The sequence below is a fragment of the Onychomys torridus genome, chromosome 1 (assembly GCF_903995425.1).
Source record: "Onychomys torridus chromosome 1, mOncTor1.1, whole genome shotgun sequence".
NCBI classification, from domain to species: Eukaryota; Metazoa; Chordata; class Mammalia; order Rodentia; family Cricetidae; genus Onychomys; species Onychomys torridus.
Genome location: NC_050443.1, coordinates 110,405,385 through 110,548,097, shown reverse-complemented (window position 1 = coordinate 110,548,097; position 142,713 = coordinate 110,405,385). Strand labels below are relative to the sequence as shown.

General features: G+C 50.7%; 3 protein-coding genes across 9 annotated transcripts in view; 2 read left to right on the top strand and 1 right to left on the bottom strand.

Moving 5' to 3' along the window:
• The window catches only part of Fam53b (family with sequence similarity 53 member B), a 119,777-nt gene extending 92,490 nt beyond the window's left edge, over positions 1 to 27,287 (top strand). For all 6 annotated transcript variants that reach the window (XM_036196075.1, XM_036196066.1, XM_036196103.1 and 3 more), the window contains exon 5: positions 23,367 to 27,287. In XM_036196075.1, coding sequence (XP_036051968.1) covers positions 23,367 to 23,726 — 360 coding nt within the window. In that variant the 3' untranslated portion in view covers positions 23,727 to 27,287. The remainder of the gene's footprint in view (positions 1 to 23,366) is intronic.
• Positions 27,288 to 32,238: 4,951 nt separating this feature from the next.
• LOC118585682 (phospholysine phosphohistidine inorganic pyrophosphate phosphatase) lies at positions 32,239 to 130,168 on the bottom strand. 2 transcript variants are annotated; one of them, XM_036190546.1, is made up of 7 exons: positions 129,979 to 130,168; positions 109,053 to 109,240; positions 105,785 to 105,938; positions 97,441 to 97,504; positions 95,616 to 95,708; positions 88,942 to 89,033; positions 32,239 to 33,246 (listed from the first exon to the last, which is right to left on the bottom strand). In XM_036190546.1, the coding sequence occupies exons 1-7, from the start codon at positions 130,101 to 130,103 to the stop codon at positions 33,150 to 33,152; spliced, it is 813 nt and encodes a 270-aa protein (XP_036046439.1). In that variant the 5' UTR covers positions 130,104 to 130,168; the 3' UTR covers positions 32,239 to 33,149. The 2 variants fall into 2 exon arrangements, with proteins under 2 accessions (XP_036046439.1, XP_036046524.1); XM_036190631.1 differs by lacking the exon at positions 88,942 to 89,033 and having other exon boundaries at positions 33,181 to 33,246.
• A 12,404-nt stretch (positions 130,169 to 142,572) lies between these two features.
• Nkx1-2 (NK1 homeobox 2) overlaps positions 142,573 to 142,713 on the top strand; it is a 3,548-nt gene continuing 3,407 nt past the window's right edge. The window contains exon 1 of the mRNA XM_036167035.1: positions 142,573 to 142,713. This exon is cut by the window's right edge and continues 73 nt beyond it. Within this exon, the coding sequence (XP_036022928.1) occupies positions 142,573 to 142,713 (141 nt within the window).

Sequence of the window (142,713 nt, the reverse complement as noted above, 5' to 3'; positions counted from 1 at the left end):
TGGAGGGCAGTGAAGCAGAAAGCTTTTCCATGGAGGGTATGAGGAACCTCCAGAGGCTGGCAGCAGCTAACCATTACATAGCCAAGAAGAGGAGCTGGGTGTCCACTCATGCTAGTTGGACTCCCTCCAGAACACAGGCTCCTGCCTGATCCAGTCCCTGCTGCCAGCAAGTGGTCTCCCGGATGTCGAGAGCTCATCTCCTGGAGTGGCAAAGCCTGCTTGCAAGAGATCCAGAATCCCAACAGTGTGCTCTTTCTCTTCCTCAACAGTGCCTGGTTGGCCTGAGAAAGTGAGATCAGGTGATGAAGTGTCAAGTTCAGGAGCCTGTGGTTTTCTGACTGACATCCAAGAGGCCAGTCATCCACCCCGGTGGGTCTTGGTGCCAGCCCTGAACTTACATAGACTCACTAGGGCCTTCTAGCCGTCTGTGTGGTGTGATAAGGTTTCATTGTAGGAGTAGTCATGGAGTTTGAGTGGAGAGATAAGGCAACTAAACTGTGTCTAGAGTCTAGCCATGTCACCTGGATGTGAGAGAAGTATCCAGTGTGGCAGTGAACTTATAAATGGTTTCTAAACTAGACCAGGGGAGGTAGTTCTGGACACCGGAGCTCGAAGCTGAGTTCCCATCAGGAGATATAAAAAAAAATCCCAGAAACTCAAGGCCTATATCATCTGTGGCTCCACTGTGGCCCACGTTAGCCTCGAATGTTGGCACAGTAGGCACCATGCCGTTCCTACCTGTCTTGATTTTCAACAAAGCTGGTGGCCGCATGTAAACTCACCCCACTGGGTTCCTTAGACCAAATATGGGTAGGATAAATGTCACACAGGGCCTCCTTACCTTTTTCTCAAGGGGCTGCCTCATAGACCCAGGGATTCGACTGGGAGAAAGACAAAGGCGCCTGCTCTGTGCTATCCCCATCCTCAGAACTGGTCACGTCTGGATAATACAGAGGAGTGAGGTCTTGCCACTACCATGCATCAGGTTTCGAAGGAACGTTCCTCCAGAACTGGAATTGCTTTTCAATTCCAGCCATTAGTTCCAGAGTGCCCCCTGCCCATGCAGTATCCCTCGTGCCCACCAGTCGGAAGCAGGTTCTCTTGCAGTAACTACAGGAGATTTGGCTTTGCTGGAGTGCAACTGGTCTGTTCCATCGTCTGCCCCACTCCCCACTCTGCTACTTCAGCTTTGGGCTGGTTGGTACAGAAACTGGCCTCTGAAGGGAGCTTGGGGGTGGCCTTGGTGTCTGGTACAGCGGAGACATGTGCCGAGAGTCCTTCGGCATCTCCAGTCCCATTGTTTCCCCCTGTTGCTCACTCCAGACTGAAGAACTTGACTTTCACAGCTATTGGTAAAGGCAAGAGAGTCTAGAAAACAAATGCTTTCATGTCAGATAAGCCTCCTATCTTAAAGGGCTGGGAGCAAAGGGGTGTGTGGTTGATGAGGGAGGAAGACGGGGCAGTTTGCACTGGGAAATGGCCCATCAATGGACCATCTAGAGAAGCAATGGTTTCCCTCCGGGCATGTCTCGCTTGGGCATCACAAGGCAGCAGAGAAGGGAGCCCAGTGGGCCGAGGCTCAGGTCTCCACCTCACCCCTCTAGCCTGGCATGTGCTCTGTGCCCTTATTTGTTTGTGTTTTGAGATGAGATCTCATGTAGTGTCATGTAGCTCAGGGTGGCCTTGAATTCACTTTGTAGCCAGGTCTGGCCTTGAACGTCTGGGTCTTCTGCTTCTGTGGGTGTGTGTAACTATGCATGACTTTGTTTTGTTTTTTTTTTCCTTTCCCCACAGCGGGGACAATAATAACTTGTCTCATGGGGTTGCTATGAAGACCACACAAACCAAAGGGTGCAAATCATCCATGACATCTGGCCAGTGGACAGGCGTTAGCATTGTCACATCGTCATCTCAGCCCCATGATGCCTCATTGCCTTCCTCTGGCATACAGAGTCCCTGGAGCCTCTGAAGGCTCAGGCTTGGGCATGACTCAGTTGCCCTAGTGACCTGGGCTCCCGTCTGCTCACTAAGGCTTCTTCGTTTCTGGCCTCTCCCAAGTGGTAAAAAATCCTTCCTTGTAGGAAAAGGCCTGTCTCTTCAGCACTTACCCTGAGAGTAGAGCCTACAGTATGGTAAAATTAACCAATACTCAAATTATATTACTAAGAATAAAATATTCCGGTTCGATTAGGGAGAAACGTCGTCTGATGGGCAATTATGTCTTCTGTACCTGTCGCCCAGTCATCTTGTAATAACTTTAACTCCTAATGCTATAAATATCTTAGTAGGTTACCGGAGATCTGAGAGCACAGAGGGAGGAAGGCGAGCCGGGGACTGAGAGGTCAAGGGCCCACCCCTAGCTCTGCCTTTCTTAAATTAAACTGCAGGACTCTGAGCAGGTTATTAATCTAGGCCTCTATTTTCTTTTCTACAAAATGGGGATGATAGATAGTGCCTGCCTTCAAGAGGAGTGTGTGGCACAGCTCCTGAGACCTACATGCATTTGGTAAGTATCAGCTAAAGGGGTGAAAGCCATACTTCTTATTGTACCCCAAAGTTCCAGGCAGGGTGCTCTCAGCTCACAAGTCCTGCCATCTTCCATGTGGGTATTGTTCACAGTAGGCATCCTGCAGTTGCATGAAGGCCAACTGGGGACTCTACCCTGGGGGAATGTCTGCCAGCAGAAGCAGCTGCTGACTGATGTGGTGGCAGGTGGGGTAGGGCTGCGCTCTGTCCTTCCCACCACTGCTCTCACGCCTGGCCGCCAGCCTCAGCCTCCGAGGAATCTCTCCACCCATCCCATCCTGCTAATTCCCATGGGGGAAGGGGGGGACCAAGCAGACTCAATCACAGAGTGGAGAGACTTCCACTGAGACCATAGGAAAGCCTGACACTTCTGAGCGGTCAGAGCTGGTTTTCTTGTGGTCAGATTTGAGGTTGAAAAGGGTGCATGAGGGCCTGGCTTGAACCCATCAGCCTTATGGCTCAAAGGGGCGTGTTGTGTACCTGGGAAACTGGGGCCCAGAGGGGTGAGACTCTCTGCCGGAGATCGCAGTGAGCTAGGGTGCCTGGAAACGACCAGGCCTGCCCTCTTGCTGGCACTCCCCCAGCTGGTCCTCTGCCACCTCTGTGAACTGAGAGGACACTGTCTTATACTCATCTCTCCCGCTGGTTCCATCCTGTCTCCTCTGCTCTTCCTGAGCCTGAGTGACTTGTCATAGCTTTCCCCTGGCTTCCAGTGACAAGGCACATTCCTCAGGGCTGGGGTGGTGGTTTCTCTCCCCAGGCAGCTTCCCACACTTACTAATCCCATCCAGGCTGTAAGTGGCGGTACAGCTCAAGTACACAGGGCGAGTGATCTGGGCCTGCTTCTCGTTTGAGACTTGGAGTTGTAGGGCCTTTGGCAAGTTCCCGAACCTCTGTGAACCTGAGTCAACAAAGCAAAGCAGATCCCCTCTCAGGCTTTGTGGCCACCTCGAGAGTGCAGCCTTGGACACTGCTAACTAGTAGTGTCTTTTCAATAGGCCTCCCTTCCGGGTCGACCCCTCTCTAGTCCTAGAAGGAGGACTGAAGAGAGGCTGCCATTTCTGTTCTATGGATGAGGGAGATCCAGCTCCAAGGGGAGGAGATGGCTGTCTGGCAGGCGGTGGTAGATCCAGGCTAGGACACGGCAGTTTGAAGCTGACTTCATCTATCCCTACCAGGCCTGTGCCCTTTATGGAAGTCTCAGGCTCATGAGTGCTGGGCACCTTAATCTGGAGGCAGTCACTGCCCATCTGTCCCTCTTCGTCTTAGAGGTGTGTGTCCTGCTTTAGGCTTGGGCTTTTGCCATGCCCCTGCCTGTGGTCTCAAGGTCAGACAGATGTTCCCATAGCTTCTGAGACTTTCCTTAGGAAGCTGGGGTGTCCCACTGCTACAAGAGAGAGGGCTCTCTGGTGGAGGGGTGTGGCATTTTGTCCTGCAGAGGCAAACAGGTTTTCAACATCTCAGGGAGAACTGAGACTAGAGAACTGTGGGGGTGGTGGCGGCGGCCAGGCCTCAGCCTGCTACAGGGCATGTTCCAAGGGCATTTCCTGTTGATACTGTCCTTGCCCGCACCCACTTCCTTTCCTCTACCCTGGGCCCCCTGCTGGCTGCTAGTGGATATGCGTCTTAGTGCCCTAGTCTGCCCCTCTGAGGATTGGTCCTGTATGGTGTCTTCACCTGCCGGTAAAGCTCCTACTGAGTGTCTCTCTAGTAACATCTGGTGATGTTATCTGTTTAGTTTAGGCAGCTCTCTCTTGGGCCCAAGGTTATCCTTTTAGGCAGCTGCCAAGATGACTCAGGACCCCTGTGGGTGACCTTGGCCTTCCCTGCTGCTTCCTTCCTTCCTCACTGTGGTACCGGGCCTCAGCGCCACATTCATGTGTTGGTGACTTACTGACTTACTTCACTCCTGGTTGTTAGGAGGATCCAATTGTACCCCGTGGAAGAAGGGTACACCGAGGTCCTTGGTAGATGGTCCTTCCGTTCTTCCTTCGCCCTTCCCAGTCCACTTCATTTGGAGCCTCCCAATGTCTGCATCAACATCGTAGCCGAGGCCCAAAGCCCATGTTCCTCACACCCTGGCACATGGACTGAAGAGCAGAGCTTGGGGCTTGGGCAGGTGCAGTCTTGCAAGGGCTTTCCACCAGTCATACACTCAAGTAATTTAGACCCAGATGTCCCCTTATGAAGAGGGATGATGACAAATTGGGTCTCTGGGAAGTGGTGCGGGTTAAAGGAGATTGTATTTCCAGAGTGCTTGGCACATGCTTCCCCAGGTTCCTTACTCTCAGGTTCCCCTTGATTGTTACTTGCTCCTAGACCCCCCTCACCTTGACTAGAAGTTTCTAAAACAATGACACATACTTGCTCTGGGCCCCCATTGTCTGGAGCTGGGTCAGCCACAGTAGGCACTATGCATAGTGATGGCCCTGTCATGCCTGAGCACTGGGATCTGGTGAACGGAGCCTCACTTTAGACCTGGAGAGAATGGCATTTGAGTGTCTGATGTCTGATTTTGTTTATTACAGTAGGGAAGAAATATCAGCAGTTGGCTAGGTTCTGAACACCCAACCCGGTATCTCCAGCCTCCTCCAAAGTGGTCCAGTCAGTCATGCCATGGCCACAGGTTTGAGATTCAGAGGGATATCATGAGATTTGGCAGACATGGGAAGGAGCAGCAGAGAGCAGCTTTGACTTCCATGCTGGATACAGGGGCACCAGTGCATGGAAAAGCTTGTGTCGTGTACCCTTTGAATTGTGCCTTGTGTCTTGAGCTGTTGGCCTCACAGTTCAGATGCCCAGGAATAGAAGCCCAGGACAGTTTGGAGATACAAAGTTCTAGCACAGCTTTGGAGAGCCCCAGTCAGGGGTAGGTGGCTCTTATTTTAATTTTCATTGGCTCTTATTCCTTGCTACATGCCTTGGGATTGTCTTCTCCTTCTTCTCTTCCTCCAGACATTGGAGGGGACACCTGAGAAAGACGTGTGAGCCCAAGGTGGAGCCAGAGCAAATATAGCTTTGGAGCCATAAAGGAACAGTCTCTAAGGCACTTAAATACCAAGAAGAAAGATAGTTGCCCCCCCTGCCCAGTGTGATGGGAGAGAAACAGTGACATTAAGACCAGAGAGGAGCTTCTGAGCCTTTATACCAATAACATTGGGGCCTGTGCCCTTTGGCATGGAGAGGAGCTCTCCTGCTCTGAACACTGGCTTCTAAGAAGTGCCCCACCCCATCTGTGACAGATAATGTTTATTTGGAAGCAATATTGCCCAGGTTGAGAACCATTAACAAGTGAAAGACCTTGACCCCCTTTGGAAGCTGTGGCTATTGAGGGCCTGTTCTCTCCCTGGTCTCAGATGGGAAAGCAGATCCTTCTGAATCAGACAGTGGCAGAGGGGAGGCACCTGCTTGGTGCCCACTCAGCCCAAATGCCATGCATGGTAGGGTAGAGCTGGGCAGCAGACTATCCTGTTTCCTAGAAACTCAGGCTTGCTGCAAAGGCTTCTGTCCCTGGGACTTTCCCCCGACCCCTCATTGTTGGCCCCGCATTTCCTGCTGTTTCTAGCTCTTGAGTCCATGTCCCTAAGGTCCAAGAAAGGTAGTGACATTATCCAGTGGCCTCTCAGCTCACTTCTTTTGGCTCCTGGATGATTCCAGGGTCTCCCCTGAGCCCTTGCAATGAGGCCAGGCAAGCAGGCTTTCTGCCAGACAGCCGCCAGCAGTGTGCAGCCCTGCTTTTCATAAGAAAAGGCCCCTAGCCCCACTGCCAAAGCACAGCGCCATCTTGTCCATTAATCAGGACTGTAGGTTTCTCAAAGCAGTCTGAGCAACTGCCTGGCTAGAGCCCTGCTCGACTGCTGTCACCACTCTGTGTGCAACATTGGCTGTTATCCACTGTCCTCACCCCACCCCCAACTCCCACTGCAAAGACTTCTGGAGGGTGTGGCCACCCCAAAACCTTGGAGCCTGTTTCAGGGGCTAAGACATTTTCAGGTCTCAGCAAGGACTGAGGAAGCATCAAAATTTATTATTTTCATTATTATTCTCATTTTCCATTAATTTTTTTTTTCAAAAAATTAGAATAATTTTAAATAAGAAGATCCTAGGTTAGTAAGTCCTGTCATTCCTCGAGAAATGTTGTAAGCATAGATAGGAGAATGGATCACAGGGTAGAGATGATGATGTTATTGCTTATCATGCACCTGAGGCCTCCAAGGAAATCCTGAGCTGCCTAAGCTGCCCCTTTCCACACTGAAGCCTTAAGCCAGCTCCTGACACAGGCCCCAGGTACCCTGGCACTCCTCCCTTGAAGGCTAAGCTTGGTCTTTGCTTGTAGCCGCCTACATGGCAGAAGACCACTGTTGGTATTGTTGGCCGTGGGCCTCTGCCCTGCAGGTGGCACTCCCATGGCTCCATTTCATGGGATTGCAGGTCAAGTGACCCTCAGGACTCCCGTGAGTGTGCATTCCTGGCCTCACCCACTGGGGAATGGATAGGCGTTCTGGACAGTTGGGTCCTGTCTCAATCAGACTGGAGGAGGCTCTGCCTGGGAAAGCTGACGCACATGGCCATCCTGTCTCCTTCCCCCACCTTTCCGCCACACTGCTGCCTAGCCCTACCCCCACCTCTAGGTCAAGCTCTGGGTCTGTCCTGATCTCTCCAGAGCCCACCTACAGCCCTCTGGGAACCAGAATCCTGAGCCCTTCCAGCAAACCAGGGAGGTCCCTCCTGGGCCTCCTCTGTGGCCGAAACCTTTGAGCAGAGTGTTTTGGAGGCATTCCTGGTGGGAGGACTATGCATTCAGCAACTCGGATACCCTGCTAATTTGCAGAAGGCTGCTGAATGCCAGGCAGGTCAGCTGGAATTAACGTGTGCTTTGCTGAAAGAACAGAGTTGCCACCCACATCTCCATCCATGTCTGGGCTAGGAGCTGCCCTGGAATTCTAAAGGGAAAGGAGGGAAGGGCAGTGAGCACTCCCTCCCCTGCTAGCCGTAGCCCCTGGGGGCTTTCATTGGCTTCCAGAGACTCAAAGCTCCTTGGTTTGCTGGCAGAGCACCTGCAGGGCCCCGTTACTAGTGTTGCTAGGTTAGTGGCCCATGGTCTCTGCTGTCACTGGAGGAAGTTGTATCCATGCCTAGCCAGCCAACTGGCAAGCCAGCCCTTACCAGTGTCCAGTTGTAGAAATAGGCTCAAGGTGCTTAGTAACCAGGGTGATTGGCTAGAAAATATCTAGGCCCAGGTCCTGTCTTTGCCCAGCTATGAGTCTCCACCACGGGCACTGCCCACACGCAGTTTATAGTCCCCGAGTCGTGTCACCCCTGGAGCAGTGTAAGCCACAGACCAACCCATTCCTTCTCCCATTCTTGCCAAGTTTGGGGGCTTCTGGCACTTGCAGGCAGCCTTAGAACATTCCAGAGGTTCAAGAGACCAGATTTTCCTAGAGTTAGATGTCCAGGTGGGGCCTTGCCCTCTCCCTGTGTCCTGTGCCTCTGGAATGGAAGGAGGTTGAAGGGACCCGTCCTCCCAGTATGCACAGTTGCACCCCATCTTTCCAGCTGCTAGGGAGGGGACCATGGTTTTAATTGGCTTAGTTCAGTGATGGAGGCTCCACCACTCTGGGAAGTGAATGGACTGCTTCGCCTTGGGAACCTGCTGCCAGTGGACACAATGTAGCTGGAGGAATGAGAACAAGAAAGGGAAAGGCCCACAGGCCCTGGGTTTTTAATTGGCACCATTCTCCCACTGGCCCTCCAGCCCTCTTAGGGCTCTGTTTGGGCCGCTGGGCCCAGGCAGGGAGAGATGGAGCCTTTCACAGTTTCAGACTGGTTTAAGTGGACCTGTATGGATTCCTGCAGGCATGCTGAAAGAGCGGGGCGCAGTCACTGGTCCCGCAGCCCTGGGAAATTGGTCAGCCACCTGCAAGCAGTGAATAGCAGGAGCTGCTGAAGCCGCCTGGGCTTCAGTGGCCCCACGGCCCTGCCTTGCTGCAAAGAAAAGAGTTTTGTAAAGCTGCAATTAATGTTTCTCCTCCGAGCCATTGGAAGGTGCTTTCTTGCTTTCAGCTGGGCCAGTGGGCTCCTTGCTTCTCCATTAGCCTGATCACCGCCACAGTAGATGAGTAGATGGCGTCAGCCACGGAGGGAGGGGCCGTCCCGTCTTTTGTCTCCCTCACTTTGTAATACCCTCCAGCTAGCAGTGAGAAAACCATGTCGTGTGAGTGACAGTGGCAGGACAGGCCCTTGAGTCCCTTCAGGACTGCCAGTTTTTCTTGGTTCTGTGTAGACCCTGAAGTCTCACTTAGAGGGGACCGTGGTGGAGGTGAGCCAGGAAAGGACACAAGAAAATAGAAGTAGAGACATAGGCAGCCTGGGTACCAGAGGTGTGTGCCAGCTTAAGGGTTCCCGCGAGACTCACCCCAGCCTGCCAGGTAATTACATCCGTGGCCCCTACTTAGTTGTGCAGTGGGAACCCTGATGGAGAAAGCGGCTAATCTCCCTGGTGTCAGCATCTCCATGTCTGTGAGCATCAGTTATAGTGCCTACGTGTCTGCACGGGGCACTGACCTACAGCGTTCCAGTTTGAGTGAACATTGCTACCAAATGTTAACAGGTCTGGCTGTGGTTGTGACTGAGCACAATGGCTGTGAATTAGCCTGAACACCCGTCTGTCAGGCCACCGAGATGGCACCCACTCCAGGCTGGCTGTCCTGTAGGAAGGAGGTTTTAGATTTGTGAAGGTAGCATCTGGGCCATGCCAGGCTGTCCATCTGTTGAGACAAAATTGGATCTCTGTCCCCCACTACCCTACCCTCAAAGCTGGCCCTTTTTCTTTTGTTTGTTTGTTTTTAAATATAAATCACAGTAGCCAGAGAAGGTGTTTAGCAGAGAGCAAGACAGTTACCGTGGACTTATCCACATGCATGGCCCAGCTTTCCTGTACTTCATGAAGGTCTCCCTGGCTTGGTTACAGGACAGATGTCTGTGGCAGCCACACCAGACAGGGCAGTCTTCTCTGGGGTCTTCTAAATGTCCAGGGATGCAGGTGCTGTGTTGTTAGGTCCTGCCTGCCAAGCTTTTAGACAGAAATGAACAAAGGGGAAAAATAAACCTGTCAGGAAATGCACAGTTATATTGAGGTGTGTCTCTGGGAAAGTCAAAGCTAGGGACCCGCCCTGGCCAACCTTTCCAGAGCCCGTGGTGGAGCATGCAAATGGGGACACAGAGAAGCCTTGGGCTTGGAGCTTCTACATGCAGTCCCAGGGTGAGCAGCACCATTCCTTTTGTTTTTAATTTAGGTGAGAGAGCAGGCCACCCCTGGCAGGTGCCTGGTGGGCAACAGTCCAGGGAGTCTCTTTCTCCAGGACACCAAAGCCAAGCAAGTGCTTTATTTACTTCCAGGTAAAGTCTCAAGGGAGGAGGACCTCTAACAGTCCTCCTGTTACGCTCAGAGGACATCAAGGAGCCGCATACTTTGTCCCCGCCACTTGCCTGTGGCTCTGTGGGTGGAACCAGCTGAGCCCAGAGAAGCAGAATGTGCCCAGGAATGTCCTGCCACACCCACTGCCCATGGGCATGTCCCCAGCCATTTACCCTGCCTAGGCATGCTGGGACATGCCAGCCAAGCCCAGCTGGATTCTGCCCTGCCCTTGCCTCACAGGACTCCAGTGGTCAGTGAGGACCAGTACAGTCCTTCCTTTCCACGGCCTGCACACCAGAGGGTCTGCTCTTGGTGGCTTGTGAGAGGAGCCAGTGGGTCCCCACTCTGCCTCACTTGGGATTGTTTTTCATCACACTTGGTGCCACTGGGCACCATCAAGTGTTATTTCAACCCTTCTGAACCAAGCATTGCACATGATTTCATCTGAGCTTGGATACAAGCCCTTAAAGTACAGTTTTATTTTCATTCTCTTTAATTCACCCACCGACCCACCCATCTTTGATCTAGCAGGCGTCAGAATCAATTAATATATACTGGCTCCCTGGCAGAGGTCTGTGCAAGTGACAACCCAGTAGGATTCTAGCAGCCTGCCCAGGTATGGGGCTGCAGCATGGAAGACATGAGGTTCCCTCTGCTGGGTAGAGAAGCTCCGGGGGCGCTTGGTGGAGGCAGGGTTGGTGGACATTGTAGCTGTCTTACGATGTGTGGTGCAATTCCCAAAGGTAAGTGAGTTTAGTTGCTGTGAGGTCAGCAAGGGTGACCCTTGGAGGACAGAGACTCAGAAAAGTTGGGTGTGCCTGCTGGCCCCAGGGATGCATGCAGATCCATCCCTACTGTGATTTGGCCCCTGACAGAAGTGGAAACACACTGCCAGCCACAAAGGACAGCCTTGGAGGGTTGGGGGCTGCTTCTGATTTGTCTTAGCCCAGGTGGGTAGGTCACAGGAATGGGACAACTGTTTCTGCCATGCTTGCTTGCTTTTTCTTTAGGAGTTAGCGTTCCCTCCCAACTTGAGTCTAGCACTTAGAACTTAGTCTCTGTACCTCATCTGAAGGGGTGGAGATGTGACAGGTGGAACCAGGGTCCATCACCACACACATCGAAAGTGTAGACACTAGCCCACGTGTGTCTTCCACATTTGTGCTGAAGTGTTCCTCCAGAACCCTGTGACAAGCCAGACAACTTTTCTTTACCTGCTCTGGAGATCTTCTGGGTGAGCCAGGCACTGCCTTGGCTAAAAAGCAAAATTCTCCCCCAGGACAGGAAGCCCCGTTCTAGCCCTGGACAGGCAGGCAGGCAGATGCAGCAAGAACACTGGAACCTCATGGCAGCAATGTCCACCAGGGCGTCCCCGATCCTGTGTTCTGTAAAAGGAGCCTGTGGCCATGCGCAGAAAGGCTCTGGGCTTACCATAAACAGGCAAGTGTCCACACAGGTATGGCCTCTGGTTCTTGTTTTCTCATCCCAACTCAGATTTAATTGGTGATACTAGGTGAAGGAAGCTGGGCCCGGTAGGTTTTTCTTGTTGTTTGTTTTTGTCCATATAGTTTTGTAAAATTCTTACCAAAAAGAACAGGGAAGGAAAAAAAAAAGAACTTTGAAGGAGACTCACCAAAAAGCTTTCACATGGAGATGGGGTGAAGGCTTCTTTCCTAAAAAAAACTACAAGTTGACTAAGCTTTTTGTCCTTCATCCCTAATTTAGGGTGTCCTCTCCTAAAATAAAAAGCTATACAGTCACAGTTTTCAACAGTGCATTCAAGTTTGGGAATTAAGAGTAGTATACAAAGAAATCCTCATATTTTCCAAAGGCTCAGCTGCCTGTCACTGTTACAAAAATACCAGAGATAAAGACCTTAGGAGGAGGGAAGGATTATCAGCATGCTTGCTTGGGTGTGTGGCAGCATGAACTCGTAGCTGGAATGCATGGCAGAAGGGGCCTGGTGAGCTCATGGCCACTGGGAAGGGAAAGGGAGGAGCCTGTGGTCCCAGTTTTCCCATCAAGGGCATGAATTGCAATGTCAAGAAGTTGGACACACCACCAAGGTACCACTCCCTCCCAAGAGTGGCACAGGCTGGGGTCTGAGCCTTAAACATATGGACGATTAGGGGACATGGACCATCCAAATGACATCATGCTCCTGTGTACAAGACCACACAGATCACCAGTCATTATTCTCCGTTCTTACACAGAAGGATTCAAGCTGTATATCCCCATTTGTACCTATATATCTTATGTGTATTAGTATTTGGTCTGTATGTGTATCCATGTACCATGTACATGCCTGGTACCCATGGAGGCTAGAAAAGGGCATCATGTCCCCTGGAACTGGGGTTACAGACAGTTGTGAGCCTCTATATGTATGCTGGGAATTGAACCCTTGTTCTCTGGAAGAGCAGCTAGTGCTCTTAACAGCTGATCCATCCCTTTAGCCCAGCACCCACAGGTGTTTTTGTGGCCAGCGTGAGCTGCCCCCTCCACTTCCCCAGCTAGCTGCAGGCTATTCATTTTGTGGGTCAGCCTGCTTTTACCTGATCCCACTCAGGGCCCCATCATGGCCCTGCCCTGTTTCCAGTCTTCAGCTGTGTTCTGCAATGTGTGTGAGACTCCTTTGGGATGTGGCAACTATATGTCCCATAGGATGCACTCCCTCCAGTAGGATTGCTGGTCACAGGTAATCACAGGTCAGGCCCATGTCACAAGAGCAGTGATTGGCCACATTTAGATGGTCTGCTTTCTGCCCCCTCCTGGTCAAACATGGGGTTTTTGCCAACCAGATAGGTAGGTAAACAACTGTTTCTCTCTGCTCCTTGTCCTTCCCCATTTTGCGACAAGGTCTTGCTGTGTAGTTCTGGCTGACCTAGGACTACTGTGTAGAGCAGGCTGACCCCTTAAATGTGCAGGAAGTCTCCTGCCTCTGCCTCCCACTGTGGTGCTGTAGACCTGTACCTACCACAGCTTACTGTTATTTTAGTTTGCATTTCCAGATCAGTTGAATGTCTTTTCACATATTTAAGAGAGTGTTTGTGTCCCTTTTCCATGTTCTTGTCACTGGTCTTTTTAAAAAACAGCTATTGTTCTGTCTCTTCCCAACTGAATATTAGGGAGATTAACTTTGGCTGTGGTTTGAGTTACAAATATTTATGTGTAATTTGTTCTTTGTTTTCTGACTCTGGCGTTCTTGTGCTTTGCTGGGATATAATTCATATACCACACTACTCATACATTTGTCATGTACAATGGGTGGTTTGTAGCTTATTTACAGAACTCTGTAGCCGTCTCCACATTGATTTTTAAAGCACTTTGTTGCCTCTTAAAGCAGAGATGTACCCACTGGTCATTATTCCCCAGCTGCTGGCAAACACTGGTCTGTGTTCTTTCTGCAGACTCCTTTATCCTGGGCATTATGCACAAGCAGACTCACACAACACGCATCCTTTTACGCCTGGCTTCTTTCACTACACACACAGCTTCCACACTGTGGCGTTCTCAGTTCCTCCTTTCTGATAGCTTTTGCATCCTTTTTCCTCTGTGACCATGATGAGTGAGACAACAGAGGTGCACAGGGCATACTTTTGCACATCTACCTCGGAGCTGAACTGCTGGATCTCAAGGAAGCGCTGTTTGGCATTTTCAGGAACTGTCAGACTGCTCGGAACAGTGGCTCTGTGGCAGCATCATAATCATTATGCATGCCAGCCGCCTTTGGCATCTTTTGACATGTGCATGTTTTTGTCATATTTAATTATTTCTTTAATGGCTCTGGATTTTGAGTTTTAGAAAGGACGGTCAACCTCAAGATGAGGAAGCAGTCCTCCCATTTCCTTCTGGTCCTCTGTGGCTTTACAATGTGGTCTTTGGTCTGTAGTCCTTGTACATGCTCTGAACGTGGAGCCACTCCGCTGCTTTCAATACACTTCCCCCATTTGTCTCCACCGGAGACCCAGCTTCTCGTCCCTGTTTTGAGATTCCGTTGCTACCATGTATTGTGCCTTGTCTCCTTGGGACGTCGTCTTCTGCTGTCTTGGGCTGCACTGACATGGGCACTTGCTGTGTCTTTCTAGCTCTTGAGGCTTTGCTTAAGCATACTATTTGGTACGGGGGTAGGGGGCGTGGGGGGGTCTGGTAGAATGAGCCTGTATTGTTGGCTGTAGAACCTTCCAGGCTCGTGTCATCTGTTTATTTTCCCTTCGAGAATGAAGTAGCAGCTAGGTGGTAGTGGCGGCAGCGCACGCCTTTAATCCCAGCACTCGGGAGGCAGAGCCAGGCGGATCTCTGTGAGTTCGAGGCCAGCCTGGTCTACAAAGCGAGCTCCAGGAAAGGCGCAAAGCTACACAGAGAAACCCTGTCTCGAAAAACTGGAAGAAAAAAAAAAAAAGGACTGAAATAGCTGGGCATGGTGGCACAGGCCTGTAATCCTAGCACTTGAGAGGCTGAGGCAGGAGGATCAAGGGCTTGAAACCAGCCTGGGTGACACCTATCTCAAAGCTCAAAAAACCCTTTATAAGGGTACAGCTTGAGACCATGCGTGCAGGAGTGCTCTTATGCCTCAGGTTGAGGTCCCATTAGGCTTGTGAACTGACTTACGGAGAACCAATTGTGTCTTCCCATCCCCGGTACAGGAAGACAGTGTCTGTTGAGTCCCTGTTGGATGCTCTTTCAGGTTGTCCTTCTCCGACTTTCTGCAGTCTTAGACACTTATTCCTGGGTGTTTCATCCTTTGTGTGGCCAGCCTGTCTTCTTGGTCTTTACTCGGTATTTTATTGGAAACTAGGGCAGTTGAGTACAGATTCTGAACCAAAGCTGAGCTTTTAGATGCTTGGCTGTGCCCTGCTGTGGGCCACCCGGGTCCTGTCAGCCCGGGCACGGTTGTGAGAGCTGATGCACATCCATTGGCTGTGTAATTCCCTTCTTGCTTCAGTCTTGATTGGCCCATCTGTAAAGTAAGATGGCCGACACTGGCTCACGTTTCCAGTATGGATTCCCATTCTCTGAGTTATGTTCCATGGATAACAGTATCTAGAATAGGGATAAAGGACCTCAGAGGTGGAGCAGAGAAGGCCCTGGTGCACATCAGCACTGTCTCCTGGCCCCAGTCACAGAGGTTTAGGAGACACAGCTTCTAAGACAGCCAGGGTTCATTGTCCTTTCTGAGGAACCTAGTCCCACCTCTGTGCCACAGAGTTGCTCTGGAAGGTGCTCCTGGAGATTCTGCTGGCCAGCATTGCCCTTGAGGGCTTTGGGTTCAGACAGCATTGGCTTTGGCCCCCAGCCAGATCCCTGTGTGCTTTGGAAAGGTCCCTTGACGTTTGTTAGCAAAGAAGCCTCTTCACACCAAACGGTGAGTGAAGTGGTTTCACAAACTCCTTCCTGAGTTTGTACTGAGTGGAATGTTCATTGCAGAAACAAAATATTTGTTTTCCAATGGTGAGGGCTCAGGGAGGCCCTTGAAGTTGGCTTCCACACCCTCTGTGTTCAGGCATGCCATCTGCCATCCTGGGGCCTAGAGCAGGAACAACAACCATCATGTGTACTGTCGGGTGCCAGGAGAGAGGGGACACTGGCTAATCGCCGTTCAGGGAGTCTGCAGAGTTCTGGACCTCCAAGGCCTCTTCTTACCTGCAGCACTCTAGGTTTGGGCCTCCAGGAGCCATGCTGTGGGGCAGTCCCTGAACTGTGCTATGGGGCATGTGCTATGGGTTCCCTGTATGGCTGGCAGGGAACAGAGTACCAATAGGAATTTGAGCTCTGCTCCAAAACGTGGTGTGCAAGGTTGGGTTTAGTAGGGGAGAAAGAGTGTGCCAGTGAAAGGAAAGCCTACCCAGTAGGAGCTGGGTAGCCAGAACGGTTGGCAGCAGAGGGGACTCACATGACTGGACGATCCAGAGCACATGTTGAGAGCAGTGAGCTGACTGGAGCAGGGCCAGCCTCTGGCCTATCTGGAAGGTTTGGTCCAGTGCACTCCTAGCCAATCCTTAAGAACTGAGTCAGGTGGTTAGTTTGGGAGTTTCCTGTTATGAAGCATCCTCTCCCTATTGGATGGGTGACATCAGAGACACTCTTGGACCCTGCCTTTATTCTCCCAGGATCTGGCCTGGTATCTGGCTGAGGCTGCTGGCCCTAGGTCTGTTCTTCACAGTCCCAGGTTCCTAGGCTGTGCCTGTAAATGGACTGTTCCAAAATGACAACCCCTAAGCTAGGTCATTTTCTTACAGTTCATCCTACCCTCTGGGGCTGGAGCCTCCAGCGTTACCCAGGACTAGACCACAGCATGTAGAGGTAACAGGAAGGTGGTCCCCAGAAGTGCAGCAAGGGAGTTCCAGAGCAGAAATAGCCAAGGCCCAGAGCAGCTGTGGCTAGAAAGGTCCCGAAGGGGGATCGCCAAGCTTTGTGGTGCCTTTCCTAGGTTGACTGAGAGTGACATGATTTAGCAGCCATATAGCAAACCTGGCTTTGGCTGTATCTTGGCCTTCCTGGCCTGGAGGCAGTTGCCCGAGTTTTGAAGCACATCATGTCTCTTGGTCTTTGTTCCCTTGTTAGTAAGAAGAGACGAATGACTGCCTGAGCTGAAATAGGCATAGCCCCTGGGAGGGGTACCACAATCCCCTAGCACAAGCCAGATGCTCGAAGAGCATTTGCTGGCTCCTGAAGAGGGTCGCTGGGTAAGCAGTGGCCCAGGAAGGAAGGAGGGAACTTCCCCAGTGATAGGCCTGGCTTCCACACCACAGGTATTTACTGCCCCCATCAGTCTGTTGGCTTCTGGAACCTGTGATCTGGGAAGAGCCTAGAGTCTTTGGTGCCAAATCAGCGGGGCTGTCAGGGCCCTCAAGGACCACCTCTAATTTCACTTCCTATTCTCAGTCCTTGGCATCCTGGCTTCCACCTAGGTCTTCCAGCCAGCAGTTCCCACATTCCTGAGAGTAAGGAGGCCATCAGGGCTCAAAAAGGCCCAGAGCACTAAGGGAAGTAGGCTGAGCACAGTCTTGTTGACCCTGCTTAAGAGGATGTGTCAAAAACCGGGCGTGGTGGCCTTTAATCCCAGTACTCAGGAGGCAGGAGCAGGTGGTCTCTGGTAGTTTGAGGGTAGCAAGAGCTACACAGTGAAGATTCTGTCTCAATAAACAAATCAAAATCAAACCCAGGGAAACTACATGCTTTGTCAGCCCCAACACAAAGGAGACCTAGAGAATTTGTCTCGTGGTCTATTGTTTTTAGATCCTTGTACAGTTCTGTTGTGCAAGTGTCTGCTTGGGGAGGAAGTGCCTCCACTCAGGCAGATCTGAGGGCTCAGCCTTATGCAAGCCAACTGGAGCCAGCTGCCCTCCTGGCCTTACAGACTAGCCTTGTTGTTCTGGTATCTTAGAAGGATTTGAGGTGGTTCTAAGACCTATAACGTAGAGAGGGCTATAATGTTTGGGTCTTTTTTTTTTAATCTTCACTTATGTGTTTGTATATGTACATGTGCACATGTGTGTGAGTGCGTTCAGATGTGTGTATGTGTACACTTGCATGGAAGCCAGAGGTTGACCTGGGGAAGTGTTCCTCAGTTGCTGTCCACCTGTTTATTCATTTATTCATTCTTTTGCATATGTATGCATGCTTTCATGAATTTGTGCACCACATATGTGCAACAGCCTGGGGGGGCCGAAAAGGGCCTCCGGTCTCCTGGAGCTGCAGGTGGTTTTGTGAACTGACATAGGAGTACTTGGAATCAAACCCAGTCCTCTCCAAGAGAGGCAGCTGCTCTTAACCAGGACCTTGCCTAGCAAGCGCTCTACCACTGAGCTAAATCCCCAGCCCCTCGGATCCTTCTTTCTAGCCCCCGTCCTTGCCTTCCGACAAGGCCTCTCTCTGGGTAGGTCACGCTGGCTTGCCAGCAGGCTCCAAGGGTCTGCCTGTCCCTGGTCCCTTGCTCTGGGATTACAAGCCTGCACCACAACACCCGGCTTCCACAAACACAAAAACAAGAAGCAGGGGTTGTGGAGCTCCAACTCTGGTCCTTGTGCGTGTGCAGCAGCATTGTAGTGACGGAACCATCTCCCCAGCTGGCAACACAGCTTTCTATGGGTCCAGGAGAAAGCGTGCTCGTACTTGGTGAGCATAGACAATTACTGCCAGACACTGACATCCTCACGTACCAGCTGTGCTTAGAACACTGGCTGCTCAAGGGGTGGTGTCTCCAGCAGCTGCAGCTGCTTAGGGCATGGCATTCCTGCTCTGGAAGGAACAGAGGAGGCGTTCCTCGGGAGGAGTGCACTAAAGAGCAGATGTGTGACAGACCCTGTGGTCACACATGCTGGATCTTGGGTACCATGTTTTAGTTCCAAGAAGCAGAGCCTGAGTTGGGGATTCTTAAGCAGGTGGTTGATGGAGGAAGGGAAGAAACCGTGGTGGAAGGCAGGGAAGCTGACAAGACTCGGAAAGGCGGTGGATAGAGGCAACGGGAGCTGGGCCTCTGCCTAGGGCTCAGGTAGCATGGCTAGCCCTGGAGATGTCATTCCAGGTTGCAGGATAGTCCTTCTTTCCCCTATGACAGTCCATCCTGAGCTGGGCTGCCCCTGTGAGGAAGCTGCCCTCCAGGCTTCTTAGCCCCCAGGCTCTGAAAGGGACAGCTGTGAGCAAGGAGCAGCCCACCCCTGCCCCCAGTCTGCCTCCACTTGCCTTTGCAGTCCTTAAAATATCCCACTGAAACAGCTAGATCAAAACCAACAATGCATTTCCCAGGTGAGGAGCCAGGAAGCAAGGCCACAGGGCACCAGAGAAGCCCAGAGCCTGTGGCTCTAGAATCTAGGTTGCCTGTACTCCTCCTCTGAAGCCTGTGACAGGGTGAGAAGGATGCTGTGCCATCTGTTCTTAGGCATACACCCCCCACCACCTGGCCTGTCTGTGTCCCCAGATGCCCAGTTCTAAGTATGAGGGACAGAGCTTATAAGCTTGGGGCCCTTGGCACCCAGGCAGTATTCCCTTGGGGCTTTGCTGTCATCTGCTCTGCTCAGGCCTTACTCAGCCTTCCATGCCACTGCTGAGGAAACAGATGGTTTGGTAGCTTAGAAGATCTTTCTGGGGTCCCCTTGTCATGCTTGACATATTGGCCCATAGCACCTGGAGAAGGGAACAAGCTGATCTGGCACTAGGCTTGGCAGGGCAGTCACCCTGTCCAGGCAACAGGAGCTGAGGGTATGTTGAGTTGACATGTTTCCCTCGGGATTGGGATTCAGCTTATACCAGGAAAACAGGGACCCCAGGAGCAGGCCATTTTCATCACTGCCCAGCCTAGAGCCTCCTACACAGAAGGAAGATGCTGGAACAGGTCTGTGCAGAGAAAGGCCCTGCAGCTGGGAGAAGAGGTAGCGATGTTTTCTGGCTGGCAGGCCCAAGGAGGCTGGGGCTGGGCCAGAGACCCAGGCTAGAACTACAGAATGGTCAGTGGCCTCTCTTGTGGCTGGCCAGAGCTGAATTCTGCTTGGTTTGGTAGAAAAGCTCCCTGGGCATGGTTTTGTTCTATAGTCCTTCTTGTGGACTCTAGGAGTGGGCTCAGTGTCTCTGGTTATCAGCCTGAGGCCCTAAGCAGACCTGTAAGAAGTGGGAAGCCCATCCACAGGCCTCAGGAACAGAAGTTGTTGGGTGAGGCAGAGTACGTCCTAGAGTAGCAATTTCAACTTGGAATGATAGGTTCAGGTGGCACTTTGAACTCCACCATTCTGTGCTTTCCCCAGACCTTCTTGAGGGTCCACAGGCCTCCAGGCTAGCAACAGTCCCATGCGGCGTTTAGTCTTCATGGGAGCAGCCTGAGCTGCTGGGAGAGGGTAGGCAGGCGTGCTGAGGATACAGTGGGACCCAGCACAGGTAAACTCCGTGTGTGTCCACCTGGGTGGGCTTACCGGGGATGGGATTCTGGATAGAATACTCACCACCTCACTGTGGCAGCCACATTATTCTCTGGCAGGTGGGACATGCCACCAGATGGCACATTTAGTGGTGGCTCTTATTTTTGACAGTGGCCAAATGATTAAATTTTGAGTCCTCAGAGTTTTCCAAGTGGCACTGGCTTGGCAGGGAGGGGACACAGAGATGACTCTGAGGAATACTGGGGGATTCTTGTGGCGTTCTGTGGTTTGCCTAGGAAAAGATGCACCACCCAGACCATGTAGCTTCCCACCCTGCTATGAAGCAAGAAAGTCTTAGTTATTACAGACAGTTAGAGAAGGGTGGCCCCAGGGTGCCCTTGGCCACCCATATTTAACAGACAGACCAACATTCAGGGGTTGAGGTATCTTTGCTGAAGCTGTGATGCCATATGAGGCTGACTCTGCTCCTGAAACCGCCTGTGGGACCTTGGCACTTTCTAGGTCCAGCAAATGGGTCCCCAGCACCCTACTATGGGCTGTGTCCCATGCATAAGATAACCGCTAGTCTTTTCATGTAGCAGCAAGCCCTTAGAGCCAGTAACTTAGGAACAACAGAGTGGACTTTGGCTCTAGAAGTCAGGGAGAGAGATCATCATCTCTGCACTAAAGGGGCCACAACTGCTAGGGATTGCTGCCACACAGGTGACACCTTCTCATTGTCATTTATACATGGTGAAGGGGGAGACACACTTCCTCAATCCTTACAGCACTGATCCTCAATTTAACAAGGGCTCCACCTTTATGGCCTAAGCACCCCCCAGTGACCTCACTTGTTAATCCTTTGGGCGTTGACATAAATTTGGAACACACAGCCTGACCACATATGCTGTTACATTGGCCACAAAGTTGGGACCTATTAGCTGTACCTCAGATCATCTAGTGGGCAAGATCTAGATGAGAAAGGATGGCTCTGGCAAGGTGAGCAAGGTGAGAAGGAGAGCACAATTGTAGAGCACTGTGCAGGGAGCATTTCTGTTGGGGCCTACCCCAAGGCCTTTGTTCATGCTACAGCTCACAGAGAACAGTGAGGCATGTTGTGTCATCTGGCTAAAATAGATGTGGTGGTACTCAAATATTGTTGGCATCACCCACCCAAACAGTCAGTGAGCACTTGAGACACTCAGGTGCTAACTGTACATTGCTCTTTACTCTTACACACCTGTTTAGGCAAAAAGATGCACCACTTAGCCAGGGATGCAGAAGGGTGGGTTGGGATCTGTGGGCTCCTGAGTCCCTGACTAGTCTTAGCCTTACCCCTAGGCCCCCTCCATCTATGCGGTCTGACCCAGCAGAGCACTGCCAGTGCTGTGCCATCCCTTGTGCCCTGCTCTCTCACTCCGCTCAGGCCAGTGGCCTGAAAGGCAGAAGGTACCCCTGAGGCACATCCAGATATTGCTGTGTTAAGGAAGGAATGCATTCTGTGACTGTGGGCCTACATCAAACCTCTAATCCCAGCATCAACAGGGTCTTCACAGCTGGCTGTGGGGTCTTCTGGCCAGATGGTGGCCCAGCCTTTTTTCCTGAAACCCAGAGCTGAGCCCCTCAGCACCTCAGCTGATTTCTTTCTCTTTTATTTCTTGGTATTTATTTATTGGGCACGTGGCGGGGGGGGGGGGGGGATGCTCTGTGGTAAGCTTGTGGAAGTCAGAGGACAACTTTTGGGAGTCAGTTCTCCTCCCACCATGGGGGTTCTGGGGATTGAACTCAGGTCATCAGGCTTGATGGCAAGTGTCTTTATCCATTGAGCCATCTTGTCAGCCTCTCCTTTCTTCTTTAATTGAAAGATCCCGAGAAAAGTGAACCCATCAGAAGGGTGTCTCTTGTGGAGTATCAGAACAGTGTGTGTGCCTGTGATGGGCACAGCCACTTTCCCCTAGAGAGGACATCTTTCATCTTCTGTCTGTTGAGCCTGTTCTAATAGCCTGTCTGCTGTGGCGGCTAGCAGACACAAACACTTGGGCCTTTGAAAGGATTGAGGCCCTTGGGACAGGTCTGTGTCTTTCATCGGCTGGTGAGAGGCAGCAGGCGCTATTAAGTTCCTGGGCACTGGGGAGAAGCCAAAGCCGGCTCCTCTTTCCCCGGTTGCTGCAGGGCCTTTGAGGGATGTCCGTCAGGACAAAAGTGCTCCTTGCTGCCTCAGCCCCGATCCATATCTGCTTCGGAGACCCACATCTTTCCAAACTGTTCGGTGGCCCCACTCACTGTACAGTGTCAGGGCTGACACTCTGGTCAGTGGCTTAAAACAGGACTGACTTGGACGCTGGCTTTAGTTACCCCTGGTGCCCCACCAGAGAGAAGCTCTTAATCAGCCACATTTCCTCTCTGGGGCTAGTAGAGGCTCAACAGTTAAGGTGGGGACCGTAACACCCTTCAGATGAGGCTTCGGAGGCCCCTAACTGGTGATGGCTAGAATCAGCTAGAGCCTGACCTCCTGCACATGAGTGTGGGTCAAAGCTACTGCCCTCTAGACATAAAGCATTTTCAGCACCAGGTGGAACCCAGAACTGGTATTACACCGGATCCCTGGATGGTTCCGAATACCCAGTTGGGACAATCAGATAAAGATCTCTAGCACCACCCCACCTCACTCTGGTCATGGGAAGTGGGTGTGGTAGGAGTTATGGCAGCAGTGTAGTCTGGTGATGATTCCATTGACGCAGCCCCCTTCACATAAGAAAGGCGACTTGTGTCAGCCAGCTCACTACCACCCTGCTTTGTGTCTCTGAAAGGACATGTGGAATCTGGGTCACTCACTGGTTCTATTTAATACAGGGTAGCCATGAGGATTCATGCCGGGGCTGGAAATGTAGTTCAGTGATAGAGGGCAGAGTTAGCACATGTGAGGTTCTGGGTCCAACCTCAGGCACCACCACCAAGAAAAAAATCTGTTTTCTGTTTTCACACATACCTTAAACTGTCTTCTCAGATTAAAAGCCTCAGATAAAAAATATTCAGGAAAAAAAATGTATCTGCACAGAAAGTGTGAATAACACAGTATTAGCAGCTACTGACGGGGCATTTGCATCATAGCAGGTATTGTCAGCATCCTGGAGCTGACTGCACACATAATTTTATATAAGGATCTGCACACTGAAGAGGGGGAAGGTCCTAGAACCAATCCCAGATGAGGGACATCTAGAATGAAATGGCCTTAGCAAGGATCAGACACCCTATCACCAAGGCCACCCTTCCAAGAGTCTTCTGAAAATGTCATAAGTGGACCTGTCTCACTGCAGCCCCCTACAAGTGGGGCCTCATCACATTTTTGCCCTTTATACAGTGACTGGCTGCAGTTATTTACCTTTTAGCAACACAGTGTTCAGCAGCCAGGGGTACTTCTTCACGAATTATCTCGCACATGGTGGACTTGCTCCAGCCTGGCAGATTAAGTGCCAACTAGGCTTTGTGGGGGTGTGTGGGGGTGTGTGGGGGTGTGGACTGAGCTTCCAGAAGGAGACCGGTCCCTTCACTGACCAATGTATCTTCTTCAACAGAACTGTCAGACCTTCAGCAGCCTCAGTTGCCTGAGCATGGGGGTGGAAGACCACAGCTCCCAGAGCCCTTTTGCCCTAGTCAGCAGTACCCGATCCTGGACAGCGTTGCTCTCAGCCTCCAACCCAGGGGGCAGGACCCCTGCCGGGACCCCAGTTCCTGAGCCTGCCCCCCATTCCTTCGATGATCACTTCACCTGCCAGGAGGACCTATCCTGTGAGGAGTCGGATGGCTGCAGTCTGGATGAGGATTGCTGCAGGAAGGGGGAGCTGGCCACAGCCTGGCAGGACCTTGGAGCCTGCACGAACAGCCTCTGCTCTCTGGACGGCGAGCTGGACATTGAGCAGATAGAGAAGAACTGAGGGGCGGTGGGCGAGGCCCGGGGCAGAGGCTTTGCCATGGATGGGCCTTCCTCTGGGCCTTAGGTGGTCACTCCAAGGGTGATCCTGGCTCCTAGGTCTGGAAAAAGCTTCCAAAAGGGAGCCCACCCACTTCCCAGGGAGCAGCGGTCACCCCGCAGTGCCCAAATTTGTGAAGGCAACTTGGCCACACCTCACAGGCGACAGCCAGCCTCCCACCAGTTCCATGGAACTACTGTAGCCCAAGAACAGGTTTTTGGTTTGGTCTCCCCCTCTTTATTCCTCATGGAGTACTGGGTAGCCATTCTCCAGTAGGGCTGGGCCAGCAGCACCCCTGGCGTAGGGTGCCGGGCCTGCCCACTGTGGCCTCGCTCAGGCTCCGTCTGGGGAGTTGCCCAAAGCCTCCTTTACTTAGTTTACCCGGTGCCTTCTCTCCCAGGTCTCCCCGCCCCAGGCTTGGGGAGGTCCGGGAGATGCCTCTTGTAGTGACACCAGACCGTGTGGCCTTAATCCATTTGGGGCACTGTGCAGGGATTCTGGGGATAATCCGCATCCCATTTTTCGGGACCAGGGGATAGGTCAGGGATGACCAGAAGCCATCCATACTGGGTAGGCATTTGGTGGTTGTGTTGACTGAAAGGTGAGCCCATGAGCTCTCCCATGGCACCAAGAATCACCCACACCTCTGCCAGCACAGGGCCTGCCTTGGCAAGGCTGTCACTGGCAGCCTTCCTCCTGTCCCCAGTCCCTGAGGGCTGCATTTGGTGGATTCAGCCAAGCGCAGAGATGTCAGTGACAAGATGACCTCTTCATAGTGTCCTCAGGAACTACAAGCAGGTGCAGGAGTCTTGGTCCTGTCCATTCCCGGGCAGAGGGATGTCGGCTGGCCGCTTTGCAGGCATCTCTGTGTATGGACCTAGGCTGGGGCCTAGTCTGCACAGCATTCCTAGCACACTGTTGATTGTTCACAGACACTGCTGGCTTTAATGAAAGCGTACTGCCATCGGCTTCAAGACGCCCCCTCCCAGCCCACTGAAAGGAGCCTAGCCCTAAGGCTCTTCTCTGCAGGCCCAGCCACAGCATGGCTTGAATCACACACCCCCTCCCAGCTCCTCACTCCCAGCATAGTTCCCAGAGGGCATCTGTTCAGGCAGCTCCCCCAGTCTCCCCTGCAGACATGCTACAGGGCTGTGCACTCTGGGACTCTGGCTTTTAGCAAACTTGGCATCTTCTGCAGACAATAGCAAGTGGGCTGGCTTACACAAGTGGCCTGTTTTCCCATAAGGCTAAAAATAACTGGTGCATTCTCTTGAGTTCATGGACATGTGATCTAGGCCCTTTGGTAGTCACTCTGCTGTGCCTATCCTCCGTGGTTCCATCCTCCACGGGTTAAGCCCAAATGGTTGTTACCTTTCTCCTAAAGAAAGACCTTGATGGGAACCTTTTGTTTAAACTTTAATTTGTCAATCCACCAGGAGGACGGAGGTGCATGTTCTGATGTATAGGCAATGTTTCTTTAAAATCAGACCCAAGGGTACAGGAAGTTCCACTCCTGTAGTCTCAGGTTGGACAGCATGGTGGGTACATGTAGTGGTGGTGGTAGGAGACCAGTGGGACTCGGGGGCACTGGAAAGCCAAAGTAGAAACCTGGCGAAGGCATGACATGGGAGCCCTACCTGGTGGGTCATGGAGGCCGTTTTTAATCTGAGCAAACCTGGAGGAAGGTAGTTGAGAGGGTGTGGAAAGCACACACCAGTGCCCTGTTCCCCAGAAAGCCCACAAGGAGAGGTTCTGGATCTGGAGTAGCCTCCCAGTCCCTAAAGCCACCCCTCCTAAGGAAGGCAGAGGCTGGACCAGATTCTCCAGTCCTTTTCACACAGCCTGCTAAGGCCAAAGCATAGATCATTGGCCAGCTGTCTCCCGTGGACTGGGACCAGAGGCTCCTGGTGCAGGCAGGTGTGTCTCAAGGCTGTTGGAACAGATGACTTGTCTTGAGACTGTCTCCCTTAAGCCTGATGGCTGAAGGACACCTTTGTCCTCCCTCCCTCTAGGGCACTGTTCCCTGGGCAGAGGAATTACACCAAACCTAGGGTAGGGATTGGCTCTTTCCTGCTTCCTCAGGCCCCTCTGGACTGTCCCTGTCCCATTAAGGCCTCAGTCCAAGCCCCCAGCATAGTAGCCAGAGAAGATGGCAAGAGCCTTTCTGCTTAGAGAAAGAATCTTCACTTGCTTTCTGCCATTCTTCTAATTGAGCAAAGCAGGGCTCATCTAGAAGGTACCCGTTTGTCTTTGAGCAGCCATGCTACCCAGACAGCCTCATTCATCTGCCCCATTCACTGGCCCCCACACCTCTGGTCCTGGATCTCTTGGAGGAAGGTTCCCTCTGGCTCAGCCCCCGGCACTGTGGCTTCAGTACGGGCAACAGCAAAAGCCTCACCTTCCTCAGCCTGCCTGTGAGTGCCATCCCCAAAGTATGCTTGGCCACCCACTTGCCTAGGGAGCCCAAAGGTCCTGAGCAAGCTGTGGCTCCACCAGAGCCAACTAGGGAAGGGGACCATCCATACGCTGCATCCCCGCCCGCTCACTCCAAAGGCCACCAGACTGCCAGGAGGTGCCCTCTGCAGGTGCCTGACCTGAGTTCAGGGGAGCGGCCTAGACAGTTTTCATGACTGCCCACGCTTGCCTTACTCATGGGTGGTGAAGGGAGGACCTGGTCAGCACCCATGGGCTTCCTCATGTACAGGCCCCCGGAACTCGTTCTGCACACACATGCAGATGGGCGTTCATTCTCAGAAAGCCTTACTTAAAGTTTTTTCTTTTGTAGTAGGAAAGTTTTCTAAATTTGTATGCAGGAAAAAAAAAAAGTTAAATAAGAGAAAGGTCCATATTAAACAGGAAATCCCTCCGCCCCCACCAATTTCCAGATGGGTCTCCTATGCAGACAGATGGCAGACTTTTTCTCGGGCTCATTCAAGGTTCACAGCTGTTAGAACTACCCCTGGATCCTGCACCCCATTTCCACTGACGTGGTTAAAATTACTTGAATGATGGCCACTTAAAACGTAAGACAGGAGCCAGGGCTCAGGGACCCCTCTGCCCATGCAGCCCACAATGCTGTCCATGCCACATCCATGCTGCTGGTCAGGCCTCTAGAGAAAAATATTTTAGAATTGCAGACTGATGGAGCTTCTGTAGCCTAGGTAGGATAGCCTGACCTCCTAGCATAGTGTCATTGGCAAGTGAATGGCATTGTCAGTGTCAAGGGATGCCCAGGGGTCGGAGACAGACTGGCCTGCAGGCTAGGGCCACGTGTGCTGTCCCAGGCAGGTGCCAGCCGTGGTCCAGTTTCAGGTAGTGTGACTGGTGTGGTGAGTCAGGCCCCCACCAAGGCAGCAGTCCATGGGCAGCCCGTGCTGGGTCTCTTCTCTAGTGCCACGCCCCCGCTGCCTCCCCCCCCCCCCCCCCCCCCCCCTCCAGGCCGTGACTGCCTCACGCTACAGTTGCTGTAGTCTCAGGAATTTGCTTGTTACTTTTACTGTGTAAATAAAGCTTCCTGGTCCAACACCCGGCTGCCTGGGCATGGCTGTGTGGTTTTTGTTGGGCGCAGTGAACCAGCAGCTCTCCTGCCCACTCTTGTCTGTGAGAGTGTTGGCCCCGGGCTGGGAAGACCACAGGGTGGACTTCTGTCCTCGTGCCTTGGGAAGAGGATACAGTGTAGGGTGCCTGGGAGCAACTTCTGAGAGGGCTAGCCACAGCCACCATCACAGCCTTGAAGGAGGAGCCAGAGACCTACACTGGTGTGAGGGGCAGGCTGCCCAGTTGTTTCTGAGGTGAGAGCAAGAGAGGAAGCTGACCTGGCTGAGAGACAAGGCCACCAAGAAGAGTCCCGCAGGGCCTGGGCACCAACCTCCTCCTCCACAGAGCAGTACTGAAGGCCGTATAGCTAGGCTGTCAGCTCAAGGCCTCTGCCCCCACGGAGGGCAGTACAGTTCAGAACTCTGATTCTTGAGCTGTGGAGGCATTAGAACATACAGTTCACCCCAGATTGGGTACACAGCCCTGAGCTTACTCTCCAAATTGGAGACCTGGGTCACTAAAAAAAAACTCAGGCGATACACTGTGTCTGCAGTCCTGAGGACCCATTGGGGAGCATTTAATTCTGTCACCCAATGTTGGTTCCTGTTATCTGGCCTTGGAATGTTCTCCTAGACCCTCTGCTGTGGCCAGTGTCCTAGTCTGGAAGTGACATCCTGGAATACTCTTCTTTGCTTTTTTGACAACAGATCCTCCATCAAACAAAATGGTATGTGAACATGTAACTGAAGAAGGGGGTTGGGTGTGCAGAGAACCAGAGGACCCAGATTCAGTCCTCAGCACCCACAGAGGAGCTAACAACCCTCCGTAACTCCAGTTCCAGGGGATCTGGTGGCATCTTCTGGTCTTCCTGGGTACTGCATGCATGTGGTTCAGACACATGTAGGCAGACCATCCATAAACAAAAAATAAAAACTTTCAAAGAAAAAGCTGTCCTGGAGTAGTGAAACACACCCGTAACCCCAGGACTCAGGCAGCCGAGGCAGGATGATTGCATGCTCAAGGGCAGCTTGGGCTAAATATCGGGACCCTGCCTCAAAACGGGCTAAGGCCATAGGTTAGTCAGAGAGCCCTTGCCAGCATGTGCCAGGGGCTAGGTTCAGTCCCTAGTGCCACCAAAACAAAACAACCCACAAGTCCACCTTGGGGCCAGGGAGATAACTTGGCAGGTAAAGGCCATCACATACACACTGGCACACACCCATACTCAGGCAACATACACCATACACACAGGTAAAATTAGAGCACAATGAGAGATCCCTCCCAGGGTGGCCATCATTTGGTCTTCCCAGGACACCACCCTTGTGCCTTTTGTACACTGTAGGTAAGGTGACAACATCAGGAAGAGGGCAAGGAAAGCCACCAAGCTTTCCCAAAGGCAGGGCACAGTGGCCTTGAATGACCCAACAGCCTCTTACCTGCACCTCACACTTCCCAAGGGTACCAGTTTCATACTGACCCTGCTCCAGCCCAAGCTGACAACATGGCTGCCCTGGCCTCTGTTCTGATGCCTCCCTAACATTTCTGCATCTTCCACACTTTGAGGACCCTGCTCGAGGCCAGGCTTGGGCTCACAGGCTGTCGCTGTGGGTATCACTGCTGTCGCTGGACAGCTGCAGGCCTCAGTGTTCTGCAGCCTCAAAGTCCAGCTGGCTCATGGGTACATCTATCTAGGGCTGTTCCCAATCACTAAACAGCCCTTTTGTCGGTACGCAGGGACAGGGACCCAGTGGGCTTCTGTGAGCAAGCTGATGCTGGCCCTCTGTACACGAGGGAGCAGCCCTTTCTCGAAATGTGCATAGGACAAAAGCCAAGGAAAAATGAAACATTCCAGCCTGGACAGTGGCCAGACCTCTGAGTGGCTACTGGTTTCTTTTCAACTTTTGGGTTGTAGTTCCTACCATATCACTGCTTCTGTAGCCCCCAAACATCAAAACTTAGTGTGAATTGCTCAACATAGCTACTACCCAAGGAAAAGCTGGAGTGATAACGATGATCATACTGGCTTATGAGGTGGGACCCTGAACACCCTGTAGCCTCGACACATGACTGGGTCTTCTGTGTCCCCATTTTAAGGTGACCTGCAGGAGGCTTCTTCCTGATTAGTCCACCTGTTGAGGATGTAAGAGAGTCTTAGGCAGTGAGGCCCCTTGTGATAATCCTATAGGCTGACTGGTGGGCAGCTGGAAGACCAGGAGGGAAGCCATGCCACTGGGCAGTGATGTCACCTTGAGAAGCATCCAGGCAAGGAGGCAAGAGGCCGATGGATGTATGGGGGCAGGAACGGATCCTCTCTGGAGGGAGAAGACAGCTGTGTGCTGGATGATTGCAGCCCTGAGGTCACCATGAGCCGTCTTTCATGGGCTTTCAGACAAGGCTGGAGGGAGCATCTTAGAATCCAATTTTAGAAAGGGCACAGGATGTGGGGTAGACCATGGGTCTCTACTCTGCTTCTTACTTCTGGACCTTGGATGGGTCACTTTAAGGACCATTTCACTGAGCCACTGTGGCTCAGAGGACAGTGTGGTCTCTGCCCCGAGATCATACAGGGTCTGTAGAAAAAGCTCAGCTTTTCTGGAGAGACCAGCCAGTGAAAGCCAGTGTGGCAACTGCTAAGCATCAAAGGAAGGGGGAGGGGAAGAGAGAGAGAGAGAGAGAGAGAGAGAGAGAGAGAGAGAGAGAGAGAGAGAGGAGAGAACCCCAATACCCATGGGACACACTCACTAGCAAGCACAGCCTGCTGCACTGGTTTTGGTGTCCACATACCCTCCGTTCTGAACTGCTGCAGGACAACACTGGAGCTTTCTGTGTATCCAGCTAATAAGCCAAAGGCCCTTCTTTGAAGGTCTGTAACACTGGCCAGATTTGTTGCCCCTCATCCTGATGCAGATAGTCAGCCACTGTTTCTCTCTGATAAACTAGAGGTCAGCCTGCCCAGCAAGGCCCCGCCTGTGTCCTCACAGTGCCTGGGGTCCCGGGTTTCAGGGAAACCCTATCACAAAGGACCCCTGACTCCTTTGTGTGTTTATAGTTGCACTAGGGTGTGCACACGTGTGTGGAGACCAGATGTCAACCTCAGGTTCTGGTCCTCAGATAACATCGTATTTTTGGTTGTGTATGTGTGCATGTGTATGCACAGATGTGTGGAAGTCAGAGGTCAACGTCAGATGTTGTCCTCAATTTGTTTTGTCTTTCACTACATTTATTTGAGTGTGTGAGTGTATGCGCCATGGCACAAGTGTGGAGGTCAGAAAGCAAGTTGCAGGAGTTGGTTCTCTCCTTCCATCTTATGTGTCCTCAGGGTCAAACTCAAGTTGTTAGCCTTGGTGGCAAACGCCTACTCACGGAGCCACCTTGCACTGAGCCTGGAGCTCACTGATTTGGCTAGGCTGGCTGGCCATCCACCCCCAGGATCCTTCTGTCTCTGTCTCCCTAGGGCTGGGATGACAAGTACGTACTGGTACACTCTTAACCTGAGTCCTAGGAGACCAACTCAGGTCCCCATGCTTGAGTGGCTAGCAACTGACTGAAGTGTCTTGCAGCTGAGTTCCTTCTCAGTGAGCGCCCTCCCAGTTGACCCCTTTACCCACTGAGCCAATTCCTTAGCTGACCTCTGTTTATGAGGAGTCTCCGGAGAATCATCAATGGCTTCTGGATCGATTGGGGAAGAAATGGTAATATCAGCTATATCCATTCAGCAGATTCTGAAACTCGACACTTCGGGTAGGTGGGAGTACTGTCCCAGAGGCCCCACAGAGAAGGCCACTGCCCTTTATCCTGTCCCACTGTGGACAGCACGGCTCATCATTGCCAGGTGTAGTGAGGCATCGTTATAGATGGCTGTGTTACCCTTAGAGTCAAAAGTTGGGGGCTTGATTCCCTAGATAGTGATGTCAGGAGCTGGTGGGACCTTTAAAATGTGAAAAATCTGCCAGGTGGTGGTGGTGGTGCACACCTTTAATCCCAGCACTCAGAAGCAGAGGCAGGTCAATCTCTGAGTTCGAGCCCTGCCTGGTCTATAGTTTGAGTTCCAAGACAGCCAGAGCTACACAGAGAAACACTGTCTTGAAGAAACAAAAACAAACGAAACAAAGAAGTTGCAGGTCCTTAGGTCAGATGGGGCATGTCTTCAAAAGGGACATCCCCTCTGTCTTCCCATCTGACCATGGCAGATTCCATGAGGTCTTTATGAGACTTCACTTGAGGCTGGTGCTGTGTCCTCCGGCCTCCCAAACTGAGCTATACAACCCACTTTTCCCTCTTTTCTTCATTTTTTCTTTCATTTTCTGTTATATATATATATTTTTTTTTGTGTGACAGTTTTGCCATGTAGTTCAAGCTGGCCTGGAATTTGTGACAATCCTCCTGCTTTTGCCTCCTGAGTGCATGAACACATAACCCCACCACACTTAGTCTGCCTCTGGTATTTTGTTGTAGTAATGAAAACTCAGGGCTGGTGAGGCTCAGCTGGTCAAGGGGCTTGCCACGCAAGCCTGATGATCTGAGTTTGAGCCCCCAAACCTGTGTGAAGGTGGAGGGAGAGAACCAACTCTAATAAGCTGTTCCTCGGACCTCCACAAGTGTACCTATGTCATGCTTGTATACACACACACACACACACACACACACACACACACACACACACACAACTGAAAATAAATTCTTTAAAAATATGAACATAGTGCTGGTGTTTGCCCTGGTCTGTCTGCTCCCACTGGAGAAGAAGAAACTCTCCTTGACATCTATTGGTCCCCATGTCTTAATTTCTTAAAGGGGTCAGAGCAGGTAAGAAGTTCTGTAGCCTTGCCCCTCAGTGGCTCTAGCAAGTGGCAGGGTCAGGGTTTGAACCTAAGAACCTGTTTGGGACCTCCTCTTTCTACCCACTTTGGATCCCTTACCAACAAAAGCTGAGTCAAAGGCGGACTGTTGAGGCCACGTTTATTGAACCATTAGTTTGTGCTGTGCACTGGGCACAGCACATTCAAGTCTGTCTGTCCATCCTAACTCCAGCACATTCAAGTCTGTCTGTCCATCCTAACTCCAAGGTACTCTCTATGCCGCAGCCTAGACTGTAGAGGTGGACATTTCTGCTCTGTGGGAGGGTATCTTCAGTTTCCTGAGAGCTCCCCAGCCCATGTCTGGGTAACTCATGGGGACAGGAAGAACAGTGGGCTGGCATTGTTTCCTGAGGGAAGCGGGAGGGGGCAGACTGCTCATCAGTCACTCTGACTGGGGCCAGGGAGGGCTGTGAGTGGTGGGCAGGCTGGCTCAGCTCTGGGCTTCCCGCATTGTGCAGGGCAGGCCCCTGAGTTTTCTGCAGGCTCCTCACTCACATCAGAGAGTTCAAAGAGGAGTCAACATGCCTCATCCAATTGGATGGTACCAATTAAAGGCCCACCTACCAATGGTGACTGAAGGAATTCAGGGACTCAGGGGGACCTTCCAGCCCATGTCTGAGGGTTTCATTTTCTGGAAGCCTGACAGGTCTCTTGTACCTTCCTGGAGGTCACTAATGGAAATATGACATGGGCCAGGGAGGGGAGCAGGCGATATAGGTAGGGAACAAACCTCCACCCAGAGGCTGGGGAGGGAGGAAGGCTGACAGGGAACTAGTAGAGGGATGCTGAGGAAGGGGAGGGCTGGCTCTGGCCAAGGGACAAGCATCCCAGAAATGCCTGCACCTGCCTATGCCAGCAGTGGGCAGAGGGCAGAGGGCAGGGCCAGCAGAGCTTTGGGTAGCCTGGGGCCTCGAAGCGTGGGGGAGGGGAGCACAGTGGTGGAAAGAAGTGTGGGCACAGGGTGGTGCACTTGTCCACTGTCCCTGAAGGCCTGTCACTTGTCCATGTGCTGCAGCAGCAGGTCCACAGCCTCCGCAAGGTTGTCCACGTACCCGTCAGCCTTCACTTCCGGATGATGCTCATCGCTAGGCCTGGAAGACAGGACTGTAGATTAGTGTAGTAGCATATGATCCATTTTTGTTATTACTGTACACTAGAGCCCAGGTAACATTATAAAGAAAAGATATTTGTGTAGTTCCATATTTTAGAGACTGAAAATCCCACATGAGTCCCTCACTTAGGCCTCGTGGAGAACAGAAGGACAATGTCATGGAGGGAGCGTGGTACAAGAGAGTGTTCAGGAGTCAGGCTAAAAACTCGCTACTAAGCAGGTGCTTCCTCTCAGTGCCTACAAGAACCACCCCTACTCCTCCTGAAAACAGTAACTCAGTGACCTTCTCCCAGACCCTAAGTCGTTCAAGGTCCCACCATGTCCCACATGATCACTGGGTACCAAATCTCCATCACACAAGCCCTTGGGGGAACAAACCACACTCAAACCTTTGCAGCCAGAGACCCTACAATGGCCTCCTGAAGCCACTGCCTGCTGGCCACAGTGAACCTTCCTCCCAGCATGTAGCATGGGCCTGGCTTTACCCTGAAGAAACCTCTGTGCTGTCTGCTTTGCCAGGCAGCCAGGGCTGTGGCTCCCACTGTGCCCTCCTCTGCAATCTCACTAGGGCACACACACACACTCCTGTCCACCACTCCACTGTCTGTGGTTAGAGTACTGACAATCAGAACTCTTCCCTTCCCTGATGCTCTGGAGTGCCATGTGCTGCCCAGTTCTTGGAGGCCACTGCTGCCTCACAGGGATGCCAGGGGCTCTTCCTGGCAAAGCTATTCTCTGACTGGGATGCTGAGGACTAGGACCTCGCCTAAGCCTTTACCCATTATCTGTCCACACTTGCAGTCTGGCTGGACCCTGAGCTGGTGCAGAAGCCTGGACACTCAATGAGGTTGAATCTTGAATTCAGAATGGACTCTTGAGCAGACAGCAAGACTGGGGAGGGGCAGGGTGGGCTCATCTTCACAGTCCTCTGAAGATGTGTGGGCCTCATCCCAGGGACCATGGGCAGTCTTGCCAGGGAAGTGAGTCAGAGTCTCGTCTTGGCCACCAGAAAGCCCCTTCCTTCCCGCTGTCCCCAGGCTCCATGGCTTCACGCTGCTAAGCAGTCAAGTGGGGTGTGGCAGGAGGAGGGCTAGCCTCTGCAAACCTCCCACTGCTAAGGGACATGTTGCTGGGATTACCCTAGGCCTGACTTACACATCCTTGGAACTGTGTCAACCGGCAGTAGACCCTCAAGCCTCCACCCAGCCTGAAGGAAGTGGTTCAGTTGTCTGAGAATAGCTAAAACCCATGTTGTCCTTTTCAGATAGTAGATTCTGACAATTCTAGAATACTAGCTTGGAGGTCACATCCTGGTTGGAAGGGGTTTTCCTGTAGCTGCCAAGGCCCTGAACTAGAAGGAACCAGAGGAGCCTCTCTCCACAGGGAGGGTTGAGAAGAATAGCCTGGCTCCACGTTCACAGGAGGAGGGTCTGTGCAGAGAAGGAAAGGAAACAGCCAGGATTTGAGGGTATGATGGGTAGCCAGAAGGTCAGGGAGTTTGTGAAAGGGTCCAAGGCCTGAGTTCAGCTTTTCATTGTGCTGGGGATGATGCAGGATATCTGTCTGCAGCAGCTCGCCCCAGCCCTCGGATCCTGTCTAGAAGTGGGGCAGAAGCAGCTTTGCCAGCCGTCACCTGGGTACTGTCTGGAATCTGGGGCTTAAGGGCTTACCTGGGAGAGGCCCTCTTCTCTCCCCGCACAGCAGCCTGTGGTAGGTCTCACAGAAGCTGCATGATCAGGTCAGCCTCCACCGTCATGGCTGCCATCCTACCCTCTGGTGGATTCCTCACAAGGGAGAGGGGGTAGTTTCTGGCCAGGCCATGATGGTTCCTTCCAGCTTGCCCCTGCCCCTGCACTGGATCCACTGGAATTCCCTTCAGTCTGGCCTCCTTCCCTCTCTCCTGCAGCCAGGGATGTTCCAGGATGCTCACCTGCTCTGGCCTCTCCCTTGTATAAACTGCCGAGTGTCTTAAATGCCCGCAGCACAGACCCTCAGCAGAGTTCCATCCCGCCCCGACCCCTCCACATGACAGTCACCAGCCTCAGACATTCCCCACACTTAGAGGCCATTGTCCATGCTAAGTTTTAGAATTCTTCAATCCACCCTTCCTCCCTTCCTTCTTGAGATGGTCTCACTTGGTAGCCCAGGTTGCCTTCAAACTTACAGCAATCCTCCTGCATCAACTGTTAACCACTGCCTTTCTTTAGAATGCTCAACCTCCTCCACCCCCAGACAGGGTTTCTCTGTGTAGCCCTGGCTGTACTGGAACTCACCCTGTAGACCAGCCTGACCTCAAACTCAGAGATCCGCCTGCCTTTTCCTGAAAGGCGTACACCACACCACCTGGCCTAGAATGCTCTTGAAATTTGCTCTATGGGAACTCCTACATACCCTTCAAGACTCCACTCACTGGAGTCCCTACTTCTGACTCTCACTGTCTACAGAGTGTGGTACTCTCTGAGCATACAGAGCTTGTCCCCTGTCCCACTATGACTGGACAACACCCTGCTTCTCCACCTGTGCTGGGTATGCTTCCTAGAGGAGGGGTGGAGTTGCTCACCCTCTTGTCCCCCGTGCAGGGTTGGCCCTCAGCATCACCCAGGAAGTAGCTACCACCCAGTGAATGAACAAAGGGCTTGGGAGGCAGGGTGCTGCCTGTCATTAGCTATTCCTCCCCCACACGCCCCAGGAGCTGAGTGCAGGGAAGGGCTGAGAAAGGACAGAAACAAGGCGGTTCTGTGCATGCAGCCCACGGGCCAGCTTCACAGCGATAGGCTTTGTACCCAGTGAAGGAAAATGGCACAGGGACCCAAGCAAAGAACTCCAGCAAGGACAGCCTCCCGCTACCTCCACCTCCAGGGCACACAGAGGGCAGGAGCCTGTCGAAGGCCTCCTCAGGGTCAGCACTGCCAGGGGATTCGCTCTTGCTTTCTTCCAGTTATTGCCTGCTCCCCAAGAGGCAGGGCAGGGCTCTCACGACTACAGGGAGGCATCCACTGCTTTGGACCAGTTGGGCTGGCTGCCCCTGGCTGAGGCTAGGTCCTGGGGCTGCCCAGGGACAGAGCATTCAGTGACCTGGGAACTGGCATGGGATAGCGATGCCAACTTTAGGCCACTGTGATGCAGCTGGAGGACAGAGGGTATCGCCTCATGGGGCCAGATGCAAAGGGCATTTTTACATCTGAATGTGGGTGGGGAAGGAATCTGAACTACCCGGGAGCCTGGAAACCAGAGACTGGCTCCCACAAAGGCCAGGAGGATGGGGCTGAGAGACCTACCTCCTCTGGTCTATAAATCCAAGCTGTTCTGGAAGCCAATAGGGGACACCTCTCTACTGGGCATGTATTCAAAGGCTTCCTGCTGTCTACCTGCTGGCTCAGAACACACACGGTCAAGTTCCCTGGGCTCCAGAGGAGCAGGCAAGAGGCCAGGTCATCTTAAACCCACCAGTAGCCAACCCCTGGCCTGTGCTGGGCTGCTGGCTGGTACCTGAGGGTCAGTGATCTCCCAGGAGTGTAGCTGGGTGGTTTGCATTGGACATAATTCTCAGGCAAATGTTCCTCTTCCTCTTGTTTTCTGTTATATAGTCCTAGGTTCTGGAGGTGGGTGGGGAAAGTGTGCCCAGAGTTGAGTGTTCCTGCCCTGTCCCTTGGGAAAACACTGGGTCAGACTGATTATGAACATACTTATGTGGACATCCTTCCCATGGAGCTCATGTCCTCATTCAGCTGAGGCCTCCCTGGTGTCCACTGCACTTAAGGCCTGGTGTCTGAGAGACATAAAAGGGATTTATTCCTGTCACAGCCCTTGGAGGGCTGGGCCTGCCTGTACCTGAGTTCACGGTACCTTCAACCTTGGGCACCAGCGCTTGCTCTTGTACCCTTGCCCAAAGCCTGTATCTCCAGCACTGTCCCTACCTGACACCTGCTAAAGCCACCATGGACAAGGCTCCATCAGGATTCTGCATTGGCCTGGAGCAATCTGAAGGTTGGCCACACATCAAGGATGAAGGCCATCACCCAGCTCTAAGCTCCAACAAGAGAGGCTGGCCAATGGCAGGCCTGGAAGAGTCTTCCTGAGGCCTCTACTGAGGTATCTTAGTCATTGCTCTATAGCTGTAGAGACACCATGGCCAAGCAGCACATAAAAGAAAGCATTTTGAGGCTGGAGAGATGGCTCAGTGGTTAAGAGCACTGACTACTCTTCCAGAGGTCCTGAGTTCAATTCCCAGCACCCACATGACAGCTCACAGCTGTCTGTAATTCTAGTTCCAGGGGACCCAACACCCATGGAGATAATAATTATACCAAGGGGCATAATTTTTTTTTAAAGAAAGCATTTAACTGGGGGCTTTCTTATAGTTTCAGAAGGTTAGTCCATGATCATTGTGGGAGAATTCCTACAGAGCTCTACCTGGTCTGGTTCCAGAGTGTTAGCACCCAGCCTTAATCTACCTTGCGTTTCTCTTGTTACCCTCCGTGTGAATCTCCTCTGAGAGTTTGGCTGAAGGTGCAAAGCCTATGCAAGTTTGGTGGAAGAGCCCGGGACAATGCAGGGTTTCTTCAGCTGTTACTTTGCACTTGGCACTGTCCCTTTGGGAAGCTTAGATGAGAGGTGTTGGGATGTGAAGATGAACTTGTTGAAGGGTGTAAACTGGAGAAGAGTAAAAGGGGTCTTTGCGGAGCTACAGCGGACTGGTCTTAGAGACGAACATTCGTGCAGCTGAAAAAGGCTGGAGGTGCCTCTGTCTCTTGAGTCCAGGGGCCCCGAGTGAAGCTACACCCACACCTGGTATACAACAGATCATCATGGTGGGAAGTATGGCGGCAGGCGTGCGGACATGGTGTGGAAATGGTAGCTGGAAGCCTACATCTATATTTTTTTTTTTTTTTGAGCTGAAGACCGAACCCAGGGCCTTGGGCTTGCTAGGCAAGCGCTCTACCACTGAGCTAAATCCCCAACCCAACCTACATCTATCTTATCAGCAAGATGGAGGAACAAACAGAGACTGGCCTGGCATGGGCTTTGGAAACCTCAAACCCCATCCCCAGTGACGTACCTCCTCCAACAAAAAGGCCACACCTCCTAATCCTTCCTAAAGAGTCCATCAACTGGAAGCCAAATGTTCAAATATGAGCCTGTGAGGGCCATTTTCATTCAGATCACTACATTAGGGCTGTGGCTCCCTGGCCACTAAAGGGGGTAGAGACATCGTCTATGGCTGGTACCTCCCTTGCAGTCAGAGTCCTAGTCAACACAGGTGACCAAAATGTGCCATCTCTTGGCAGCCCAACAGAGCAAAAATGTGGCCAGGATCTGGTCCAGTGTGCTGCCCGGTGCTCTGCCTATTTGGCTCTGAAGTGGGATCATCCCTTCCGCGGATAACCCCAGCAGAAGCGCAGTGCAAGTGGAAATGCCAACCAGCCCAACCCCCAACACCTGTGCTTCTCCACGGAAGAGGTGGGGCTGAGGAGGGGGGGCGGGGCTCCCAGCCAGCCCTTCGTGCAGTGCTGAGGAGCCCTGTCTCCCAACACTGTCCAGATGAGCTCCAGTTCCCACCCCCCTCCCAGGGCTCCAGCTGTTCTCACTCCACCTCCACCAGGGCAAAAACCCATCAGTCAGCATGTCAGCAGAGCTGGGGTGGGGTGGGGACCTGCGCCCCCAACTGAGACACACCCTTCCTGCATGTGGGCAGCATCTGTTGGGGGCTGGGCGTGCAGCCCAGAGGCAGGAGGGGGAGCATGTTGTCTGTTCTAGCCCCATGGCTTCCTGGGGTCCCTGGTGGTCTCAGCCCCATCGATAGCTGAAGACCAATGGTGGGGCAGGGATGATCTAACTAAAGTCCCCTGAGACAGACAGAGCCTCAGGGACCCAGAGCCCATTCCAAGATGATCAGTCCTCCAACTAGGAGAGATCAGAGGTCTCTCCTAGCAGGAGATGGTGCTTGTCAGCCCAGTTACAAGGGCACTGAGCTCTGATGGGTAAACTGAGGCAGGGAAAGGTGTTACCAGAGGTCTCACACATTTTCAAGAGCCAAAGACTCAGGCAAGGGTGCTGGCTGCTGATCGGGGTATGTGACATCCTGGCCTCTTGCCTGCTCCACTGGGCCCTAGGGATCTTGTGATTTCTGAGCCGACAGGTAGACAGCAGGAAACCCTGTTGTGTCTAGTGGAGGGGTGACCTTTATGGCCTTCAGAGCAACTTGGATTTATAGTCAGAGAAGGCAGGTCTCCCAGCCCCATTCTTCTGGCTTTTGTGGGAGCCAAGGCTGCTGGTGTCTTAGATTCCTCTTAACTCAGATCCTGAGGTACCCTTGGCTTCATTACCTCTGACCCTGTGACACTCAGAGCCCTGGGTTGTGGGGAGATGACTTGTCAGTCACCATGTAAGCTGCACTCTAGGTCATCGGGTCCTCCACCTGTGGGTGCAGTCCTTGCAGAACATCCCTGTGAGCTCTGCCTAGCACTCCATGCAACTGTGGCCAGTGTCTTCAGAGACAAGAAACAAGAAGAGCTCAGGAGTGGGGAAGGCCCAGAGCCCCCGCCGTAACAGCTTTGGGTTGGCAACATTTCAACCTAATCTAGATCAAGGCTCCTCTGGATGGCCCCTCTGGGAGTTGGTACTGAGCTTGGTGACCTCTGGCTAGCCCCCAATGTCTGGGGCAGGGGGACCTCTCCCCCTCTTCTACCTTCAGACCAAATCTCAGCTGAAAAGTGTTTGCAGCTTTGACCATGAGGTGAAGAGAGCCCATAGCTCACAAAAGCTGACAAGATGGAGGTCTGGAAGCCTCTAGGAAGGGCCACTGAGAGCAACTTAAGAGTCAACAGGACTAGAAACCAGGTCTAAGCAATGTCAGACCTGATGCACTGGATAGAGCAGGCAGCTGGCAGCAGAAACCGGGCAGGGATTTTGCAAAGGACACAGTTACCTACTGCCCAGGATCACCCTGTAGCCTGGCCTAGTCATAACTTAGTTCAACTGATGACACGTCTCAACCAGGACCCAGCCCATGGAGCCACCTGAACCTACTCCACACAGTGGACAGCTTCCAGGAAGGTTCCTGAATCCCCACAGATGGCAGCATATGGTGAGTGTGGGCAGAGCAGGAACCAGCTGTTGGTGTGATAGTTGTCTCCTAGGAGACCTCCTTGAAGTCCCTGGCCATGACTGGAGTATGAAAAAAGTCCTCAATCTGTGTGTCTACTGAAGATCTTTAGAGTTTCTGGTTGCTAACCACAGAGCCCTTCAAAACTAAAAGCCAGCCAGGTATGGTAGCACACACCTTTAATCCTAGCACTTGGGAGACAGAAGTGGGAGACAGAAGCAGGTAGATCTCTTTGTGTTTGAGGCCAGCTTGGTCGACATAGTGAGTTCTAGGCCAGTCAAGGCTGTATTTTATGAGACCTTGTCTCAAAACCCCAAAACAAACAAAACAAAAACTAGACGCTACAATCCAGCTTCTTGAGCAATTTGGTAGACCCAAGAGTGGACAGAGGCTGTGGGCAGCCATACAAGGAGACAAGGCAAGTGGCTCCTGTTTGTCCCACCCCCACCTGTCTCTAATTCTCATTCGTACGCCAGGCACCCTTCACTCAAGTGCATTTCCAACCTACCCATGTAAAACTTTGGCTGAGACTCAATCCCCGGGGAACACGCCACGTCCAGCAGGCAGTTTTCCTTGAAGCCTTCCTAGTCCTGGCCTCCTTTCTTAGGTACCCACTCTGTGTCCCTGGCACTCAAACTGAGTACCTTTCACTCTTCTATAATTGCATGGTATCAGTCATGGTCCTGCCCTGCCATCAGTGATCTACCTTCTCATAGGGACACAGGTGATCCTAGAAGGCTGGCTTTGACACCCACAAGTCCTTGGACAAATGGACATTCAGAGCCTTCTATTTGGTCTATGAAAGTGAGCTGAGAGGAGCTCCTCCCAAGGCTGCAGTGGGAAGTAAGGAGATGAAATGGATGGGATGGGGTGTGCCCACAGCAAGTGCTGGACCTAGGTAGATATGCTGGATGGAGAGAATAGACGGTGGGGCCCAAAGTAGGAGCTTGATCCCGGATAGAAGACTGATGAAGGCCTGCTGCACTGGGTGGCTAATCAAATGTGCCTCTGCTGCCTGTTGTCTCTCAGCTGGCTCCAGCCAGAGTGGGCAGGAATAGCTTCCAAGCCTTTTGGTAACTCACACTGGACCAGCAGGACAGACTGTAGCCAGGTCTTGAGGTCAACATATTTCAGCGGAAAGCATTTTCCTTAATAGGCTCTCAAGGAACCATGAAGCTGGTTACATCAGGGGCTAAGGGTCGCAAGGGTGCGATGCAGTTTCTAAGTAAGCCCCTGGCAGCAGATACTCAGGGCCTGCAAAGAGGGGCCTATGTCAGGGGACAGGTAACAAGGGACTCTGGATTTCCCCTAAGACAGAAAGGGCAGCAACTAATACCTCTTAGATCCCTAAGCCAATGAGAAGTGCTGTTCACAAAGTCATTTGTGAAAGTCTATCCCAGCCACTTTGTGCGTCAGGGACCTGGTAAGAGGACTTGCCCCACACAGCTCCTCTGTCTCCACAGCAGTTAGTGGAAGAGGCACCACTGCTTCATTGTACAGCTGACAAACCAAGGTTTAGAAAGGGTAAGTGGCCTGCCCAGGGTCACAGAGCTGGTGTTGAGAAGTTGGTTTGGCCGGGCGGTGGCGGCGCACGCCTTTAATCCCAGCACTCGGGAGGCAGCGAGGCAGGCGGATCTCTGTGAGTTCGAGGCCAGCCTGGGCTACAGAGTGAGTTCCAGGACAGGCGCAAAGCTACACAGAGAAACCCTGTCTCAAACAAAACAAAACAAAACAAACAAACAAAAACAAGAGAGAGAGAGAGAGAGAGAGAGAGAGAGAGAGAGAGAGAGAGAGAGAGATTGAGGTTGGTTTGGAAACATATGTAGCCTGGTCTAGATCCCATGGGGATCCAGGGCTGAACTGTCAGGTGATGGACAACGGTCACTTGAAGGCCGGCAAAGGCAGGCCTGTTTGGGGCTGGCAGCTGGCTTGGGACAGAGGAACCTCTAACCGCTGTTCATGTTTTGATGAAAACATGGTAAGCACCTGGCATGTGTGTTTGGAGTTAAACAAGTTGGCCCCACCCCTAGCCGCGTGCAACAGCTGAGTCCCTGAGAGATCTGTACCCACAACACCGGGGGCCCGGGGCCAGGGTCCACACACTCGGGGTCTCTCAGTAAAGCCACTCTGCCCTCTCAAGCTGGCTTCCTGGCCCCTAAGCTCCAAGTCTTCATGGGGTGCCAGGAAAGCAAGGGCTTAGAGAGGGGGCATCCTTGCGGGTCTTGCAGTTGGCTGGCATCACTGAATCTTGTCACTTGAGGACCTAGTGCCACGGGCAGAGCTCAGTGACTGAGCCAGGGATCCTCTTAGCAGGCCAAAGAGAGGCTACCAGGGGCTTGGCACCCTGGGAGAGGGGACTAATACTCCTGAAAACAACTTGCCCAGAGTACCAGGTGGCAGGGTGGTGCTTCCACTTGGCACCTCTGTCCCAATCTCTCTGCTCCCAGTGAGCACCCCCCCTCCCTTCAGAGTGTTTGCTGCTGGTGAGCAGGCTGCTCCCTGGAGTTCCTGTTCCATGCAAGTGTGACCTGAGCTTAGAAACTGGCTTCCTGACCTCATGGCTCTCCAGGGACTTCTGGTGGAGCAGTCTCTGCTGCCATCACCCCTGCTCCACTGACAAGTATTGAACAGGGAATCCAGATGCCCAGAGTACCTGAGGAGGACACAGGCCACAGGAGCCACTAGGCAATATAGGCAATAGCATGCTCCAAAAGCCTAGGCCAAACCCCACCCTGAGCAGCTGCCCCTCTGAAGCGCATTAGTACAGGAATAGCTAAGGATGCCTATGAGTGATAGGCTGAGACAGCATTAGATAGCAGGACAGACTGCCTGTGACTCTACCCTACCCAGGGGCAGGAGGGCTCACCCTGCTCATTCCAGATGCATCAGCATCTCTGATGGAGAGAGACACTGACCTGAGTATTCGGATCCATGGAAGGCCTGGGTATTTCTGCTAAGAGTTAATTCTAAAGCAACATGGAGTTTGGTCTGTGGCAAGTTCTCGGTAAATCCTTGCTGAATTAAAAGACAAACGCTCTAAGGAATTGCAAGGAGGTTTAGAGCAGCTGTGCACTGCAGTCCACAGTAAAGAGAATACTCCCGTGCAGGAAAGTAAGTCCAGTGTGGTGTATCTGCTTGGTAGATACTACATAACTCTGAAGAGGAATCAGGATGTGTAGACAAGAGTTAAATATTATAGGACCACAGTTACAACGATTGGGAAATTAACAATTGTCCCAGTGAGGCCATTGTGAAGGCACACTTAAGCTCCTCACATGATGAGGACAACAGTGATTCTGTTCTGCACTGCCACTTCTCCCCAGAACCAGGATCAGGCTGCAGAGTGATGAGGTTGAGGATGAGGATGATGATGATGGAGAAGGTGGTGGTGAGGATGATGACGACGACGGCGACAATGATGATGATGATTTGAGACAGGGTCTTACTATGTAACCTTAGCCTAGAGCTTACTATGTAGACCAGGCTGGCCTCAAACTCACAGAGATCTGCCTGCCCCTATCTCCTGGGTGCTAGGCTTCAAGGTGTGTGCTACCACACTTAGCAAGTTTATTCTTTCGCCTCAACCAGGACCAGGGCAGTCCCTTCTGAACCTGTGGCTTGACATCTATGGGAGGAACAAGACTGGCTAGTGCTGGCCCTGAGGGCAAAGACTTGCCTGGGTACAACAGATGCCATGTGCTCTGCAGACCACATCCAACTGTTGCAGACTCGGCCGGGCCGGGCAACCTTGAGCCGGGGATAGATCAAGTACACAATGTAAAAATATCTGACTTGTGACCAAAGGGGTTGGCGACCCACAGGTTGAGAACTTTAGAGCTTTAGCGGCTTTGGGTCAAAGAGCCAGCATGGGGGGACACGGATCTCAGCATAGCCCTGGTGCTGGAAATAACCAGAGGGAGAAAAATCTATCAAGCCCCCAACCCTGACAGGGCCTCTATGGTGCAGCCCCCTGGCTTCCAAGTGAGGAACCTGAGGCCAAGAGAGGGCAGATACTGTTGAAGACTGTACCTGAGGTCAGAGCCAGCCACCCTTGGGCACATGAGCCTCTCTGCCACCCCTAGGTGAGTGCCTGAATAGGAAAGGTGCCCTCTATCCCTTCCCCAGCTACTCTCCTGTACACATGGGAGGCTGGGCAGAGCAGTGCAGTTTACCTTCATGCCTCTGTACAGATGAGAAAATTGAAACCACCCCAGAGGGACCAGGGAGGAGGCCAGCACCCTACCCATATTTACTTAACACCTCCTGTACCGGGCTCCCCGAAAAGCTAACTAAACCACCTCCTTAATCACAGGCCAGAAAAGCCAGCTCATAAATCAGCGGAGCTGTAGGGTGAGGGGCCATTCAGCTTGGGCTGGGAAGCCAGCCTGCCTGAGGTGGTGTGCCCCACACTGGGCCAATTGTGTCCATGGGGGACCCTGTCCAAGCTACCGGGGCTCCTGGCGGGCTGCCTGGACGGCTCCTGGACAGAATCTTGTTTTCTCTAGTTTTCATCCCTGACCAGGAGGCTGAGCTGCTCTGAGGAGCCGTTTATTCAATGTAGCTTTGCCCCTCAAAGGCCTGCCTGCCATCCCACTGTGCCTAGGAAGCCAGAGGCCAGGCCAATGGAGGCTGAGATCTCCCATCACCCGCTGCTTGCTGTGAGTGGACAGCAGCAACAGCAGGACTCAGTGACCCTCAGAAGGGTACCGGGGTGGGGTGGGGTGGGGAAGTAGACTGCACGAAGGTTTGGTGACAACAGGCTGGAGAGTCTAGGCTGAGCTTTTTCCTGAGTTTGGAGAAGGCCCCAGAGATTAGCTTCTGCTTATCTGTCTCTGCGGCTCCCCGCCATTGGAAGCCCCTCATTAGCTTTCAGTTTGGTGTATTAGGAATCAGCTCTGCTGAGCTATGAGGATGTGCAGGGCTTGTGGGGGCTGGTGACAAGGGGAATGGGACACTTTGGTTAGAGTGACTTGGGGGCGATCACTGGGAAGCAGGCCTGAGGTGCGGGGGGGGGGGGGGGGGGGGGGGTGAACCTCCCGTTCTAGCTCTTCCTAGGTGAGGAATGGTCACACCATCTCTCATCCACTCTGGGCCTGCTCTCTGTCAGTCAGGTCCTGAGCACACTAGCCTCTGAGGCTTTCTGCTGTGGGGTTAACATCCCACAGGGCTTGTTTCCGCTCCCTGCCCACTTGACTTCCTGACTCATTTAATTTGCTTATTCTCCTCTATAAATGTGTTTGTCTCGGGTGCATTCACTGGTAGGGTGGAGGGAGGGGGGAGCACACACCTGGGGTTGTCTTAAATTGTCCCTAAATGAAGTTAGTTCCTCAGAGGGGAAACCTTAGTGTCTAATTGCCTCCAGGGACTCTTGGGAAGGGCTGTTAGCCCAAGAACAGAGGTGGGTGGTGGAACCCCCATGGACGCAGACAAAAATTCATGCCAGTATTGAAGTGGGAGGCAGCTGATCGGGGTGAAGAGGGAAGCTGTAGCACTGAGTGGCCATTAGGCAGAAGAGTGGAGAGTCTCCAGTCAAGGACGGAGGTAGCACCTGAAGAAACTGTAAACCTATCTAACTAGCTGTTGCTGGAGAGGTCATGGACCTAGAACAGAACCTACTTCTGCCATTGTCTTTTTTTTTTTTTTTAATGTGGAGCTGAGGATAGAACCCAGGGCCTTGCGCTTGCTAGGTAAGCGCTCTACCACTGAGCTAAATCCTCAACCCATTGACTTAAACCTGTGTACTTCTTAACTGTATTCTAAATGCTCATCCTTCTGCCCGCAGGGAACTATAGCTCTCACCCCTCATCAAAGAAGCTTCCTTTTGCAGCAGATGGAAACAATTACAGAGAGCCACCAGGGTCAAAATGCCTATTTAGGCAACCATTGCGTGCCCAGACTCAACTGATACATCTCAATGCAATCCCTATACCCAAGACTCAGGGAACATCACGTGAGAGTGGGCAGAAAGACTGTAAGAGCCGGAGGACCAGAGCATCTACTGCTAGATAGTGTCTAGAGATGACAGCAAAGCTGTACCTACAAAGTCTCAACAATATAGTTACCTACACAGGACCTGTATAACGACAGCACCAGTTGACTGGTGAGGGGAATTTCACAAGACTCTACCCCTAGATGAAGAGCTAAAGGCAATCAATGGTTCAGAAACAAAGGATCAGTCCCCCCCATCCCATGAGTCCCTCTGATGGGCTATCCAATCCCAAGTGGTCAGCCCTAAACACATACAGAAGAGCAACACTAAGTGACCAGTAGGCTGTGTGTGAGTGTAACAATAATAACTATAGAAAAAGAGGTCATGAGTTTGAAAAGGAAAGGGAGATGGTGGGAGGAAACGGAGGAGGGAAGGGGTGGAAATGATGTAAATACGGTACTCATGTATGAAATTCCCTCCCCCAAATTTAAATAAGAGAAAGTAGAAGGCTGCAGAGACGGCCCAATGAGTAAAAGTACAGCCCGAGATTGAATCCCTAGGACCTGTGAGAAAATGCAGGGCATGGCTGCGCTCCACTGTTGGAGGGTGGTGACAGGCAGATCCTAGCCAAGCAGCATGTTTCAGGTTCAGTGAGAGACCCGTCTTAGTGGAATAAGGTGGAAAGTGATGGAGGAAGACCTCAGCATCCTCTGGCCTGTGCATGCCCATTCACAAACACACATACACATGAAGGAAGAAAGGGAGGGAGGAAGGGACACGGAGGGAAGGAGTAAGGACGGAGGGAGAGAAAGAGAGAGGGAGGGAGGGAGGGAGGGAGGGAGGGAGGAACAGGGAGGGAGGAAGGGAGGGAGAGAGAGAGAGAGAAAGAAGAAGGAAAGAAACCAAGAGAAGATGAACCCAGAGCAGGTGGAGGCAGGAACCGGAAAGGTGCCCGCACGCCCCAGCTGCTCCCGCGTCTTCAGCAAGTCCTTCTCCTCTTAGTAACCCACGGTCCACAGACCAGATAGCTTCCTGTGCTGTTTAGAGCCTGGAGCTTACAGAAGAGCCTCTGGACAGCACAGGTAGGAGGGACAGCTGGAGTAGGAGCCAAGCCCTCCGGGTCTCTCCCCCTAGGGGGCGGTTAATAGAGTCCCCAGCTTATACCAGCAAATGAGCTCCAGCTCTGCAGCACCTAGAGAGACACACTTCACCATGCACTGGGCTGGGCCTTAACTTTTCAATTATTCCCACAAAACACTCAAGATGTATTTATGGGTCCCCCCAGTAAGTGTCATGCATGCTAGCATTTCAATTCTCTCTTGGACCCCAACTGCCCATGTTGACACATCCAGACCCCCAAGCAGTACTGAGGTACCCTCTATTCTGCAAACTCCTCCCCAACCACTTGGGAGGACTACTCTGCCTCTGTCTGTGCTCCCTACACAGAGACGCACGCGGAAACAAGATTTCCTGGGTTTGGGACTGGTGGAAAAATCTTAGAAAAAAACAAACAAAAAAACGATGACCTCAGACCTTTTCTGTCTTGGGCAAGGAGCCTACTTCCTGCAAGGAGGCCAGAGGCTGTCTACCTCCCCAGCCCCTTGCCTTGCCTTGCTGAGCCCAGCCAGGGCTGGGAATGCACCCTGCTCCTCTATTAGCTGGCTGTGTGAGGCTCTTTGCCTTACGGAAAAGGACACATGTTCTGGAAGGGCCATACCTTCTCTCAGATACAGAGCCTGAAGTGACATCGCTGGGCATGGGACTTTCTACTGTCTCTTCACATAGTGTCCAGCCCACTGTGGGGCTGGGGGATAGATGAATGCCTGGCCTCCTGAAGTGACTGCCTTGGGGACATGAGTTTAGCCCCTGCACAGAGGCAGGTATTGGTGGTGGTGGTGGTGGTGGTGGTGGTGGTGGTGGTGGTGGTACTATGGATGTTTCAAGCAAGGAAACCAAGTCCCCTAATGGGACTGCAGAATAGTCACTGGGCTGACTGGGGTCATTCACCATGACCAACACCAAAACTAGACCTTGGCTGGGAATTCTGGGTTGGCAGAGTTCTCGTGTCTGGGTTAGGAGAAAGCCTCCCCTGACCATGCCCTTTCTATACCCATCTTCAAAAGAAAAATGGCTGTCTCCAAACCATTGGGTGGAGTGGGCATATTCATGCATGGATGTGTTGTTAACAGAGCTAGGCTTCTATGACATCACAGGCAATAAAGACATCGAGCTGCAGCACAGCCCACAAGGTCCCGGGGCTTTCCTATGGGTGCGTGGGGAGGATACCTTCCTCCACAGGCCCCGGACAAAGGCAAAGCCAAGTGTTTGTTCTGCAACCCTAAAACGTGCCCCATCTTCCTGCTGCTGGTGGATGGGGGAGGGGCAGTAGGGAACAGAAGAGAGAGGGAGGGAGCCAGAGTACAAATGAATGAATGCTGTTAACATTACTCTTTGGAAAGAATGACAGATTCAAAACCTGCAATGCCGGTCAACACCTCTATTTTTCTAAGCAGGGGAGGTGGGGGGGGGGTACATAGAAAGCTTTCCTGAAAGGACTTGGCCTTGAAGTATGAAGTCAAACAACTGGAATTGGCAGGCAGGCAGCTCTGGATTCCACCAGCCCGAAAAACTGTGGCCCAGTGGCAGGTCAGGCTGAGGTACAATGTAGCTATTCATAGTGCAGCTGGGTAGGGGCCTTCGAGTGTGAGAGGCCATGGCACCAGGGACCCCAGGGGTCTGATCCAGAGCCAACTGTAGCTCTGTGGCTGTGGGTATCCCCACAGAGGCCAACGGGACAGTTTGAGGGCAGACAGGACAAAGTCCTGCTCTGAGCCACTAGCAAACATATCAAGGAGACACCTGAGAACAGAGATTTAGGCCATCAATCATGGCAGTCGAGCTGGATGGGGCTCCCGTGCCATGACCTCCCTGAGCCTGCAGGGCTGCTCTCTGCTCTCCCTCAAGAACACAACCCTACCTTCCCCTGTGGACCTGCCATGGGCTCCCTGCGGTCACAGCCACATCACCTTGTGAGAGTCAAGTTTACATGTATGCTTCGACTCCAGCCCACAGCCGAAGCTTCTGTGCTTAGAAGAGACAAGAAGCTGGCATTTGGGATACATGCTGGAAGAGGGACAGAAGTCCCATCTGTTTTGTGGTAAATGACCTCCAGGAACAGGCGCCATCTTTAATCTCTGAGTTGTTGGGTGCAGAAAGATCTGTGCTTCTACATGGAGTGTCTGCCTCATGGTGGCAGGAACAAGGTTTGAAGTCTGGCCAGAGCTGTTTAGCACACTAGTCTGTAAGGGTGACAAGCCTGTTCTCTCGTTGTTCCAGAAAGGGCACCATGAGATCACGGCAGGGCCCTCCTCAGTTGTTCTGCAGCACAATTTATGTCCAGTCCACGCTTCTAAATAACCGGCCCAGCTGATCAGGAGGGGGACATCCAGGTTTTCTAACCACTCACTGCTTTCCCTTCCTCAGCCACAGCCCCGGCAGAGGATGGTCAGCGCTGCCGGTGAGCTTCTCACTCTACTCAGGATCAGTGAGGAAGCCGACACGGTGACCACAGGACAGGACTCATCTCTCAGAAGCCAGCCTTAGGGAGCTGTGTCCTAAGCTGCAGCCACAGCTGTCCCTACAGAGCGAGGTCCTCAAACACAGGCCTGTTTGTGTGAACAGTTGTAGACATATCTGTCTAAAGGCACGGGAAGCTTCTCCAAAGAGGAAGGCTTATTGTCTTCCGGCCTTCACAGACACTGCCAAGGTGCTGACAGGGGGCCCCTGCTGACCCCTCTAGGTTCAGGCTGGAGGAGTGACAGTTGGCATGAATGATGAGTGCCAACTGTAATGGGCTCTGGCTTGAGCTGGGCCACCGGTACTTTGCAGATACCCAGTACTCAAATGCAATATTGGGAGAGCCCAGGAGCCAGAGGTCAGGAATGCAGGTCCAGTTTGGGATAAAAGCTCCCACCTCCAGACCCATGTGATCTCCCCAGGTTGGTCTTGAGACAGCTGGCTTCCCTTTTGAGGTGGAGGTTACCCCAGAACCTTCCGGAAAGCCGTGGAGTCCCAGGTGTGTCCCGTGGTGGTATTGGGGCTTTTCTGCTCCTTATCGATTTATGCAGCCCATTGGGGCTCCCTTTCGAACTCATGCTTACTCTGTGTTTTGCAGAGACTGGATGCAACAATCTCCTCTCTGAGTGGCACCTGGGCATCTAAGCCAGGGCCTGCAGCTGCACAGCTAGCCCCACCCACCTGGAGATGCAATTAGCTGATGCAGCTTTTTTTTTTTTTTTTTTTTTTTGTTGTTAGTTTGGTTTTTGTTTTTGAGACAGGCTGGCCTGGAACTCCTGACCGTCTGTTTCAGCCTCCTAAACTGCTGGACTTACAGACAGCGACCATTACTCCAAGCTATTGTCCTCTCTGGCCCTCAATGGCTGAGACTAAAGGAGTGTCTCATGCTTGAACCCATTTCACCCCAGAACCCCAGAACATCATCAGACCACATCTTCCTCGTTAGCACACACGGCAGTGGGTCACGTACTGTAGTACCAGTCAGCAAGGGCCAATTGCATGCGTCCCCCCCCCCCCCCCCCCCCCCATCCTGTGTGTGTCGTCCCCCCCCCCCCTTCCACACTTGGTGAGAGAGTGACCAGGTGCTGCAGCTGGAAAGCAGGGCAGAGAGGCACCAACACCTCAGGAAAAAGCAGCAGGATGACAGGTTAGCTCCCCTCCCCAAGCCCAGAACTGGCTGATACACTTCAGGCATGGCGCCACTTCCATCTGATAGCCCCCAACTTCCTCTTAGTGGTTAAGAAGGCTCCACATGACAGTGACTTATAAGTATGTGCTCACACGTAATTGTGCCTGAGCCCACAGAGGCAAAGAAAGCCAACATCCAAGACAATAATAATAAAATAGGGTAACTTAATCCAGGGAAGGCCTCTTTAAGGGAGCAAACCTTTTCAACTAAAAGGTTAATTAATTAATTTCTTTTTTGAGACAGGGTCTCATTTGGTAGTGCGGGCTGGCTACTGAGAGCTGGGATTACAGGTGTGCACTGTGCCCAGGTTTGCAAACTTTGAATTTAGGAAAAATTTTGAGCCATTAAAATCTTCTGGCACACTGTGCCTACCAAGCCTGTAGGCTTCTGCAGACCTTCCCCCTGCCTGCCCGAGAGCCTGCCCTTCCCCCCAAGACTACAATCTCAGCCTCTCTACAAACACAAGTTAAAGTGATGCTGCTGCTAGATCCCATGTTGCCAGGCAAACTCTATCCTTGGGACAGAACTCTGTCCACAGGTCAAGTAGGGCCATTCTATGTCTCTCCCCATGAATCTAGGGGGCCCTTGGGGGTGGCTCACCTCTTATTTGTAACCGACCATGACTCACATCTGATGAAGTTTGGGGACAAGGCCCATTTATTTCCCCTAATTCTGCCCCCACACCAGGAAGGAGGATCCCAGGATCACTTCCGGTCTCTGTCCACTTACTCCACCAGGGAGGATTGGCTTATCTCACAGATGTCCCCTCCTTCTCTACGCATCATGTACACAGATACCTGGGAAAGTAGCCCCAAGTGTAGGAGGGGCAGGACCTGTGTGACTAACTTGCTACCTTAGCCATGAGTAATATGGCTCAGGGGGTAAATAAAGGCTTGTCACAAAGCCTGACAACCAGAGTTTGATCCCTAGGACTCACATGACAAAGGAGAACCCACTCCTGCACACTGTCCTCTAACTGCCTCATGTGCACTGGCACACATGGACCCCCTCCCCCAAACCAATAAATACACTTCAAAATTATTCTGTCTCTTTTAAAAAGAAACACATCAAATGGAGTTTCAAGTCCACGTATAACCACATCACAAATAATAAAATGGGGGCTGGAGAGAGAGCTCAGTGAGTAGGAGCACTTGAATCCCCAGCACCCACTTTAAAAGCTAGATGTAGCTGTGCCACCTGTGACCTCAGCGCTGTGGGGTGGAGAAAGGGCTCAATAGGACTTGTTGGATGCCAGCATAGCTCCAGGTTCAGTGAGAGAGCTTGTCTCAAGAGGAATAAGGTGGAGAGTGGAGGTGCAGGGCACCTGATGTCCTTCTCTGCCGTCTGCCCTTGCACACACAGGCATGTGCACATATCCACACACTACACACACACACACACACACACACACACACAAATGGAAAATTTTAAAGTAGCAAAATAGGGCTGGAGAGATGGCTCAGAGGTTAAGAGCACTGAATGTTCTTCCAGAGGTCCTGAGTTCAATTCCCAGCACCCACATGGTGGCTCACAACCATCTGTAATGAGATCTGGCGCCCTCTTCTGTATACATAATAAATAAATAAATCTTTAAGAAAAAATAGCAAAATAGCACATGGGGAGGGACACCCAGACCCTTTCCCCCTTCTGCCCCTCCCCGTGAGAACACAGGGAGGGGCGCCATCTTGAAAGCAGAGAACAAGCCTCAGGAGACACTGGATCTGGCAGCACTGATATTTTACCTGCCTCCAGAACTGAGGAGACTTATTTCTCCTTCATAAACTGTTCAGTCTTGGGTATTTTGTGATGGCAACTCAGTCCAAGACATCCCCCAACTCAAGCTAGATTCAATACAATTCCAGCTGAACTCACAGACACCGACAACTTGATTCTAAAATTCACACAAAATTGGGAAAAAGAACAAAGCAGGAAGACTCATGCTCACCAACCTCAAAACCAACCACAAAGCAACAGCGACTGTGCAGTGTGGTGCTGGTACCGGCACAGACAAACCATTTACATAAGGCCAACTGGTTTATTACTATTATTGTGTATGTGCGCGCATGTGCACAGTGCAACGTCTCTGCCCACGGTATAGCATGGTTTTTTTTTTTTAGACGTCATTTTCTTTTGTGGTATGTCTTTATATACATGAAATGTGTAATGAGACAGGACGAAAGCTTGGAGCCCAGAATACAAACTGTGGGGCAGCAGTCTATTGAAATACGACGGTGTCGCTTTGGCCTCTTTCCTGGCTGTGTTGAAATGCTGATTTCAAGGTGTGCCAGGCGTAGAGATGAATAGGTGCTTATGTGCAGTCTTCCCCGGTTGGCGCCGTGTGAATACAACTAAGGACGATTGGCTGGTGCTCAGGGAAGTACTGCGTTCCTCTCCCCAGAAGCTGTCTGCTGGAGTGACTCACATTTGCCAGAGCTGGGGTAGCAGGAGAAGAGGGTAGTAGACCAGCTCCTTGGCATGACGGGATGGGGTGGGGAGGTTAGGAGAGAGAACACGGCCAGTCTTGCCCATCCCCTTGCCTACCCTACTGTAGGAGACCCTCTGCTGACACTGACAGTGACCAGAACAGCCCTGGGGGCAGGGTGGGGGTAAGGTCCCTCGGGCACATTAGCTTCAAGTGTCCAGTATTTCCCACTGATTACCCACAGAAGCCTCTGCCCGAGTGACCCTCTCCTGGGAGCCTTCTTGGTCCACACCATGCCTCTGGCATCTTGAGGGTGACAATACCAGCACCCGGGCAGCACCTAGTGGTGCTAACAATTCTTAAGGCCCACAACCGAAGTGCAGTGCCCCAGTGAGCGCTGTTGGGCACCAGGCCACACAGGCGCGGCTCCGGCCTCATTTAGGGAAAGCTTCTCTTCTAAGCAGATCCTTCTGGTCTGTTGCACCAGGTTCCTGGGACACAAGTCACAGATCACAGAAGTAGGGTGAAGTAGACTTAGGTCTGTCTTTCCCGATGGCTCTGCTGTCCTGCAGCTCCCTCAGTCCCCAGGGCCATCAGAGTTGCCTGACTGTGACTCCTGGTAACCGTCTAGGGCCTGCAGAACCCCTGCCCAAGGTGGGTTCCCGTGCCTAGCACAGTGCCTGGTACCTGAAGCATTCATTCCTCAACCATGCTGAACAATGCCTTGAGCTCTGCTCATCTGTCAGGTGGGGCTTACAGCACCACCCCCAAGAGGTTCCTAGGATGTTTTCTGATGCCCCTGGGGCCTGGGTGGGTAGAGGTGGTAACCTGACTTAGGCCAGGAGGTCAGTGGAACCTGGAAGTCTGGCTGAAAGGAGGAAGAGTAACTTGGGCATGGGCTGACCTCCTGCCTCAAGGCTTAGAGGCCAAGTTCTGAGCAGATGCCACTCTGGTGAGGCCTTTGGGCTTCTACTGGGCACTGGCCATCTTCTGGCCTCCAGGAGGGGGTCTGTGGGACTGTGGAAAAAGCAGATGGGTGAGAGCCATGTAGCCTATTCCTGGAGTCCCGATGACATCTGTCACCCCTCACCAGGGCAGCCAGGGGTTCTCCATTTTGTCCAGCAGTGACTGAAAAGGCCTGGGCCCATCTTAGGGAGCCCAGCACCTGGGGCCAATCACCACACACAGACTAATAAGTACAGGGGTGGTGTGGAGCAGGGCAGTATGCTGGGAGAGGGAGAGACACCATCCTAAGGAAATGCCTTCACTGAAAAGGAGGCAGGGAGTTCTATGTGTATATACACACATGTGGTTCATCTTCATGTATATGTACACACACGTGAGTAATGAGGTAAGACCTAGTCCCACTTGACCACACAGTGATGGTGACAGTTACTGGTGACAGGACACCTGGTCTTTCTGCCTGCCTTGGGGCCTCAGAAGCCTAGGGGCCCTGGAATGAGCTCTGGAGAGTGTCACATGACCATTTATGAAGCTAATTACTATTTCCCTGGAACAATAAAATCTCAGGGTGGGTTCATTCCAGATGTACAGAAAAGACTAGCTGGTGGACAGGGCTGATGGGTGGACAAGGGGTGAGAGGTGCTGCCTATGTCCAGCAGGCTGGGCTAGTTTTCATCCAGGGGACACAGTCTGAGGCTGCCCCCGACTGGGATGGTTGAGATCAAGAGACCCATCCAGTTCTCCAGGCACAGCAAAGACACCCTCCCCACCCCCCCACCTCTACACACACACACACACACACACACACACACACACACACACACACACACCACTCTGTCCTGCAGCTATGTCTTCTTTATGGACCCAAACTGGGGAGAGTAATGGTTCCTTCTGCCCAGGTACTAAATAAGGCAGTCAATGCCCAGCGGCTGGTACTCAGTAGATATGATATTTAGTTTCTTTCTTTTCCTTTCTTTCCTTTTTTGGTTTTTCGAGACAGGGTTTCTCTGTGTAGCTTTGCGCTTTTCCTGGAACTCGCTCTGTAGCCCAGGCTGGCCTCGAACTCACAGAGATCTGCCTGCCTCTGCCTCCCAGTGCTGGGATTAAAGGCCTGTGCCACCACCGCCCGGCAGATACTTGGTTTCTTTATCTACAAGATGCAAAGCCTAGGCCTAGATCTGCTTAATCTTAGCCACCCTTACAGGGTGAAACACCCTGGGACTAGCACACTGAGACTCGGCTGTGGTGGGTGTCCTCACTCTAGCCGGGCACAAGCTGATGGAGTGGAGTCAGAAATCTGGAAGGATGGGACAGCAAGGGAGTTGGGAAGACAGGCCTCCATCAGTGATAGCCTCCTCCTCCTCCAGGGTAGATCCCACACTTGGATCCCCAAACCTTGGTCCAGCCCCATTGCACCTCCAATCTTTTGCTTGTCCCCTGCCCAGGGAGGAAAGACTTTTGTGTGGGCAGGTACAGTGGGGGCTCCTGAGGTCCCTGCACCCCTGGAGGTCTGGGGTAGAATGTGGAAGCAGACAATGGAAGAGGCCTGAAGTAGGATTTAGGGGACTTAAGGGGTCTGGGCATAGACCACAGGGGAAGCCTGGGGTAGAATCTGGGGAGCTGGGGGACGGCCATGTGGGAGGCCTGGGGGAGGGTTTGGTACCTGGGGCTGGGCTGAGGAGGCTGGACTCTTCCCATGTGCCCCTCAACTCTCTGCTGCCTCACACCTCACACTGGCGCCTTATGCTCTGCCAGCTCCTAACATTTGTTTCTTTAACTTTCTGGAAAAGCTGTGATTTCCCTGCTGTTCTGCCAGATGCTTTTTTTTTTTTCTTCTTTCATATGTGTGCTACATCAAGCACATGAAGTCATCCTTCTTAGCCAGCAACAGAACCCTGGGTGTGCAGGGAATGAGTGGTTACGAAAACCAGGCCTGAATGCTCCGGACACGGTGAAAATGACCAGCCCTGGCCAGGACCCATGCTTTCCTCTGGCATGCACTTTGGTTTCACAGATCAATGACTGTGCAGATTTGGCGGAGGGCCTTTGGGGAGCGGGTAGGTGGCGGGCCACCAAAGTGTTCAGCGTGGCAAAGCCACTGTCTCTGCTCAGCCTGGAGTCCCAGCTATCCACCATCTCACCAACCCTGCTCGCCCCCACACCCAGGCTGCACGCATGCGTGCTTCTGTCCTTCCTTCCATCCGCCTCCCCTTTCACCTCGGTTCAGCTCTGCATACCTGAGGCTAGCTGTTTCCCGAGCCTCAGGCTGATTCTCCTGTCTCCACCTCCCACCTCACCCTAGGAATGCTGGGATTACAGATGGGTGCATGCCACCTCTTTCTGTGAATTTTTGGGGTCTGAGGCTTGTGAGGCAAGTGTTCTTAACCGCTGAGCCATCTTCCCATCCTTGGCAGGTTCTTATGTACATATTTTACTCACTCATCCACATGCCTGGCACCTTTGGGGGGCCAGGGAGCAGAGGAACAGGACCTGAGTCTGAGAGAGTAACGGAACAGGGATACAGATGCCCCAAGTGAAATGGGTGTCAGTGTGCTCAAGGGGGCTGGGGTAGGGCGAGGGCTGAGGGGAGAGATGAGACAGCTGTGGGTGAGGGAACAAACAGGAGATTAAGTAAGACTGGCTAACCTGAGCCCTGGCCAGAGGCTGTGGTAATGCCTGGGACTCACAGGGGCCGCCCTCCCCCGTAAGAGGTCTTAGCCATGGTATGAGGTATAGCAAATGACTAAGGGGCTGGGCAGTGGTGGCGCACACCTCTGATCCCAGCACTTGGGAGGGAAAGGCAGGCAGAGCACTGTGAGTTCAAGGCCAGCCTGTTCTACCGAGTGAGTTCCAGGACAGCCAGGGCTATGCAGAGAAACCCTGTCTTGAAAATCCAAACAAACTGAGTGAACTGTCTAGAAGCACTAGTTCTCAACCTTCCTGATGCTGCAGCCCCTTATATAGTTCCTTATATTGTGGTGACCCCCAACCATAAAATTATTTTCTTTGTTACTGTTATAAATTGTAATATAAATATCTGGTATTTCTGATGGTCTTTGGTGACCCCTGTGAAAGGGTCATTCGACCCCAGAGGGGTTGTGACCCACAGGTTGAGAACCACTGATCTAGGAGGTTGGGAACAGATGCCTACACGGAAGAGGGCATGGTAATCCCAACTGTTTCGTCACGTTCATGCTGAAGGCCAGACCCACTTTGAGTGTTTGGGTACATGCTCTAGACATGTTGTGTTGGACCAAAATTGAGCATTATGGGAGATAGCGTCCCCCTTCTTCAACTCCTCTCAAGTGTGGGATGCTGCCTGTCATCACAAGGCCCAAGTGTATCTGCCAGCATCCTTCACCACAAACTTTCTGCTTCCCTCCACTTGTAATGGCTGGATACTTGGCCGTGGGGCAGGTGTCTTGAAAGGTTACACGCATACTTCATTGCAGTTTAAATCTCAGAGGGCTCTGCGGCGGGTAAGGGGATAGTCAAAGCTTCCTGGACTTAGGCTAGGGGCTAGCTGGAGACAGAAGTCACAGACAGAAGCACAGCATGGCTGGGCTTACGGGAGACAGAGGAGGACGGTGGGCCCAGGCCAAGCAGCCGGGAGCCCAAGCTATGGGAGGCCAGGTGGTGAGAGGGGACTGAAGGGTTGCATTATGACGTGCCGGAAGGCAGCAGGCGGACTAGGAAGCCCCTCTCAAGATGATACCCCTCCCTCAACTCCATGCCCTGCCCAGAGCCACCATGTGATCTTACCCTCCGGTTACTGTGCCACACATCCTCTTTAGCCCCAATCAGCTACTTCCTCCTCCAGGGCCAACCCAGATACCCGGTGCAATGTGACGACCACTCCCCTCTGAGCCTGGCATACCTGTGTGGTTTATGAGTCTCTGTGGACTTGGTCTGATGGTCACAGCCCCCAAACCTAGCAAGCTGTAAATAGGACAGGACACTTGGTGGAGATAACGTCAGGCTGAATAGGAAGTATGAGATTCAAGCAGCCTGGGCTGAGGGTCTCCCTCTGGGGTACAACCTCAGGCAGTGGATGAGCCCTGTGCTTGTCTGGGGACCTGCTGTTGGCATGTTGCTGCTCCTGGGCCCAGCAAGCCTACTCCCCTGATCCTCCTGCTCGCCTGCCAAGGCTGCGTGCTGAGAGCCTGTGTGGCAATCAGATATGTGGCAGGCGGGTCTCATCTGCTTGTCTTTCCGGTTTCATACAAACGCACACAGACAGCACACGCTATTGGGGGGAAGATGGGACACACACCATAGGGGCACCAGGACTGGGTCTCCGATCCCCTGAAAGTGGTCGCCACTGTACTGGGTGCAGGGCCTGAGACTGGCATGCCCACCAGTGACAGCTGCAGGGCAGTGTGGTAGGTAGCTTCCTGGGGCCTGTGTACCTGGAGGCTGTGAGGATGGCTCTGTGTTTCCCAGGTATGGCATATAAACCAGAACCTTGTAGGAGTCTCAAGCTGGGGAAGCCACTGTTTGAGGATGAGAATCTCCTGGGTCAGGAATGGCTAGGGGAAATGCTAGTCTCAATGTCTAATTCTACAGAAAGGGGTGTGGGAACTGCGAGTGTAGCGCAGCTGACGACAGAGGATGTGCCCAGCATGCTCAAAGCCCTGGGTGCCATCCCCAGCACTGCATAAACCAGGAGTGGTGACGCACTCCTAGTATTTCAGAAGTCGGGAAGTGGAGGCAGGAGGATCAGAATTTCAAGGCCAGCCTGGGCTACATGAGACCCTGTCTCCAAAAAAGGGGAGAAGGGCTGTCCCAGTGACCTGGATCCCAGTGTACTACCTTGGCTTGGTGACAAGAGGCCAGTGAAGGTGGGAATGCCATGATCCTTGCTCGCTCTGTGGAACGACACGGCCCTCCTTTTCTTGGAAGCAATAAGGAAAAGGGTCAAGAACTGAACGGCACATCTGCCTCCAGCGGCCCAGCAATCCCACTTCAGGGAACCTGGTTCTGACAAATGATGATCAAAGCACACAAAAACGTTTGCAGTGAAGCCCAAGCAAAAGATGTCAGCTCCCTGGGTAGGACACATGTAGCAGGGCACGTGAGAGGTGAGCAGGCAACTAGGAAGAGGCGTGATGGGATTATTGAATATTTAGGGAACCTTCTAGAAATCCAGAGTTACTCCTGGGCATAGTCGTGCACACACCTTTAATCCCAGCACTTGGGATGCAGAGGCAGGTGGATCTTTGTGAGTTTAGACCAGCCTGGTCTATAGAGTGAGTTCCAAGACAGCCAGAGCTGCATAGTGAGAACTTGTCTCAAAAAACAAACAAACAAACAAACAAACAACCCCCCCAAAACAATAATAATCATAATGGTAATGACAGAAAGTTATAACGAGCATAGCCTGCTATGACAGGGCATATCTCTAATCCAGCACTCAGGAGCGGGTTACCGGAGGCTCACACAGTGTGGCTATCTAGTGACTGCTGCCTAGGAGGGAATAGGTTCCCAAATATACCACAAGAACATGATAAGGCCACTCTGTGAGCTATGTGCCACTGATCTGTTAACATTTTCTTCCAATAGCTCCCTGAAAGAACATGCCTCCAGAGGGGTCATTTAGCCCAGGCTACCAAAGGTTCACATTAGGCATGTTGCTTTTGGCTGGCTCATGAGGGGAAGTGGATAGATGTAATTTTCCTTATATATTCTTGCCTGTGCGCATGTATGCGTGTGTGCATGTGCATATGTGTTCACCAAAGGTTGATGCTTAATAAATTGTTCTTCCATCTGATTTTTTTTTTTTTTTTTTGGTTGAGACAGAGTCTCTCACTGAACCTGGAGCTCACTGATTGGCAAGACTTGCTGGCAAGTCCCAGGGATCCTCCTGCCTCTCTGCCTCTGCCTCTGCCTCCCCAGAGCTGGGATCACCGGTCTGTGCTGCTGCACTTGTGGTCCTTTGACTGGGGGATCCACACTCAGGTTCTCAGGCTCACACAGAAAGCATTTTACTGACCAGACCATGCCCCCAGCCCCTCTCCCCAGATAGTCTTATCCAGTCTTTAAAGATGGCTGCCCAAGCTGGTCACAGTGACAATCCTAGCACTCGGAAAATGAAGGGGGAAAAAAGTGCCAGTTAATGCATGACAGAACTTACAGAAGAACATTCCAGATCACCATTCCAAACAGGTCCACAAGTCTCTATCAGTATACTACTGAAGCAAGCAGTGGAGGACTGCACAGTGATATGTGTGAATGATCCTGGTCTCCATACCACAAGTGGGGAGAATCTATGAACTCAGTGTAGTCAAGGAAGTTAGACCTCTGTGGATACGGCGCAGATGAGAGAGAGCCCCCTAGCATGCATGGAACCTTGAGTACCACCCACATCACTACACAAACTCACCCCAGTACTGAGGAGGTAGAGGCAGGAGGATCAGGGTTTTTGAGGCCATCCACCGATACAACATAAGTTGGAGTCTAGCCTAAGCTACAGGAAACCTGTCTCAAAAAGCAAAGAAAAACAACAAAAACAGAAACAAACAAATAAACAGACTGCAAAGTACCAATAATACAGTGCTCCCTGTGGGGGAAGTATGGGATGTAGTTACCCCAAGGAGAAGCAGGGATCTTGAAAAAGCAGGCCATGTCCTGCTCTTTCAACTGGGGCCAGTGACAGGGTTGTGTTTGACTCTGTCAAGACACACCAACTAAGCTGGGCATGGTGGCACATGCCTTTAGTCCCAGCACTCGGGAGGCAGAGGCAGAGGCAGGTGGATCTCTGTGAGTTCAAGGCCAGCCTGGTCTATATAGTGAGTTCTAAGGCAGTCAGGACTGTTACAGAGAGAAACCCTGTCTCAACAAAAACGAAAAAGATGCACCAACCAGAGCCAGGTGTGGTGGCTTACATCTGTATACAGCGCTCGGGAGACTGAGGTTGGAGAATAGAGTCGGAAGCCAGTCAGGGCTACAGAGTGAGATTCTATCTGGAACGAAGGCGAAAGGCAGACTGTACCCTCATGCTACTTGCTTTCCAGTAAAGGTAATTTACAGAAGAAATGCAGCTACTTAACATGTGCGTCAGAGCCAGTCACAACCAACAGCTGTTTGTATGTGGGTGTGGGCATGTGAGCATTGTGTGCACTTGTGGACTTACATAAGTGCATGCCTAAATGTCTGCTTGTATACCATGTGGACTCACGGGCACCTGGGTAGACACGTGATGGTGTGTGCGTGCAGCGAATAACGACTCAGTTTAGCAGAGGTGATCATAAGTGACAGCCAGCAATGTAAGAGGTCAACTGTCCCTTGTCAATAGTTCTGTCCGCTGTTAAACCCAGGTGTTGTTTTGTGGTCAGCTGGGGACCTTCGTGATCTACAAAAGACCAGAAAGGTCATTTTTGCTGACACTCATTATGTACAAGCATTGTTCTATGCTGGGTGTTAGGCCAAGCACGAGGTCTGTATTTCCTGTTCTCTTCCTTATGCCCATCTATAAATGGAGGAGACCCAGGCCAGGAGGGGACAGCTGAAGGCTGAGCTGGGATTGGATGGCCCAGGTTCTTTGGCTAGTCTGAGAGCCGCCAGCATTCCCTGGATTGACCTGTTCTCTCTTATTTAGCAATCCTTATCTTGCCAGACCTCTGGCTATAAGACAATGAAGAACCTCGGGGATCTTCAAGTCTTCTTTCGGAACAACCAAAACAAATACAATCAGCAATACAGAGACTGGGACAAGAGGCTGGGGTAGAGAGAAGACAGTGCTACAGGGGCCCATGCCTTCTGGCACCCATAGACCAAGGTACAAGTCCCAGCTCGGAGTCTATAGAGTCCTAGGGAAATGCCTTCAACCTGATCTGCACTGCTCTCAGCAGGAGCCTGGGACACAAGGCCAACAGAGAGCTCTGCCTGGGGCTGAGGGTTCCAGCCCCTGGCCAGTACCATCTGAAGGAGTGCTGAGGGGGTCCACTCCCTGACCAGCACCATCTGGAGTGCTGAGGGGTTACAGGCTCTGGCTGCCTACCTGGGTACTTCTCTAGACCTGTATCTACAGTGAAGAAATACACCTCTGGCCTGGGAAATACACTGCTTCTCACCAGTGTGGGAAAAACACTGCAATATGGTTGAGATAAATTCTTTTTTTTTTTTTTTTTAATTTTATGTATATGAGTGCTCTATCTGCCCTTACACCTTTGTGCCAGAAGAGGGCATCATATCTCACTAGAGATGGTTGTGAGTCACCATATGGTTGCTGGGAATAGAACTCAGGACCTCTGGAAGAGAGCCTAGTGCTCTTAACCACTGAGCCATCCCTCCAGCCCCTGAGATAAATTCTAAACAAAGATTTATTTATTATGCATACAGTGCTCTGCCTGCATGTATGTCTACAGGCCAGAAGAGGGCACCAGATGTCATTACATATGGCTGTAAGCCACCATGTGGTTGCTAGGAATTGAACTCAGAACCTCTGGAAGAGCAGTCAGTGATCTTTACCACTGTGCCATCTCTCTAGCCCCCTAAACAGACCTCTTGATAGCTGCTCACCAGACTCTGCCTCCTTCATCTAAGTGAGGAACTCAGTTGCCCACCTTATGTGAGCAAGTCCTGCAGGGGTCCTAGCAACCCTGCACAGAAGAGCCCACTAAGCAGGTCTGTACTGTTCCTGTACAGTGCTGCCCGTTTTGACACACTCGCCAACTTTCATAGTAAAACTGTTTCCCAAGCTGTGAATGAACCATGACTATGCATACCTGGGAAGAGATATATCCAATACCACCATGCTGCTCCCCACACCCTCGGGCCTACCAACAGTCAGTCACCCACGCAGACAAAAGCAAGAATGCTTCCCTGGTCTCTCAGCTTAGTGGCCTCTGAGGGGGAACAAGAAAGTAGCTTGTGTCCCAGGGAGACAAGGGCAACCCCTGCCGAGGGTAAGTTCCTTCAGGGACATGGCCGTCCTGAGCAGGCTGTTCATATGGAGAAGGTGCCAAGAACTAGAGAATACTTAGTATCGCAAAAGTCTTGAGGATCTGTTCCCTTAGGGTAAGAGGAGAAGGTGCGTCTGGGATGCCAGGCCAGACTGGGAATCTCTGTGCTCAGCCACACCTGTTCCTGGGCCTCTCGCTGAGATACCAGAGGGTGGCATGACAACCGCCCACAACAAACACCTCACAGCTGCCAAGGCTGGAGCTCCAGGCCACCCAGGGACAGCAAGGGCCTCTGGAGCCCAGTAACCCAGGCCATCCAAGGACAGCAGGGGTCACCCTCGGCTTTGTTGCCTTGGTTTTCTTGGCTTCTGAAGGCGAAGAGGTTCTCTCCTTTGCTCTTGGAACCACATCATGTCAGCTGGAGCTGGGAGTTAGCAGCCATGGTCCCGGCTGCTTGCCATCCTCCTTAGCTACCTCCAGACCTTCAGCGAGGTCTGGGCATACTGAAACAATGAGAGGGATGCTCCAACCTGGGTGTGCCTGACAAGCCGTGACCCCCATCCCCTTTCTTTCGTCACTGGTACTGTTGGCATTGCTAGGCAGCCCACTGCCTCAGCCTCCTCAGTACTGGGATTACAGGTACCCACCACCAAACCTGGTAACACTGGATCCTAAGTCCCCAAAGGACACAAGGTCAGAGTGACGTTCTGGAGTCTGGATACCGATTTTAGAATAGTGCCCTGAACTAAACTAGAACCCTTAATAAACCCCTCAGCAGGGACACACAGATGGTTGTGTTTGGGGTGATTATGGCTCATGCAGAGAGTCCCAAGGTGCCTGTATTCTTTTTGAAAACAAATTTTTAAAGAAAAAGAAGTCATGAATTTAAGAGTGAGCAAGGGGGGTGGCTAACATAGGAGAGGCTGGAGGAAGAAAAGAGGAGCGAGAAAACAATGTAATTATATTTTAATTTCAAAAAAATAAATAAAATACCTAAAAGGTTATTTTTCATTTATTGGGTAGTGTATGTGCCATAGCACCCATGCCCAGGGTGTGTGTATGGAGGTCCGAGGACAACTTTTGAAAATTGGTTCTCTCCTTCTACTGTGTAGTTCCGGGGGATATAGCCTCGGGTGTTGGGCTTGGCAGCTGTCCAAGCTGTCTCACTGACCCCAGGGTCTCCATTTTTATTTTTTAATGCCTCTATTGGCTTAAAAAAACAATAAACAAACAAACAAACAAACAAAAGACACTAATTTATGAGCCTTGGTGTGAAGGTGTCAGATTCCCTGGAATTAGGGTTACAAGCAGTTGTGAATTGCCATGTGGGTGCTGGGAACTGAACCCGGGTCCTCTAAAAGAATAGCCAGGGCTCTTAACCGCTAAGCCATCCCTCCAGCCCCTGTGGTCTTCATTCTTTTATAGACTCCCACTGAAAGATGACGAGGAGGGAGGATGGCTCTCACTTCTGCAGGCAGATAAAGAACAAGCAGGCAGACAAACGAAACCCTCCAGTGTGACCAAAAGGCAATCTCGAAGGTGGAAATTCCCCACCTACATGCTTGCTAGCCTGCCACAGGCTGTGGAAAGTGAAGTCTGCTTGGAGGAAGTCCCTAGAGTCTCAGGAGGGCCTCCCTTGTTGTCGCTCACGGAGTGCAGAGCACTACAGACTGGTGGAATAGGGAGGGCACAGACCACACTGCAGGGTGGCTGCGCTGCTGTCGGGCCAGTGCGGTCTCATGACAGCTGCAGCCTCTCTCTCAAGTGCTCTCTGGTCTAGTGCCTGATGGGAGGACAGGCTGGAACGGGACGTGTCAAGGGAAGTCAGGGCAGAGCTCAGCAGTGCAGCAGTCACGAGTTCTCCCACAGCCTGGCAGGTCAGGCCCTCCAGCCCGGAGCAGCTGCCAAATGGCTTTCCAGGCCCTTGTACACCCGACCAATTCTCTGAGAATGGCCAGGTGGCTTCCTTTCTCAGTATCCAACCTTTTCCTTAATAAACAATAATGTAACTATAGCAAACTTTGGAATTAAGGACAGGAAGAAAACTCTCCATGATTTCATAGTCCTGGGCATGCATACCTCCCAACCCAGAATCACTCCACCTCCCCCTGGGGAGGCAGGGCTTACATCCAGCATTCACTCCTAGCAGATACTCCATAGATGTCTGTGGGAAGGATGCTGATGTCCATGTCCAAACAGACAGACGGGTGACCCTAAGCCTCTTTCTCTGCTACTCTGGGACTCCCTCCCCATGAAGCAAGCTTCCCGTCTGTCATTGGCATCTACCCTCAGGCTACTGAAGCCATTTCCCTGGGTTGCTACATGTGAGGGTTCCTTTCCTCCTTGATACACTGCCAGTAAACTTCTCCAGAGACGTGTAGATTCACATGGAGTTGTAAGAAATCGAAGTGACTCAGTTTCCCCTAATAGCAGTGTCTCGCAAAACTACACAGCACTCCCAAAGCTGGCATGCCGACCTCACTCCAGCGGAAATACTTCCATCACCACCAGAGTTCTTTGGGCGGTTTGTCTGTTTACGTGGTTGGTTTTTTGAGTCACATCTTATTTATTTGTTCCTTTCTTGCATTTGAAGTTCTCTCTGATGGCATCTTAGCCTGAGACTCTCTGCCACCATCCTTCACAACACAACTGCAACCAACCACTTTACAAGATTTCTCGCCGGGCGGTGGTAGTGCACACCTTTAATCCCAGCACTCGGGAGGCAGAGCCAGGATCTCTGATCTCTGTGAGTTCAAGGCCAATCTGGTCTACAGAGCGAGATTCAGGACAGGCACCAAAACTACACAGAGAAACCCTGTCTCAAAAAACCAAAAAAAAAAAAAAACCCAAAAAACAAAAAAACCAAAACAAGATTTCTCCCTGTGATCTGCTTCACAGAGGCCCATGCCCCCAGTTTCTTGTTATCAACCTTAACCAGGCTCACTTGGTGCTTAGCACGAAGGGTCTTTCCATCAACTTGTATACGTAGGCTCACCATGACTGGGTGCAGGTATACAAAGATGGGCTTGGTGCTGGTCTAAGGGTCTAACAGCTTCTCAAATTCATGCTAGGCCGACACATAGAACCCACTGTCTACGAAATCCAGAGCTGGCAATATACATCCCAAGCAGATGCCCTTGGGGACAATGCAGGGGACAGTGAGTGCCAGCCCTCTAAGAACCAGTCTCCCAGGCCCATGGCCCACTCCAGATTGCCGAGAACACCCTCCAGGACCCATTCATGACCCTCTGTGAAATAGTTCGAGCCTGGTGCCCTTCCACTAGCCTCCCCCACCCCCACCCCCACTGCTGCCTTCGTGGGTGGCCTTTAAATCAACACAGCTTGGGTTACGACCTGGCTGGGAGGGTGTGAGTCCTCGGGAAGCTGGTCAGGTCCCTGGCTGGAAGCCTGGGGCCCACAGCGAAGGGAGTAGAGGACAAGATGCAGCTGGAGTCAACCGCATACAGTCCCAGCAGGTGCACCTGGATCCCACCCAGCCTCCTTCAGCACTAGGTCAGTATTGCTCAAGGGCCAAAGGGCAACTTCTAGAGTCCATGGAGATCTGTGAGCACTCCAGCGTCCAGACTCCACTTCGGATGGCTCCAGCCTGCTGGACGGAAGCCGCCCTGCTGAAGTACTCCTCATGGCTCTCTGGTTTTTCAAGTCCTCTCAAGTCCTTTCTTCTCTTTCAGCCCAAGATGTGGACACCTTGCCCTCTGAAACCATGGCTGACTGCCTTTCAGAGGTGAAGCCAGTTAGACGCCTGTACTCAGAGTCGTCTGTGGAGAGCACAGCAAGGGGCAGAGAGGAGGAAGGGCCAGGCCTGGCCATGGGGCTGTCCAGGCCCAGGAAGTTGGCCAAGATTTTATTTGTAATTTCTTTTGTTTCCTGGGTTAAGGACCTACAAGTCCAAGCAAAAGGGTCGAGAAAGAACTGAGTGGCTTGACATTCTCACCAAACGTCATCCCAAAGAGTGCCAGGTGGGGAGGTGGTCGGCAGAGGATGCTGGCTGGCTGGCTGTCACCATAAAGTTCCTACTCTGGCTAATCCATCTTTCTCTGGCAAAACCTCCGATAGCCCCATGCTCAACATCAGGGCCCAGGAGAGAAAATGAAAACACTAAAGGCTTGCTCGATGATACAGATGGGCATTAGGCCCATTCTGTGAGACGCTGGGCAGGCTGTGGGGTGTGGGGACATGGCAAATGTCACTTGCCTACTGGTGCTGCCTCTATGACTTCTACCCAGTCATTTCTTACAAGCCTTCCAAAAAGTTCTGCTTCTGAACTAGACATAGTAAGCCTATGCCTTCCTAGGAGACGGTGTGGCTTTCACCAGTCAGGTAAGTAGGACTTTGGTGACCACACTGGACACACTCTACCATGCACTTGCTGAGGTGTCTAGTCTCCTGGCAGAAAGTGGCTAAGTGGGGAACTGAACCTCGGTCTGTGCTGAGCCCACAGAGCCTCACCATTTTGCATCATGACTGAAATGCAGTTGGCCATTTATGTGCACCGACCACCACTCTCACGTGCCTGAAATTAATTTGCCGGTGTCTGCGGTCACAGGATCTGATTGGCTCAGAGAACAAAAAAGAGGCGTCCTCTCCAGGGAATAAATAAGCCACAGATTCTGTGTTCCATCTCTGATGAAATGCAGATTTCTCATTAAGAGAAAGCCTGCATCTAAAAACACAATAAAGGCTGAGAAAGGAAATGAATGTGCAATTTATAGAGGGAAAAAGGTCTCATCAGCCATCAAAGATGACTCCATTTCCCCCATCAAGGAAGGCCTGCTCTTAAAATGACAGCACTGTGCCTTGGCAGTATTTGTTGGCATGGATATTAAGAAGTAAGATGCCCATCATACAGATAAGGTAAGCAACTGGAGGGCAAATTCTGCAGAAATTCAAATTTTAGAATACTGTACACCCTCTGACACAATGATTTCCTCTGTAAGAATTTATCCTAATGCAGAAATCGCAAGTAAGTGCAGGGTCACAGAATGCCCATGGTGGCCCTGTCTACAGTAAGGGTTGGTGTCAGGCATGGCGGCTCATGCCCATCATCTCAGTGCTTGGGAGGCTGAGGCAGAAGAATTGCCATGAGTTCAAGATCATTCTGGACTACAAAATGGGTTTCAGGGCAGCCTGAGCTACAGAATGAGACCAAACAAGCAAACCAAAGAGTCACAAACAACTGTATCATCCGATAATAACCATAAAAGGCTAGCTATAGTGTGTCCGCACAAAGGAGTTGGATGTAACCACTAATGTGGCCATGCAGGAGAAGGCATTGTGGTGATAGGCTCAATGATGTAGAGGGGTGTCCTTCACCCATCACTGGTAAGACTGTTTCTAGACACAGAGCACATGCTCTGACCTCATTTTCAAACAGAGCACAGAGCTTGCCATGTGCCCTAGCAGGCAAGCAGGTGTGGGGTGGGCAGCAGATGCTATCAGAAACCACCAGCCATGAGCTGGTGGGCTGGTCAATACTTTTTTTCTTTGAGTTTTCCTAAGATTCTCAACAGCGAATCTAAGTACACGCTTGGGAGCCAGCCTGCCTGACTTTAAAATATCACCCCTTCTACCCCAGAGTAGTGGCCTCTGGGTGACTGAGGGACAAAATGAGTGGCTGCAAACACTGAACAAATTCTGGGTATTAGGGGCAAGCCAGCCATATGTCGTCGGCGTACAAATACAGTCAAGGATTCTACTGATCCCTAAACAAGTGATGTGCCCACGTCTGGGACTTAGTGTACGGAGCCAGAGAACCTACACATGGAAATAGCTCAGGGCAGAGCTAGACCCAGAACTCCAGAGCTCTTCGGTGTCGGCAGACTGGAGAGGTGGGGGCACTTTTATTGTGTTTGCAGAGGACCCAGGTTCCGTTCTCAAAACTCATAGAAGGGCTCATAACTGCTTTAAACTCCACTTTCAGGGGGTCTGCCATCCCCTAGCCTAGCCTCCACAGGCTTCTGCACATGGTGTACATAAATTCATACGCACACACACATTTCAAAAACTTTTAAATAAAAGAGAAACTGCTCATTTTTACAGTTGGCTTTTTTTTTTTTTCTTTCAAGACAGGGTTTCTCTGTGTAGCTTGGCACCTTTCCTGGAACTCACTCTGTAGACCAGGCTGGCCTCGAACTCACAGAGATCCACCTGTCTCTGCCTCCCGAGTATTGGGATTAAAGGCGTGCGCCACCACCGCCTGGCCCTACAGTTTTATTTTTTAAATGAGGCTGATGGTCATGACAGAAAGATTCTCTAGCCTTAAAGAAAGTAGAAAAGGGGATCAAATATGTCCACAGATGGTATTAGGGTGCTGGATGCCAGGCAGTGCAGAAACCTAGTGAGGCTATCCCTTCTGGGGCCCTGTGCAGGAAAAAGGAGCCCCTGCCACACCTACCTCTGTTGGGAATCCCAGCATTCCTAGGTGGCAGAGGTAAGATGGAGATGGGAGTATCATACATTCTCTGAGGCACAGACTCAGCAGGGTTCTGGGCAGGGAGCACATCAGGGCTCGGTGAGGCGGCTTCTCTGTGGTGCCCTCCCTTCCTGGGCAGGCTCTCTGTGGAACAGCTGTGCCGGGAAGGCCCACAGACCACCATAGGGTCCCGGGGCAGGGTTTCCAGACTGTGGTCCTTCCCCTGGACTAGCTAGCCATCTCCTCCCGCCTCGTCTGGGCCCTGCAGCCTTGCCCTGCGTCTCATCCCCTGCCATCCCCATCCTCACTCAGCCTCACATGGCTCACTTAGGAAGAAAACCGAGTGGGGTTCCCTGGAGAAGCAAGGGTTATAGTGAGGCAAGAAAGCCTAGGTTCAAATCCTGGCCCAGTCACACCTTCTGAACAAAGTCTGAACGATAGATAACTTAGCCTCTCTGGACTTGTTTTCTCACACCTGCAAGGCCAGCTGCATTACCGTTGCATTGGAGCGTGGTATCTGTCATGCGGGTTTGCCATCTTCTTCAATGTCGGTGCACCCCTCACATAGACTCAAGCTCCCCTCTGTACCCTGTCCTAACCCTCCACCACAGGAACCTGCTTCTAGCTGGAAATTTCTCAGAGTTGCAAAGCTCTGAAATAATACCCCGATGCCTAGAAATGAAAGTGTGGAAATGATGACAGGAGAGGGCCCACCAAGGGACTCCAGACACAGAGACGCCAGCAAGACACCAGCACCAGGAACTGCCTACCTGGCCCTGCCCCTGCCCCTGCTTGACCCTGCCCTCCTGGTCATTGTAGATGGCAAGAACAGTAGGGACAATACTTGGTGCTTATTGTGCACAAGGCTCTACACTAAGCGATTAATGCCCACTGCTTTTTATCTTCACATCCCCATTATGTAGTCTAAAAGAGGTCACCAAACTACCAGCACCCAGGAGGCCCAAGCCAATAACCCCTCCCCAAATCCTTCTGCACACAGGCCTGAAGTGTTCTCCTTCCACACTAGAACTGCTCACACAGGAGCCAAAGGACGCTGCCTGGAGAGTACCTTGGGCCCAGAGGACATGTTTCGAGGACAGTGGCAATTCCTACCCCTCCTCAATCAGGATAGCTGCTGTGATCTTTTCAATGCAGGGGCCTGGGTTACCTGGGCTTTTCTGCTCTCCCAGATGGGGTGGGGGCTGACAGAGGACCTCTGCATGGCTCTTAGCTGTGGTGGTACTTTGCCCTGCTGTTATGATGCTTGGGTTTTCTGGAAGCCCCTTCTTACCCTCCTCTGCTCAGGGCAGAAGCCATGTGCAGCGGGCAGTGAGGGGCTAGCGTAGGTCTAGGTCATCCTGGAAGCTCTGGAGCCTGGGGAGGCTCCACATTCCCCAGATGAGAACTCTGCTTTGGGTTTGAGGGACTTGTACATTTGTTTCTCCCAAATGCCCTTTGTTATGGGAATCTAATTGACCAGGAAATAAGGCACAGGATCCTGCTTCCTACAGTTACCACTACCTTGGTGGGGACCTGCTTCCGAACCCCAGGGGTGGTAACAGCAGGTGCTGACCCCTCCCCATAGGGGGACCCAGAAGGCCCCAATGTGCAGAATAAAGAATGCTTAGCGGCGCTCATTATCAGCTTGGAAGGCCAGCTTAGAGGATAGCCCGTAATTGCAAGGGTTTTGTAAATGTTAATTACGGTTGCCTTCATTAGCTCCAAACCCATTGATCTATGGATTATATTAGGTTTATAAGTGTAATTACCTTAACAGGCATATGGATTACAATTATGCTCTACTTAAACCCCAAATGTATAGCATATAAATTAGCCAAGGGACCATTCCGATTCCTCAGGGTCACACTGCTGAAATGCTGGCTCTTTGGGGCTTTATTCTGAAGGCTGCTCCCTGCTATACAGGCAGAGGGTCTTTGAAATTGGGAGGGAGGAAGAAGAACAGAACACATGTCTCTGGAAGCCCAAGCCAGCTGGTTGCTGTGAGCCCTGGATTCTTACCTCTCCCCAGGAAACACTGTGTGTGTGTGTGTGTGTGTGTGTGTGTGTGTGTGTGTGTGTGTGTGTGTCCCTGTCCATCCATGTGCATGCCTCCAGCCCTACCCCACATGTAACCTCAGGTGTTATCCTCAGTGTGCTTCTACCTTGGTTTGAGAAGTCTCTCATTGGTCCCTAACTCCCCAATGGCTCGGCTGGAAGTCCTGTGAAACCCAGGGATCTGCCTCTCTGCCTCCCCATTGTTGGAATTACAAGCATACACTGCCATGCCCTGTTGCTTGTGGTTTTTTTTTTTTTTTTTTTTTTGAGCTGAGGATCGAACCCAGAGCCTTGTGCTTGCTGGGCAAGCGCTCTACCACTGAGCTAAACCCCCAACCCTTGTTTGTGTTTTAATGTGGTTTCTGGAGACTGAATTCAGGTCCTCGTGTTTGCATGGCAAGCTCTTTACCCACTGAGCCACCTCCCCAGATCCCCTCAAGCCCTTCTGCACCCACTGGCGGTCACACCCACATCCCGGTCTCTCTGGTCTAGCCTCACTCCCACTCTATTCTGGCACCCCCCTTCCAGGCTCCTGGGGACGGTCCTCTCAGGCTACACGCAGCCCTCTCCTGCGTGTCCTTCTCTCTTTATAGGGCCACTGGAGTTGAGGCTGGTGGGGTGCACAGGTAGAACTCACGTGATGGGATGTCATGGAGGGATCAGAGATGGATGAGATCAAGCTGGGGCAGAGCACAGTCTCTGGAGCAGAGAGAGATGTTTTTAACAGACTGAGTAGAAGTACTGTGGCCTCTGTGTCCCCATGAGCTGGGCTAGTCTCCAGAAAAGAAAAGTCACAGAGACAAGCACATGGTCAGGGCCTCTCTACCTTAGCTTCTGGGGTCAGAGGTAAGAGTCCAGGGTTCAGGGGGTGACCAGCTGACCTGGGCTTTCAGAAACATGCAGTCCCCTCTCACCTGGCCTCACTACTAAGATACAGTCAATATGTCCAAAGGCCCCGTGGCTGCCTGCTGTGTTTTATACACGTGCCAGGTTGTGCTACATGGCCCTGGACTCTCAGAGGCTACCCCATAGCCCTTCTACCTGCCACAGGTAGTCCAGCCCTCCCCTGAACTGTGGGGCTGGCTGCCTTGGCCCTACGTGTTACCCTTCTGTCTCCCATCTATATCTGCCTATCAGAGCAGAGGGCCTGGTGCTCAGGGTGCCCTGCCCTTCTGTCCTCCATGGCACCCCACTTCAAAGTGGGTTAATGGTATTCACCAATACGCCCATCGGGAGAGAAAGCCATCTTTGCCTGGCGGGCTGTGAATTAATGGACTGTGGTGTGTCCCTATCTCTTTGAGAGATGGGGCTCCTAGGCTGTCCTCACTGGGGAGGGCCATGAAGTCCTAGCTAGCTCTTAACCCACCCAAAGCAGCCTCCCTTGCTGGCTCCTGCCACCTGGACCTCTGCGGTCATTCCCCAGTCAGCATTCCCCACATAGCCTGAATTCTGCTCAGAGGCCAAGTCTGTTTGGCCAAGTGGTGGCCCAGGGCCTTTTCACCTCAACATAGGCGAAAGGCAGTCAGGAGTGGTAACAGCCCTCCAGAGGAAGGCACAGGCTCACTCTTTCTGTATGTTCAAACTCTACCTGTGGACACTGCGCAGGATAAGCTGTGGATTTTTCTAGAGTGCATCCTTTGTCCATAGACATCCACAAATAGAATTAATGGAATCATTAGTGAATCTTAAGTCTCAATATTGAAGTGAGCAATTAGGAACAGGATTACAACATGCCATAAGAAAGCCTATCTTGTTAGTCTGTAATAGAAAGACCTCTCCTATCCCAGCAAAACCAACAGCTCAACTGTGCATTCTCCGGGGACTGCAGGATTGAAGGGCATGCCTACAGGGGCTGACAACATCGGCCTGAACACTGTTACCATCACTGTGGAGCCTTAGTCCCACACAGGTTACAGGGGTGTTCCTATTTAGTCTGTAACGCTCCCAGAAGCGGGCACAGTCAAACATCCTGTCTACCACAGGAGAGAAGGATGCTTCAAGAGGAGAGGAGGACTAAGCTAAGACCCCAGCACCCAAACTTGGCTTTTGTTGCCCCAAGGATGCAGCTCTTCCAGGCCTTGAGCGTCTTTCTCACGGAGGGGCCGTCTTCCTCATGGAGAGGCCAGCAGGAGCTGAGGCTGTAACTCTCCGTTCTTGGGTCCCCAGGGGATTAGCCACAATGTGGAGCACATGTGTCATACCCACATGGATCAGTATACTCCGCTGAGATCACCCTCTGTGATGTTCCAGGAAGAGCAGCTACAGCCTGACTGCAGGCCTGCTGGGTACCCATTCATAATGCCTGCTGTCAGATTTAACCCTGGGATGTCCCGTGAGAAGAGACACAGGAACAAGCTACTCCGCCAGCCCAGCAGGGCGCTACACTCATTCTTGGCTGAATTGTACGAGACCACACGGGGGTGAGCTATAAGCAGCTGCCAGGCTCTTACAGGGAGGGTTGTGGGCTACGACATGAACACTGCCGGACTTCAGCAGCCCAGACAAGATGGATATTGTCATCGTAACGGACCCTCAGAGGAGGTGGGCTCTGAGGATGGGCCAGGTTTCATTGTGCTCCTTCCTAGATGTGGCCATGTGCTGGTTTCAAGAGCTGGGGCCCTTAGGAGGCAAAGAGCCCCAAGGCCTCCCTGATGGTGAATGACATTGAGTTACTTATAAAGAGGCTTCAAAGGGCACCATCCTCTCTTGGTTGCTGCTCTGTTCTCTCACCCTGTGAGGACACAGCAAGAAAAGTCCTTTCCAGGGGCAGAGCCTCGGACAAGCTTCTGCTCTCTGTGGATTACCGTCTCTGGCTCTGGTACAGCAGCGCAGATGGGCCAAGACAGGTGGGTAGGGAGGGCTCTGCGCTTGTGCAGGGACAGAATCAATAAATTCTGCAGTCTGAACTGGGGCTGACTTGCTGGCACTGTGTGGCTGTTTCCTGGGCTCTGCCACGGTCAGGACCCATCCAGGGTCCCTCTGCTCCAGGTCCACAGAGATCTTGACAACAGTCACTCAGAGCTGTCTCTGGCACAGTGCTCTATAATATACCCACTTCTGCAGAGTCCCAAAGCCCAGTCACAGCCCAAACCGAGAGCCATACCACCAGCTCTGCCCTCACTCCTGCTACTTGAGCTTGGGACACTACCTGATATTTCACGTGTTCCCTAAGATGCTGGACCCTTGGCTGGGGAGGTGACCAGAGATAGACCCCAGAGCCTGGTCAACCAACTCTACCTCTTCTGGGAGAAGAGCTTAAGATCCACTGAGAGGCCGGCCTGGCCCAGTCACAGCTGGGCCACAGTATCTGGTCCCCTTCCCATTCTACAAGACTGTCTCCCTTCTTCCTTAAAGGGTAAAGAAACGGCTCCACCCCCTGCAAGAAGATGGAGGTGGTCTCGAGAAGTAGCTGCTTCCTGGAGGCACCAAATCAGCCCGTGTCACTGTCTCTCTGGCTTAGTCCAGGGGCAGAACATGCAGCACTAATGAATGGATTCCCCTAAGGGGTGGGATAGGTAATGGGTACCACTCTGGCCCCTGCCCTGGCACACAGGCTTCCTGAGCCCCCTGCAGCAAAAGGACAGGGCAGATGTGGCCAGGGTTTGCTCCTCTTCCTCGGTTACCTTCTCTTGACTCTCCTATGGGGTATTCATCTTCCCCTTCAGGATCCTCCTCTGGAAGAGGCCATGCTGGCTGGAGGCATGTCCTGTGGCTGCAAGCCCTGGGCCGTCATCCAGCCTAGAAGCAGCTCCTTGTTCACACTTGACTCTTTCCTGGTTTCTGCAGGGGACCTTCCCCACCAGAGGTGGCGGGATGGGGTCACACAGCCTGACTGCCAGACTGACAGAAGCCCCTTTAAAGGTCTGACCGTGAGAAGGAATAGCACACATGGTTTGTTGCCATTTATAGCAAGGCCTGGGACAGGCAAAACTGTCTCTGCTATTAGCTATCAGGAGGGTGCGTCTGAGGGTGGGAGAAGATGCTGGAAGGGCCAGGACATTCATTCATTCCCAGAGCTGCGTGCATCTAGGGTCTGCGTGCTTTTGTGATACATTAATAATAAGTTTTATTTGTTTATATATGAGAAGAACCCTGACCACAGCAAACAGGATGTTTCTGACACCTGCCTTCTGATCTAAAGCCCCAGCCCAGGGGCCGCTAACAGCCCGATATATGCTGGGACCAACTGACCAACACTGAAACTGAGGGGTGGCGACCTCTGGTGTGGGGCCCTCAGGGCTGCTAGCCACACACACCACAAAGAGGGGTAGCTAGGTCGAGGGCTGGCACATGACAAATGTACACAGAGCTGTCCTCAGATGAAGGCTCACAATGGGAAGCAGAGTCCCCAGCCCTGACTTCCAAGAAGAGAAGGATTCTGACTCTATCCCAGAAACCACAGATGGGGAGATCCAGATTCGCACTGTATGGGGGCGGGAGGCCTCCTCTGGCATACAAGGCTGGGAGAGGTACGTGCTCAGCTCTGGCTTTCACTGTTCTCAGGCCAGACCAGACAAAGTTCCCTACATCTCCTCCACTCTGCTAGCTTTCAACTTCCTGGGTACACCTACCCCAGGGGTCACCCCCTCACTGTTAGGTCACCTGCCAGGACACAGTGATGCCCTAGGACAGAAATATGGTGAGGCTCAAACACTCTTCATACAATTTTAAGTACAAAGCTGCATTTTATAAAGAATCGTATTTCATGTCTTTTTGTTATTGCTGCCCCTTACAGAAACAGGCAGAACAAAACACTACCTGGAGTTCCTCAGAGGTGGGATTCTGAATGATTTCCTCTGTGCTTTCCCATATTTCCCAAAGGGCAGACGTTTCTTGCAGAAATAGAAGAATCACTTTAATTTTAAAAATGAAAAAAAAATTACAGCCTCTATTAAACATACAAAAACAGGAAGGGGAATTGGAATCTGGAGGCGGGAAGTGGCTTTTCTATAGACTGCTGACTTGGGCCTAGGCAGGCCCACAAGAACCCACCACCTGACGAGACAAGGAGGACAGAGCACAGCCTGGCACCATTACGGAGGAGGCCCTGGCTACTCAGCTCTCTCTTCTCAAGTAAGGCATTGAACCCAGGAAAGGCTCCCTGCTCCCAGGCTCCCCTGTCTCAGTTGTGACAGGGCTTCAGACCTCCTCCTTCTTGGAGGCTCACAGCGGCTGCAGACACAGGCGCTTGTTATATGCCCACAGGAATGTCAGCCCTGGAATGGAGTAAGTCTGAGGGGAAGATGATGGGGTCTGGGGCCCCCTGGGCCAGCTAGAAGCATATAGCATGTGGAAGGACAGGACCCCCCACCCCAGTCAGGGATTCCTGCCTTTCTTGGTATATGTACTGTCTATCCTACATATGGCCTACACAGGGTCGCATAATGCTGGCTGAAACAGGAGAAATTCTCCCTCCTTCCCACTTCTCAGACGAGGACTTAGATCTGGGCACCTATCCCTCCAACAGGTCTTGACGGAGGATTTGGTATGCACCATACCCTGAGATGGGTACCAGGTGGCAGTGAGGGTGGCCTGGGTAGACCCTGTTCATAGGACACATGTAACAAGGTGGGAACAAAAGACACCGGTCACAGAGTGGCTGCATCACAACTACATTAAGAACTACAGGACAGGGAGGGCCAGAAGGATCAGTGTGATGAGGTCCAGATGTGCAGGACACAGATGTACAGCAGCTGTGAGGGCAGGCAGGTATGCCCTCCAAAACCCCCAAGAAAGGCGAGGGTGATCAGTGGGGTTAACATGGGATTCAGAGGCTCGGGCCAGAGCAGGCAGGGCAGCAAGAACCCCGGACTTGTGCCTGCCCAGGCATTTAACTACACATACTTTTTTGCTTCTGGTTTCAAAAGAAATGAAAACATCTTCATGAGCTCCTAAATTATGGCAAGCCAGCCCACACAGCCCCAGACACCAGCAGAAAAAAAAAAAAAAAATCTACAGGAACCACCAAGGCAAATGAGAGAAGCGTGGCTGCCTTGGGCTGGAGTGCCAGGCTGAGCACACTGCCAGGGTGCACAGTTCCTGGGGCAAGAGCTGCTCCGGGGCTGCCCACTGTGGCAACTGCCCTCAGGACACAGGGGGAGCAGCCTGAAAGAGGTGCAGAAATAAAAAGGCCCAACTATAGTGAGCACCCTGGCTGCCATGGCGTAATGTTCTACTAGCTGGTGAGACTCACTGCCACCTGAACCCGGAGGGACAGGAGAGGGATGGCATCCTGCCAGAGCTACAGCCGGGCACTGAGGAGCTTTGGAGCAGTGCTGATTTGCTGCAGACCTTGGACTGGGCATCGAGGTAGAGGAGGTACTGATGGCATCTACAGCCTTGCACCCTCCACCCCCAACTGCACGGCTCTGAAGTGTGAGCCTAACAAAACATCACACAACACAGCTCGCTTCAGGCTGGGCATGCCTGCCACCCACTCTCCGGGCCTTGATTCATGACATCCCTGGAGCCTCCATCCCGGAGGCTGCTTCTGGTCATGCGGGCAGTGGTCTGACGTCCAACATCTCCCTAGAGTACCTCATAGCACATGGGCCCTGGACTGTTCTCAGCAGCTGGAAAGCTGTGGGAAGACAGGGAAATTGGGAACCTTGCAATCATTTGAACTCTAGGGTCTACTAGGTTGAACTGTTCCCTGAATTTGAATTATTGAAACCCAGAGGCAGCTGAGTTTAAATAATTTACTCTATTTACTTTCTAGGGTTGTTCCAAGAAGCAGCACCAGGGCTTGTCTCCTGGCGCAATGTGAGTCTCACATTCTTTTTGGAGATGGCTATTGTTTTTATTAGGAAACCAGGGAGTCTGAGCCACCTGGTGCTCTCCGGCAGAGCCAGGACTGCATTCCAGGGGCCAGACTAAAGCCTCAGCTTGCCCACCTTCTGTCCACAGCCCACTGGGCTTGTGGGGGGCACACCAGCTGGGACACTCACACGGCCCGGCACTTCAGTACGCTTCTTTCCATCTGGTTGCAGCAGCCCTGTCTGAGCTCGCCTCCAAGTTTATTTTAAACTATCTCACATGGAAACACTAAGCTTCCTCTTTACTGGTGGGGTCCAAGAAGGTTAACCCCTTCTTCTCCACGCTGCCTAACCCCTGCCAGAACTGCCCCCCCATACACACACACAGAAAAACAACAACCAAGGCCGTCCTTACACACACTGCTGGGGATCCTACTTTCCATGAGCATCTGTACCCTTGGGAGCTAGGATTCCTGGTGGAGCACTCCAGAATAAGCCTGTTCCACTGTGAGGTGGAGAGGCTAACAGAGGTGTAGGAAGGGCGGGGTTAGAGCAGCCTGCCAGCCACAGACTCCCTAAACTCAGCCTCCTTCTTTAACAGGTCAGGTCAGAGCTCCCCAACCTGGCTGTTTTTAAGGCAAAGGTGGGATAACCACTACCTTCCCTGGTCCAGAAGAGTCAAGGAATAGGGAAGAGTCAAAAGAGCTGCTTATGATACACTATGAGGAGAGACTTCTAAGTGTCACCATGGTCCCCAGGTCCATGAGAGACCAGGGCAGAACTGGAGCTCGGCAGTCACAGCCTGGGAGACCCTGAAACGGCCCCTCTTGGTTCTGCAGTTTGAACCCCCTGGGATGCAGTGCAGTGGGACCCAGAGTTCAGACCCCCATGCCACCAGCAAGCACCTTTTCTTCGGAACCATCAGATGCTGGGAGGGTGAGGACCTGTTGGAGCCCCACAGCACCCTGCAGGCCGAGAGTACCCCAGCCTCCCAGCCTCCTACCTGATACTGCTGACAATGAGTGCTGCCCCTTCCTGCTATAAGCTATCCGTATAATTTAGACACAAGAGACTAAAAAAAAACAAAACAAAACAAAACAAAACAAAGAAAAACCCCAACCAAACAAACAAGATTAAATGAGAAGCCAGCATTCTGCTAGGGTGGTGTGTAAAGCTGAGGCACCGAAGGAAATCAATACATCGCTTCTAGGCACCACTGGCCATGGACTCCCCTACTCACCCACTGAAGGGTGTTCAGGAATTTCCTCTGTAGCAGAGGGCTCCAAGTTCCCCAGTGCCCGACCCCCACCCCTATGCAAAACCCATTCCTGGAGACTTCTTCGTCACTGGTGCCCAGTAAACCTGAGGTTCTCATCCTCAGAGCTCACGCCCTGCCACACTAGCACACAATCACCAACCACAAACGCCCCTTTCCCTGGACACTGAAGCCTTCACTGGGGACCCAGAACACACATGCTGACACTGTCTTGCTAAACCTTTCCCAGCAGGGCGACCCCAGGTAAGTCAGCTCCTTCCTAAGAAAGTGGACTTCTGGTCAACCTCGAGGCTCAGTGAGAGAGTATGAAGCGGGCAGCTGGGAGGTCTCTGTTGCTCAGACTGGCTCATGCTCCCCAGACAAGGCCAAAGAAGGCCTGTGGGGAGTGAGCAAGTAAGAGGGTGGGGAGAGACATCAGGAGTCAAGGTCTCTCTGTTGGAGGAGGAAAGTTGCAGCCAGGTGCCACTGGTAAGCACCTCACACTATCCACAAATGGATGTGGACGCAGAAATAAGCTCGCCGTATAAGTACACCATGAGGGTTGGGGCATGCACTTTTTCTCCTCTGGTAACTTGAGGGCCGAGAACGGCAACTCCCAGAGGCTCTCCTCACCCCAGGCTTAGAGTCTACAGGGCACTTTTCATGGAAAGAACCAGGGCTTCCTGGAGAAATGGCTGGTTCCAGGGTTGTGTAAAGACAGAAGATGAACCTGAAAGGGCTTTCTGCACCAGAAATCCAGGAAGGGCACAGAGAACTGTGTGGGGGCATCAAAAGGATGTGGGGCCGGCTGGAGGGGACACAATGAGGAACATTTGAGCAGACAAATGATAACCTGATAGATCAAATAGGAACCTGCGGACTCACGGTGGTATAAATGGACTGGAGGGAAGAAAACTCTTGTTTTTTGGGGGAGAATGGAAATATTAAACTAAGGACAAATGACGAAATTATTCCAGGACTGTCACAGAGGCGACAGACTCGGGCTGGGGAGAGGACTCTGTGGTTAACAGTGTGCCCTGCTCTTGCAGAGGACCTCAGCTTAGTTCTCAACACCCTTGTCAAGTGGCTCATCACAACCTGCAATTCCAGCTACTGGGGACCCAAAACCTTCTTCTGGACCCTGTGACCAACTGCACTCATGGACACATCCCTCCTGCCCAATCCCACCATATGCACATAATTAAAAAAATAAAAATAAAAAAATCTAAAAAAGGAAAAATGACCAGCTCAAAACAGAAATGTCCACTGATATTGAGAGTACTGTGTGAAAGTGGGTGAGTGACAGGCTACTAGTGTCTCCCCACAGACATTAAGAGAAAGTAGAAACACATGGTGGCTGACACCAGTTTGCTTATGCTTAAGGCACAACCTCACAGACCCCAGGCTTGAACTTGAATGCCTACCTCCAATGGTAGTCACCGTCATCATCAAGCAATCAATGCTAACCTCACCAGTAACGGGCATCCTGGTCACCTGGCAGAAGGGCACTCTGGGGGCACTGGCCCTCACCTGCTGCCCCACAGTGTGAACTGAGTGTTGTCACAAGGAACAAGCACATGAAACTGCTGCCTGTGGGCTTCAGAACTGCTGCTCCCGACAGAGCTGGGCCAGGGTAGAGCATGGGATGAAGGAGCCTGGAGGTCACCATAGGACTTCACAGTGCTCTGTCTCTCTGAGAGAGAGAGAGAGAGAGAGAGAGAGAGAGAGAGAGAGAGAGTGTGTGTGTGTGTGTGTGTGTGTGTGTGTGTGTGTGTGTGTTCTGGGAGTCACTAGAGAGACCTGAATGGGATCTGTGTGAAACAACATATAAAGATATCTATCTGAAAAATTCCAAAATGGTGTGGAAACAAGAAGGTTGGGGGAATTCTTTGTTATTTTTATTTATGTGTGTGCACGCCTCTGCACACTCGTGTTCATCTGTGATAGTGTGGGTGTGCCTATCATGGATGGCTGTGTGTGGAGGTCAGAGACAATCTCGTGGGTCAAGACAGGGTCTCTGGCAGTTTGCTGCTGCAGACAACAGGCTAGCTGGCCTGTAAACTTCCCATGATTCTCCTGTATGGGATCACGGCCACTCACTGACACAGCTAATCTTATGTGGGTTCTAAGGATCTGAACTCAGGTCCCTGTGTTTACAAGGCAAATAAATGCTTTACTCATGAGCCATCCCCCCAGTTCCTGGAGCAAAGCACATGTGGGGTGCAGAGAAAGGAGCTAGTGCTACCACCTGGTGTTAAAAGGCACGCTGCCCCTCTAGTCCCACCTAGAGTGGTGGAGCCCCCTGCTGGTTGGAGAACACTGAGAGTCCGTCATGAAGAAAGCTAGGCGAGGATCCTCAGGGATCCAGACAAGCTTAGGAGGGGACACATGGGAAGAGGGGTGAAGGGGCACAGCATGGACAATGGCTCCGGGAACAAATGCAGAGGGGGCAGCGGGGGACTTGTGGGCAAGGACTCTCCTGACACAGGGACCCGGCCTCTCTCCTCTCTGACAATGGCAGGGGACCCAGGATTTTCCTCTTGGGAAGGTACCAGCTGGAGAAGAACAAAAGAGAAGCCTCCATGGGTCACAGAACCTGCTTTGGTTCTCGAGCCCCCAGCCTGCCCTGCGTCTAGCAAGCTAGCCCGACCCCAAGGATGACAAAGACACACATCAGCAGGGGAGCAGGAGGGGGTGAGCATGCATGGGAGTGAGCTGCGAGTACAGGGGCATGGATGTGAATATGCGTGCGTGCGTACGTGCATGTGTGTGTGTGTGTGTGTGTGTGTGTTGGGGTGTGGGGTGGTGTGGGTGGGAGAGAGGCTGGCTGTGAGTGCCTGTGCATGTGCATTAGGGTCTGTGCATGAACTAAGGAAGGGTTGGCTCTTCTAGAACCTGGTGATCAAGCGCCCTCTCGTGGCCAGAGCAGGAGGCAGCACAAGAAAGAGGAAAAGGAAAGTTGACTGGTGGTGACCCTGGAGAAGATGGATGGGAAGAAAAGGACACTTAGGGGAGAGACCCAGTGCTGTCCTGTCTTCCCTGAGCTTCACCCCCCCCCCCAATACTTGAGGTGCCCTGTCAGACAAGGGCCAGGCAAAGTGGGCTTCGACTAGCTGCGTGGATCTAGGAGGAAGTGTGGGCCTTTTGGCTGGCATGTGGAACCCAGGTCTGAGTATGGGATAAAATGAGGTCACCCTACACCAGGGAGAGGGAATACTGTGAGGACAGTTTGTGTGACAACACCCCCCCCCATTCTTCCCTGTCTTCACAGCCACCACCCCATGATCCTGGAGTAACCCTGTCTGAGGTACAGAGTCGTTGGATGTGGTTGTGCTTGGTGGGGAGGGGGGGGGGCTGGGACAAGTTAAAGTGTAGGGATAGATTGGCTGCCACTGTGCCCACTTAATGGGCCAGCCAACCCATGTTGGGGCAGGCAGAGTTCCGTGTCCAGTGATTTCCACTTAGGCAAGGGCGGCCCTGGTTGGGCATGGGCCAGCAGGTGTTGGCCCTGGTTGGGCATGGGCCAGCAGGTGTTAGCCCTGATGGGATGGCTTTCCTTTTTGAGAAGCCCCAAATTCACAAACCTTGGGCAAGCCGAGTGCACCCTGAAAGTCCATTTGTTCTTACAACAGTGGCATGACACAGGGGACCCCTAAGGGTACAGGGCACAGTCAAAGTCACTTATGACACTTAGCCCTTTCCCTTTCTACTCAGCGTGCTCACCACCTACACTCAGTGTTTCTAACCACCAGCCACTGCTTTAGCAGTGATAATCGAGGACACAGAGGTGACAGTCACAGAGCAGGACTGGTTGGCAGGACATCCCAGCACCAGTGTCCCTGCTCTATTTGGGCCTCAGTTTCTGCATCTGCCAATGGGAGATGGCACAATCGTATTGGGAGTTCTATGGCCCCTCTGAGACTCGGCTCCATTTCCTCTTTCATCTGTGGGAAATAGGACTAGCCTCCAGTACTGTCCTAGGGACCAGAGGACAGAGGCTAGACCAGTGTCACCCTAATGTGGATGCCTTGGGCCTTTTACTCAGGCTTCTGGCACTTTGTCCTCTGGGATCGACCCTAGGTAAGGGACCTCATCCCATTCCAGACAGCTGGGTCTCTTCTGAGATGGCTCTGATGTACCTTCCTGGGTGCAGTTTCCTCAAGGATTCTGTGAGGGCCCTTCCAGCGCCCCGTGTGAACACAGCGGGAGCTAAAGGCTGCACAGGGTCCCTGTCCGCCTCTCAGAAAAGCACAGCCTGGAAACCAGACCCTGCAGGCATCATCCACAGGCACAAGGTGACACTTCCTGGATGTGGAGATTAGGTCAGATGACCCACTGGGTCAGAGGTTCCCAAAGCCAGGCCTTCCTGTAAACCAGTTCATTGGCTAGAGTTGGTCCTCCAACCTGATATGTTTGGAAGGGACAAAATGAGGTAGAGGAAGAGATCTGAGCCTGTCTGAATTCAGAGGCCACCCACTGGCACACACTGAGAGCACACATTGCAGAGGGGCAGTGTGCAGGATGCCAGGGATGGATGCTGCTGGAGTCACAGCAGTCACCATGGCTATTCACAATAGCCACCACTATTCCTTAGGGATCAGGGACACAGGATCCCTTTGGCCACCAGTGTGCAGTCAGCGGTCACCTGAGCGTGCATCTGTGAATTAAGAGTGTCATTTGCAGTGAGACAGGGACAGTGCAAGAACAAACACATACCTCCAGTCACAAAAGCTTGGGGTTAGGGTTAGACTAAAATTTTCTAGTAGTTCACTGACAGTAAGTGTAACAGAAAATGTTAGGGTTAGAGATAGGGTTAGAAGCCAGGGTTAAGATTAAGGTTAGAGTTCCTAGTAGGCCACTGTGGTAGTTTGGCCTCCACAAGCTCATAGGGAGTGGCACTATTGGGAGATGTGGCTTTGTTGGAGGAGGTGTGGCCTTGTTGGACAAAGTGTGTCACTGTGGGGGTGGGATTTGAGGTCTCCTATGCTCAAGTTGCTCCCAGTGTCATAGTTCACTTCCTGTTGTCTGTGGATCAAGATGCAGAACTCTCAGCTCCCTCTCCAGTGCAATGCCTGTCTGCATGCCACCCTATTTCCCACCGTGATGATAATGAACTAACACTCTGAAACTGTACGCCACCTCAATGAAATGTTTTCCTTTATAAAAGTTGCTGTGGTCATGGTGTCTCTTCAAAGCAATAGAAAGACACCATTAAGACAGCCACTAACAGTCAGAGTAATGAAGTATCAACGTTTCAAACTGTCTTCTCCATAGAAAATCAGTGCTGGGCTTGCTACCTCTACTTGGTCTCTGAAAACAGTGTTTCTTGCATGTTCCCATTGGGACAAGTCACTTTTCAAGCCACGTGAGGCTCTCCTATATGGCAGTGTTTCTAGGGCTACAACCTCTAGGTCCCTCATCCTTTCAACACTCACGAACAACGGCACAAACTGAGCCTCTTGCTGGAATAGCCTCACTGTGGGTGATCTGTTGTGGAATAGTATTTTCAGATGTGTTACACTTGTTTACGCTGAGGAACATTTGTTTTAATGATGCAAAGATGTGTTGTATTCTTTTATGTTTATTTATTTAACTCTGCGAAACTATGTTACTTTGCCTGTCTAAAACACCTGATTGGTCTAATAAAGAGCGGAATGACCAGCAGCAAAACAGGAGAAAGGACAGACGGGGTTGGCAGGCAGAGGGAATAAATAGGTGGAGAAATCTGGGAAGAGGAGATCAAGGAATGAGAAGAGAAGGAGGAGAGGAGGACTTCAGGTGCCAGCCACCCGGCTACACAGCAAGCCATGGGGTAAGAAGTAAAGAAAGGTATATAGGATAAAGATAAAAGCACAGAGGCAAAAGGTAGATGGGATAATTCAAGTTAAGAAAAGCCGGCTAGAGCCGGGCAGTGATGGCACATGCCTGTAATCCCAGCACTCGGGAGGCAGAGGCAGGTGGATCTCTGTGAGTTCGAGGCCAGCCTGGGCTACAGAGTGAGTTCCAGGACAGACTCCAAAACTACAGAGAAACCCTGTCTCAAAAAAAAAAAAAAAAAAAAAAAAAGAGAAGCTGGCTAGAAACAAGCCAAGCTAAGGCCGGGCATTTATAAGTAATAGTAAGTCTCCGTGTGTATTTATTAGGGAGCTGCGTGGTGGCCCCTCAAAGAGTAGAGAGTAAAGAAACAAAACAACAACAAAAAAACCCCAACCAACTATAGTGACTCAGTTGCTCCCTTGTAAGAACTAAGATTCTTACTTTGTCATTCTCCAGGCTAGCAAAGGAGGATCTGCCTCCTTACAAACAAGCCCTGTCCTGTGGAACCAGGGCAAGTGGTCAGTTTCCAGAAGCCTGTTGGTAATTAAGCACAGCTGCACGATCACCACCCTGGGCTACCAGAAAGGACTTGGCATGTGCCAGGCACTAGACAGAACTTTACAGTTACAGAAAGATGCCATAAAACAGTCTAGAAAAAAGCACGGGGCACAGTATAATCCCATTTTTGTAATAAAGGAAAACCCAAAACATGAGTCATGTGCTTGTCTGACCAACGGGTGGTCTCCAGATGGAATTCTCTCTCCAAGTGCAAGCTCCATCAGGTGGATGTCACTTCCCTTTTGCTGATTTTAGATTTTATGGTCCTGGGGACTAATTGGGTCTAGGACCTCACACACGCTGGGTAAGCACTCTACCACTGAGCTACACCCCCACCCCACTGACACTTCCCTCTGAATGGCATGGAGATGTCTGGACTCTGCAATGGGCCTACACCTGGGGGACTAGAGTGGGTGTAGCTCATAATCCTACTCATGTGTGGGTCTCCCTACTGTGTGTGGGATCTTCCTTAGAGACTCAGCAGCCTAGAGGTTTGTTCCAGCCAAGAGCAAAGCCACAGTGCATTCTGAGTACATGGGCCACATAGGTTTAGACTGGCCAGACAGGCCCCAACCAAGGACACATTTTCCTCAACTAAGATGTTTTCCTTAGCCGGGCAGTGGTGGCGCACACCTTTAATCCCAGCACTGGGGAGGCAGAGGCAGGTGGATCTCTGTGAGTTCGAGGCCAGCCTGGGCTACCAAGTGAGTTCCAGGAAAAGGTGCAAAGCTACACAGAGAAACCCTGTCTCGAAAAACAAAAACAAAAACAAAAAAGTTTCCCTTAATAAACTAGAGTAATCCTGTTTCTAGGCTTTCAAAAACAAAATGCTACTCACTTGTTTGACCACTAAGTTGCAACACACACTGAACATGTGCCAGCTGGGCTCCCACAGCTAAGCAGCAGGGGCACCACCATAAACAGTGCAGCCACAGAAGGGTGCTGAGCCCCACAGCCCAATGAGGAGCCTCAGGCCAGGAGAAAGCAGAATCAGGCTTTCCAACTCTCAGGGAAAGGAGGGATCATGGATCTTAAAGTCTGCTATGGCCTGAATGTGGTGTTGGAAACCAAATTCCTGGTGCAACAGTGTTGGAAGGTGGGCCTTGGGGAGGCATTTCATCATGAGGATGGATACCCCATGAAAAGGCCTTGAGGGAGTGGGCTCTCTGCTTCCTATTGCACATGTTAGGATTCATGATCCCGCCTCCTCTGGGGATACAGGAAGACACATCCAGAGCCATCTTGGAATGGGACACTGACCTACTGGCACCTTGATCTTGGACTCCCAGCTTTCAGAACCGTGAGGGACTCTATTTCTTGTCTTCAGCAATGTGGTACTATGTTTTACAACAGTGCGCACAGACCAAGAACGGGCAGGCTGGGCACTTGGGAGAAATGCTTTTGTAGCCTCTGAGCAGAATTCCCTCAGGCCACACATAACCAATGGAGCCATGAGAGCCTCCTCAGTGAGGCTGGGGAGGAAGGAAAGTCTGTATTTCAGGGATGCTGGGGTTTCAAAGATACTTCCACCCAGGGAGTCTCGAAGTGGCTTCTGACCCCGGACCCCAGGAGTGTGGACACCCCCTTTCTCACCAAGTCTTTCTAGCACCGACAAAATGGTACTTTGTTTGAATGGCCTGGCCACAATGGAAGCCACTGAAAACAAGTAAGGCAGGGGCTAGTGATTCGGTTTGGTTGGTAAAATGCTTGCTTACAATGCACAGAGCCCTGGGTTTGATCCCCAACACAGCATAAATTAGGCATGGTGATACACTCCTACAATCCCAACACTTGAGAGGTAGAGGTGTGGGGAGGGGGTGGCGCTCAGAAGTTCCAGATCAATTTTGGCCACATAGCAAGTTTGAGTCAAGCCTGAGCTACATGCGAGCCTGTCTTGAAACATAACATGGGGGCAGGAGAGAAGGAAGGGGAGAAATTATGTAATTGTAATAAAAATTATTAAGCAATAAATAAATAAGCAAGACACGGCTGCGGCATGAGACACTCTCAATGGTGAAGCAAGTCACAGCCCAGTCCCCAGAGGGCAGACCCAAATGCCCAATTCCTAGTCATTGGTCATAAACTTCGGACCCAGCATACCCCTGACAGCTCTCTGTGGTCTCTGGGCCTCTCACAGGCTGGAGAAGGAGGAAAAGAAAAGGGAGGCAGCCAGATGGCGTGAGGCCAGGTGCAACCTCAATGACTGCAAGAGTTCTGAGCACACTGCCCAAAGGAGCATGGTGAGCTCCACCCGATTCCCTGGGGCTCCGCCTTTTTTTGTTTGTTTGTTTGTTTTTCGAGACAGGGTTTCTCTGTGTAGCTTTGAGACTTTCAGGGATCTCACTCTGTAGACCAGGCTGGCCTTGAACTCACAGAGATCTGTCTGCCTCTGCCTCCTGATTTGCTGGGATTAAAGGCGTGCACAACCAACACCCAGCTTAGAGCTCTGCCTCTTTATCCTCGCTCTGCACAGATTCACATCTGCCTCGAAGTCCAGGCTCTGCCTCAAGAGCTGCTCAGCTTCACCACCACCACACAACGGAGGACAGTGACTTCCACCACAGAGGTCAGCCCTCCGGGTCCTTAGGGGCCAGCTACAGATAAGGCCATGAGTGTCCACATACTGTTTGGAAAGAAAAGCCCCAAGACGAGGAGGCTGTCACCCTGTGAAAGTCCAGAGAAGAGCAGGAAAACGAAGCGGCCGTGGGCACTGACCTGAACTTTCCGGTCCGCACCTGCAATGCTCTCATCCCACACTGCTGGGCGCCGCCAACATCCCCCACGATGTCGTCGCCAATCATGATGGCCTGTCAGTGGGGAAATATGCTCAGAAGTTATGTCAGGAGAGTTTTATTCCTGGGTTCTTCATCTTTCTGTTTCCTTCTCTTGACATAATAAACTGCTTGATTTGATGTTTAAAGCCCCCATCATACAAATTAAACAAGATAATATTGTCATTGTATTGATTTTAAAGTCAACCCACCTTGAATCTATCTCCCGCTGCCCTGCCCTGCCCTCCCCTCCCCTGGGCCATGACCAGTTTATTTATTCCATGTGAAATCAATCAGCAGCTGTCCAAGTGATTTGGCGCCTTGAGGGGCACCTGCCTCCACACAGAGCAGACTGCCTTTTACTTGATGCTAAATGCTCCTCTGGGGTCAGGTGAGTGTGTTGTGAAAACTAAGTCAGTGTCTGGCAAGTCTGTGTAGTCTCCATTTCAAAAGGTTTTGCTTTCAATTGTCAAGTGACTATGTGTAAAAACCAAAATCTAACCACACACACATACCACACACAAGAAATACTTGCCTACTGGATACGGTTTCAGAAGCAGTCTGTGGGACAGATTCCTCCCACCTGAAACAACCCCCCCAAACCAGGCAAGTTCTCAGAAACAGCAGTTCTCAATTCTCAACAACAAGGAGGGTATGTCTTTCCAGGCACAGGAAGCAGGTGAGGTGAATCTGTGACCCGCCCAGCCCTGTCTTCAGTGTTCTCACGGTGAATGTGTGGGGAGGATATCATGGGCTGAGTTGTACCCTCCGAAGTCAGCAAGGCCTGAACCCCAGTGTGAGTACTTGGAGATGGCACCTTTAGATACCACGAGGTCAAGGGTAGAGCCCTGACCTAGTGTGACTGGGGTCCTTATTGGAGGAGGAAGAGACCCCACAGCTGTCTCCAGACAAGCGCAGCAAAGGCCACGTGAGGACACAGCAAAGAGGCAGCCACTGTGGTTTGGACACGGTTTGAGGGTGTCTCCCAAAGGTTTACGTGCTGGTGGCTTGGTCTCCAGTGTCATGGTATCAACGGAGGCACCTGTAATGGGTGCAACTGGAAATCATTGCATTAAGCAAAATATGCCAGACTTTAAAAGGCAAATACAGCATGTTTCCTCTCATAAGCAGAATCTGAAATTGAAATTATACACATAAGTGTGTGTATTTGTATATGTGTGTGCGTGCACTTGTGTGTATGCACGCATGCATGTGTGCACTTATATTCGTGTGTGGTTATAGGTCCTAAAACTAGGAAGGCAACACGTGAGGAGGGGAACAGACCGCAGGGCAGAGGGAAGCAGAAACAGTAAAGGAAGACACAGAAAGGAAGCAGAGCAGCGCTGCCTAGCAGAGAGGAGACCAGTTGGAGGCCAAGGGGTGCCAGGGACCAGTGCACACTTGAAAATCCTCACTGGATTTCTCTGACCTCTCCTCCACCTCCTTCCTGTCTGTGTTTCACAGATAAGTTACAAATACTGGTGACAAGCTGATTTCCATCAATGTCCCCAGATAATCATATGGTGTTTACTCCTAGAATAGTATGGGAAGACATTCTGGTCTTCCACTTGTAGTAATGCACCAAAATTCCTTTTAAAACTCACTTAATTTTTATTTATTTTTCTTTTTTATTAGTATTAAAAAATTTTCTGTTCATTTTACATACCAACCACAGGTGCCCCTCTCCTCCCTCTTCCTGCCTCCCATCCTTCCCCTCCCCAACCCATCCCCCATTCTCACCTCCTCCAAGGCAAGGACTCCCTTGGGGAGTCAGCAGAGCCTGGTACATTCAGCAGAGGCAGGTCTAAGCCCCTCCCCGTGAACCAATGTGTGTAAGGTGTCCCACCATAGGCACTGGGCTCCCAAAAAGCTGATTCATACAGCAAGAACAAATTCTGATCCCGCTGCTGGGGCCCCTTAAGCAGGTCAAGCTAAACAACTGTCTCGCCTATGCAGAGGACCTAGTCCAGTCCCATGGAGGATCCACAACTATTGGTCATGAGAACATAAGGGGATGGGATGGTCGAGCTGGAACAGGGACAGAGTGGGAGAGCAAGGAAAGAGACATGACATGGGGAGACATCAGGAGAACGGGAAGACACAGGGTGCTAGGGAAGTTCCCAGGAATCCACCTTAGACTACTAGCAATAGTGGAGAGGGTGCCTGAACTGGCCTAACCTAATAATCAGATTGGTGAATACCCTAACTGTCATCATAGGCCTCCATTTACCCAGTAACTGACGGAAGCAGATGCAGAGTTTCACAGCCAAGCATCAGGCCAAGCTCCAGGAGTCCAGTCGAAGAGAGAGAAGAGGGATTCTATGAGGAAGGGGCATCAAGATCATGATGGGGAACCCTACAGAGACGGCCAGCCAAACTAGTGGGGACTCACTTAATTTTTAAAAAGTCAGTTTAAGGCAATTCTGAACAGATCCTGGTGCCAGTGGCAAGAGCCCAGCTTTGACAAAACACAGAACCTTTCCTAGGCGGTCAGTGTTGGGGGACACTGCTCAGAGCTAGAGTGGAGGTTCTGTTTTGTTTTGTTTTCTACCAACTTTCACACAGCAGTGTAGAAACCATCCAGCCACCTGGGAAGATCCAGCCAGTGACATCTATTTGCTGTAGTGGGACAGCTTGGGGTACAGTGACATATGGGCTCAAGACTCCAAAGCTTTAGGACCCAACAACTTGCACAAAGTGGCCTCAGGTACAGATGGCCAGACACTTCATGTTAGGCTTGCTGGCCCCCTTTCCAGGAGCCATGCTAAAACTGTTGATTCAGCCTTTGAACACCCAAGGGTTCCGACTCAAGCGTCAACCGCTGCCAAAGGTTTTGGGACCTTTGTGTGACTGGGCTTCCTAGAAATGGAGCGCAAATGCCAACTACTGCACATCATGCCTGGCACCTTCCCTGCCTCGGAGGACAGCAGAGTTGTGTACACGTGGGCCAGGGCTATAGCTCAGTCACTAGAGTTCTTGATTAGTATACACAAGGTTGTGGGTTTGAACCCCCAGCACTGTATACACTAAGTGTGGTGGCCTGTACCTGTAATCCCAGGACTTAGGAGATAGAGGCAGCAAGATCAGAAGTTCAAGGTCATCCTCAGCTACACAGTGAATTCAAGGCCAGCCTGGACACATGAAATACTGCCTCAAAACAAACTGTTATGTACGTGCTTGCACACATACAACTAGACAGTGGGAATTGTCTTCTCTGGATCCTTTCGGGCTGGTTATTTGTTGATGTGGCTCCTAGAGATGGTTTCTGAAAAAATCTAATCCCTCGGAGGAAGTGCTATCACATGGAAGAGCATCTGTGGGATAGATGCTTAGGATGATGACATGATGCCAGCATGGGGCAGAACCCCGGGAAGCAGAGATGTGGGTGGCAGGGAACTGGGGCTAGACATGGGGCAGCCAGTGGGGTGTGCAGTGAAGCCTGTCTGGGCCAGCTTGTGGGCTCCGCATACCAAAATGCTCTCAGAACCCTGGGGAATTTCCAGATTTACCATCAGTGAAGGACAATAATCACACCGAGAGGAGCAATTATTGCCAAATCATTTAGGATTTAAAAAATCATTGGCAAGAAGATGGAGGTCAAGAGGTGCACTGTCGGGGGAAATAAAAAGCTCTACCTGTCAGGCTTGGCTTTTACTCCTTTCTGACTGTGATGCGATACAGGGGAGACAGACATTCAAACCTGAAAGACTGTACTCCACGAGAACCCAGAAATGCAGAGAGCTGCAGGGGGCTGTCACCCTCCAAGACAGGCTTTGGGGTTTGGATTTGGAAATCGGACTCTGGTGTGGGGCATGTGGGTCAGTCGGCAAAGCACTTGTCTAGTGTGTGTGGAAGTCTGTGTTCCTATTCCCCCAGCAGCAAAGGGTACAGGGGTTTGAGATCATGGAATTAGGGAGACGGAGCAGGAGTATCAGAAGTTCAAGCTCATCGTTGGCTAAATAGTGAGGTGAAGACAGTCTGAGCTAAAAGAGGGGATCCTCTGGCTCCTTCAATACCTGCAGGTCTCTCCTTCACCATCCTGGGTGCTCAGAAGAATGGAGCCTAACAGGTGACATGCTTTGGAGGACAGGCTTCCCGGGCCCAAGGGCTTCCCAAGAAAGTCTGTGTTTCGTGAGCTGTCAGCTCTCCCTGGACTCTGCTGGGCAGAGTATGCCCCCGTCACAGGGAAGGACACAGTGGGGCAAGCAGGGCACACACCCTGCACGGAGAGTCCTCAAGGGATATTTACACCTTCAGCTTCCAGTCACCTCACAAATGCAGAGGTGACACTCACTAAGCCATTTCCACCATGGCTTGGCACATTTATAAGGACAAACACTAACATGGCAAAAGCCAAGGATCTTTTTTTTTTTTTTTTTTAATGTGATTTTTTAAAAATGTGTATTTGAGGTATGCTATTCTCCTTATTTCTGGACCCTTGAAAGGACCTGATTACCTCTAAAGACGATGAATTTCCACACATTTAGGGTAAGCCCAGTCCTCTGCTCTTTCTAGGCTGTTCAGGGGAAAAATGTAGTGGAAACTGGGTTGGGGGCTGCCACCAGGGAGCTCAGGCTAAATACCTCTGCAGAGCCATCACCAAGGGAATAGCAGCGATGACTTTATTGATTAGGGCAGCTCAGAACAGTTAAGGTGTGCCACGACCAGAGAGATACCTGAGCAGCCTGCAGCCCTCCCCAGGCCATTTCCATTAAAAGCACACATATGCACACCTATACACACACACACACACACACACACACACACACACACACACACACACAAATACAGAGCCAGGGATTATTACTTGTGTGTGCATAATATAGTTATATGAAACTCTGTCTACACATCCCAATATTTAAATAACACTGGCAAGCCTTTCAGCAAAATTGCAGGCCGGAGTCAGGAGAGAAGGACAGTGGGGGAGACGCACGCACGGGTACCGTGTTTAAATTCAGACTGCACGAGCTGGCCAAGTGCCAGGCACAAAGCACAGGTGTGCACCACAGCACGCACGCACGCACGCACGCACGCACGCACGCACGCAGAGGTCAGAAGACCCGTTCCAGGAGTCAGTTGTCCCTCCACCCTGGGAGGCCTGGCCATCGGGTTTGGCTGTAGGTGATTTTACCCACTGTGTTATCACGCCAGTCTCGACTCTAGAACATTTTTATCACCCACAGGAGACCAGGTACTCATGAACCGACGATGTTCATCACGGGCCCACACCTCAACCTCTGGAAACCACTAGTCCACTGTCTCTGCCGCTGCGGGCTTGCCTGTTCTGGACAAGCCCTATAAAAGGATTCCATGCACACTTTTACACCTAGCTTCCTGTCCTTGGCAGACTATGTTCATGGTCCATCCCTCCTCTTTATGACTCAGTGATACTTCACTGTCCGAGTGGGACACATGCGGCTGACCCATTCTTAGGGGATGGGCAGACACCTGAGTTCTGTTCAGCCTTTTAGTTACTGTAAAAACAGCTACCATCATCATTGATACGTGGTTTTAGAAGACTCTCTGGTTGTGGGGCTCAAATCCAGGGCTTCATTCTTGTTAGGTGAGTGAGCTCCCCTCAGGCCCTCCAAGTGTATTGTTTGACCACCGGTTTCAGTTCAGCTGGGTCTACACCTCGGAGTGTGATCACGGGGGCAGACAGCAGGCTCATCACCCAAGTTTCCCTCACAGCACTGGTGGGCTAAAGCAGTTCTCCTGCCAGGTCACAGGGCTCCAGCTCTTCCACATCAACACTTGCAGTTTCCTGCTGTTTCTCTCTTTTAGTGGCCATAGTAGATGATGGGGCTGGACTCGTGGCCCTAAGGAGTCACGACGAGGCTCATCCTCACCTTTCTGTGTGCTGGGGTTCTCACTGCTTCGTGGTTTTGTTAAAATGACCCGTTTTAAAGGAAGTATTTTAACATGAAAGGATCCAGTTGGCCTGAGATTTGCTTTAAAACATGACAGTAACAAATCTTCTCTGGGGCTGAGGGGATGGCTTAGCTGGAAGAGTGCTTGCTGCACGAACATGAGTCCCATGAGAGAGAATCTGGGCACAGCAGCACACATCTGTAATCCCAGCGTTCCTATGTTGAGACGGGAGACAGAGACAGGAGAAGCCCTGGAAACTCACGGCTTAGCCAGCGTGGCCTATGCAGTGGCAGGTAAGACCTCATCTCAGAGTACAAGGCAACCTGAGGTTGTCCTCTGCCTTCCACATGCACACTGTGGCACACGTGCACCTGCAACTTACACACACACACACACACACACACACACACACACACACACACACACACGCAGAAAACAAGAAAACATTTGTGTTTTAAGAGGGAGGAAAACATTACAAGACGAGAGTGTGTGTGGTCTGGCTGTTGGGACACATGGCGAGTAACCATCTTATTATCTCATCATCTCAGTGAGAAGAGTTCTGGGCCAGAAAGATGGCTCAGTGGGTAATGGCACTGGCTGCTTACCCTGATGACCTGAGTTCGATTCCCGGACCCCACAGGGTGGAGGGAGAGAATGAACGGACACCATCCCACACCCAGAGGAAGAAAGTAAGTAAATGTCTTTTTAAACATTTAAAGAAGAGGGAATCCTGCCGTTCATTCCTACCTGGTGAGCTTCCACACCTATGGCTTGTAGGGCCGACTTGAAGAACTCGGGGGAAGGTTTCCCGACCACTTCAGCCTCAACACCACAGGCATACTGGCAAAGAAAAGACAGAGCATGGGTTTAAGATCAGGAACAGGAATGGGACCAAACATGGGAAAGACTGTCTGGGGATGGGTGAAGCCCTTCACAACGCAGGGTGCTATGGGCCTCAAAAACATCTCACAGACAAGAGCATCACAATTCCACAATAGGCTGCAGCCCAGAATGCTTAAGACACCTACGCCCAGCTTTGCCACTCACTCTAAGGTTGCCCACAGCAAAGTGGCAGACCGTACCTAGCAAAGCCATAAGCCTCCCAAGGGACAGGGGACCAGGGCTATCATCTGCCTGTTCGGCTACAATCCTGCCCCTCCCTGTTACCTACCTCCAAGTAGATCATAGGCTCCCCTGAGGGGTCCAGGATTCAATCCACCCACCTGTGCTGTGGAATATTCGTTTTGGATGTGTTACATCCGCTTATGCTGTGGAACATTTGTTTTAATGATGAAAAGCTGTGCTGCATTCTTTCATGTTGCATTTGTTTAACTCTGTGAACCTGTGTTACTCTGCCTGCCTGTCCCAAACACCTGATGGTCTAATAAAGAGCTGAATGGCCCATAGTTAGGTAGAAGAGGGACAGGCAGGGCTGGCAGGCAGACAGAATAAATAGGAGAAATGCGGGCGAGCGGGCAAGTGGGTGAGGGTGAGGGAGGGAGGGAACAAGGGAGGGAAGAAAAGGGAGAGGAAGGAGGAGCGAGAAAAGGAGAAGGAGAGGAGGATGTCAGGGGCCAGCCACACAGCCAGTCATGGAGTGAGAAGTAAAGAAAGGTGTATAGAATAGAGAAAGATAAAAGCCCAGAGGCAAAAGGTAGATGGGATAATTTTTTTAAAAAGATTTATTTATTATGTATACAATGTTCTGCCTCCCTGTATGCCTGCAGGCCTTTCCACCCCCTGGATAATTTTTTAAAGATTTATTTATTTACTATGTATACAGTGTTCTGCTTGCATGTATCCCTGCAGGCCAGAAGAGGGCACCAGACCTCATTACAGATGGTTGTGAGCCACCATGTGGTGGCTGGGAATTGAACTCAGGACCTCTGGAAGAGCAGTCAGTGCTCTTAACCTCTGAGCCATTCCTCCAGCCCTAGATGGGATAATTTAAGTTAAGAAAACCTAGCTAGAAACAAGCCAAGCTAAGGCCTGGCATTCATAATGGAGAATAAGTCTCCATGTATTTATTTGGGAGCTGGAGGGGTGGGCCCCCAAAGAGTTAAAAAAAAAAAAAGAAAAAGAAAAACCAACTACACATCTGCCCACCCTTCCCACCTGGGTACAGGTTGGCAGGAGCTGATACAACTGTGAGGATAGGATGTGGTACAGTAGTAATCGAGGCAGGGGGTTGGCCACAGTCACAGTGGACTCCAGAGGTCTGGCCACAGATGGTTCTGTAACTTGGAGGGTCATCTCAGGGACAAGGCGGGGGGGGGGGGGGGGTAGGGGTGGTGTCCCATCAAGCCTGAGGTGTCACGGGGCCAGGAAGGAGGCAGCCATGAGCCCAAGAAGAGTGGTAAAGAGCATGCTGGGAGAGAGCAGCAGGAGGTTGGCTGGGGTCGGGGTAAGAGGAGGACATAACTGACTGTGTGATAACCCAGGCAATGGGGGAGCCAACCCCAGAGGAGAGGGAGTGAGTGTGTGGCTGGAAGCACGCACAGGAGGCGTGCAAGGCTCCTCCCTCTTCTCCAGAAAGCCTGAAGAGGGCATGGGACAGAACCAGGGCAGGTACCTCGAGTGCCTTCATATAGGCTCCAACATCCAGCATAAGGCCAGAGGTCTCCTTGTAGTAGCGTCTGCAAGAGAGTAGAAGGGGAAAAGTGAACATAGAGGCAGGCACAGGTGCAGGGCAGTACTGACGCCATGCTGAGAGTGACTGATGGAGGCCACATGGCAGAACCAGAGGGCCAGCAGCATTAGGACACCATGCATCATCCAGCCGCTAGCCTTGTAGGCACCCTACCGCAATGATTAGCCAGGGACCCAAGAGGGACAGATGGATCCAGTTACCAACACAGAGGAAGACAAGTGACCGCGGGGCCCCCAGAGCATGTGCTGACTCCCTAATTGCTAATAATTAACCCTTAACTGCTGCCTGAGGAGAGAACTCCATTAGTTCCACAGCAGCCTGCCACATCTCCTGTTAGCTGGGGTCAGGCAAGGTGCCAGGTTTCACAGGCACCAGCTGCTTCCCTGAGATGACAAGAATGTCTTCCCAACCAAAGGGACAATGCAGGCTCTCTGGGAGCGTCCCTCCTTAAGATACTCTCATTGCTCTTCCAAGTGCCCACTGCCTACCCCACATCAGACCAAGGCCTTGAGGTACAAGGAGTCCTGACTGCAAAGTCATCCCTACCTGGGTCTTCTCTCTGAGCAAAGCCTTGTGACCATAAGGAAGCAAGAAGGTGGCTTACACATCATGCTCCAGAGACAAGGTTCACTGAAGCCCAGGAATGGTACGGGGATCTGAGTTTAGAATTATTTAGAGGTCTGACCATCTCTGTCAGTTTTCTCTTCCTTCTGTGTCCAGCAGGGGACATTAGCTAAGCATGTGTGCAGAGGACAGGAGAAGAGAGAGACACACACAGGCTGGCTTCCACATTCAGATCCCCTCTGCTTCCTAGCAGGGGCCTTGGGCTATGTAAGCCTTTAGACCTCAGCTTCCTCACATGTAAAATGGACAAAAGAAAGGAACCATCCATATCCGGGCTGTTGTGAAGCTTGTACAAAATAAGACACAAAGTTCCTGACAGGCCCAGAACACAAACACCACTCAACATAGGACTGGAGAAGTCTACTACAAATTGCTGTTCACTGGAGCTGAGACACAGGCCCTGAGACAGGAGCCCAGTGGAAAAATGAATACAAGCCCCAGGCCTGGTGGTGCTACTCCTGTAATCCAGCACTCAGGAGGCTGAGGCAGGGGGATTGTGAATTCTATGCCAGTCTAGGATACATTGCAGATCCTATCTCAAGAATTTTTTTTTTCTTCATGTGTGTGTGTTAGAACATGGTCTAAGAATGGAGTTGGGTTGGAGAGATGGCTCAGTGGTTAAGAGCACCAACTGCTCTTCCAAAGGTCCTGAGTTCAAGTCCCAGCAACCACATGGTGGCTCACAAACCACCTGTAAGATCTGGTGTGCCCTCTTCTGGCCTGCAGGGACACATGCAGGCAGAATACTGTATACATAATAAATAAATCTTAAAAAAAAAAAAAAAGAATGGAGCTATGTGAGGGGAATTCTGAGTGCTTGTGAGAAAACAAGACAAGAGTCTTGTGACCTCAGTTTCTGCAAAACACTGAATTGTTCTTGGACTGTTTTCATGTTCCTCCCAGATATAGCGGGCAGGACTGAGTTGACTTCAGATGACTCATTATTGCCTGCTGCTGTTATTCAATAAAATGTTTAAATGGTCCGTCCTTTCTATGCCTCTATGGAAAAACAGGTTTTTGCCACATGCAGCTTGTCCCTGTGGTTGTACACAGCTTGAACTCATGAGAACTTTACTCTTGCGATTCTTCTTAACCCTCAGACTATAAACTGTCTGATGCTTTGAATAAAGCTGGCTGTTGCATGAGACTTCAGTCCGACTCATTTACTGGCTCCATTCTCCAAGATTCCACGACCTCTAGAGTGGTGACATGTATGTGTGTATGTGCGGCATGTGCACGCAGAGGCCTGAGGCTAGGATCGGGAACGCCCTAGACCACTCCTTCACCTTATTTATTTTTTGTTTTTGGGATAATGGTCTCTCAGTCAAATCTAGGGCTTGCTGATATAGCTAGTCTTGCAAGCCAGCTTGCTCTTGGAATCCCCCATCTCTACACGGCTGGAAGTCCAGGCGGCCTGCCACACCCACCTGGCATTGTGTGGGTTCTGGAGACCCAAACTCCAGCCCTTGTGCTTGCACGCCGACAGCTTTTACCCTGGTCTGATGAGGGGGCTCAGAGAGTAGACACTTGTGCAAGCATGCAGACCTTCGGGTCCCCAGGATCCCTAGAACCCAGGCGTGGTACCATGTATCTGTAACCCCAGTACTCCTGCGCCAGATGGGAGGTGGAGACAGGAAAAGCCCCAGAAGCTAGCCTGGCAAACGACAAAGGGACCCTGGTCTCAAAGCAGGCGGAAGGTGAAGAGCGACAGCTGAGGTTGTCCTGTGACCTCAGCATGCACACCCTAGCATGAGCATGCCTACACTGACTGACAGACAGACACACATACACCTGTGACCTCCACATGCACACCTTGGCATGAACATGCCTACACTCACAGTCACAGACAAATAGAAAGACAGACAGACATACAAACACTTACTTGAAAGTGTTTGTTTCACCCCCCCCCCCATTTTTACAATGAACTATAATGACTATTTCCTGAGCCAGGGTCCAGAGTTCCAAAAAACTGGAGAATGATTAACAGAATTTGGCCAGCAGAGGGAGACACTGGTGCTGTGCTGTGCCGTCTGGGTGGTAGGTGCCTGACCCTACTCCGTGCAGGATTCTTTGCAGGACTCAGGGACATGCCCAGACCTGGCGTGCACCCCTGGACTCCCAGTGTCCACGGAGAAACTGTAAGCACAGACACGGTGAGCTGCATGAATAGGGTGATAGAGGCATCCCTCAGAAGAGGTGATTAAGCTGTGCCCTGAGGGGGAGCAGGTCACTCTATGAGTGAGGGGAAGGAGTGTGAAGACCAGGGGTCACTTTGGGATCACCAGAGCACCTGAGGGGTCCACAGTGGCCCACCTCTGCACCCACAGTTGGGCCATCCTCTTTGGGCAAGGGCCCTCAGGAGGCTCCCCGAGGCTATAACCCAGAGAAAGATCTCCAGGAGAGGATTATCAGGGTCCTCCCAAAGGAAAGGATGAGTAGAATGGGTTAAGCAGAGGACAGAGGGGAACAGACCTAACTCAGCACAGGAGATGCTCGCCAGGAAGCAAACAGAAACTTCCAAAACAGAACTAGAAGGGGTCCAGCTGTTTGCAGCTAAGGATTCTGGGGGTTTTCAGACTACCCCAGGGCTAGCTGGAGGACACAGGAGACTGGATGGACTGGAACAAGCCCTTCTCATTTGGAAATCTCACCCCTAAGGAGTCCTTGGAACACAGCTCTGCTAGCCTTGGATCTAGAGGTTTATTCTAAATTAATTTCAGGGTGTTTGGATTTACTGGGTGACTTGAAATACAGCCAAAGCATGACCTTCTGAGCCAGAGAAAATGGATTTTCAGAAATCAAATTGAAAACTTTTTCTCTGGATTTTTTGGAGACAGGATTTTTCTGTGTAGCCTTGGCTATCCTGAAACTTGTCCTGTAGACCAGGCTGGCCTCAAACTCTGAGATCTACCTGCCTCTGCCTCCCCCAGAGTGCTGGGATTATAGGTGTGAGCCACCACTGCCTGGCTAAAATGAAAACTTTTAATCCCCACCCCACCTCTCCCTCTCTCAACACAGACTTGTTTTTGAGACAGGGTCCCACTACACTCTTCTATGTAGACCTCCAACTCACAGAGGTCCTTCTGCCTCCACCCCCACCCTCAAGTGCTGGAATTACAGGTGTGCCCACTATCTCAGTTTATGTGGTGCTGGGGATGGAACCCAGTACTTTGTGAATGCTAGGCAAGAACTCTACCAAACAAGCTACATCCCCAGCCACCCTCTCCCAGTTTTCTTTCTGACATTTTTGTTTTTGTTTTTCAAGTTTTTCTCTATGTAATCGCCCTAACTATCCTGGAACTCACTCTGTAGACCAGGCTGGCCTGGAACTCACAGAGATCCACTTGCCTCTGCCTCCCGAGTGCTGGGATTAAAGGCCTGGGCCACTACGCCCAGCTTACTTTCTTTTTTAGACTGAATCTGGGCTGCTTCTTATAGAGCACACCATTTTTCTGTTTTGTTGTTGTTGTTGTTGTTTTTTGTTTTTGTTTTTTTTTTTGTTTTTTTGAGACAGGGTTTCTCTGTGTAGCTTTGCGCCTTTCCTGGAACTCACTTGGTAGCCCAGGCTGGCCTTGAACTCACAGAGATCCACCTGGTTCTGCCTCCCGCGTGCTAGGATTAAAGGCGTGTGCCACCACCACCTGGCTTGTATTTCTTATTCATTCAGGAGAACAAAAATCCACCTTGCAGCCAGCTGCTAGCTATAAATACTGTGAGTTCCCTTTAAGAGGGACAGCGAACAGGCATCTAATTTACAACCCTTCTCTAGCAACTGGATATAGTTTTCCTTCCTTTATGGCACAGTGTGGCCCGCTGTGGGCCTGAGAGGGCCCTGGGCACTCCAGCCACTGAGGGCCACTGTGGCTACCAGGAGAATCGGGGCACAGGGAGCAGTCAGATCTGATTTTATGCTTCGTTCTCCCGCCGTTTCTGATTCCTCGGTCCAGCCTCCCTGCAAAATGACCACTTGACCTCTCCCAGAAGAGCCATTAACCTCCATAGTCTGTAGAGTAAACAGCTTAATTTTCTGACGGCGGCATGACAGGAGAAATTACAAAGGCAATTCCCTCTCTCAGTCCACACAGATGCCAAATGTAAATCACTCCATCTGGAGGAGGGGGGCATCCTGCCTCCCTCCACCCTCAGGGAAGACACCCCAGCCTTGACTGTAGTGACAGGAGCCCTTCCTGGGTCCTTGGGCAGCCTGGAGAAGCTGCCACCCTCTGGAAGCTGTTGAGCCCTTTCTCTGTCTGGGTTTGTGACAAGCCCACCCTTCACCGGAGTCAAAATCTAGGGAGCTGGAGGCCCCGCTCATATCAGATCAGCCCTCACCTCCTGCTGAGTCTGCTGCAGTTATCTCCCCCAGCCAAGAGCAAGCAACTGCTGTGTTCATCTTTTTCACCAACGTACTTATTCAAGCCATTACTCGCAGTCTGGAACAACCTTTAGCAATGATGAAACTGCATCAAAGGAAAATGTGTTGACATAAATGACCTACAATATTGCCTTTTCATTATGCACATTTTCTGGTGGAGGTTTGCCAACTCAAATACCCAAGGGCAGGGCTCAGGTCAGTAAGTTAAGCAGGCCAAGTGTGCCTAGATTAATGGGCATGAGGGCCCAGTCACCAAAGCAGGAAATACTTCCAGCAGGAAGCCCTGCTGTCTACCAAGCTAGGCAGGAACCCCAAAGCATCCCATCACCTCCAGAGTGTGAGATTCTGAACTTCTAATACTGTTTCTGTTGACCAGACTAGACATGTACAGTCTTCTGGAAACGAGCTGGGCAGCACGCATCATGAAACTCAAAATGACTCAGACCTGGTGACTCATACATGTAATCACAGCACTCGGGAGGCTGAGGCAGGAGGATTGCTGAAAGTGTAGGTTAACCTGAACTACAGAGTGAGACCCTGCATCAAAATCAATAAATAAAAGGATAGAAAAGAAAAAAAATAACCCTTAAAAGCCTTCCTTTAGTGGTCTCTAAGGACAACATCTGATGTGACAAAGACACTCAAGCATCGCTTACTATCACAGACAATAAGACACAACCTCACTGTCCAACACTAGGGATCACTGAACACAACCCCAGGACACTCACAGGGCAGATAACCAAGTCACAGAAACAGTGGGTCATGGTGAACCAAGTCATTCACAAGCTGTTGTTTGTTGACTGTAAGAAACAGGCCACAGGGGCCTGAGGAGATGGCTCTGTGGTTGAAACCTTTGCTGTACTGGAGTTCAGTACAGGACTGGAGTTCACATCCCCAGCTCACATAAATGCCTGGCAGACATAGTGGCCCACCTGTAATTCCAGCCTTGGAAGGCAGAGACCCCCACGACAAGCTGGACCATACCTTTGATCTGTGTTTGATTGAGAGATGCTGCCTCACTGAATAATGTGGAAGATGGATGGAGGATGCTATTCCTGATGTGCACACACATGCGTGCGTTCACATATACACACATGTACCCATACACATGCAAAAGTGTACACACACACACACACACACACACACACACACACACACACAAGAAACCCCACATGTGACAAAGCAAGTCAAAGCAAGGTCAAGCCTGACTCCCACACTGGTTCCTTGTTGTTGGGACCAGATACATCACCAGGAAGGAAGGAAATGCTGGGAAGCAGAGAGCAGGGAATGCTGGTGCAGAGTCGCGTCCTTCTTTTCCCTTTTTCACAGGGGGTCAGAAGCCCTGGAACTGGAGTTACAGACAGGTGTGAGCGGCCATGGAGGTGTAGGAATTGAACCCGGGTCCTCTGGAAGAGCAGCCAGGGCTCTTAACCACTGAGCCAACTCTCTAGCCCCAAGGATGAGTCTTCCCTCTTTATTTAAACCTCTCTACAAATACAGTCACAGAAAGGTCCAGAAGTGTGCATCTCAGGTGACTCTCAATCTAGTCCTGTTCGTAGCATTGGATGAATGTCTGCATCTGAGGACATACACCCCAATGTTGGTGTTGGTGCTGCATAGACAGACTGCAGACACCTTTCATTTTCTCCTGAGGCTCTGTGATTTCTAAGTTTTCTTCAATGAGCATGTGCTATCTCGGGGGTAAGGAAAGATGCTAGCAGGGCTGGGGATATAGCTCCGTGGTCCAGTGTTGCCTAGCTGGTCAATGCCCAGCACCGACAGTGAAGGAAGGTGTGCTTTGTTGGCTGTGGCAGCACACCTGTAACCGCAGAGGTGGGAGATAGAGGCAAGGGAATCAGAAGTTGAAGACCAATCTCAATTACATAGAACATAACCAGCTTCAGGCCAGCCTGCGGAGACACCAGATCCCGTCTCAAAAACAAAACGAAACAAAACAGGGGCTGGGAAGATGGCTCAGCAGTCAGAGCACTTGTTCTCACAGTGGACTTGACTTTGGTTCCTAGCACCTATGTGGCGGCTCACAACTAGCAATAACTCCACTTCCAAGGAATCTGACACCCTTTCTGACCTCCGTGGGTAGGAGGCATACATGTGGTGTACATACATACATGTAGGCAAAACATGCATACACATGAAATTAAAAAACCAAAGAAAGCAAGTAAGGGAGAAAGGAAGGAAGGGAAGATGTGAAGCAAACAGTGCTTTCCTTTAAAGAAAAAGCTGGTGCGAGGGTGTACATCCTGACTGTCTCCCAGAGGCCCATGAGCTGAACGCTTGGTCCACAGCTGATGGAAGTGTTGAGAGGTGGTAGATCCTTAAGGAGGTGGGGGTCTAGGACTGGAGAGATGGCTCAGTGGTTACTGCTCTTCCAGAGGACCTGGGTTCAATCCCTGGCACCCACATGGCTGCTAATAGCAGTCTATAAATCCAGTTTCAGGAAATCTAACTTTCTCTTCTGGTCTCCATCAGTACTACACATATATGGTGTGCAAACATGCATGTAGGCAAAACACCCATACACACACATACACCCCCTCTAAGGTGGGGAAGCTTGCAGGGGACACCGGGGACTCTTCCTCTTTCTCTCTTTGTTTCCCAGTCTCCAGGGAGATAAGCTGGACACCTTTCCCATGGTGTCCACCCTCACCACAAGCCCAACGCAAGCCTGTGAAGCTATGACCCCAAGACCTGGCCTTCTTTTAACCAGTTTATCTTAGGTGTCTGCTGGAGCAGTACAAACTGACCAGCGTGGTGTTAAGTGTGATAAAAGCCTTGCCAAAGCATGGGGACCAATGCCAACTCTAGAGACAGCACCTGGCATCCAGACCAAAGCATCCTCCCAGACCCCATCTATTAATACATGAAGTATCCCTAGGGACCATTCCCAAACATCTTGTGCTATGTCCTGTGCTAAGGGACCTTTTCCTACTTTACTATAAACTTAGGACAGACAACACATACCTAGCCTTTGAGATCTCCTCAGGGCCCCCACCTGCACTGATGCCTTCACCCCTCTCCCGGCCCAACATTCATAGAGAAACTTGGTCTAACAGCCCTGGAAAGATTATTAGAGGAGAAGAAATGAGGAAATGAAGAGAAAAGGCAAGGGAGGAGGGAAAGGCCCCTGTGCCCACTCCCACAGCACCTGTTGGCATCTGTCTCTACTGGATCCTGTAGCAGAGAACCACAAAGCATTGGGCAGAGCTGCCCGGCACCATCCCCCTGCCGCCGCCACCGCCGACTCACCCCTTTCCCAGTGATATGAGCACAGGGTTTTCCAGCTCCATGAGCACTCGGAAGGCTCTGTTCATATTCTCATAGGAAAAGCCTTCACCAGCATCCGCAATCACGACACAGTTTGGGTTGACCATGTCAATGTCATCAAATTCTGAGCGGACCCCTGGAACGACAAGAGACACAGACAGTCCTCAAGCCCAGAATGTGGCCTCCTACCAGCTCCTAACTGGGACACCTTCTCTCAGCTAGGTCTGCCTGGCAGAATATATATTTCAGAGCAGCCTGACGCTGGGGAACATGCAGACATAAATAAAACTGTGGTATGGTCCCTACAGGGCAAAGAGCAAGGACAGAGTACATGAGATGAGCCTCTAGGCAGGTGACAGAAACTTGACACAAAAGACTACTTTCTGTGAAAGAGAGGGCTACCTCCGCAGGCCTGGCCTGCTCGAATCCTGCACACTCCACAGAAAGGCCTGTCTGACAGGAGGAGTGGGGCACCCGAGGAACCGGGTCATACCGGGTCGGGTTGATCTTGGGTGACGGATGTGGATGCATGTGGAGTCCCTAAGGTTAGTCACATGAGGACTGTGTGCTTAGATGACCACCTGTCTCAAAAAAGTATAGGCTTTCCAACCTGCCGCGGCACACATCCCTGCTGAAAGAACCAAGCACATCCCATGCGGGGGACAACTGGGACTTCACGCCTGGTTTCCTCTGCCCTTCGCCTCACGAAGCTCCTCCCTGGTTAAGCTGAGCGGTGATCTTTCACTGTACCCAGCTTTAGTGCAATGTCTTTCTGGGCCTGTCCAGGGAGTAACTGAGACCTAGAGTCGCCTTTGGGGTTCCTGGACCAAATATACATTGTGACATTCTATTGATATGTGATTCTAAATAGGCACATTTATTTACAATAGGAATATAAAAATAATAAATGTCATCTGGGTGATGGTGGCGGTGGTGGTGGCGGCGGCGGCGGCGCACACCTTTAATCCCAGCACTCAGGAGGCAGAGGCAGGCGGATCTCTGTGAGTTCGAGGCCAACCCGGTCTATAGAGAGAGTTCCAAGACAGCCATTACACAGAGAAACCTTGTCTCAGAAAACCAATCATCATCATCATCATAACAATAACATTAACATTAATAATAAACTGTCACTAAGGGGTAGCAGTAGGAACTGACTGGAAGGGTATGCAGGAAGCTTCAGGGTGATGATAATAATAATGGAGGTCTCTAGAAGTGTAGGATTCCAGGGGTTACAAAAGTTACAGTGAGCAAAAGCGTAGCAGAGGCTTGGTTTCTTGGCCACACATAACTCTTACATCAACAGGAAAAAACTGACCACACGCTGAGCTCCAGTTAGTCACAGGCTGAAATACTCAGGGCACTGCACCAACATCCACTGGGCCAATCTGGCCAGGCTGGGTGGCCGGGGAGCCCCAGGGAGCCTCACGGCCTCACTTCCTCGGAGCTTGGATTGCGGGTTACACTGCTATGCTCGGCTTCTCACATGGCTGTTGGGGACCAAACTCAAGCCCTACTGCTTGTGTAGCAGGTACTTACTGACTGAGTCATCTCCAGAGCCCCACCAAGTAAAAGTTGTTGAGGCCTGCTATCTGTCTGAAGATTTTAATAATACAGTAATGAGTGGAAAACATCAATAATAAAACCTAGAAAAAGTCAAAGCCTGAAAAACAGGGACATTCATTGAGAACACAGACACAGCAGTGAGGAAGGACAGCCCTTGCTCCTCCAGCCTCACAAGGTTCCTGTCAGCTGGATTCCTTGGTTAGCACCGCCTTTGAGCCAAGGCTTTCTCCTGCCCCACCCCACCCCAGCTTCTCTACCCCTTCTTCCATGCCTAGCAACCCTTTTCCTGGGAAACAGGAGATGGGATTTCTAAAAGCATTGGCCGGGTTCCTAACTACAGAGAATGGAGGCTAGAAAAGGGATTTTTAAAGGCTGGTCATGATTCCCTTAACTGATGCCAAGGCAGTGGATTCCATCCTCCAGCTTTCCAGGGAGTACTTTCTACTTCAGCAGAGTGCCCTGCCTCTGCCCAGAGGTTTATGGAAATGAAAATGGGGGTCAGAGGACAGGGCGGGGTGGGGAGGGGGAGAAGGAAGGAAGGAAGGACAAAAAAGCATTCCAAAGTACCCAAACCCTGTTTTTAAACAGTCACCAGAGAACGGTGGCGCTGCCTCTGCTTTGCTCCGCAAAAGCTGCCCATTGAGGGCTCCGGGATCTCTGCTCTTGCAGACGAAAATCACCTGAACTCAAAGCATGTTCTGACAGGGCATTTGCAAACTGCACCGAAGAGCGGTACCGGGTGTCACTGAGGCAGACAGGCTACAGGCAGCAGACACTGGAAAGCTATAGACTGCAACCTTGATTGTCGTCTTCTCCTATCCATCCAGTCTACTTCCCCCTCCTTTCTTCTCTCTCAATCTTACCTCTTGGGTAAATCCTTGACCTCTCGCCTCCATCAAGGAACAACACCTCAGGCTTTACTCTCAGGACACCTCAGGTGTAGCAGGAATCTTATTAATAAAATCAAACCCAAGGCCAGGTATTGGGGTGAATGCTGGAAGATCAGAGACGCAGAACAAGCCACAGCTACCTCACCTTGCCAGTTCCTCAGCTGATCCTGTTTCCTCAGACTGGAAGCCACTCAGCTGAACTGTGCTGCTCCAAAGCCTAAAAGCTTAACCAGCTGAACTGCTGCTAAAAGTCTAAAAGCTTAACCAGCCAAATGCTTAACCAGCCAAATGCTGTTAGTTTCTGGTCTTCACGCCGTATATATCTTCCTGGTTTCTGCCCTCACTCCCTGGGATTAAAGCCTCACTTCTTGGGATAAAGGCGTGTGTCACCATGCCTGGCTGTTTCTAACGTGGCCTTGAACTCAGAGATCCAGAGGGATTTCTGCCTCTGGAATGCTAGGATTAAAGGCGTGAGTGCCACCATTTTCTGGCCTTTATGTCTGTCTAGTGGCTGTTCCGTTCTCTGACCCCAGATAAATTTATTAGTGTGTTCTTGGAGAACACAATATCAGCACATTCAGGCCTGGCCTTGAGGCTGGGGCTTGGAGAGGGACAGCTGGAGCCTGGTCTTACCTTTCCCCTATCCCCCAGAAGGGAGCCTCGTGAGTTTTGTACCCTGAAGACTCACAAGTGTCATGGAGGAAGTCAGGCTTGACCTGCATTGTTTCTCATGGTTTGGCCCAAGTGGGCGTGGAAGTCCTGCACCACAAAAGTTCGTCCCAGGCAGGCCTACCTACCATCATGGATGAGCAGGTGTGGGCGCAGGCCTCGCTCCTTCAGGATCTGGCAGGTGGCTGGTGCAGGGGCGGTTACCTCCCCTTCTGAGATGTCAAATCCCAGCCGCTGAAGCAACCCCACCAGCTCTCTCCGGGACTTCTGGGACTCATTGGTGCAGAATCTCACCTTCAACGGGGACCTCTTCAGTCTGGGCCACAAAAACACAAAGGAAGTGTGCTCAGCAGAGGAGTGTGGCCTCCTGAGAAGAAGCCCAGAGAGGGACTCCTGCAAGAGCAACTGGTTAAGTAGCAGTGCCGGCCAAGTCACAGTCACAGGTGTGTTCAGGATAGGATTTCTTAGCTGGAACAGACCACTTCTTGAAGTGCAGAATGCTGGGAGGCCACACCCCCAAACTTCCTGCCAACCCCACATGATCAGAGTCAGGTGAGCTTCCCTAGGGCTTCCTACCCCACCTCTGCTTGGAACACTTCACCCCACTCCCACCTGGGAACACACACACACACACACACACACACACACACACACACACACACACACACACACCACTGACTCCAGACCCACTCATCAATTCCCCATCACCATCCACCTGGCCTAGCTGCAAGCCATCTTAGAATGCCCGCAGCTGTTTCTCCACCTCACTCCATAGCACTGGCATTTCCCCCTGGTACTTGTTACTGCCCATGTCCACGAGTTACTAACTCTGGATCCATACTTCTCCAACAGGGTAAGGCAGGGGCACCAAGATGAGGTCTGTCTTCTCATTAAAGTCAACAGACAGGGTCTGTCGGAAACAGACAGCAGGAACATGACAGTTCTGGAATGTAGAAATGGGAACCCCACCCTGCATAAACCCAGAATCGAGGTTCCATAAAACTAAGATGCACTGAAGCCAATGGTCACCATGACCCCCTCCTTCGGAGTGTCCTGGTGACATTTGGGTGAGCTCTTTGGATTCAAAGCCACAAAGCGGATGTCTCAAGAGGTCCCCAGTGAGATGACATTCCACTTATCTACAAATAACCAGTGTGCACTGGGTACTGGGCATGGAGCTGTAGTGACTGCAGGCTGGTGCTGTGCCTGCAGGAAGGGCCTTCCTGGCCGCAGTTCTCGGGCAGCATGGAGGCTGGCTGGCAGTGAACAAGGATTGCAGGCAAGGAAGGCCATTGGCACCTGGGAAGAGAGCAACCGTGAAGGACACAAACAGGGTGAGGGGACAATGGCTATCTGGACGGGAAGGTTGGAGAGGCCTTACTAAGAAGTCAACTAGAGCTGAGACCTCGAGGAGAAAGCACTAGCCTGAAACACCTTTTCTGTGACTTCCCTTAGGCTGACTCTGATCCTGTGGCCCCTCGGCGCCCACAGAAGCGAGGGAGTTTCAGGGACCGGCCAGCTCTGGGGCTACCAGGTGCCATTTATGAAGAAATCTGTAGCTCTACGGCCGTCAATTGCACAGACCACATCTTCCAGAGCCTAGGTGGTTCATCCCTTTCTTATTATTTGTCTTTCCTAATCAGAGGTTTATGAATGACCAATTACACTCAGTGGTTAATTGCCCTTCATAAAGATGGCTTTTTTATTTTTAAATTAGGCAGTTAATATATTGTAACTAATAGCATCACCTTGTGTATTAGGGATGGGTCTTCATTGATTGGTGCCTGGAATGTGTGATTCACACCCAAGTTAATGGGGCAGTTGAGGGAAGAAGTGCAGGGGTCTCAGGGGACTAATTACCACTAATGAATGATGATGTGACCTTCTCAGAACAGTGAGCAATCGGTGTGACAGCGAGATGGCAGAGCCTCACATCTGTCACTCTAAACACAACTTCTGATGAGGATGGGAGGGAGGAGCTCATTGTCTCCTTTGAGAGACCAACATGAGTTGGTTGGAAATCGGCGCTTTCTATTTGCAAGAGTTTATCTGTCCAGGTACAATGTGTTTGGAACTGCATATGCCAAGCCTTCCCTCTGGTTTCTGTCCCTTTGTGCCACTGACCATGTCCCCTCTTGATGCTTTACCACAGGCCCTGTGACCACCAGAGGCCAGCCCCATGAAGTCTCTTTATTTAAAATTACTGGAAATCATTACAGTAGTCCCCTGTCATTTACTAAAATAGTAAAGCGTGGGCTGGAGAGATGGTTCAGTGGCTAAGAACACTTTCCGCTGTTGTAGAGAACCCAAGTTTGGTTCCCAGCACCCACATGACAGCTCACCACTGGAACTGTATGTAACAACTATATGTAACTTCGGTTCCAGGGGATCAGGCAACATCTTCTGGATTCTGTGAGCACTGCACACACATGGTGCACAGACACCCCCGCACATAAAATTAAAAATTTAAAAAGTTTAAAGTTAGTAAAGTACCAATGCAGGTTTCCCTGGATCTTGGCTGTGGAGAAGTACTCTCACTGTGCTGAGTGTCCATGGCCTGAACTTGTCTTCACTCTCCCAGGGTGGTCATCCTCACAGGTAGCCCTCCTTATGTACCAGCTAACTGAGTAAAAAAAAATTTTCCCTACTCAGGAGACAAGAAGGGAAATCTTCTAGAAGAGGCCTGACCCAGGTCATCTGGCCTGTGGGCACAAAGTCTATGGGGCCCTCGCACAGAGGGCCTTCAAATGTAACACTATGTCCCGGGCAGGGCCCAGCAGTCCCAGCTCTATTCTGGGGCATCCTACTGTAGGGAGGAGTGAGACACGTGTGGGTCTGACCTGTGTGTGTACCTGGGTTGAAATTGAGATAGGCAAAAAGCCACACGCCAATGTGAAGGCCTGGATGGCCTGAGCTATGGACTGAATTGTGCCACACCAAATTCCTACACTGAAGCCCTAACCCCCAGTGTGTCTGTACTTGGCGACAAGGCCTATAGCAGCAAATTATGATGAAGTAGAATCATAAGACAGGGTCCTCATATGATAGGACAAATGTCCTCAGAGACCCACAGGCTGGGTATGGTGACACATGCTTGTAACTCCAGCATTGAAGGCAGAAGCTGGAAGATTGCTGCCAGTCTGAGACCATGGTCCACATGGCAGATTTCAGGCCTGCCTGAGGGGTACCTCTGGAGACCCTATCCCCAAAACAAACAAACAAAAAACCATCCTGTGAGGCCTAGTGCCTGCCATCTCCCTTCTCTTCCTTGATCCCTCATCTCTCTCACAGCACAGATCACGTGAACACACGGCAAAATCGCCATCACCAGAACCCAACCATGCAAGCACCTTGAGCATGGACAGCCAGGACCTCCAGCACTGGGAAAAAGAAACGCATACAGTATAAGCTGCAAGTTGTTGGTGTTTGTTACAGCGACCCAGGCAGAAGGAGCCGGGGGATCATGTCTACATCTCTCTGTGAGCACTGGTATGCTATAAATCTGGCCCTGGGGGGCCTAGAACACAGATTCCAGATCACCACAAAAGGCCCAAGAAGGCAGTTTCCAGAGAGCTGCAGAAGGATCCCTGATGGACGGTGGCTGCAGGTCCACCCCCAACACCCAAAAACTATGGCAGGGAAGGCCCTTGGCTGGCCTGAAGACCCCACTGAGTTTGTGGCCAGGGTCTTAGCCACTGACCAACCCCACCCCCCGCAGGAGTCCCACTTCCTGTGACCCAGCTGGATCTCTGAACTGACCTTAACCTCATCCTAGCAGGCCAGGACACTCCTCTGAGTGACAACATCGCCCTGTGCAATTACCGTGCATCAGATGAGCCGGTCCCTTACAAATCACCTCGGACTTTACACATCTGCTGGCTGTCGGGCATCTGCCAGGAGCGCTCACCCGAAAATAATGGAAACCCTCTCATTACTGTTCCGTGGCAGGTAAAGTGTTAGGACAATTATTGGACATCCTGAGTGACCTTGGGATAGCTCAAAGCCTGCCCTCTCCAGCTTGCCAAGGGCTGAGAAGCTGGAGAGCAAGGAACTCCTCTCAGAGGGACCAGAAAGGGGGACTGGGCAGGGCCAGGAGCTTGTCAGGGGAAGAACAGGCCGGGTCACTCCCGATGGGGCCCCTCTTCTCCCTGGCTTTTGTTGCCTTTATCTGCCTGGAGGTCCTCTCACTGTCTTTGCCTTCATCGACGTCATCGTCACCCCTTGGACCCGAATCTCATCCTCTCTCCAGGCCAGGTCCAGAGGTCCTCCCTCCAAAAGCGTGATCTCCCCCTGTCCGCACAGAGGCCATCCTCCTCCAGCCATGCTTTGTGTGCCACCGAGACCTCCTTCCTCCAGCCCTCTGCCAGCTTGAGGATTTCTGGAGACTAGAGCTGTGACTTCAGGGCATCATGTCCTGTGCTTCCACAGGTGTCACGGGAACAGACAGGGCACAGCAGCCCTGGGGACAACGCCGGTGGCTAGAGCCTTGTGTGGACCTAGAGCTAGAGCAACTGGGTGGAAGTAGTCAGGGTCCCCCAAACCAAAAGATGTCACAGAGACTGCAAGAAACCCCTGAACAGGGTCACGGAGACCCTAGGGGACAGGACTATTAAGGGTTTAAAGAACGTCTTTACAGGTGAAATGTCCATGAAGTAATCTCAAACTTCGGAAACGGCAGTTCAAAGGCTCACTGGGGTCCCAGATGGACAGGAAGTGACCAGCACAGTCCTGCACAGAGGTGGTTTGGAAGCCTTCTAGATTCCTGCCCAAAATGAATCTGTCATGGTCTCCAAATCCAGCACTGCTGATGCTTTACTGGGAGTGACCTAAGTGACGCAAGTTGAATCCAAGGCCCGCCTGGTCGCAGAGAGGCTCATGTGGCAGAGATTGGGAAGGCCTTTCTCTCATCCTCTGTCTTCCACCGCTCCAGCCAGCAGTGCTACTCCGACCTCACCTGGGATGGGAAGGCAGGTCCCACGTGGAAGCAGGCCAGCGAGATACAAGGTTTCTGTTGGTGTGACAAAATACCTGGGCAAAGCAACTTGAGAGAGGAAGTGTTTACCCTGGCTCACAGTTCAGGGGTACAGTCCCTCATGGTGGGGAAGGCATGGCGGCAGGAGGGAACTGGTCACCATTGTCGTCACAGTCGGGAAGCATAAAGAGATTAACACCGCAGACGCTCAGCTGGCTTTCTCCTTTTTATTCAGCCTGGCCCATAGAATGGTGTCAGCCACATGTAGGGCAGGTCTTCCCATCTCCATTGCCCAATTTAGAAAATCTCTCCTAGACATGCCCAGGGATTTGTCCCCAAGGTATTTCTAGATCCTGTCCAGCTAACATGTGATATAAACCATCACAAGGGGAAAATGATGTTAATAGTACCTCTGGGGTTATTAGAAAATGAAATACAGGCAGCTACCTAAGCTCCTCACAGCTAGAGTGTACCAGGGTTTTTGTTAGGTTTGGTTTCTTGAGACAGGGTGGGCCAGGATGGCAGACGCTACCATGCCAGGTCCTGAAATGCTTTTCATTCTTTTTTTTTTTTTTTTTTTTTTTTTTTTGCCAGAGCTGAGGATCGAACCCAGGGCCTTGTGCTTGCTAGGCAAGCGCTCTACCATGAGCTAAATCCCCAACATCTTGCTTTTCATCCTTATGTGTTTGTTTGTTTGTTTGTTGATATACAGGGTCCCAAGGAGGACAGGTGGGCATCAAACTCAATGTGTAGCTAAGGATGACCTAGAACTCCTGATTCTCTACTTTCCTCCTAAACTGGGATTAGAAGCCATGCCATTTCAGGGCTGTCACTCAGAAGGCTCTCTAGCGCTGCATGCTGGAGACACTATTGAGACTGGCATAGAAGAGATGTGATCTCCATGAACTCACTCACTGACATCAACAAAAGACCCTGAGTGGTGGAAGGCACCAGCCACGGCACCACCAAAACCTTGGCTGGCCCTACTACACCTTCCTTATCCTTTTCCCCTCTCTTGGCAAATGGCTATCCCTGCCCAGGCCTCCCCAAGCTCCAATGGGCACTGCTGGACAGTAGCACACGTGTGGTCAGAGTCCAAACTCTGGGCAGAGAACAGAGCAGCAGTGCGGTGGTCAGGTGATAGTTCCTCTTGGGGAAGGCCAGTAGGCCACATGCATTCAGGGAGTTCATGTGACTTGGGCAGGACCCTAGCCAAGGCCCTTACAAAACACACAGCCCGCCTACCCTGTGCTGGTACCACCTTACCTGCCCTCAGAACATCTAACCATTGTGTTCTCTGACGTGCTTGAGCTCAGATCACAGGGACATGCCAAGGCCAGAGCATCGATTTCATAGCAATTGACAAACACTTGAGTTGAATGCATGAGACTCAGTAACCAGAGAGACCCTGGTGACCCTGACCTAAGTGAATCACACAGAGGGGAGACTGGAGCACATGCAGCATGCCGGGGATGTGCATGGACACAAGTCCCACTCTCCAGCCCTGCAAATTCAGCTGGCAGGCAGTCATCCCCAAGCACGGGTGGCCTTGAACAGGCCAGACTGTTCAGTGCCCAGCATCCCAAGGGCATGGTGGAAGCTGGGTTCAGAAAGCAGACACGCCTCTCCCTATGTGTTCTGCAGGTTGTTCCCTGAGCCTCTCAAACCCCAGATTCCTCATCTATGCAGCAAGGCATTCACAGCAGCTACCAGATAGGGTTGCTGATGCTATAAAGAGACACACGGGAAGTACCTGGCAAATTTGCAAATACTCAATAATAAGTCACAGTGATGACTATAAGGTGACCTGTGCTACTGTTGGGCAGCTCAGCCTTCCAGGTAGGTTCTGTCGAATAGGAAGGCAGGGTTTCACTGAAGCAGGTCCGGAGGGAAGAACCCAGAGTGCACTGCCTGGCACTTATAGGAAGAGAGTTCCATTCAGAGGAGAAGATGCCTCAAGACTTGATAGGTGTCCTGGAGACACCAGGACAGAGAGACATACCTCTTCGACAACTAGCAGCACCTAGTAACTGGCTTTACTCATACATCACACTGCATCCTGTGAAATCTGAGAGATGGGGGTCCTACTCACAGATGGGGACATGTGGGAGGATGCTGAGAGACCTACCAGGACACAGCCAGGACAGTAGTCCTTCCATGTTGGCCTTGGGCAGAACAGAATGCCTTGACTTTGAATAGGAACCAAGTTCTATACCTGAAAGATGCTGTTTCTCAAGGAAGTAATCCCTCATCCCACGCTCTTCATCTGACAGCAGACCATTCACAGAGTGCCTATGACTAATCAAACTCTGACAACGGAGAAAATCCCTCGCATAATTCTGTGCCTTGTGGTGATAATGTTGTGTACCCTAATAAAATTTACCTGAAGATCAGGGAACAGAACAAGCCACTAGATTAAACACAGAGAACAGACAGTGGTGGCACATGCCTTTAATCCTAGCACTCAGGAGGCAGAGATCTGTCTGGATCTCAGTGAGTTCAAAGCCACCCTGGACTACATGAGACTGACTCAGTCTAGGAGAGAAACAGAGCCAGGCAGGGGTGGCACACGCCTTTAATCCCAGTACTGGGGAGTCACATGCCTTTAATCCCAGCACTTGAGATCTCATACCTTTGCTTGAGAAGCACACAAGCTTTTAATCCCAGCACTTGAGTGGTTGAGAAAGGAAGTGGTATGTTGGGCAGAGAAAGGTATATAAGGTGTGAGGAGACAGGAACTAAAGGCTTTTAGGCTGAGGAAGTTCATTTGGCTAGAGGCCTATCAGCTAAGGCTTTTCATGCTGAGGAGTCGTAGAGGTAAGAGGTGGCTTGTCCTTTATCTCTCTGATTTTTCAGCTTTCGCCTCAATATCTGGTTCCAGTTTTTTTTTTTTTATTATAAGACCATTCAGAAATTGTGTTACAATGCCTCACCATGTACATTATTATAGGCAGAAATTGGGGAATCCGGCCTAAGTCCACAGGCCAGCTGTGGGGCAGAGCTGGGATTAGAAACCCAGGCTCTCACCCCTTGGCTCTGACACCTATCACTTTTTTGGTGACAGGTAAAAGGTGGCACCTGCTGGGTGTGACCACCAGACCCCATCCCTTCTCATGAGATATGTACGTCTCAACATCTCCCTCAGACCCCTCCTCTATAAGCTGGACGGCATCTTTCCTGTCCCCAAGGGTATGAGAAGTCACCCTACTCCTCTCAGAGCCCTGAGCAGTGCCTGAGAACTTCCCCATCTGTCCTGGGAGCCATGGCGTCATGAGTGAGTCTCACAGGTTACTGTACCACACTGAAGGGGACGCAGTAACCCTGCTCCAGAACACCCACACTGGCTGCCTTGACCTCTGGGGGTGACCCTGCCCACCTGAGATCACAATCCAGGCAACAAATCTTACTGCTAAAGGAGGAGTTGTGGCTACAGCCTCCCACATTCACCTAAGACTCTCTGGCCTCCCTCCGCCAAGTTCAAGTTCATGAATCAACTATGACACCAGCCCAGATGGATAGGGGTTGTTGTATTTACTTTGTATTTTATTTTTCTTATTTCTTTTCTACACAGGGTTTCTCTACATAACCCTCACTGTCCTGGAACTCACTCTGTAGCCCAGGCTGGCCTCGAACTCACAGAGATCCTCCTGCCTCTGCCTCCCGAGTGCTGGGATTAAAGGTGTGCACCACCACTGCCTGGCCTATTTTGTCTTTTAAAAGATGGCATAATAGTCTAGCTCAGTAGTGAACACCTGGAATCCCAACCTTAGGAAATGGTTCTCAACCTGAGGGTCGCAACCCCTTTGGTGTTGCATATCAGATATTTGTACTATGATTCATAACAGTAGCAAAACTACAGTTATGAAGTAGCAATGAAATAATTTCATGGCTGGGGTCACCAAGCATGAGGAACTGTATTACAGGGTCACAGCACTGGGAAGGTTGAGGACCCCTGCTCTACAGAGACAGGAACAGGGCAATACTCTTGAGCCCACCAGTTCTGGTCTCCCTATGTTCTGGGCAACATAGGAAAATCTCCACCTCAAAAATGAACAAACAAGGGACGGCGAGCTGGCTCAGACATAAGGAAGGTTTCCGACAAGACTGCTCACCTGGAGTTGATCTCTAGGACCCACATAGTGGAAAGAGAACTGACTCCTGCAACTTACCATCACACTCACACACACGCGCACACACGCACACACTCACACACACACACACACACACACACACACACACGCGCACACACACGCACACTCACACACACACACACACACACACACACACACACGCACACACGCACACACACACACACACACACACACACTCACACGCACACACACACACTGTAAACTAAACAAATAAAAACATAACTTCACTTTTTAAAAAAGGTATTCTAATGGCCAGGCGGTGGTGATGCATGTGTTTAATCCCAGCTCTCAGGAGGCCATCCTGGTCTACAAGGCAAGTTTCAGGACAGCCAGGGCTACACAAAGAAACCCTGCTTCAAACAACAACAACAACAACAACAACAACAAGGTATTCTACACACATTATCTTACAGTTTTCTCACCTCTGTACCATCCAGGTCATATAAACTAACATCCACACCAAAAGAGCTAATTTTACCTCCTTCACAGCTGCACAAGAGTGTGCAGTCTGGATGAGGTGTCATTCAGAGGTCGTGCGGTCTGGACAAAGCACTGTCCACCCACTCTGTCCCCTGGTACTCTTGGGCAGCCCCTGGCACGCAAACCAGATGTGCGCTGTTGCCCCCTGGGCCTCACTGCCGCCACTCTCCAAAACACCCGCAAGCTTTTCACTACCTGACCTCACAGGAAACGTTCTTTTCTTTTCTAATTTAGCTTCTTTCCCCAAATGAAATACAGAAGGGCAAATGCTCTCTCTAAGCATGGTGAGAGGGCTTGGCAGGAGAAGGCACCAGATAACCCGAGTTCAATTCTTGAGGCCAACTCCTACACGCTGTTCTCTGACCTTCCCACGTGTGCACGAGCACACACAAATAACTAAGTGCAATGCTTTAAAACTGCTGGGGGAGGGGGGGTAGCCAGGTAGTGGTGGTGCATGGTATATGACTTTAATCCCAGCAAAGACAGGAAGATCTGTGAGTTCAAGGCCAGCCTGGTCTACAGAGTGAGTTCTAGGGCAGCCAGGGCTACACCGAGAAACCCTGTTTTGTTTTGTTTTTTTGTTTGTTCATTTTTGTTTGGTTTTTCGAGACAGGATTTCTCTGTGTTGTTGTTTTGGTGCCTGTCCTGGATCTCGATCTGTAGACCAGGCTGGCCTGAAACCCTGTCTCAAACCTCTACCCTCTCCCTACAAAAAAAAAATTGCTCTGAGGACAATAAAGAGTTAAAATCTCACTCCGGTCAAATACAGAGTTGGTGGACAGGGCAAAGGTAGTGCAGCGTGATGGGCAGCTGCCCTGGGACTGCCACGATCAGGAGAGGGAGAAGGCTGTGTCACAAATCCTCTGTGCTTTTGGGGAACACAAAAGCAAGGGGCCGGAAGACCCACGGGGTCAGTGGGAGGCATTCATTGGGGCAGGGCTGATGATGGAGGCCTTGGACTTTTCTCTGAATCAAGTGCTGGCAGGAATGTTTACAGAAGGAAGCCACCTTCTGTGTTATGAAACTTCAAGTGTCGACATTGCAAAACAGAAAACCCAGAACCCAGGATAAAGAGCATGCTGCTCAGGCCCACGTCCTCCCCGAGCGTGGCTCATCTCTGGACAGGGAAGGGCAATGTACAGGAGAGCTCAGTCATCACCAACAGCCCAACGTCAGAGTAGAGACCCCTTGCCCAAAGCCTGGGTGGAGCCTCCCCCAGCTGACTCCCTGGCTAGCCAGGCCCACAGGTAGATCTGAGAGGAAGCAGCTCAGCCTGGGCTACCCCTAGGAACTGTGTCTTCCTGGCTGGATGCTGTCACAGCAGCTGAGCACTGAGGAGGTCCCAGAAGAGGTGAGGACCAGCCAGATTTCAGAGTTGCCCTGACCCAATCGCTTGCAGCTGTCCCAAGACCGTCTGTATGGGCATTTGGGTTTCCATTGGGTTCCCAAGATTTCTGTTTACCCTAAGGATCAAGAGGGGCCATCTGGAAGGCTGGGTTGAGAGCCTGGCTCACCATCCTGGGTGGGAATTGCTTTATGAGACTGCCCTGGGCTGAGGCCGAGCCTGTTTCCTTCCGCTGCCCGGCTGGCTCCAAAAAGGCCGGTCTGGGCTAGGCTAGCCCGGCAGATGTGCTTTAGTGATCTTCCACAGGATGCAGTAAATGCTCATTGCCTTTCACATGCAGATGCCTTGGGGGCCATCGCCAGGGCCTGCCCAGCCGCCAGGGCCTTTGTGCTGCAGCCCCTGCTGTGCCCAGCCTGCCTCTGAATGGTTCCCCTCAGGGAGCCTGATCCTACCACAAATGGGCTCCAATAAAGGCCTGTTTGGGGGAACCCAGGCGGGTTACAGATGTCCACGCCCGCCCACAGGTCCTACAGCAGTCAAAGGACTCCACCCAGCAGCTTCCAGGATTAAGTGGGTAGCAGGAGTGGGGGGGAGAAACCACATGGGAAGGGTAGAGTTGACCGCTTCTTCCATCTGGGATGCTCTTAGGTTCACTCACCTCTCTCGATCTCAACTCAGTGCCCATGAGACCTGTAAGGCCCATGAGCACCTGCAGCCCTGGACCTCTTCATAGTTCAGGCTTTCTCCACCTGGCACACTAGCCTGCCTAGTGCAAGCTGTTCACTGCTGGTCTCCTGGCACTGCCAACCTGGCTCCACCAGGGCATTGGTTTCTTGCCACCCGGCTTGCCATCATAAATTCTCCAGGTCTAGATCAGGGTTCCCGGTACACTGCAGGTGTCCAGCTAATGTTTGCTGGGGGTGGGGGTGGCTGCATACAATCATTTGTCTTTAACAAGAACTCAGCCTCTTTTCCTGCTTTTCAATACCTCAACCCTCTCCTTGAAAAGAGCTCACTGGGCACAGGGGAGAGTGAGGTAGGGGGTGAGCACCTGCCTGGCTCATGGCCTCCTGCAGGTGACCTCTATCACTACGGTTGACCTCATTTACAAAGTCTAAGTGTTCTTTCTTCCTGTACTTTCTGTCCCCCAGAAGGAGGAACTTAAAAAAAAAAAAAAAAAAAAGGATGTTACCACAGAAAACCCAGAGAGAATAATGGGAGACAGTAAGCCATCCCCTCCTAGACTTAAAACAATGAAGATGCGGCCTTGGGGCCACTGTGCTGGGGAGCTGCCAGGGAAATGCGTGTCCCCCAGGTCCCACCCCACCCCATCACACTTGTCCCTGCAGCAGGTGGCTCTTCCCCCCAGGAACTGCCTTTGAGCTCCTGCAGAACTTCAAAGGGAACACTGCACTTCAAGGGGGTCACAGAGGGAAGGGGGAAAGAACTGCCAAGGCCACCCAAGCCAGCTGGATGCCCAGCGGTGTACCCTGGCAAGCTGGACCCATCTGTGAAGGGTTCTGGGAGGGGCCAGTGTTGGCAAATCCCCAGAAAACTTCAAAAGCAGGTGTGTTTTAACAGAGGGCAGATCTCTTACCCACAGGCCTCTCTCACCTGACACAGGGGAGCAAGGTCCTGTGGGACTGCCCTCGGCCTGAACAGGAAGGGTTGGCCCTAGAGTGGCCAGGGCTGCTTGGAAGCCTTCTCATCAAAACCCACAGTAGAACTGGGGTAAGGAAAGGAAGGGCAGTCAATGGCAGACAGAGGTCACTTGAGACGCTCCAGAGGGCCAGGCACAGATTTAGGGACTTGGTCCAGTAGCAAGGAAGCCAGGGAGTTCGGAAAGTGTCGGGGTCCTCTGGGATAATCCTCAGGAATAATCCCACAGGCTTCTGGGAAGGGAGCTCCCCAGCTCTGCCAGCTGCCTTCGGTGTGTTTTAGGATTGTTGTGACAGGCTACTACATTTCAGTATCGCCACACAGAGTCGCTCTGCTATGCAAGCCTGCGGGGTCAAAAGAAACTTTTTATTTGATTTGATTTTTATTTATGTGCATTGGTGTCTTGCCTGCATGTATATCTGTATGTGGGTGTCAGGTACCCTGGAAATGGAGTTACAGATGTTGTGAGCTGTCCTGTGGGTGCTGGGAGTTGAACTTGGGTCCTGTGGAAGCACAACCAGTGCTCTCAACCACTGAGGCATCTCTCCAGCACCTTTAATTTTTTTTTTAAAGATTTATTTATTTTATGTGTATGAGGGTGTGCTGGCATGTATGTCTGTACACATGTGTGCCTGGTGTCTGCAGAGGTCAGAAAAGAGTATCCCCTGGAACTGGTGTTATAGTCAGAAGACACAGTTCAGAACCCACAGGGTTGAACGGGATCCTCCACAACACCGTACCTCTCTGTATCCTTTTCCTGGATAGTGCTATGTCAGGTTAGGAACATCAGCTTAGAGGCAACCATTTAGAGCAATGGTTCTCCACTCCTTTGGCAAACCTCTATTTCCAAAACTATTTGCATTATGATTGATAACAGCAGCAAAATTACAGTTAGGAAGGAGAACCAGTGATTCAGAAGGAAGCCTTGTCCTGTCCCAGAGCCCCTTCCTCCTCAAAAGAGTCAAAAGGAGTCCAAGCAGAAATCTAAGGTGGCAGTTAAGATCCTGCTCTGGCAAAATGAGGTTCAGGGGGTTCCTTTGCTGTCCCAGCTCAGGTGCTGAGTGAGGTCCCCTCCCCCTGAGTCTCAAGTATGCCTGCTAGTTGAGAAAGATAACAGGAAGCTGGACAGTGGTGGAGCACTCAGGAGGCTGAGGCAGGTAAATCTTTGTAGTCTGGTCTACAGAGTGAATTCCAGGACAGCCAAGGCTACACAGAGAAACCCTGCCTCAAAAAACAAAAAACAAAAACAAAAACAAACAAAACCAAAAGAAACAAGAAGGAAAAGAAAGGTAACATCACCTCACTTTGGACATCAGGGGGCTAAAAGGAAATCACTAATGCCTGTGGGTGGCCAACTACCTTGCTGTCACTGGGAGATACTTGCAGCCATTACTTGCCTGAGCAGTGATTTATCCCAACCACACTACTGTCGAGTAAACTAGGGATACCTCTTCCTTCCGGTCTATAGTATGAATCTAAGGAGTCTTATTAGTAAGAACAAACCCGAGGCCAGTTATTGGGGGTGAATGCTGGAAGATCAGAGACACAGAACAAGCCACAGCTATCTCACCTTGCTAGTTCCTCGGGTGATCCTGTTTCCTCAGGCTGGAAGCTTCTGAGTCCTCCACATAAATCTCAGCTGAACTGTGTTGCTCCAAAGCCTGAAAGCTTAACCAACCAAATGCTTAACTAACTACATGCTTTTTCTTACTTAGTTCCTGGTCCTAACGCCTTATATACCTTTCTCTTTCTGCCCCCACTCCCTGGGATTAAAGGCTGGATTTCTGGGATTAAAGGCGTGGGTCACCATGCTTAGCTGTTTCTAAAGTGGCCTTGAACTCAGAGATCCGGCTAGCTCTGCCTTCCAAGTGCTGGGATTAAAGGTGTGTACCACCACCGCCCAACTTCTGCTATGGCTTGCTCTTCCCATTTTCTAGCCACCATTTTTGGCTTTGTTCTAGTGGCTGTCTGTTCTCTGACCCCAGATATGTTTATTTTGGGGAACACACAATATTTCAGGGAACACAATACCCACCATACCGGTCCCTGCCACCATCTGTGCTCCTGACAGGAGGGGGACCAGCTAAGGGGGGCTGAGGCTCCATAGTGCCACTCTACTTTTCACAGGCCTCAATGTAAAAATGACCCTGCTGGTGTCTGTAATGAAGGCGACAGCTCCACAAAGTCACCCTCAGCAGCCAGACGAACTCCCCTAGACTTTTAGAGACCTTATTTCAGGCCAAAGCAGGATCCGTGGCTTCAAATCTCATCAGATTTTCAGGACTGGCCAGTTTATGAAGCAGAATTGGAGGTTTTATTGAAGATATTTTCATGTAGGCTTAAGCACAAGGCTGAAGAGAGAAAGAGGTGCTCAGAAGGAAGTAAGGCATACCCCACGTGCATAGTATGGGCTTCTCCAGGTGTCACAGGAGGTAAGGCATGCCCAAGTGTAAGGATGGACTTCTCAACAGAGATGTGCAATTAAGTGTCTTAGCATTAACCACAACTATTTTGGTAGCTCTCAAGTTATGCCTTTTAGTTTTGTTTTGAGATAGGGTTTCTGTATATAACAGTCCTGGTTATCCTGGAACTTGCGTTGTAGACCAGGCTGGTCTCGAACTCACAGAGACTAGCCTGCCTCTTAAGGGCATGTGCCATCACACCGGGGTTTTCAAGTTACATCATAAATGGTTGCTAAAAATTTTATTTTAGAGCCAGGTGGTGGTGGTGCATTCCTTTAATCCTACCACTTGGGAGGCAGAGGCAGGTGAATCTCTGTGAGTTCCAAGGCCAGCCTGGTCTACAGAGCGAGTTCCAGGACAGACAGGACTTTTACAAAGAAACCCTGTCTTGAAAAACCAAAATAAATAAATAAATAAATAAATAAATAAATAAATAAATCTTATTTTTATTTTTCATTTTCTCTCTCTCTTAATAAGAGAGATGATAGGCCTTGGATGGAATTATAATCTGATAAAGTAAAATCAGGAACCACTAGGGGGACATATGTGAGGGGTTTAGCACATGTCCTGTCTCTCTAAAGGGGCTTCTGGTGAGATCCCTAGAAAACTGCAGGCTCACAGCTGGGAAGGGAAGAGGGTCTTACATAGTTGTTAATTATGCTGGAGTTATTCTGTGGGTAAGAAAGAGGCTTCCAGCAGACTCCAGGGGGAAGGGCTCCTCTGATTTCTCATTTCCCTAGGATTTCCTCTGTCTTCTATCCTGCCTCACTGCAAGGAAAGGATGAAGGGGTTAAACTCTCCCCCTGCCACAACAGAATTTAGGTTCTACTTCTCTGAGAAGAGCAAATAGGTGTCTTTTCTAACAAAGGGGCATTGATCTCCAAGGCCCTCACATTCAGGGTCGAGGGAGAGAATGAACACAGAGGGCCTAAGCTACCCTCACAGTGTCTCAAGGACAAACCCAGCAGCCCTCTTCTTAGTCAAGCTTGTGCAGATGTGTCCAAAAATGATAAAACTACATCCCAGCCAATTAAAAATATACTAATGTAACCTCTTATGTAACCAATTATGCAGCTGACCCTGAAACTCCCCTTAGCTGTGCTTAAAAGGAGCTTTCACGTTCCTCTGGGGGTCGTCGCCATTTTGTACAGGTGAGCGACTCCACTTGCATGTGGTATAATAACCGCTCTTTGTTCTTGCACACTATTTGAGTCTGGGGTCTTCCTTCAGCGTTTCTTTGGACCCTCCAAGGACAGACAAGCTGAATATGGGGAAGGATAAAGAACAGCCAGGACTCTTGTACACTGCTGACTTGAGATACAAACGACACAACCACTTTGGAGAAGTCCCTAGCAGCACTTTCAAACACACTAATTTAGCTACTCCACTCTGACACTCCCATGTTCCATGGAAGCTCACCCTCCAGGACACATTCACACACTTTCCAAAACACCAGTTGCAATAACCCGAATAGGAAATAGAAGCGTGCACAAATTATGACATCATTTGTAGAGGTTTGAACAAGAAGCACCCCCCTCTCCCCATAAGCTCATATATTTGAGCGCTTGGTTCCCAATTGGTGGAACCGTTTGGGAAGGATTGGGATGTGTGGCTTTGTTGGAGGAGGTGTGTCATTGGTCACACTATCCCGAGGTAGCTCTCTCTGCCTCATGCTTGTGGATCAGATGTGAACTCTCAGCTTCAACTCCAGCACCATGCCTACCTGCCTGCCTGCTGCCATGTTCCCCTTGATGATGGTCATAGACTCACCCTCTGAAACCATAAGCAACCCCTCAATTAAATGTTTTCTTTTGTATGTTGGTCACGGTGTCTCTTCATAGTAGAACAGTAAGACATCACTCCACAGGAACCATGCTTAGTATTACAATCAAACCATCTACAAACCACTTTCCACAGATACAACAGATCTCTCACAAGTAACAGCAGGTGAAAGGGATTGTCATAAAAGGGGCACACGTTCTGTGATTTCTTGATTGCGGAAGCCATGTGGGCAGCTTCCTCCTCAAGGTCTTGCTGCCTTGAGTCCCCTTATCCAGAGTCACAAGAAAAAATAACCTATGGGACTAGAGGGCAAAACAGTGGCTGCCCTGGGCTGGGGAGCACAGAGGGGGCTTTCTGAGATGCTTACACAAGACAGTCTCATGAATTGGGTGTTACATGCACAATATGAATGTTTTCTAGATGCAGAATTTACTTTAGTAATTTTGTTTGTTTGTTTTTTCGAGACAGGGTTTCTCTCTGTAGCTTTGGAGCCTGTTCTGGAACTCGCTCTGTAGACCAGGCTGGCCTCGAACTCACAGAGATCCGCCTGCCTCTGCCTCCTGAGTGCTGGGATTACAGGCGTGCGCCACCACCGCCCGGCAGCTTTAGTAATTTTTAATCAGGCCTGTTGGCACACAGCATGACCCCAGCACTCAGGAGGCTGAGAAAGAAGGATCTTGAGTCTCATGTCAGCCTAGGCTAAGAATAATAATAATAATAATAATAATAATTATTTTTATTATTTTAACAATCTGTTGCTTTCAAGTAGCTCAGACTTTAGAAGAATAGAAAAGGCATGGGTTTATACTGATTATCAGCTTGATGGGATCACACAGAAGACACGCCTCTGAGCATGTCTGTGAGCAATTCTCCTGATTCTGTTAACATGGGTGGGAAAACCCACCCTAAAAGTGGACTTCATAAAAAGCAAGAAGCTAGCCAAGTATAAGCATTCATCACTGTGTTTCCTGGCTGCAGAAGCCATGTGACCAGCTGCCTCCTCAAATTCATGTTGCCTTGACTCCACTTCACTTCCTGTTCTCTCTGGCCCTACGATACCCGCGCTGGAAAAAGTCCCACTAGACCTACTTCTAAAATACCTCTTTCTCTGTTCCCAACTTGACTGTCTCCTCCCTCAGCCACTTCAAGTGTCCAAACTAGCCACCATGGCTCCTCCCTCATCCCCAACTTCATGGCCTTTTACCACTATTCTTCACCCCATAACTGAATAAAGCCACATGTTAATGGAACAATCTTTTTGTACACTAGGAAGATGTGTCTTTGCAAAGGCGCCTTCTAACTGGTTTAATACAAGAATTGCCTGGTCAGTAGCTAGGCAGAAGGTATAGGTGGGACAGCCAGACACAGAGGATGCTGGGAAGAAGAAGGGCAGAGTCTGAGGAGACGCCATGAGAGCAGGATGAGGTAAGCGAGCCTTGGAGCATCATATAGACTAATAGAAATGGGTTAATTTAAATGATAAGAGATAGGAAGAAAAAAAAAGAGCCTAAGCTATTGGCTGAGCATTTATAATTAATACTATGACTCTGTGTGGTTATTTGGGAACTGGCTGGCAGGACAGAAAAGTCTGCCTATAGCCACATATTATGACTTTACTTTTTTTTGTTTTTGTTTTTGTTTTTGTTTTTGTTTTTGTTTTTCAAGACAGGGTTTCTCTGTATAATTTTTTGGTGCCTGTCCTGGATCTCACTCTAAAGACCAGGCTGGCGTCGAACTCACAGAGATCCTCTTGACTCTGCCTCCTGAATGCTGGGATTAAATGAGTGCACCACCACCACCACCACCACCACCTGGCTGACTCTACTGTTTTACTTTTTTTAGTGGTTCAAAAGCTTTAAAAATGTTGCTATGCAAAGGTGGACAGTGAAGGGTCTTTCTTGCACTCTTATCCCCACTATCCACTTCTCTCTGCTTGAACCCTGTCTCTCTACTCCAAAAATAGTAGGTGTCTTCCCAGGATTTATGCAAAAACAGCAGTGGGAACATGTGCAATTTACCCAAAGGAGGAGACATGTGATTGCTGTCCTCACTAACAATGTATCTAAAAGGAAAGTGCTCACTCACTCTGTATGGTGTCTCCTGTGGACAAAGGGACAGTAGCCCTAATGATGGAGAGTGGTTATTCTTGGTCTTTTATGACTTGGTCAAAAGACATAGCCACCTTGTATTTCTCATAAACAAGGCAGGACAAATACCCAGAAGTAGAACTGCTGCCAGGGAGGGCCAATTATATCTTCATATGAGTAATGTGGCAGGATTTGTTTCTACTAAGTCTCAAGCAAACTCATTCCAAACTTTGGTCTGTTTTATCAAAAACTATTAGTATAGTTTTAATTTGTGTTTCTAATGCAGCCAGGTGGAATGTTTTTCATATGCTTAGGAGGTCATTGATGTTTTTTTCCTGGTGAATGATTGTGTCATTTGTCCTTGCTCCCATTTAGTTGCTGACTTTTTTATTCATATATTCTGAAGCATAGATGTAAGGGCTCTCTTGCCAAAGGAAATCTCATTTTCATTGTACTTATTTGTACACGTGTACAAGTTCATGTGTGTGTGTACATGTTTGTGGATATGCATGCATGACAGGGGAAATCTCAATTGTCAACTTGATGAGATCTAGAATCATCCAGGGGACATGCATTTGGCATGTCTGTGAGTGGACTATCTTCATTTAATTAAAGTGGGAAGAGTCAGCCACTGTGGGTGGCACCATTCCCTGGCTTGTATGCCGTGGAGCTGTCTTTACTTCTGATCTTTGGTGACTCAATGTATTCATGTGATCACAAAACATCGTCTACCTTCCCTTCAGATGAGACCCTCATAAGGTCCCGGCTGCCTACATGAAGCCAGTTCACTTCAAAACATTGTCCAGTGTCTGACTAGATTCCAAGAGGGGCCTCCACATAACGCTCAACACACAAGGCTCACTGTAACACAGGCAGTCCTACATTCTGGGGTTAGTGGAGAATGTGTAGAAGCCAGAAAGACAGGTAAACCTGGACTTCTGCCCACACAGAGGGCCCAGGTGTTTCCTAGTAGATGTCCTTCACCAGCCCCTTTTACTTTGCTACAAAACACAGTTTGAGGCCTTGTAATCTCATCAGTACTATCCCTCTTGCTCGAGTGTTTCTCTCTTTCTCTCTGGACACACACACACACACACACACACACACACACACACACACACACGTAGGAGAGGGCCTCTTGGGATCAAAGGACTTACTCAACTGCAGGTAAATAAACAGTCCTGGAAGGCTGACTGCTAGACAATGAGCCCCTTCCAACTGTTCATCAACTTTACACAATACTGGCTAGGGACATCAAAGGCAAATAGCCCAGGTCTTGCATGGGCAGGCTTGAAGAACCAGACACCTCCTCCTCATATCAAAACCAATACAAAAGAATTAGATAGCTAGCCACATATGTGATTTAAAGTTTTCTAAGTTAAAAGAAACAGGTGGAACATTTAAAATAGTTTACTGGCTTAGTATATTAAAAATGGTCATTTAAGGGGCTGGAGAGATGGCTCAGAGGTTAAGAGTACCAACTGCTCTTCCAGAGGTCCTGAGTTCAATTCCCAGCAACCACTTGGTGCCTCACAACCATCTCTAATAAGATCTGGCGCCCTCTTCTGTATACATAATAAATAAATAAATCTTTAAAAAAAAGACTAAGCCATCACACAAGGTGTGTTGGAGTTATTGCCTTTAAAAAAAAAAAAAGGTCATTTAAACATGTAAGCAACATAACGAAATATTTAAAAATAACTTTCCATTTACTTATTTTTAGGGTGGAGCGCTATGTGGAGGTCAGATAGAAGGCAACTCGCAGCAGCCACTTATTTTCTTCCACCATGTGGACCCCAGGGATTGAACTCACGTTATCTCAATTGATAGTGAGTGCCTTTACCCATGGAGTCATCTCACTGGCCTAACATATTAATATTCCAATAGCCTACACTTTTTGGATCTGTATTTTACTTGCAGGTTAACCAAGTTCAACCGCTCACTTGCTTCCAAAGGATAGCTCCAACCCTTAGAAGCCTAGCGCCAACACAATCTCCCCAACCTGGTTCCTAGCCAGCCTGAGAGGCGGGACCAGTGCGAGGGAGGCGGGGCCGGCGCGAACGCCCCGCCTCTGGCAGCAGCACAGCCCGACAGTCCCTGCGTTGAGCCCACTAACCTCGCCACCGCCTCCACGGAGCCCGCAATGGCGGCTCCGCCGCCTGTGCCACTGTCATACAGCACGCCGGAGATGTCAAGCAGCACTCCCCGCACGCCCGCCAGCCGCTCGGCCCACGTAGCCATCGCGTCCAGCTGTACACCCAGACTCGGCGTTGCTGCCGCTAGTATCCCACGGCCACGCCTTCCACGCGGGGTTGCCTGGGAAATGTAGTCCGCAGCTGGCGGGCCGGGCGCAAACCCGGAACCACGTGGACCCGCCTGGCGCTTGGCTGCGTTCCTTCTTGGAGTCTGGGATCTTCAGCGCATAGCAGAGAAGCTGAGAACACGTTCCTCGGAACACCTTCTCTAGAGTCGGGGCGAGGCAAATTGAAATGAAAAGTAAAACCGCCCGGGAGGGACGGCTCTCATTTATAATCCCAGAAGGATTGAGAGTGTGAGGCTAGGGTCAGTGAGATGCCACCAGGGGTCAAGGAAGCCTAACAACTTGAGTTGATTCCCAGGACCCATATGATAGAAGGAGGAAACAAATTCCTGCACATTGTCTCCAGAGCTCCATTAGTACATGCACACACACATTGATTAAATAAATGAATTTTTTTAAGTGTTGGAGACCAGCCTGGTCTCAATACTGAGGTTCTGTCTCAAAAGTGAGAGAGAGGGGAAGAGATCTTGCAAGCAATTGAGTAGTTGGCACAATCCTGCTCCTTGGAAACACTAAAGGAGTGCAAACAGGATGTCTGCAAGCTGGAAGGAAATTAATGTAGGGATAGAGATCGAATATCAGGGATGCTGGAGGAAATGTGCCGTTGAAAAGAAAGACTAGCCTGGTGATGGTGGCGCATGCCTTTAACCTCAGCACTTGGGAGGCAGAAGCAAGTGGATCTGAATTTGAGACCAGCCTGGTCTATGGAGGGAGTTCCAAAACAACAGCCAGGGCTATACAGAGAAACTCTGACTTGAAAAAAAAAAAAAAATAATAATAATAATAAAAAGACACCAGACAACAACCTTGGAAAACTCTTCTGTTTTAACATTATATGAAAAACAAAAATCCGGGGGCTGTAGAGATGGCTCAGTGGTTAGGAGCACTGGCTCCTCTTCCAGAGGACTCAGGTTCAATTCCCAGCACCCACATGGTGGCTCACAACTGTCTATAACTCTGGTTCCAAGGGATCCAGCACTCTCATACAGACATACTTGTAGGCAAAACACCAATGTACACAAAATAAAAAATAAATAAATTATAAAAGAAAAAGAAAATTCCCCAAGTTGTATGCATGCAACTGCTTTGTAAAAATAAAGACCACAGTAATAGGGTGGAAGAAAATGAGAAAGACAGTGTGTGAAAGCAGCGATTTTTTGAATGACTTCTAACACTTCATTAATGTTATATCATGTTGGCCATAAACATTGGTCTAAAAACAGAGGGGTTTCCTGGCTGGACTGCCCCATGAAGTAATGAAATTGAAATAAGGAAATGACTTCTTCTATTTGAGAAATTTGAAAGTTCAAAGGAGAGGGGCCACATTCTGCCTCCATTCCAGGCTCTTGTGAACAGAAAGAATAAAGAATTCGTCAGTGTATGTATATGGGTGTTTTGTCTGTATGGGTGTCTGTATATCACATGCATGCCTGGTGCCCACAGAGGCCAGAAGAGGACATCAGACTTCCTGAAGCAGGAGTTACAGATCATGGTGAACTGCCATATGGATGTTGGGAACTGAACCAGGCTCTGCCTTGCAGCAGTGGTGCACACCTTTAATCCCAGCACTCAGGAGGCAGAGTCAGGTGGATTTCTGTGAGTTCGAGGCCAGCCTGGTCTACAGAGCAAGATCCAGAACAGGCACCAAAACTACACAGAGAAACACTGTCTTGAAAAACAAAACAGAACAGAAGAAGAAGGAAGAGGAGGGGAAGAAAGAAGAAGAAGAAGAAGAAGAAGAAGAAGAAGAAGAAGAAGAAGAAGAAGAAAGGAAGCAGGGTCTTCTGAAAGATTATCTAGTGCTCTTAACCACTGAGCCATCTCTCCAGCCCCACAGAATGTTAGAACTTTAACCCATTCCAATGAGTTGTGCATTATTCTTTTGATGAGCTTACTAGAGGAACTATTTGCAAGAGAAATAAAAAGTGTACTGCCTACCCTGACTAATATTAAACTATATGTAGAGAGAAGCCACTCCAGCTAGAGGAGATTTGTGCTCACCAGGCAAGAAGGAGCTTACAGATTTGGGGCTTAGAGGGTGGGAGCTGAAGAATCAAGCTGGAGTCCTACTTAGCCAGGAGTCGTACATCTATAAGAAATGGCTGCGTGCTCTGTTCCTTGGATAGTCCTGTTCTATTGCCTGTTTGTAAGATGTTAGGGACCTAACAGAACAACCTTTGCCTCAGCAGAAGAACCAAACACTTTCAAACCTGCCTTCCCATGCTTACCACTCCCCTTTCAACATCTTGCTAGATGGCACCCAGTCTAGTCTATAAGGGAATCTGGGTCTCACCAGACTGCAGGATAGGAGCTGAGTGAGTCTGACTGAAGAAATCTATCTGCCAGAAGCCTCTTCTATTCCATGCAGTGGGCTCTTGTGGTGCAAAGTGGCCTGAGATGTTATCTTTGCCTTCAGAGATCAAGATGGTCAGAAGGTAAGACAACACCTTCAGGATAGCTGGGTTGATGTGTGCCAAGTGACAATGAGTAACTGAGATACAGCCAAGAGGATGGGTGCTGTGGGCCATGGGTGGCAGCAGTGGCTTCTAAGCAGACAGGACATCTGAAGTGGACCTTGAAAGAATCTCTGACTTGAGAGTCATGCCCAGGAGGACAGAGGGTACCTCTGCCACATCTGCCAGTGATGAGCATGTCTGTGCACTTCTGGCCTTTCAGCTAGCTTTGTGTGGGACCTGGACAAATCACTGTCACTCTCTAGGTAAACAGAAAAATGGAGAAAAGCCAATGACCCCTTGAAATTTCTACATCTTGATACCCGGAACCTGCAAACACATTAGCTTATATGCTGAAAGAGGGCTTTTGCAGGTGTGATTATACCCATGACAGTGTAGGGAGATTAGCCTGTCTGATCCAGTGGGCCCAACATAATGACAAATGTTATCATTAAAGAAAGTAAGAGACAGGGGAGTGAGAAGCAGAGGAGATATGCCAAGAGCAATGGGTGTGTGTGTGTGCTACAGTACCAACCTTGAATAAGAAGGCAGCATGGACGAAGGGAAATAGGAGGCCCCTGGAAGCTTAAAAAGACAAAATGGATGTCCCTAAATCCTCTACAAGGAAAGCAGCTGTGCTGACACCTTGGTTTGAGGACTTCTAATATCTAGACTTATGCCAAATAATAAATCTGTCATCCAAAGCCAATGAGTGTACACTGTTTGTTACAACAGAGGTAGGGAATGGATCCAGAGATCCAAGTCTGGCATAGCAGCCTGACCTGATTGGTCCATGGCAGCAAGTCTCCAAATATTACCCACCTGATCCAAAATTCTAAGAACTTTGAATATAATGGGCGAAGGGCGTTGTCGAGTCACATCTGGCTACGTGCAATAACCAGATGGGGTTAGTTTTACTCATGTGCAGAGAAAGGCATGTGGAAGAAAGGCCACCTTGGCCAGGACAACACCTTCCAGCAGCAGCAGCAGCAGCAGCAGCAGCAGCAGCAGCAGCAGCAGCAGCAGCAGCAGCAGGCTGCTTCCATCTTTCTCCATCAGCACCTGCATTTCCAGCAGGAGGTTCAACCCTCAAGCTCTCAGACTGCCTGCTGCACTCCCGGGGTGGCTTCTGCATTTCAGACAGAGAGGGTGGGAAGAGGAAACAAAGGCCTCCCCAGGCTCCTAGCCCCCAAAGACTCTTTTTGCACCTTTTGGGTCAGACTCCAGTGGTCCAGCAGCACAGGCATGTGTAGGGATGAACGCTCCACCAGCAGCTTTGGGCTTAGTTCTTTTCCAGTAACAAATCTGCAACTACGGCTGAATTTCAGCTTACATATGAATCCATCAATCCTTGATTACTAGTAGTGGATGTATATGTAATCCTATCAGATTTACTTGTACTAGCCAGGGATCTGGTTGTTCAGTGACAGGAAGCAAATTCCTGCAGCTTAAATTTCAAAGGAATTCATTGACATTCTAGCATTAATTGAAAGCTTTGTCCCTAGCTGGTTACCAGCTCCAGGGAACAGAGTACCAGGTCAAGTGCCTCATGAAGAATCTTTTCTCAATTTGGTCTGACAGTTCCAGAAAAAACTCTGATGCTCTTGGGTCAGGGCCTCTCACTCCCAGAGGAAAGTGGTACTTGGAAGATTCAGGTTGACTCATGTGTCCTATGGGGCTGTTGGAAAGAACATTTGTATTCAACTCCACCACCGGCATGTGGAATCAAGGAAGGCCATGGTTTGACTCTGCAGTGTCCCAGACAGGTTCTTGTTTTGAACACTTGTTTCCTAGCAGCTGGTGTTGTTTTGGGGTGGGGGGGTGTTGTGAAACTTTGAGAGATTGGGTCTAGTTGGCATAAGTAAGGCACTGTGTGGGTCTTTGAAAGTTTTACTCCACCCTTACCCTCTTCTTTCCTGGACACCAGTGATGTGAACAGCCTGTGATACACACTTCTGACATGAAGGCTTTGTCATGTTTTTCCTCACACAACACACTGAGACCCCCTGAAGCTGTGAGCACCCCCACCAAAAAAAAAAAGACAAAACTTTTCCTCAGGTGGTTCCAGGCAGGTACTGTGGTGGGGGGGGGGGGGGTGCAAAGTAACTATTACAGCAAGAGCAAAAAATCATAACAAGAGGAAGAAGGAAGCAACCCTGTACAGGCAGAAATACCATGCTGGGGGATGTCTTTCTGTATGCTATGAACATGTGCTACTCCCATTGGCTAGTAAATAAGCTGCTTTAACCTATGGCAAGGCAGCTTAGAGGCAGGTGGGAAATCCAAGGAGAGAGAAGAAAGAGAAAGACAGAGTTAGAGAGATGCCAGCCCACCACACGTCTGAAGGAACAACAAGATGCTAGCAGATAGGTAATGCCATGGCCACGTGGCAATGTATAGATTAATAGAAATGGGCTAAGTTAAGTTATAAGAGCTAGCCAGCAAGAAGCCTGACCCATAGGTCATGCAGTTTGTAAGTAATATAGGCTTCTGTGTGTTTACTTGGGACTGAGTGGCTGCGGGACCCAGAGGGACACAGGAAAACTTCTGATTACAGTACTAGGCACCCACTACCCACTACAAACGGTGCATGCCTTTAATCCCAGCATTCAGTGAGTTCAAGGCCAGCCTGGTCTACAGAGTGAGTTCCAAGACAACCAAGGCTGTTAAACAGAGAGGCCCTGCCTAAAAAAAAAAATGACAGACAGCTGGAGTCAAAGTAGAATGTCTCCAGAGCAAGTGAGCCAGCATTCTGAGAGAAACAAGGCAGGCTTCTTGTGACCTCATTTGGCCACTTCGGCCTTTGGCATTGCTTTCACAGGCACTGTGGGGACTCTGGTCAGGTATGCTAAGCACTGGGCACATTTCAGGGTGAGCTTTGGAGAACAGATTCCACAACCTCTTTCTGCCAGAAACACCACCCTGGGATAAATTCTTGTTGCTGTTCCTGTGGCAGGATCTCTGACTTTGACCAGTTTAATTCTAACAGGTTTTAGAGGGAAGGGCAGATGTCATGTCACATGCCTTTAATTCCAGCAAAGGCAGAGGCAGGCAGATCTCTATGAGTTTGAGGACAGCCTGGTCTACATAGAGAGACACTGTCTCAAAAACAAAAATTAAACTGGTGTTTTACAAAACGAAGACAGGCATTGTAAGGATTATGTCCTTAATTACGTCACCAGCCTGTGATGGGCATCCAAGCCTAAAAAGCAGACTCGCCCTCTCTGTGCCCTCTCTTTCCGTATCGCCTCTTCTTCCGTATTCCCTCTCTCTCTCTCTCTCTCTCTCTCTCTCTCTCTCTCTCTCCCCCTTTCTCTCTCAATAAAGCTCTAGAAAGGTAACCATGGCTCGTGATTTTTCCTCCACTACAACATCCATCGGCATGGCTGCTGTGGGCGGCGGCCAGCCACGAGCACCACTGCTTAACTAACATAGTGTGTACACTTGGAAGAGTGAGTTTTACGGGAGGCCAAGCTCACTTGCTAGAGCTGATGGCACCCAGCTTAGTTATTAGGCAGTCCAGGAATAGGCATATAGCACAAATGCCCCGTCCCTCACCATCTGTCCCATTGAGGGGGAGCCTTTCCGGAGGTAGCATGTGCAGACAGGGAAGCAGCACGTGGCTCATATGATGTCTGGGCTAGGGATTTTGAGGAATCTTGGTTTAATTCCAGGACATTTAGACTCCATCACACAAACCAAAATACCCACGGAAACAGCATAGAATAGTTTTAATTTCTCTTTTTCATTGCTATAATCAAATACTTAGCAAGAAGCAATTTGTGGGAAAGCCAGTTTCTTTTGGCTCACAGCATGAGGGTGTACCAGTCCACCATGGCAGATAAGGCGTGGCCGCAGGAACCTGATGTAGCTGTTAATCTGCAATCAGGAAGCAGAGAGATGGAAGCTGATGCTCAGCTCCCTTTCTCCTTTTACCTAGTCTGGGTCTCCACCCCACGGGACGTTCTGCCCATCCTCTGGGTGGGTCTTCCATCCTCAGTCAAGTTTCTCTGAAAAGACTCTATGGGCATGCCCAAGAGGAGTGTTTCCATGGTGACTTTAAATCTAGTCAGGTTGACGACGAAGGTTAAACATCTCAGATAATATACACCACAGGTAATGAATCGGCTGAGCTCACTTTGGGTGTTCTCAGCCAAGGTCACAACCTCACAATCCGCCCACATGCTTCTGAGAACCTGTTTTTCAACATTTTGATTTGGTTGTCCACATCACAAAGAACACAGAGTTCTGGGTTTTTGTTTTTCCTGGCCAATAGGAAGGTCTGGTAGTTCAGATCAGAATTCCTACAAGGCCCATCCACATGGTTGAGTAGCTGATGCTCTGCTCTGAACAGCCGGCTTCTTCAGTTGGTTTAGCAGCTCTGTTAGGCCACAACCTGGATAGCTGAGGTCTGAGGTTTTCATATTTTGTGAGGCAAACAAGTTGTAGAGGTGGGAGATCACGGGGTAAGTGGGGAGGTGAAAGCATGAGATGCGGGTGCATATTCAGGAGATACAGGGTTTTGACCTCTGTGCCTTACAGGAAACTGCCTGACTGGATTTTATTTTGGCCAGAAGCAGGTGGTTTATGGGCTTGCACATTGCTACCCTGCTTCCTGATCTCCATTATACAAACACACCTTTCTCTGGCACTCCCTGTTGGCTTGGCACAGAAAGCAAAGGTCCAGATCTCATGGACCTCTTCTCTTCCTTTTGGTCCTGTCAACAGTCCTCTCTTAGTCCCTCAGCTTGTCACTTGGCTTTTTACATTCCCCAGGCACGTCTCTACCTTTCTAGACATCCGGTGCAATTCGGTTTGCCTGGCAATTCCCCTTACTCTGGCTCCTCCAGAGGACACTTTAAAATGTTACAACACATTGAATGTAAGAGACCCCCTTCCCCAAACTGGGTCCCTGAAACCTGTGGTCCAGTCTGCCTCTGCATAGTCATGCATGGGCTCATTTATTTCCTCGGGTATCCTATTACATAGTCCAGCTAGCTGCACAGTGTTAAGGACAAGCTGCTACGATCAGGTTACATCTTGGGTCCAGGAATGGATTCCCTCAAAAAGAACATTATCAGAGAGGTTCAGAAATCTCACTGCATTCAAATTCCAACCCCAACAATTTTGAGCCTGTTCCCTATCTAACCCCTCTAAGCTCATTTTCTCAACTGCAAGCTAGTAGAAACTGATTCAAAAACTCTGTGGAGAGCTCCTGAAATAATGTGCAGCAGAGCTTAGCCCAAAGCCTGGCCCAATATACAAAGAGTGTATATTGGTAATACTAATTACTATAATCAGGATATGTATCAGAACACAAATGATAAATATGGGTTCTGCTCACCAATGTAACCCTCTATTGCTTAGTGACCTTCTTTGATGTTTCCTCTAAGTTTTTAAGATATAGAAGTTGGGGCTGGAGAGATGGCTTAGCAGTTAAGAGCACTGCTGTTCTCCGAGGTTCAATTCCTAGCACCTACATGGCAGCTCACAGCTGTCTGTAACTCCAGTTCCAGGGTATCTGATACCTTCATGCACATAAAATAAAGTTAAATAAATTATTTTTAAAAAAGATACAGAAGTTGACTCTTTAACCCCAACACTCAGAATGAGTAGGGTTAACCCCACGGACTAGCCTGAGCTACATAGGAAGACCAACCCTGTCTCAAAACAAGTTAATATTTTTTAACCTATAGATTTCCACAAGACACACTTTTATTGTTTAAAGTGAAATATGTATATGTGTTTTTGTTTGCAGTTTAGAGGAAGGCAGGCAGGCAGGCTGTGCTTTTGTTTTGAATATAAAAATTATTATTTGAGGCAGAATCTTGCATAGCCCAGGCTGCCTTGAACTTCAGAACTCCTGATCCTCCTGCCTCCACTTCCCAAGTCCTGAGATTACAGGTGTGCACCATCAAGTTACATGGTACTGGGTAAAGAACCAAAACTTCATGCATGCTAAGGCAAGCAAGCACTCTACCAGCTGAGCCAAGGGCAGGCTACATTTTGAACTTAAGTTTCACAAATCTAAAGTCTCCAAGGTGAGTTTGTATTTTTTATGTTTTTTTTGTTGCTGTTTTCCAGTTTCATTTACTTACTTTTGTTTTATTCAGACAGGGTTTTTTGGGTTTTTTGTTGTTGTTGTTGTTGTTTTGTTTTGTTTTTTTATGTGGCCTTGGCTGGCTTAGAATTTAATAGAACTTAATGTCTTCAAATTTGCAACAGTCCTCCTGCCTCTGCCTCCCAAGTGGATGGCAACTGACTCTGAGGTATGCTTGCTCTTTATTTATCTATTTATCTATCTATCTATCTATTTATTTATTTATTTATTTATTTATTTTTTAGTCATAGCCTGGGGTCAGGTAAACAAACCATTATTCTGCTATCAGTAGCTTCCTTTTAAAACCCAGTGTCCTTTTTTTCTTCCCACTGTACAGAGTGACTAGGGAAATCCGGCTGAGTGCCCAAGTAGAGGAATGTATCACAAGGCTGTCTCCATAGTCAATATACTCCTTTCTGCCTTCAGCTGTGCCTGATGAAGTTGTCTCTTTGGCATGTATGTCCTAACCTATGGGCTGGCTCAAACAGAGAATTCCACTTGTATTTATTTCAGGAACATATGATTTTATCTTAGTCACCTTAATGCAGCTCCTAATATCACCCACCCTCCCTCTGCATACACCGTACATTCTCTCCATTGTTAATCCTGCTCCCAGAGTGGGTGGCAGCTTCTCAAGCCTGGGCTGGAATTACAGGCCACTTTGTTTGTGCAATCGCTTGAGAAGCCTGGCACCATTGATTTGCATCAGTGCCTCCGGAATAGCCTTTTGCCATCTCCTTAAAGATACTATCTAAGCTGTGAAATTCATTAAATAGCCCCAGAAATGGATCAGGTTATTTAACACAACATCCCTAATGGCGCAATATCTCAGCTGTCCACACTGATAGCGAACATTGTCTTGGATAGCGTTATCAGCCCAGGACACCCGCTATGAATATTGATCCTGGGCTTGTTACAGCCATCACTTGCCATCAGGACAGGTCAGAGTTGGAACCCACCTAGCATCAAAGCAATTTAAAGACAGCACTCGAACAGAATTTTAATGTCCAGGCTGGGGGAAGAAAAACAAAACAAAACAAAACACCTCAACAACCAAATCAACTCTATGCACAGAGGGAAGATGACTTGCCAGATGTGAACCCATGTATCATGTAGAAACACCCTGGCTAACTCATGTGCCGGAACCATTAGTGGGTGAAGCACATCTCCCAGTTGTGCCTGAAGGGAGGTTTCACTGCCTTATGGTCCATACAAAACAAGTGGCCAGAAAAAGGGTTTCCTGCAGCTTGCTGCCTCCCTCTCCCCCCAGTGGAAAGACATACCCTGGTCTTTGGTTTGTCTCTAAGCTGAGTGAGGGAGACACAGCAGTGTTTCTTCCATGTCATTTACTATCCAGAGCCAAGCACTAAGCAGTGTTCCTGGACTATCACACTGTCGTCAACACATATAGGGGAAACGGTGAGGAAATGAAAACAGCGATGTAAAAACCATCACAGAAGCAGGCATGCTTAAAGATCATCAGGTTACAGAATGTGGACTCCCCATGTTCTTGGATTTTCTCTCCAATTTGTTACTTCCTGCCTTTTTTGGGGGGTCCCTTTTCTGTATTTAGCACCACAGACGTCAAAGGAAAGATGACTTATATGAAAGGAATAACTTTATATAACTTAAACAACAACAACAACAACAACAAAAAGAGGCTATGAAGTTCAATGAAATAATCCAAGTTCTATCTGATCATTGGGGGAGGGGTATTGGGGCACATTCCTGGTCCTCTGATTTGAGGTACAGGTGACCTCTGGAATGTTACCGTCCCCCCACTCCTAGGAAATGGCCTCAATGTTCCTTCCAGAGAAAAGGGCAAGAGAAGGAACATTTTAATTTATTTCTGGGTGACCTTAGGGAGATCTTTTCCCAGCTACCCTGAAAAACCTTTTATATATATATGGAAAAAGGTAGACGGAATAGGGAAGGGAAGGGAAAGAAAAAGGAAGACTTTTAAAAAAAACGTGAGAACTGGATGAGAAAGGGTTATCCAAACAGAAAACAAAGTATGTGCATTCCAGAGGGATCTGTGATTTGCAGGTATTGTCCCAGGCCCGGCCTCTCGGTTTCTGGGTTGTCTTTCCCCTGAGTTTCACACGGCACGTATTCCCTTTGGCAGGGGGTGTTCTGGTGGGTTTGGACTCTGCACTTCCTTTCCTTCACTTTAAAAGCACAATCCGTCTTTGCTTGAGGACTGGAGCTGGCTTGAATTTCGGCAAGGCTTTAAAGTCGGCAGGGAATATGGTGGTCCGTCCCCCCCAACACCCCCCCCCCCGCCAACCCGCCCCCGGGAGGGGCTGAAAGGTTTGAATGAGAAAAGCTACAAGGAGCTAGTCCCCCGAGGATGCCCCTTTAATGACAGATAGGATTAGTAGCCCCCAGCACTTTAGTGCAAAAGAGTCCCTTCCTCTTCCTACTTCTTACCTGCTCAGACAATATTAATTGCCAAGACATTGTCTGGGAGCCGCATGGGGCAAAGAAGAAAGGAGCGGGCGGGGTCCGAGGTGGCTCTGGGCAGTGGAGCTAAGTCAGAGATGTTTCAGAATTTGCGGCTGAAATAAATGACTAATGTCCACAGCGGTGACAAAAAGAAGGAATGTCACCACGGGTGCGGCTAATGCAACCTTTTCTTTACCGCTGCTGCTGGCTGTCCTCCCTGGAGACTTGGGGGTCAGATGGGGCCATTTTAATCGTATCTCTTCTCTGATCTTAAATTCAAACCAGCGGGCATTTTTTAACCTTTTCCTTCTTGCGGCTGGGAGAGGATGGGGGTCAGAAACAGAGTCAATTTCTGAGGCTAATGATGGAATCTGTGACTGAAGAAGTTCTGATGGGCAGCGAAAATGGCATTCTGGGTCTCTGAAAGAAGGACAGCCACCTTCAGCCGAGACACTTGGCCCTGAGGCCGCGGCCCTCCTGGTTGGGCACTGTCATCTTTACTATAAACCCACTTTGATCTCTGACCCTTCTGGCCTTCCAGGTAGAAAGAAAAGTCTCCTGCCCAAGGAGAGTTTTCTGCCTCTGTTTCCCAAGACAGGCGACGTGCTGAAAAATCCCTGGCCCAACCCAGACCCTTGTGAACCGCAGTGACCCTGGGCAGATCATGGCTCATCTTTGAACCTCATTTTCCCGGTTTTTGAAACCCAGACTGTAGTCCCAGGCCACGCCCACCTCACAGGGATGCTTAGAAAATCAAAGGAGTGTGAGAAAGCCCCAGGGCTTTGTAAACTAAACACACAGGGCTTTAAAAAAAAGTAAATGGGCCCGAAGCCGTTACTGTGGTTCACAGACTGTGCATGAGATGCTCCAAGCATCATTGCGAAGCGATCAGGCCTGGCCTCAGTGGCATCTTCAAGTCAAAGAAAGATGGCAAGTGCTCTAAGAGAAATAACTAAACTTCAGTCAGGCAGATGTGTATGTAGAGGGGATACTGGAGATGGAAGCCTCCCTCGTACCCTTCATGAGTCTCCACAGGATGGGAGGACGCTCGCGCAGCGTGCGACCGCGACCCCTCGAATCGGGCACGCGCATTGGCAAGCCAGGGTCCCTCTGGTCCAGGCCAGCTGCCACCGCGCCGCGCGGGATAGTCCCAAGGCAGCTGCGAACTCGCCCTGCACGTGGCGGGGGTCTGGCCAGTGCAAGTGCCAATCCGCAAGCAGCCCCCCGCTGCTCTCCTCCCGCCCCGCCTCCTTGCCACCCTCTCCAGCTTCTCTTGGCGGGGAAAATCTAGTTCGAGACTGGAGCTCTGTGACCGAGACAGAGCTTAAGGCAAGCCCTAGTGCGCCCATCCCGGACCCCGCGCGGCCAGCCTCCGGTCCGTGGGAGGCGGGCATGTTGGCATGGCAGGATGGCGGGGCCAAGGCGGCCCCTTCTCACCACAAGATCTCTTTCTCTGTCCTGGACATCTTGGATCCACAAAAATTTACGCGAGCTGCGCTCCCGCCGGTGCGTCTAGCTGCCCCGGAAGCCAAG

What these genes read in the sequence shown, in the direction of transcription:
- LOC118585682 (XM_036190546.1), bottom strand. Translation starts at nt 130,103, where the DNA reads ATGGCTACGTGGGCCGAGCGGCTGGCGGGCGTGCGGGGAGTGCTGCTT. An exon ending in TCCGTGGAGGCGGTGGCGAG is followed by an intron (nt 109,241 to 129,978) that starts GTTAGTGGGCTC and finishes TTTGTGGCCCAG; the next exon opens with ACTGAAGAGGTCCCCGTTGA. An exon ending in TAGGTGTGGAAGCTCACCAG is followed by an intron (nt 89,034 to 95,615) that starts GTAGGAATGAAC and finishes CCCCACTGACAG; the next exon opens with GCCATCATGATTGGCGACGA.